The sequence below is a fragment of the Mustela nivalis genome, assembly GCF_964662115.1.
Source record: "Mustela nivalis genome assembly, chromosome: 5".
Taxonomy (NCBI): domain Eukaryota; kingdom Metazoa; phylum Chordata; class Mammalia; order Carnivora; family Mustelidae; genus Mustela; species Mustela nivalis.
The window spans coordinates 99,933,214-100,077,392 of record NC_139024.1 but is presented as its reverse complement, the minus strand read 5'-3'; the positions used below and the strand labels follow the sequence as shown (position 1 = coordinate 100,077,392).

Here is a 144,179-nt window from a genome sequence, read left to right as displayed (position 1 = left end):
ATTATAAATGAATAAAAAAAATAAAGTACATCAATAATAAAAGGAATGGGAAGGAGGAAGTGCATTTAAACAGCATTTGGGAAGTAAAATCTATAAGACGCAGGGACTGGAAGAATATGAAAGGGAAAGGAATTTAGAAATGAACCGAAGTATACTAAAAACTTCTTCTTACAGTTATATGCTAATGATGAGTCTAACAATAGATAAAAATAGGGAGGAAAAGGCATTTGGGTAAGAAAGATATTGGTGAGCTTAATTCTGGCATTTTATCCCTTTGGAAGATCTTGGCATAGCTATTATTATTATTATTATTATTTCCATTTTATTTTATTTCTTTTCAGTGTTCCAAAATTCATTGTTTGTTGCTCCATGCAATACATGCCCTCCATAATACCCACCATCAGGCTCACCCATCCCCCCACCCCACCCCCTCCAAAACCCTGTTTGTTTCTCAGAGTCCACAGTCTCTCATGGTTTTTCTCCCCACCGATCTCCCCCATCTCACTAAGGAGACAACAGTATACACTAATTCAGAGCCTACAGAAAAATAGGGTCTAGTCAAGAGGATTCAGAATTCATTAACACACACAAGTGGTCACTGATGGTGAATGCCTCACATCACTCAGAAATTGATAGAAAGAAAACCTGAGTCAAAAATCCTATAAACCGGGACGCCTGGGTGGCTCAGTTGGTTAAGCAGCTGCCTTCGGCTCAGGTCATGATCCCAGCGTCCTGGGATCGAGTCCCACATCGGGCTCCTTGCTCCGCAGAGAGCCTTCTTCTCCCTCTGCCTCTGCCTTCCACTCTGCCTGCCTGTGCTCGCTCTCGCTCGCTCTCTCTCTGACAAATAAATAAATAAAATCTTAAAAAAAAAAAAATCCTATAAACCATCAATATATGGAGAACATGTGGAAGAAAATGATTCTGCAGACCCCATTGTGAGAAAACTGTGATAAAGTGGAGAGAGATGGGACGGAGTAATGTAACAGTAAATTTTAAAAAAATTATTTATTTTTAAAAAATAAGATTAAAAAATTAAAAAATTTAAAAAAATATTTTTTTAAAAAATATAGATTTTATTCACTTGACATACACAGAGATAGTGAGTGAGTGCAAGCAAGGGAGTAGCAGAGGGGAAGGGAGAAGTAGACTCTCCACTGAGCGGGGAGCTCGATGCAGGACTCAATCAATCCCAGGCCCCTGAGATCAAGACCTGAGCCAAAGGCAGATGCTTAACTGAATGAGCCATCCAGGTGCCCTACAAGTGAATTTTTATAAGAGAATTGAGAGGAAATGTGTTCCAGTCAAGATCTGCTGCTGTTCGGTGTTCCCAGACTTGATACATGACTGTTTTATTCCTTTCTGAAGGGGCTGATAATGACATAAAACCAATTGAAGTGCCTAGATGTAATAAAAGGTGTCACTGGCTGTAAACCATGTCACAGGATAGTTAGAGGGAAGCGGTGGGGCGGGATGACTGGCACCAGGCTCCCTGGGTTCATAGCCTGGTATGCAGAAGTGATGATGGGTGTGGTACTTCCCTGTGTGTAGGTCTCCTTCTCCCGTGTTAAATGGATGCCATTGTTTCCCATCCCCATACAGTTATTGTGTGGATTAAATGAGATGCTAAGCGCCAAACATTAAAAAGAGCTGGCACAAAGTATATGCATTGAATAAATGTTAGCTATTATTATAAACAAAATGTTCGCTATTATTACAAACAAAATGTTCTTTAGCTTGGCTAGGCTCTCCCAAGGTGATATCAGTCAAACATGCAATTCCAAATAAGACCAAAAAAAAAAAAAAATAGAAAGCATTTGTTAAGTAAGTCAATAAGTTTCTGGCAAATCCTCCTTTTGAACTAATTTTTATTTTTTTTAAACTTGCATTGGGAAAAGAAGAAATATTTGGGATGACAGTGTTAATAGTAGAGCTCAAATGCTGGGTCTGTGTCTTTGGAAATAATCACAGAAACTGGATAATTTTATTCTGTCTTTCTAAGGAAAAATTCCAAAGGAGACTTGGTAGATAAAAATGGCAGAGAATCTAAACTTAAAAAAAAAAAAATTGTCTATTACATACTACAAGAAGTCCAGAAACCCAGACTCCTCAAGTTGTGCATATTAAATGTCTGTACAGTTTTTGTATATCAGTACCTCAATAAAGCTCTTCTTTAAAGAGAGAATTTGAGAGATGAACTTTCAAACTACTTAGCTCATCCTTTAATTTGATGGTAATTAATAAATACTGGAAACCGCTATTTTACTGACTTAAGTAATTTTAAAGTCGCACATTTTGCTTATAAAACTCCTTCTGATTATTTAGAAATAATAGTTTTTATACAAAATGTTTTAATGCAAGGACCTCTTTATTCATCTCTCTACCTACCTACCTAGCTACCTATCTATCACCTGTCGCTACTTATTTATAAATTATGTCCAGGTTCTAAGATGTTATAGGAATAGATACGCATTTCAAAATGTCATCTCCTCACCTCAAAATATTCTCTCTGTCGACCACGTTTAATGGGCTTGAATCATAGGTGTTTCCATGGATAGGAGTAATGTGGATGACTCAGAATTATGGGTCTGGTAATACATACAGCTGGGAAAATATAATTATTAAATCTTGTTCTGTCCATTTTAGCTCATTGTTACTTCTTTAATTTTAAAAATGCAAAATCAAATACCTGGATAACTTTGCCACAAAAAAATAAGAAAAAGGACACATTTACCATGCATCAACTATTAATATATTCAGGTTTTCAAAAGTCCTTTAAAAAAAGAAAAAAAAAAAGTCAAGTCCTTGACACACAGGTTTTAAGAAAATAAACTTGCTATTAATGTCACTGAAAAAAAAAATTAGTGAACCGAAATGTACTCTAAAACATGCCATCATTTCTCTTAAAAATTCTTTAATTCTTTGTTAAATTATTTAATATTTAATGAAAATAAATCTCACAATTTTCTTTTATGTATTTTATACTAATTTACTCTTTTATTAACCACATTGAACTTTTCTATTTTTTCTTTGATGATTATAATATGAAACATTTCACTGACGTAATTTACAATATGTTTACAATATTTTCTTATTATTTGGTTCCCTTTAAGTTATGAAGAAAATTTTTTTACATATTTTATATGGTTTTTGATAGCTTTTACTCTTGTTTTTCGCAAGTTTCTTTGTACACATCTCATATTTGTGACATTCTAAAGAGGTATGTATAATAGTTATCACTAATTTGTGTCTGTTAGAACAATTATTTATTTCCTGACTTACTGCTCTAATTTCTACTAGTGGTTGTTTACAGATTTTAAGACATCCAACAGCTTGATCCAAACATCTCATAAACTATTTTATCCATCTGAATTTTATCTTCTTTTATTTTTCAATTTTTATTTATTTATTTAAAAGATTTTATTTATTTATTTGACAGACAGAGATCACAAGTAGGCAGAGAGGCAGGCAGAGAGAGAGGAAGGGAAGCAGGCTCCCTGCTGAGCAGAGAGCCTGATGTGGGGCTCCATCCCAGGACCCTGGGATCATGACCTGAGCAGAAGGCAGAGGCTTTAATCCACCGAGCCACCCAGGCACCCCAATTTTATCTTCTTTTAAATAAATAATAATCTGTTCTACAGAGATAATTTTTGCAAAAGTCATATTCCTTAAACAAAATCAGTATCTTTGTTAGCAATTGGAGCACAGTATGATGTAATGTGTTGAGAGTTAAACTTGAATTTGAGAGTATTTCCTTCTCTTGCCTTCACGTTGTAAATGTACGTCATTTGCTTCTCTTTCCTAGCTTTCTCATATTTCTGTCACCGTGTCCATCACTTGATAAGTGACCAATAAACACTTGCTGAATAAATGGGCACTTACTAAATAGCTAGTGATGCAAGGGGCAGAATTGCAGGCTAGGAGATGGATCCATCTCCTAGAACCCTCCTTTCCTCTATGCTTTTAATCTCTGTCAGGACAGATATACTGCTATCTGATTTAAAATAGCACATTCCAGAATGCCTGGGTGGCTCAAACAGTTAAGTGTCTGCCTTCGGCTCAGGTCATGATCCCAGGGGCCGGGGTAGTTCCTACATCTCCTCGCTGAGCAGGGAGCCTGCTTCTCCCTCTCCCTACCTCTCCCCACCCTTGATAGCTCTTTCTCTCTTTTTCTGACGAATAAAATCTTAAAAAAATAAACAAATGAAATAGCACATTCCTTGTGAGTATACATCTGCAAGACCATATTAACATTCTTTTTTTAGACAACTCTGAGTCCATAGAAGAAAAATGAGATTAATAAAGACATAGGTCGAGTCTCTGATTCACAACGTGCTTTTGCATTAGTGCTTCAGTTTCTGCTCCATAAAATGGTGCCAGCGCTCTCACAGTATGTGCATCTGTGTGTGTCCATGTTTTTTTTTTTTTAACACATAATATATAAAAAGCATTCTGTCAAATCTAGATCTCTATAAATACGAGTTGTGGTTATTCAAGAAAGACCTGATGAGAGGGAAGGCAACATTTTTTTTAAATGACTTCCTTTGTTGTCCCTTCCTCCCCTCTATCCTCTGCTTCTTCCTGAAAAGAAAGGCTTTTGATTATGAAGTCATGGCGCAGGAAACCATGCCGTGAAGATTTGAGCATGGAGTTTTGAGAAAGGACCGAATCAGATTATGAGGGAGGAATTAGGCGAATACAGAGCAAGGGGGCACTCTAATCTATAAAAACTCTTGCAAAACAAGCCTGAACTCCTTAACCAAGCATGTCAACTTGTTTGTAGACCTCAATATTTTTAATGTAATGAGAAAGAAAAGGAGGAATAGACAAGCAAGGTGGATGAGAGGACAGAGACTTTGGGGGAAACGTCATGTTGCTTCTCCTGCCAGTCAGAAAGAGAGAGACTAAATTCAACAAAAATCAGAAGCACCACTCCATTATGCTTTGTGGTTTACCTGAACAAGAGGCCAGGTTCCCCAGGCATAGGCAGATGTTGAACTGTCCTGAGAATCAGCTATAATCTTCAATAGAGTCAGTTAAACCACCATGGCGTTATTTCATGATAACAATGACATTTCACAGAGATATTTTTGAAAAGTGGCCCTGTCAGCTTTAACTATTTCAAGTTGGTCAATTTTATGCCACCTGAATTTCAAAGAAAAGCTCTCTTTCTAAAAATAATAATAATAATTAATAATAAAACTGTAAATGATCACCTTTAGATTCACTTAATTTACCTGGGGCACAATTAGATTTAGTTGCAGTTCAAAATGATGCTCAGTTCTTCTTGGACCAATTTTGAGAAAACACACAGTCCTTTGCTGAAGTCAAATCAGGACAGATTATTATGCATAACAATACCCAGCATTTGTAGAGTGCCATGCTTTGAAGTTTATGGTTATCTCAGTGCTTTTAATATACATTATCTCCTTTGATCCTGCCCCCATTACATGCGAAGCGGAAGGCAGGTATCATTCTATTTTACTGATAAGTGGGACTGAGACTTTAAGATTTCAGAATTGTCAGCTTCGTCAAGGAGTATTAAACCAGTAACCAAACAGTCACAAAATTCAGTTGTATCAGAACTGGACTTCCAGTCTTTAACTTTGTATATGAACTTGTGCCCTAAATGAGAATAGTAACGTGTGTCTGGTATGTGAAGATGGGTTTCTGGATTGCTGCAGATGCCCCAAGTGGTCTTCCTGCTTGCACACTAATCCTTTGTAGGCTAGTCTCCACACTGTGACCAGGGAAGTCCTTAAAATACAAATTTAATCATGTCTCTCTCTCCTACCCCAGAACCTCCAATAGCTGCCATGATATCTAAAAGTGAATCTATAATTTTCATTTTGACTTTTTGAAGTGCCCCAAGATATGGTTTCAAGATATGGTTCTCATGCCAACGCAGCCGCATTTGCTTCTTTCCCAAGACACCAATGGCACTTTAACCTTGAACTCTTGTATGCAATACTCTCCTTCCAGACACAAATACAATTTGTGCTTCTAAATTTGCCCCTCCAGTTCTGTATGGTTGACTTAGGTCTCTGCTTACTCTCAAGACAGAGATAGAAATTCTGAATCTCTAAGGAGTACCCCCCACACACAGTCATCATCTATGTCCTTACCATCTATAGTCCTAGAACCTGCAAGAGTGCCTAGTGATACTAAATACCAACAAATATGTGTTAGAAAAAATAAATAAATAAGTGGATGAATCCAGTTGTGAGGGAAGAGATATGTCAAGGTTGAGGTGTTGTCCATGGTTGGTTGTTCATATGGAAATACATATAAGTGTACTGGAGATATGAGTAACTACCTACTTTGGAAGCACTTTCTTTTTTTTGTTTGTTTGTTTTTTGTTTCATTCCTATTTTATTAGGAATTCTTACTGTGGGATTTTTTTTTTTTGATGTTTCACTTTTTTAATTAATTTTTTATTTTTTATAAACATATATTTTTTATCCCCAGGGGTACAGGTCTGTGAATCACCAGGTCACACACTTCACAGCACTCACCAAAGCACATACCCTCCCCAATGTCCATAATCCCACCCCCTTCTCCCAAACCCCCTCCCCCTAGCAACCCTCAGTTTGTTTTGTGAGATTAAGAGTCACTTATGATTTGTCTCCCTCCCAATCCCATCTTGTTTCATTTATTCTTCTCCTACCCACTTAAGCCCCCATGTTACATCACAACTTCCTCATATCAGGGAGATCATATGATAGTTGTCTTTCTCTGCTTGACTTATTTCGCTAAGCATGATACGCTCTAGTTCCATCCATGTTGTCGCAAATGGCAAGATTTCATTTCTTTTGATGGCTGCATAGTATTCCATTGTGTATATATACCACATCTTCTTGATCCATTCATCTGTGGATGGACATCTAGGTTCTTTCCATAGTTTGGCTATTGTGGACATTGCTGCTATAAACATTCGGGTGCATGTGCCCCTTTGGATCACTACGTTTATATCTTTAGGGTAAATACCCAATAGTGCAATTGCTGGGTCATAGGGCAGTTCTATTTTCAACATTTTGAGGAACCTCCATGCTGTTTTCCAGAGTGGCTGCACCAGCTTGCATTCCCACCAACAGTGTAGGAGGGTTCCCCTTTCTCCGCATCCTCGCTAGCATCTGTCATTTCCTGACTTGTTAATTTTAGCCATTCTGACTGGTGTGAGGTGATATCGCATTGTGGTTTTGATTTGTATTTCCCTGATGTCGAGTGATATGGAGCACTTTTTCATGTGTCTGTTGGCCATCTGGATGTCTTCTTTGCAGAAATGTCTGTTCATGTCCTCTGCCCATTCCTTGATTGGATTATTTGTTCTTTGGGTGTTGAGTTTGCTAAGTTCTTTATAGATTCTGGACACTAGTCCTTTATCTGATATGTCATTTGCAAATATCTTCTCCCATTCTGTCAGTTGTCTTTTGATTTTGTTAACTGTTTCCTTTGCTGTGCAAAAGCTTTTGATCTTGATGAAATCCCAATAGTTCATTTTTGCCCTTGCTTCCCTTGCCTTTGGCATTGTTCCTAGGAAGATGTTGCTGCGGCAGAGGTCGAAGAAGTTGCTGCCTGTGTTCTCCTCAAGGATTTTGATGGATTCTTTTCGCACATTGAGGTCCTTCATCCATTTTGAGTCTATTTTTGTGTGTGGCTGTCTATTTTTCTGCATGTGGCTGTCCAATTTTCCCAGCACCATTTATTGAAGAGGCTGTCTTTTATCCATTGGGCATTCTTTCCTGCTTTGTCGAAGATTAGTTGACTGTAGAGTTGAGGGTCTATTTCTGGGCTCTCTATTCTGTTCCATTGATCTATGTGTCTGTTTTTGTGCCAGTACCATGCTGTCTTGATGAGGACAGCTTTGTAATAGAGCTTGAAGTCCGGAATTGTGATGCCACCAACGTTGGCTTTCTTTTTCAATATCCCTTTGGCTATTCGAGGTCTTTTCTGGTTCCATATAAATTTTAGCATTATTTGTTCCATTTCTTTGAAAAAGATGGATGGTACTTTGATAGGAATTGCATTAAATGTGTAGATTGCTTTAGGTAGCATAGACATTTTCACAATATTTTTTCTTCCAATCCAGGAGCATGGAACATTTTTCCATTTCTTTGTGTCTTCCTCAATTTATTTCATGAGTATTTTATAGTTTTCTGAGTATAGATTCTGTGTCTCTTTGGTTAGGTTTATTCCTAGGTATCTTATGGTTTTGGGTGCAATTGTAAATGGGATTGACTCCTTAATTTCTCTTTCTTCTGTCTTGCAGTTGGTGTAGAGAAATGCAACTGATTTCTGTGCATTGATTTTATATCCTGACACTTTACTGAATTCCTGTATAAGTTCTAGCAGTTTTGGAGTGGAGTCTTTTGGGTTTTCCACATATAGTATCATATCATCTGCAAAGAGTGATAATTTGACTTCTTCTTTGCCGATTTGGATGCCTTTAATTTCCTTTTGTTGTCTGATTGCTGAGGCTAGGAACTCTAGTACTATGTTGAAAAGCAGTGGTGATAATGGACATCCCTGCCGTGTTCCTGACCTTAGCGGAAAAGCTTTCAGTTTTTCTCCATTGAGAATGATATTTGCGGTGGGTTTTTCATAGATGGCTTTGATGATATTGAGGTATGTGCCCTCTATCCCTACACTTTGAAGAGTTTTGATCAGGAAGGGATGCTGTACTTTGTCAAATGCTTTTTCAGCATCTATTGAGAGTATCATATGGTTCTTGTTCTTTCTTTTATTGATGTGTTGTATCACATTGAATGATTTGCGGATGTTGAACCAACCTTGCAGCCCTGGAATAAATCCCACTTGGTCGTGGTGAATAATCCTTTTAATGTACTGTTGAATCCTATTGGCTAGTATTTTGTTGAGTATTTTCACATCTGCGTTCATCAAGGATATTGGTCTATAGCTCTCTTTTTTGGTGGGATCTTTGTCTGGTTTTGGGATCAAGGTGATGCTGGCCTCATAAAATGAGTTTGGAAGTTTTCCTTCCATTTCTATTTTTTGGAACAGTTTCAGGAAAATAGGAATTAGTTCTTCTTTAAATGTTTGGTAGTATTCCCCCGGGAAGCCGTCTGGCCCTGGGCTTTTGTTTGTTTGGAGATTTTTAATGACTGTTTCAATCTCCTCACTGGTTATGGGTCTGTTCCGGCTTTCTATTTCTTCCTGGTTCAGTTGTGGTAGTTTATATGTTTCTAGGAATGCATCCATTTCTTCCAGATTGTCAAATTTCTTGGCGTAGAGTTGCTCATAGTATGTTCTTATAATAGTTTGTATTTCTTTGGTGTTAGTTGTGATCTCTCCTCTTTCATTTATGATTTTATTTATTTGGGTCCTTTCTCTTTTCTTTTTGATAAGTCTGGCCAGGGGGTTTATAAATTTTATGAATTCTTTCAAAGAACCAGCTCCTAGTTTCGTTGATTTGTTCTATTGATTTTTGGTTTCTATTTCATTGATTTCTGCTCTGATATTTATGATTTCTCTTCTCCTGCTGGGCTTGGGGTTTCTTTCTTGTTCTTTCTCCAGCTCCTTTAGGTGTAGGGTTAGGTTGTGTACATGAGAGCTTTCTTGTTTCTTGAGAAAGGCTTGTACCGCTATATATTTTCCTCTCAGGACTGCCTTTGTTGTGTCCCACAGATTTTGAACTGTTGTATTTTCATTATCATTTATTTCCATGATTTTTTTCAATTCTTCTTTAATTTCCCGGTTGACCCATTCATTCTTTAGAAGGATGCTGTTTAGTCTCCATGTATTTGGGTTCTTTCCAAACTTCCTTTTGTGGTTGAGTTCTAGCTTTAGAGCATTGTGGTCTGAAAATATGCAGGGAATGATCCCAATCTTTTGATACCGGTTGAGTCCTGATTTAGGACCGAGGATGTGATCTATTTTGGAGAATGTTCCATGTGCACTAGAGAAGAATGTGTATTCTGTTGCTTGGGGATGAAATGTTCTGAATATATCTGTGATGTCCATCTGGTCCAGTGTGTCGTTTAAGGCCTTTATTTCCTTGCTGATCTTTTGCTTGGATGATCTGTCCATTTCAGTGAGGGGAGTGTTAAAGTCCCCTACTATTATTGTATTATTGTTGATGTGTTTCTTTGATTTTGTTATTAATTGGTTTATATAGTTGGCTGCTCCCACGTTGGGGGCATAGATATTTAAAATTGTTAAATCTTCTTGTTGGACAGACCCTTTGAGTATGATATAGTGTCCTTCCTCATCTCTTATTATAGTCTTTGGCTTAAAATCTAATTGATCTAAGGATTGCCACTCCTGCTTTCTTCTGATGTCCATTAGCATAGTAAATTCTTTTCCACCCCCTCACTTTAAATCTGGAGGTGTCTTCGGCCTTAAAATGAGTTTCTTGGAGGCAACATATAGATGGGTTTTGTTTTTTTTATCCATTCTGATACCCTGTATCTTTTGACAGGGGCATTTAGCCCATTAACATTCAGGGTAACTATTGAGAGATACGAATTTAGTGCCATTGTATTGCCTGTAAGGTGACTGTTACTGTATATGGTCTCTGTTCCTTTCTGATCTACCACTTGTAGGCTCTCTCTTTGCTTAGAGGACCCCTTTCAATATTTCCTGTAGAGCTGGTTTGGTGTTTGCAAATTCTTTCAGTTGTTGTTTGACCTGGAAGTTTTTAATCTCTCCTTCTATTTTCAATGATAGCCTAGCTGGATATAGTATTCTTGGCTGCATGTTTTTCTCGTTTAGTGCTCTGAAAATATCATGCCAGCTCTTTCTGGCCTGCCAGGTCTCTGTGGATAGGTCAGCTGCCAATCTAATATTTTTACCATTGTATGTTACAGACTTCTTTTCCCTGGCTGCTTTCAGGATTTTCTCTTTGTCACTGAGACTTGTAAATTTTACTATTAGGTGACGGGGTGTGGGCCTATTCTTTTTGATTTTGAGGGGCGTTCTCTGAACCTCCTGAATTTTGATGCTCGTTCCCTTTGCCATATTGGGGAAATTCTCCCCAATAATTCTCTCCAGTATACCTTCTGCTCCCCTCTCTCTTTCTTCTTCTTCTGGAATCCCAATTATTCTAATGTTGTTTCGTCTTATGGTGTCACTTATCTCTCGAATTCCCCCCTCGTGGTCCAGTAGCTGTTTGTCCCTCTTTTGCTCAGCTTCTTTATTCTCTGTCATTTGGTCTTCTATATCACTAATTCTTTCTTCTGCCTCATTTATCCTAGCAGTGAGAGCCTCCATTTTTTATTGCACCTCATTAATAGCTTTTTTGATTTCAAATTGGTTAGATTTTAGTTCTTTTATTTCTCCAGAAAGGGCTTTTATATCTCTCGAGAGGGTTTCTCTAATATCTTCCATGCCTTTTTCGAGCCCGGCTAGAACCTTGAGAATTGTCATTCTGAACTCTAGATCTGACATATTACCAATGTCTGTATTGATTAGGTCCCTAGCCTTTGGTACTGCCTCTTGTTCTTTTTTTTGTGTTGAATTTTTCCCTCTTGTCATTTTGTCCAGATAAGAGTATATGAAGGGGCAAGTAAAATACTAAAAGGGTGGCAACAACCCCAAGAAAATATGCTTTAACCAAATTAGAAGAGATCCCAAATCGTAGGGGGGAGATAGGGGATAAAAAGAGGTTCAAAAAGGAAGAAAGAATAAAAAAGAAAAAAGAAAAAAAAGAAAAAGAAAAGAAATGAAAAAAATTTAAAAAAAGTAAACACCTAAGAAAAATGTAAAAAAGAAAATATATATGTATTAGATAAACTAGTAAAAAATCGTTAAAAAAGAAAAAGGTAACAGTTAAAAAAAAAATTTACCCGAAGGCCAGAAAAAAAAAAAATGAAAAAAGAAAAAAATTAAATTAACTGCAAGACTAAAAAAAATCATAGGGAAAAAGCCATGAGTTCCGTGCTTGGCTTTCTCCTCCTCTGGAATTCTGCTGCTCTCCTTGGTATTGAAACCACACTCCTTGGTAGGTGAACTTGGTGTAGGCTGGATTTCTTGTTGATCTTCTGGGGGAGGGGCCTGTTGTAGTGATTCTCAAGTGTCTTTGCCCGAGGCGGAATTACACTGCCCTTACCCGGGGCGGGGGTGAGTAATCCACTTGGGTTTGCTTTCAGGAGCTTTTGTTCCCTGAGCGCTTTCCGTAGAGTTCTGGAGGATGGGAATACAAATGGCGGCCTCCTGATCTCCGGCCTGGAGGAGCCAAGAGCCCAGGGCCGCACTCCTCAGTGAGCCCTCAGAGAACAGTGCCCAGTTACTCCTGTCTGCCTGACCTCCGGCTGCGCCCCGAGCTCACAGAGCCTGCGACCCGTTCAAGGTAACACCGAGCTGTGAGCTTACTGTTGGCTCTGTCTCTGCAGCCGGCTTTCCCGTTCCAATACCCGCAAGCTCTGCGACACTCAGACACCCCCGATCCTTCTGTGACCCTGCGGGACCTGAGGCCACGCTGACCCTGCGTGGGCTTCACTCGGTTTAGCCTCTGGAGCGATGTCCCTCAGCGGAACAGACTTTAAAAAGTCCTGATTTTGTGCGCCGTTGCTCCGCCGCTTGCCGGGAGCCGGCCCCTCCCCCCGGGGTCTATCTTCCCGTCGCTTTGGATTCACTTCTCCGCCGGTCCTACCTTTCAGAAAGTGGTTGTTTTTCTGTTTCCAGAATTGCTGTTCTTCTTCTCTTTGATCTGCCGATGGATTTTCAGGTGTTTGCAATCTTTAGATAAGCTTTCTAGCTGATCTCCAGCTAGCTGAAGTAGTCTCAGCTTGCTACTTCTCCGCCATCTTGACTCCTCCCCCTGGAAGCACTTTCTAACCCTCTGGTTATTTAAGCCATTTAAAATGGCACATACTAAAAATAAATAAATAAATAAATAAATAAATAAATAAATAAATAAATAAAATGGCATGTATTAAAATTCTGGTTCTGAAAAAAATTTAAAGATGAAAATTATAGTTCAGAAGAAATTAGTTCATATGAAGTAGTGTTTATAACCAAAAAGCACAGTTTTTCAACATCTGTTCCTCAACCCACCAGCTTGAACTAAAATACTAACACCATGGTAGCAGAGACATATTGCTTTGCAACACTGGCCACATATTTTATCTAGTAGAAATTCAATTTTAATTATTAGTTTCTTCATTTATTGAAAGTATTCATTTGATCAAGTTCACCTCTATAGTTTAAATTGCAGCATTTCACCCACATACATTTTGTTTAAAGGAGCACATCTTACTTGCTTGAGACAAATATGTAATCTTCCTTACAGTGGATTAAGTCTCATTATATTGAACACATGGAATATCTTTCTAGGCGAATGTTTTAGGAAAAAAAAACTCATCTTTTCAGCATGCATGAATACTTAAAGGTTTTTCTTTTTTTCCTACATACATGCTATTTCACTGATCATGTAAAATGGATTTAGAAAAAAAAAAAAGTTCTAAAAATGACCATTGTTTCTGACCTTAAAATGAGCTCTAAGTTTCTTGTACCTGCCCAAAGGAGGGAAAAACAGAGTATTCTATGCTTAGATCATCAGCAAAAAGAATTAGGAAAGGAAGAAACTTTAGAACAAAAAGTTCCTCTCACCACACTTTTAATTGTCCAATCCTGGCTCTTACATGTCACACAATTTGGTCTTTCACTATATCAACCCAACAAATTTTCAATAGCAACTAAGTTTGATTTTGGTGCTTTACAGTCTAGGGACTGCTCACACACACACACATATACACACACACAAACACAACTGTCCCATTGATTCTTCACAATTACCCAGTAAGGCAGGTGTTACTATTTATACCTTTTTTATACTCAATAAACCTGAGGCTCAATGAATGGTATAATCAAAAACTAAAGCAAGGACATTTGACTCTGCAGCTCATTCTTTTTCCATTAAATCGTGCTGTTACTTTGACTTCTAAGATATAAAATTGCTCTGGTCATTTACCTAGCTATTCTCTCAAGCTTTCTGAGTTCAGAGCAATATTGAATGATAATCCTTTCCTATAGTTGTCAGAGACTTCTAGCTATTAAAAAAAAAATCACAGCTCTACCTCTCTGAAGTAATAACAGTTGATCTTGGGAGTTTTTAATGTCATGATACCAGGAAAAAATAAATTAATAAGCAAATCTGTTGCTATACCTATTCCTTCTCTCTGTTTGATATGAAGTTGGATCCACCTAAAATCTCAGTTCCTAAACAAGGACTGACAGTAATCTCAGGACAATACAGGCTGTTGTTTTCACAGAGTGTAAGGAATGTTTTCACTGGCTGCCTTTCAGAAAGTTGGCACTTTAAACGTGGCTAGCATACATGATGTGTTTGGGTTTAATTTTAAGGGATATTATCTTTTGACTTTGTCATTTATGGAAAGAGAAATCATAGAAAACCCTGGTATGAGAAATTATTTCATAATTTTAAAAAATTTATTTGTGTGTGTGTGTGTGTGTGTGTGTGTGTGTGTGAGAGAGAGAGAGAGAGAGAGAGAGAGAAAGCACACAAGTAGGGGGAAGCAGGCAGAGGGAGAAGCAGGATCCCCTCAGTGCAGGGAGCCTGATGTGGGACCCGATCCCAGGACCTGAGCAGAAAGCAGATGCTTAACTGACTAAGCCACCCAGGCATCTCTTGTTTTAATACTCATTTTCCTACCTGTGAATATTACTTATCCAAAATCATCATATCAGGAGACTTCTAGTACTTCGTCACATCCAATTCTCTTCCCCTTCTGGTCTCACACAAGCCTGAGATTTACTGCCTTATGACTTTTTGGATAATGGTTTGTGAGAAGAAATGATGAAGTATTTAACTGCTGGTCTGAGACTCTTCAGTGCTCTTTCCATTGCCTCAGCAACTAAGAGACATGAAGTTCCAGATGGTGTAGCTGCAAGATGGGGAAGCTTTAGAGCCAGGGTCCCCATGTGGAGGACACCCTGCCAAACCATGTGAGCCATGTAAGCAAGGATGAGAGAGTTTTTGGAGTAAGCTATGGAGATTTGAGGCTGTTTTGTTACTGCCTATCCTCATTAAATATTTTAAGCCTCAAAAGAGCAAAGAGTTGAATTTAGAAGTTCTTGATGACATCCAATTTAATAATTTCATCAATTTGGGTAAGCTACTTAAATTTGTTGAGTTTCAAATGCTTCCTTTCTAAGATAGAGATGACAAAAATATTCACTATGTACTTGAAAGAGTGACTATAAAGATCAAATTGCATAGTGTAGGTTGAGTCACTCTATAATTTATATTCATAAGTGTGGTGACATATATTTTTTATTTGTTTGAGATTGTGATTTTTCTGATTAAGGGAATTTCTTTCCTTCATCTACTACTTTCCAACTCCATAGAAAAAGGCGACAAGAAGACCAAAGTTAGGGTGTAGGAGTGAAGAGGAGCCACTCTTTGTTTGTTTTAATCTATTATTACAGGCATACGATAGCTCTAATAATTAAACTCAAGATTTCTTAGAATCAGGTATTTCAGATTCAAGTTCACTTCCATGATATCCAGCAGTATCAAATTTGTCTATATACTGTTCCTCTTTAGCTTTGAGCATCAGAAAACTAAGACGCCTTCTTCCATTTCTTTCAGCAAAATGTAGAGTATAAGTAAACTAGGTGTTCAGAGAGCATCAAACCAGTTTCTACTATTTCTTAGATTTTTTTATGCTTTAAAATATTTTTTGAACAGAAAATATATGGAGCATTTCATGAATTTGTGTGTCACCGTGGGGCTGTGCTCATCTTCTCTGTATCATTCCAATTTTAGAATATGTGCTGCTCAAGTTAATCTGATTGCCCAGTCCAACAAAACAGAAAGACCACTGAAGCCGGTAGGCATTCATTGGACATCTTTTATTGATTGAATGGACACAACAGAGAAGAGAAACCAACATACAATTAACTTTATACATTTTGAGCTATGGAATTTGACCATGTTTTGTGTCCTCTCCACAAAAAAGATGATGGGGACATGGTGTGACTCTTCAAGTTATCACCTAATCTCTCCACTGAGTAAGCAAAACAATGCAGTCATTAGAGACACCCCCGAGGTAGTAACCGAAAGTGGGCTCTCTGAAACCTGATTGAATCCAGCTTCACTGCTCACTAAGTTACTTTGAGCATGCAACTTCTTTATGCCTCAGTTTTCTAATCAATAAAGGGTATATTGGGGACGCCTGGGTGGCTCAGTGGGTTAAAGCCTCTGCCTTCAGCTCAGGTCACGGTCTCAGGGTCCTGGGATCGAGCCCCACATCAGGCTCTCTGCTTGGCAGTGAGCCTGCTTCCTCCTCTCTCCCTCTCTGCCTGCCTCTCTGCCTAGTTGTGATCTCTCTCTGTCAAATAAATAAATAAAATCTTAAAAAAAAAATAAAGGGTATATTGTAATAGCACGTAATTTACACAGTAGTTTTAAAAGTTAATGAGCTAATATATGCTATGTTTAGAAAAAGGCCCATAACCTAGTGAATACTGTATGGCTTACTTAAAACAGTTGCCTTGTAATCAAACTCCAAGCTATTCTAACACAATGTGAAGGAATTAGATGCTCTAAAAGATGCAGGTAGTTGGTGGGAAGAGAGAAAACTGAGTTTTTTAGCAACTTTCATGAACATGCCCAAGCAACAGAAGGTGAGTAAAGATGCTCTTATGAACATTTTATGACCTCATGACTGACTAGAGGTTTATAGAAATCTTAAACTTTTGGGGTCCCAGTTTGTGTTTCTTTCTATGGAACATCACATTTAAGTGAACTAATTATGGTTTGTATCTAAACTGAAGTGTAATCTGCCACAAAATTATCCCTTCTTATTTCTGATAAAGGACGTTTTTCTGGTTACTCAAACATGAGAATTCAATGTGATTTGGGGTTTTGGTTTGTTTGGTTGCTTTTGTTTGTTTGTTTGGTTGGTTGGTTGGTTTTTGTTTTTTCCTTTGATCCTACATCTGTATCTCTCTCTTAACATGCAAACAGTAGCCAAAACTGTCAAATATTGTCACCAAAGGGTCTTTCCCACTCATTTTCTATTGCCATTTTGCAAATCCAGACCCTTATCTTCTACCACCTCAGTGTTCCTTCTGCTACTAGTAGGCTTCACCTCCCCTTTGCTAGAGTGACTAGAAGAGCTGTTTTTTTTTTTTCTTTCTTTCCAAGGATATAGACTTAAGAAAATAGTCATTTGTGTTCACTTCTACTACTAATTATTTAAGGAATGAATCACTAAAATAACCAAGTGGTAGTTTTTTTTTTTTCTTAATATGGTAAGCCACATATAAATTTATAATGGTAATGGCCAACTTTATGTATGATACATATAAATTGAATGGGCACACATGCATACACACATATACACATACATACACACATATATACATGCATACACATGTGTATATATATACATATATATAATGTGGCATTGTTTCACATATATGTATACTTTATACATATATATTTATATGTATATATACATATATATATATATATCAAACCATATATATATATGCTTTAATGTCTTCCTTCTTAGAAGATACAATGTTTCTTCACCAGTAGATATCCATGCTAGCATGAAAACAGAGGTTGGTCATGAATTCAGATCCAATAAGAAATTACAGACTTTCAGATTATTATGCAATAATTGAAGAAAACTTTGAAATGGATATCATATTTTTACTTTGGACATTTGCTAGTTGACTTGATGCATACCCTTTCTGAATATCATAAGGGCCTCCATAGTACACACATACACTTATGGAAAGCAAACAAGTGGGAGGAATATGCTTGTCAGCTTCAATTTTGTATACATAAAAATGTATGACAGAAGGGACTGAAAATATAGGAGCAAAGAGACAGGAAATGTCAAGCTTGATAGGTTATGCCAAGGGAAAAGATTTACTCTAAAAATAAGTCCTACCACTTAACCTACTGCTGTTAATTTGATTTTATATTCAACACGAATATGTTGTGTCTATGAGTGATTAATTCTAGATTGTTATTCTACTAAGCTACGTCTTTTGTTTTTCAGTGGAATTTAGCATTTCAAGGTTCGTAATCTCTGATTGTCGTTCAGGACAGTTTTTAAAGAATTGCATGAATGTAACTGAACAACACACTATTTTGTCCCCTATTGTTGCCCGAAGGCTCCTGTACCTTCAAAGTTATAATCATAATAGATGTGTGTTTCCAGGTAAAAAACTTTCTCCCCCATAAAGGATGACTCTTGAAAATCAACCACAAGCAAATATAAAATGATATATTCCAAACACTTTTGTTTCACCTCATGATTTGCAGTTTGAACACAAATGAGAGAAAAATGGAGTTGGTCTGCATCAGAGCTCCGTTGCCCCCTTCCAATGCCCCTCAATCATTTTCTCCTTCCTTCAGACCTGACACCTGGCCCCAGCCTGTAATAGGTGTCCTACTGAAGTACTTCATCTTCGAATGACTGTTCACATGTAATTTTCCCAAAAACATTTAATTTGAATATGCTGCACTCCTTCTTCTTCCTTGTTCTTGATGCCAACCATTTAACATCTCTGTTGTTAACCTACTCTAAGGATGGCATGCACAATGTATCAGTGCTCCCCTTTTTTGTGCCCACAGCACATATAATCAATAACCACATTCTTTCCCGCTGAGTCTAGACATCTCTAGAATTCTTTTTCTTTTTCTTTAAGATTTTATTTATTTATTTGACAGACAGAGATTACAAGTAGGCAGAGAGGCAGGCAGAGACAGAGGAAGCAGGCTCCCTGCCAAGCAGAGAGCCCAATGCAGGGCTTGATCTCAGGACCCTGGGATCATGACCTGAGCCAAAGGCAGAGGCTTTAACCCACTGAGCCACCCAGGCGCCCCGATCTCTAGAATTCTTATCCCCATTGCATTTTGCATAATTTCAACACTCAATTATGGCTAAAACCTATTTGCCACTCCTAGGTTACTCATTCTCATTTAAAATATATGCATTGTAAAAGAATTCATGATAATAATAATGGATCTCAAATTTATTGTATTTTTATTATTAGGTTAAATTAACTATATATGTATACATATCTGTGTATATATATATATAATATATATAATTATTTTATATAAACTCAACCTCATGGATAGGCATTGACTTGTGTGCATGTTTACTCAAAAATGAAAATGCTATGATTATAAATTTTATTAAAGAGATATCTCTATATTTTTAAAATAACCACATATAGCTATGTTTTATGACTAAAAAAGCTACTTTTTTAGTCTCCAGAAAGAAACTATCAGTATGGATTTAAGGCAACTTTCTTTATATTATCCCCAAATGCACTGACTCAGCTTGACTATAACACTTGCCACATTGTTTTGTAATTGTTTCCTTTCCTCTTTCACTGACTATGTCCTTGGAAGCAGGAGAGCCTCCCTTCTCTCTGTATTGTTAGCACACTGCATAGTATTTCCACAGGGTGTTGCTGTGGCAAATGTTTATAGAATAAATAACTGATGGAATGAATAAGATATTTTGTAAACAATAGTCTTTTTTTTTTTTTAAAGATTTTATTTATTTATTTGACAGAGAGAGATCACAAGTAGACAGAGAGGCAGGCAGAGAGAAAGAGAGGAGGAAGCAGGCTCCCTGCTGAGCACAGAGCCCGATGCCGGACTCGATCCCAGGACCCTGAGATCATGACCTGAGCCGAAGGCAGTGGCCTAACCCACTGAGCCACCCAGGCACCCTGTAACCAATAGTCTTATATTACTCTTTGGTCATGAGATTAATTCTATTTTTAGCAATTCCAAAACATTTTAACTTTCTAAGCCCAGGGAAATGCTGTGCAATGACTATTTTCAAATTTATATTTTGCCTTAAAATAATCCCCCCCCCTTTTTTTGATTGTTAAAATATAACATAAACTGACCTGGGTTTGTTCTGTTAATCAGTTGATTTAATCTTACTAATTAGTTTAAATTGTGAAATTATTATTTAATAGCTATAATCCTTAAAACTGTATAAGTAATTATACTCATGTAGGAGGCTATAAAGGTTTAATATTCACACAAGAATGTGAACTTGGAAGTATTTTTGAAAGAGTTAAAAACAAATTTTAAGTAAATTGAATCATTTTGGGCCTTATGAGAAATATTCAAAACCTGAATTTTTTAAATAAACATTCTTAAAAAAATAAATTACATCCATTCTTCTCTTTACCCAAATAAATTCCCATAACAGAAAATATCTGAAAATTCAGACGCTTAGAATAGGTGAATTACTATGTATTTATTTTCAATAATAATAATATATGTAAAAAAACTCACAGACCAACCTTAAAGATATAAATTTCTTAACCATATCAAAGTAGAGATTTTTAAACACAGAAAATGCTGGCATACCTTTAGATATATTTGAAACTATCCTTTAAACCTTTTTTTTTTTTAATTTTTATTTTTTATAAACATATATTTTTATCCTTTAAACCTTTTTGATTAACAGCATGGTGCTAGGTTCTTCAAGTAACCCCATGCCTTCTGAATCCTCAGCTTAAATTCACCACTTGAAATTCTAGTTTGCGTTTTACAATTTACCTAGCACTAGTCTTTTCCCTTTCCTCCTTCAAGACCTAGACTTTGTTAAATCCTGATGGTTACGATTAAGCCCTACTTAAGTCTAACTCTGTTTGACACTTAAAATGGTTTTGCAAAATTAGTAAGAGTTAATCAAATGAACCCTGGGCATGAACCCTATGATGGACCCAGGGACAAATATGTGGGTTGGTGTAATGAAAATACAAGGTGAGGGAAAAGGAGTAAAACTAGATGTGGGTAAGTAGATTAATGAGTTAAAGAGAACTTGCTTACGAAGACAACTTGCATGGGAGTCTGAATGCCATCTTGCAGAAGAAGGGGAATGGCTGAAGAATACAGGCTGAGAAGGATGCAGGGCACTGACTGGAACCTAGAGGATGAGTTTAAGAGCAAAAGGGAGTGGTAAGCGGAAAACCCTAGAAGTGGTTACTGAATTCATCTAGACAAAGTACTAAAAGAAGGGACAATTGGAACAGAGAGAAAACAGACTGAAAAAAAAATATATATAAAACATGATACTGCATGCCAGGGTATGGAGATTGAAAGGAAGACACCGTGGCATGACTCGTAGGCTTCTCGTTTTGACAATAAGCAGGTTATAGCACCATTTACAGAGCTTGGCACATGTGGGGAGGTGTTTCCATTTTGAACATGGTGATTTTGAGATGAGTAGGGTATGTTCCAGGGGTAACAATTAGCCAACATCGTGATACCTGAGTGAGAAAACTCAGGACATGATGTGGGCTGGAGGGAAATATTTATGAGTCATTAGCATATGAGCAGTTTTCAAAAGCAAGAAAGTTGCAGCCAGAATTGCATAACCAGTATCAACAAAGCATGAGTCAAAGATAATTTATTAGGGAACATGGATTTTAAGGCTTAGGCTGACAAAGGGATGACAAAATAAAAACAAAATGAAACAAAAATCAGAGCTGTTGAGAACCATTAAAAAAAAAAAAAAGTTTTCAGGAACGTGAGGTCAAGAGTGTCAGATGCAGAAGAGAAGCATTGGACTTGAAAGCCTGTGTGTGGGACACCTGCATATATCTTGTTGTTTTTGAATGTTTCCAAATGTCTTCATGGTGATGTTATTCTGTTAAATCAATGATAGGGAGTTCTAGTGTGCTCTCTTGGTGTAAACCCACCACATTCTACCCCGCCTTCAGATTACAACTAAAAAAACCTGTTTAAAAAGTCAAAACACCTACTACCTAGGTACTTTAACAATAAAAGCAGGCAGATTGTGAGGGGGAGTCAATATTTGAAGAAGCAAATGACAAGGGAGTGACTTTTCCATTTTCTTTTCAGGCTTTATTCCACTGGGCAGGTACTAGTCATAGAGTGGCACAGCAGTATGGTGGCTAAAACCCCAACAGAAACTCCAGCTTCTACAAGAGGAACCAGGAAATGACTGTGGAGGGAATGATTATGACAGGTTCAATTGTTCGATCATTGAAAAGAGCATTTATCTGGGATTCAGGAGACCTAGTTCTCATCTGTGTTTCAGTAGTTAAGTTCTGTTTGATTGAACTCCTTTAAGCAATTATGTTATTCTGTGAAAAAAAAAAAATGACTAACATGACACTTTCCTGTTTAATGTCTCATAACTGTGATAAATATCAAATATAGCAATGTACTCAAAAGTGCTTTAAAAGATCATAAATTTATATTTAAATATGTTACTGAGCAGATTTATATTTCTGTTAGTTTAGCATTTGTGGCATTTTTAAAATATGGGTTCATATGCCAGACATCATCCAGAGTTAAAGTTCAAATAATTATCATGACTAAGCTTATCTCAGTATATTTAATGCAATTGTTATTTGATCAGCTGACATCATACTGTAAATGCTGTTTTTTTTTTTCCCCTTGTTTCTCTTCATCCTTTATAGGCAATTGTAGATAAAGTGTCCTAGTCTTTGTCTGTCAGATGTTTTATCTAAAGCTCCATATCTCATGAGCAAGGAAAACCCATTTAACAATGATGGGAATCTGCTCTTTATGGCCTGTGACTTCTTCACACTTCTCTTTTCTCCACATAATTGTGGTTCTAAGAGGTTTGTGAACCAACTTAATAACTTGGAACTCATATCATTTAGACTGTCAGTACCTTCTGTAATTGTGACCTTTGAATTTCTGAACCAGTGCCACTGAAAGAAGGGCTTGACTTTTTTTTTTTTTTTCCCCTTTAGAATGGTATTTGGAATAATTACTGTTTTGGAAATAATCATTTGGAAGCAGATGTCCAGATCCAACTGTATACAGCACTATGAATTCCTTTTGAATCAGTTGTATTCTGGGTATTTCAAAAAGAAATAATTTTGATTGTAACCACAGATTCTCCCTTACCCTTCTCTCCTCTCCTGTTTGCTTTCTCCTTGTCTTTTTCTCTTCTCTTCCTCATGCTTCTTCTTTTTATTCATCTCGCTCTCTTTTTTTCCTCTTCCCCCCCGCCCCAAACTCTTTCTTCTCTTTTCTCTCTCCCTTTGAGGTATATTAGCCCCCACCTTTTTTTTTTTTTTTTTTTTTAGTTCATTAGCCCCTTTTATTTTATCTTAAAGGATAAACCATTAAAAATATTTATTCTCTGTAATTAAATTTAAACACATCAAAGCACTTTCAAGATTATGCAGACTTAAAATTAGTCAGATTTCAAAGGAAAGTAATTTGCACTAACAAAATAATTTAAGTCCCATATGTATCAATGAACTACATGTTCTATTCTATCTGTTTCACTGACCATTTCACATAAATAAAAAACTTCTGCATTTGAACAATAGTTGCTGGAAGAGGAAAAAGTCTCAAGCTTTACCTAGTATGCCATTTCTCTTCAAAATCAGTTTATTTCTATTACCACAAAACAAACATATTGCCAATATTTTCTAAAAGTTAAAAAATGGAAATATGTCTTGAGACAAAAATACATGCCACTTTAAAACAGAATATTAGGTTAAAAAATTTTTTTGAGTATCTGTGACATTTTGAAGCTCTGTGGAAACACACACTTAGATAATTTACTACATTACATAAACACACACACATACACACACACACACACATCCCTCATAGAAATAATCAATATTGGCCTAAAATGAGACTGAAAATATAAATATTTAAGTTCAAAGTAAGAGTAATATTTGCAGTCAATATCTATTTATTATTTATGTTTTATGCTCTCTTGGTTCAGCTATTATCTCAGATTAAGAAACAGCTTAAGTATCTATAAATCTACTAAAATTTACATATAAACTAGGCTGACATGTCAATTACTTTCCATCTAATTTTAAGGATTATTGAATAATAATAATACTAACAGAGATGATAGCTACCATTTTAGAGAATATGCCTGGCATGATGCCATACAATTCACCAGCACCCCCCCACACACATATACATCCATAAATTTCATCAACACAATGATCTTTATGCTACAGGTAACCACTCTGAGGTCAGAAAATTAATTATACCACTCAATTTTAAATAACTACTGCTACAGTAGTGGGATTTGAACACTGGCCTGATTATTCTTTTAAGCAAAAAAAAAAAAAAGTTCCTACTTTGTACTAGGAGATAAGAATATAGAAATGATGAACAACTAGATCATGTGCTCAAGCCCTTTACAGGTCAAAACTGAGCAGGTAAGGGGGCATCTGGGTCCTGGGATTGAGCCCCTCATCGGGCTCTCTGGTCGGCGGGGAGACTGCTTCTCCTTCTGTCTCTGCCTGCTGTTCTGCCTATTTGTGATCTTGCTCTCTGTGTCACATAAATACATTAAAAAAAAAATTGAGCAGGTAGGTTACAGATTCATAAGCCACTAGAACAATAAAGTATATAGATAAATACAACTTAGAAATATTTACATGATAAGGTATAAAACTAGAAGGGAAAGGGCAATACACTGATAGAGGAAACCTTTCTTCTGCAGACACTATAGGAGAATTCTCACCCATTGTTCTGCCTTCTGCCACCCGACTATAACTCAAAGACTATGACATGCACATTTCTAATTTTAAGGCATGGTTTCTGAAAATGTAGCACTGTCATTGGAAAGGATGGACCTTTTGGTTGCAAAAGGCTTAGTGCTCCCCACCCACCTACTCACTGATAATCAGCTTGGAGTTGACCCTACACTCTGTACTCTGAGTAGGACAGGTATCTTCTGCTCTTCAGAGAGCAGCCCATATGAAACTATCCTATGGGTCAAAGTGTGAAGGGAACAATTCTCCCTTATCGGGATGTGGAGTGTTCCTCATAATATCGCCACTTTGCCATCATCATTCACAGATTTAGGAAAATAAATTTTAAGTTATTTTAAAGATTTTATTTTGTACACAATAAAATCAGTAGCACTTTCCTTTTCCATATCAATTTTTTGTCTGTGCATGGGATGTTGTGAATAAAGAAAGTAAGAAAATTAGGTTGGTTCTGAGTGTTTGGATAACTTGGAATTTGGTGGAAGCATTGTTAACTGAGAGTAGTCAAGTCACAGTGAACAGGAACACACCTGAGGAGGGAGTGCTTTGCTAATGTGTCAAAATGCGTAACTAACATGAAGTCCCTGAGGGAAAGAAGGGTTTATAAGTGTGTGAGGGACTCCTTGCAATGCACATAGATGGCTATTTTCGTATGATTTGCATTAAAAGATCAGTTTATTCTACATCAAAATAAAAAAGTTTCTACACAGTGAAGGAAACAATCAACAAGACTAAGGGGCAACTATGGAATGTGAGAAAATATTTCCAGTTGAATATATCCAACGAAGGGTCAGTATCAGAAGTACATATGAAAAAAAAAAAAAAAAAAAAAAAAAAAAAAAAAAAAAAAAGAACTGATAGAACTCAACATCCAAAAAACAAATAATTAAACAATAGGCAGAAAACATGAACAGACATTTCTCCAAAGAAGGCAAACAGATGGCCAAGAGACACATGAAAATACTCAGCATCAGTCATCATCAGGGAAATGCAAATCAAAACTACAATGAGACATTACCTCACACCTGTCAAAGTGGCTCAAATTAAAATACAAGAAACAAGTGTTGGAGAGGATGTGAAGAAGAAGGAACCCTCTTGTACTGTTGGTAGGAATGTAAACTGCTGCAGCCACTGTGGAGAACAGTATGAGGAGTCCTCAAAAATTTAGAAATAGAACCACCCTATGATCCAGTAATCACACTCCAGGGTATTCACCCCCAAAATACAAAAACTCAAAGGATATAGGCACTGCTAGGTTTACAGCAGCATTATTTTACAATAGCCAAATTATGGAAGTGGCCCAAGTGTCCATGGAGAGATGAAAGGATAAAAAAGATGTGGTGCATATAAACAATGGAATATTATTCAGCCACAAAAATAAATGAAGTCTTAGCACTTACAACGATATGGAAGGAGCTGAAGTGTATAATGCTAAGTGAAATAAGTCAGAGAAAGACAAATACCATATCATTTCCCTCATATTTGGAATTTAAGAAACAAAACAAATGAATGAAGAAAAATGAGAGAGAGAAAGAGAAAGGAGAGAGAGAAACCAAGAAACAGACTCTTAACTATAGAGAACTGATGATTACCAGAGGGGAGGTGGGTGAAATAGGTGATGGAGATTAAAGTGTGCACTCCTCGTGATGAGCACTGAGTAATGCACAGAATTGTTGAATCACTATATTCTCTGCTTGAAACTAATAGAACACTGTGTGTTAATTACACTGGAATTAAAGTTTAAAAACTTAAAGGGGAACCTGGATGGTTCAGTCGATTAAGTTTCTGACTCTTGACTTCAGCTCAATTCATTATCTCAGGGTCCTGGGATCAAATTCTGTGTCAGGTTCCACACCCAGCAAGGAGTCTGCCTATAGATTCTCTCTATCCTATCCTTCTGCCCCTCCCCTGACTCATGCTCACTTTCTCCCCCTCTCTCTAATAGATAAATGTTTTTTAAAAACTTAAGGAAATATGGGCACCTGGGTGCCTCAGTTGGTTAAGCATTTGCCTTTGTCTCAGGTCATGATCCTAGAGTCTAGGGATCAAGTCCTGCATTGAGCTCCCTGCTCCATGAGGAGTCTGCTTCTCCCTCTAACCTTCTCCCCTCTCATGCTCTCTCTCAAATAAATAAATAAAATAAAATAAAATAAACAAGGAAATAAGTTTATCACTTTGTGACATCATTAAAAAAATGCTGCCCTCAGAATAAAACTACTGACCACTATAAAGCAGTTTGATTTCATATAGCAATTTTGCTCAAATCTTAGTTTTAAAAATGCAACTACATTTAGTTTCACTTTTCATCATCATGGATTTCTTGATAATAATACAAAGGCAAACATCAATTTTTTTATATTTTTTCATTTTTGATTTTTGTGTTACTTAGCATTTATATTGTAGGCAAAATTATTTAAAATTATATTTTCAACTGAAAATATGGATAGATGGTTTAAAAAAGGAAATTTTTAGCATAGATTTGAAATAAATGGAAATGCAAAAAAATCATGAGGGATAGTCAGAGAAACCCATGAAGTGTTGTGACAGCCATCGTATTTTTCCAGAGTCGAACCATGTGCATAATAAAAAGGTGGAAGTATTCTTCTAGCCACAATGAGTAGGTGGTTGTTAAAAATCAACAGTAAATTTAGCAAGTCAAGGACACACCAAAATGAATATCTGAAATACTAGTTTCATTGTTGTGAAGTTCAAATTAACATAAAATGCAATATCTTAAAAGAGAAACCTGAAACAAAGCAAAAAAAAAAAATTGTAAAACTATCCCTCTTCAATACTAATATATAAATTTATTTTAAAAATTAGGCCTTTTAAGATATATATCTAGTGAAAAATAATGTAAAGGGAAACAGCATACATTACATACACTATGGAACCCCTTGAAAAAGAAAAGAAGTAATAAATATATTCATGTCGCTTATATATGTATATGTATGTATCTACATATGTATCTATCTACTTATCTCTATCCCTTTTAGGTATGGAAAGAGAGTAACAAGACAAAAAGATATTTATATGCTCATAGATGTATAGATTATCTCTGAAATAAAAATTAAGGGGAACCTGGGTGGCTCAGTGGGTTAAGCCGCTGCCTTTGGCTCAGGTCATGATCTCAGGGTCCTGGGATCAAGTCCCACATCGGGCTCTCTGCTAGGCAGGGAGCCTGCTTCCTCCTCTCTTTCTCTCTGCCTGCCTCTCTGCCTACTTGTAATATCAGTCAAATAAGTAAAATCTTAAAAAAAGAAAATCAAGAAGCTAGTTCTTTAGAGAGAAAACTGTCAGGTAAGTCAGGTGGATAGGAGACCCTGCATCAATCGTACTTATATTCTCTATCTTGTTCAAACATTCTAGCAAGCATGCTAATATCCATTTCAGTAATGATAATAAATAAAACCACACACATAAAAAAAATCATAAAATTGTAAAGAAATATCACTAGAAATATTTTGGTATCTACAATCACAGCATCTGTACTGAAAGCAAGATAATGACAAACGTAAGTAAGCCAACGATCAATAGTTTTAAGTGCCTTTTTGCACTTGCAGAATCACCTTGGAAGGAAAAATGAGCACTATAAGAGGGGCTTCCATGACTCTTTGCCCTGTGAAAAGGGTCAAATCTGTTTAGGATTGGAAAAAAAAAAAAATTAGTTGTCTTTTTAATAGCCACCCTGAACACAGAGCACTCTTTCAGCCTTAATGAGTGTTGTTCGCAGAAGGGGCCCCTGGCCACGTGCAAGAGACACATGTGCAGCAACAGTAGATTAACTTTAACCTAGTGTCATGTTGGACCTCGCTTGATCTACTTACCATGATGATATTTGAGAAAAAACTTGTAAAATGTGTAGCAGTTAATAACAATTCAAGTAATTACAATTAATATTAAATAAAAATAGTTCATAAGTTATCTTTCAGAAAGCAAAATATCTCTTCAAACAATTTCTAGAACATAACAGTTGTTCAATAGTTATTTGGTGAAATGACTTTTTAACAAACTTACAGTAAATAAATTAAAATAAATCTATTTCCTGAATGTTCATAGTGTACCATTTCCTAAGAATATTTTGCTTTAATGTGTGTCCCTCTTGGGTTTTTTTTTTTTAACTATTTCTCAGTAAGTCAAAAGAAATGGTTAGACAGTAACTTTGCTATATTTAATGACCTCTTTTGTAATTATATGAACGGTAACCTTGAAATCTCACTTTGCTCTGCCTTCCTGGGGGAAGGTGGCGGTAAGAGTTTTCAACTCGAGGTTGAATTCTCTGTCTCCCTGGAGGAAAATAATCAGTGAAAAGGGGATGAGAGCTGTATGGGGTTAGTAATTCCATGCATTTTAAGAATGAAGAGAGGCCACGGTGGACAAACTCAGCAGATTTGTTTTTAGTACTAAATTTCCATCAACACTACAAGGTACTATAATCATTTTCTTTTTCTTCTTTTTAATCTACACTTAACAAGATCACACTAATGAAAATGAAACTTTAGATTCAGATCGAGAGTGCTCTTTGTGGTGTTATAAGCAATTTGCTTTAGTTCCCAGTCTAAAAAACAGCATAATTAGTGTGACTTAGCTGACGAAAAATACTTGGACTGAGAGTTCTCTTGCCAGTAGAAAAGACTGGCTGCTCCAACACCGCTTTACTCTGAGACATACATGCAATTCTATTCTCAACAGGAGAGTGTTTTTAATGACATTTTCAACAATGGACTAAAAACATTGCTTTGCCCCATTCTTTGGTACATACCACTCTGAGCACTTCTTTGCAGTGATTACGATGATATACTCATGAATTAGCAGAAAATATAATTTGAATTCATACATATGCATCAGAATTCTTAAAATACTATGTCAACAAGACAATACCAGGAATGTGCAACAGTCAGCATATAACCTGTGATGAAGGCTCAGTGATTTGCATATGAAATATTACCTGACCCCAAGGGGGTTCAACAGTGTACTTGGTATTCTACATATGGCATTCCATTAAAACTTCAGAGCAATCCCTACTATACAATAAATGCTCTTTCCCTCCCAATTATATAAGCAAAAGCAACCCCATGCAATACCTAGTATTTAATCCTCAATTGTGTAAGTGACTTGCCCAAAATGCTAAGTGATAAAGCCAAATTGGAACCCAAGAAATTTCACTGTATATTCTAAAGCGCTATAAACCCTGCAATCCTGTAAACCTTGAGATGGATAGGAACATCTTTTGTTCTGATGGTAAATAATTTAAGACCATAATTTGTTAATAAAGAAGTCCTTGGGGACATTCCTGACCCCTTCGGGCTTGGTGCTGTCCAACTGGAATTGATTTTTGCCCCATCCCCCGCCAAAAATTGGAAAATTTTAAATATGCTTTGGTTTATTTGTTAACAGCCATGGTATCAGAAGAGAGAACCAAAGGAGACCCCCCCACCCTTTGCCCCTGCCCCGGGCAACCCCCAGGAGCAACAAAGCAGCCAGACATCATTAAAGGGCTCTTTAGGGTCCTTGCTTTCTTGCTGCCTCTGGAGGTAATAGGTAAGTTGCTGTGGGATCCTGGATCTTAGCTCCCCAGCTTTTGTGTTATGAGCTTTCAGATTTAATTTGAACATTTCTTTTTCCAGACTATATTCAGAAACTAGCCAGTGTCTAGTAGGTCCTGGGTCTAACTTAGAAACTAAACCATGTCTGTGTCTGACGGGGTCCAACATAGGCACTGGACGGGAGGTAGTGTGAGGCATCAGGTAAACAAAATCTTGTTTTATGGCTAAACAAGTAGGTTAACCTTAACCTTACCTAAGATAATCTCGAATTTCTGTGGCCACAGTAGAGAACTTTTAACCATCTTAGATAAACATATACATTTACAATATGCCCTGGGGAAAAAGCCTCTCAGCCAGGCACTCACAACAAAGGGTAAAGGGAAAATTATTTTTCCTCCTATACAGTTTCCATGACCAGGGTGAGACCCTCTGGGACACCTCACACACTGTGAAGCCTGCAGACAGTACCCTGGGAAAAGCCAGCAAAGGGTTAGAATTCTTAACAAAATCAACTGATCCAAATTTCTACCCACCATGCCTAGTTGATAGAGGAAGGCAGAATTTTACAACACCCCTTTGCAAATTCAGACTGACAAGAAAAAACATTGGTTATTGATTTTTTTTTTCTCTTTCCTAGGAATAGCCATCACCTTCTTGTTTGTCTCATATGTGTCTTGAGGAATTGGCGTGGCAACTGTCAGGTTGGAGGCCCTCAAAATATGGCCAGACAGTGAAGGGGAGCAGACTTGGCCACCCCAAAATAGGTCTCCTTAGCATAAGGATTACTTGGAATCACAAGTGCTTTCCCTCACCTTCAACTGCCTAAGTTTACACTGAAAAGGGGACCTAACCAGAAAGGGAGCCATTACCAGGGATATCTTTTTATCTAAAATGTTATCTGCCTAAAAGATTTTCTAAACATCTCTTGCCTTCCAATGAATGGCCTTTCTTCTCTTTGCAACCCCAGACTCCTACACCTTTCCTTGGCTCTGGATATTATATAAGCCCTGTTAACCTGGCAGCCTTCTAAGTCCTCATATTTTTATGGGACTCCCGTAATACACATTTTTAAAAAAGATTTTATTTATTTATCTGAGAGAGAGAGAGAGAGCGAGAGAGAACATGAGAAGGGGAAGGTCAAAGGGAGAAGCAGACTCCCCGTGAAGGAGGGACCCTGATGCCTGACTTGATCCTGGAACTCCAGGATCATGACCTGAGCCAAAGGCAGTCGCTTAACCAACTGAACCACCCAGGAGCCCCCAAATTTAACTACTATTAATCTATGTGAATTTAGCTATTAGACTAGCCAAAAAACATAGAAGAGAGGAAGGGAAAAAATGTCCTTCCCCTTCAACAGAACTGTGGGTTGCCTCCCATCTATGGCCAGATATGGCTAGATAGGATTGTGGGCTCCACTCTTTTATAGCTAGGGTCCTACTGACCATTTCCAGTTCTCAGGAGAATTGTTTAGGTGTTTCTTTTGGTTAACTTTGGGATTTGCTCTGGATCTTGGAAGTGTGGCACCTTTCGCATCCTCTTTGAGGACTCCCCTTATGCCCATGGGGTTGTTCAGTGTTGCAAGGAATATTTACTATTTGTCCTAGCTAAAACCTAAAAAGATAGGTAAAAGGATTTTTCCTGAGCAGCTCTATGGTTAGAAGTTGGCTAAATTAGAGGCTGTTGTTCAGAGCCCGATAGAAACTTTTTTTTAGGTCTTCTCCTCTAAACTAAAATAAAACTGTATACCCAGATGGAAAGAAAAAACATTCTGAAGCCATTGTGGAAGAATGTACTAAAATATGTCAAAGATACACAGCTCTAAATCTAGAACACAGGGATCTTTTGATTTCCATTTTAGCTTAAATCCATATCCCTAATATAAAGAAGTAAACTATGAATCCTGTAGCTGAATGGCTTGGTCAATGTCCTTATCATTCAGGTTGCAGCTCAGTTCTTTGAGAAATTAAAACGACTATATATGTCTTACAAATGAAGTCTTTGGAAGAATAAAAGTGTGGCTCTAGAAAAAATTCAAAGCCCACCTTTCCTTTTTGCCAATCCCTACCCTGCCCAATTCGTCTCAAAAGGTATGTAGATACTGTACAGGATCTGGATTTGGGAAACACAGCCTTTCTAGAGAAACTTAAACTTTTTCTCTCTGGTTGTGAGATGTAGGTACGTGGTCTTCTCCAGGGCCTCAAGGCCATCTCTTAAAATGCAAACTTCAGGGAGGTAATTCTCAAGGGATAAACCTGAATTGATATATAAAAAAAAAAAAAAAAAGTTGTACAAGATGTGTGGAAATGGAATCTTGGAAAAGAAATTTTATGCATGGTTGAGCTGTCTAAAATTTGAATGGATTTAAGTTTTTAAAGAATGGACTCATTAAAAGTACAGTGGTACAGAATTAGAATTTCATTTTCTCTCTGTTAAAAGTACCATTTCTTGAACTACTGGTTTTCTTTCGATGAGATATTGTGAAAAGTGTTTGTTTGGTTGTTTTACCTTTTGGGCAATCTATCGGGAAAGCAAAAATTTTGTGTCTTACCAATACATAGGATTTCTGATAACTTTAAGAACATAAAAGTGAACTGAATAGGAATATCCAGAACTAATGGAAAAACTAGATTCAAGTAGAACAAGGATTAATAACATGGATCCAATGAACTAACAAATGTGATTAACAGTTTTTTTTACCACCTTTCCTTTGAAACATTGCTAGTTCCTTAATGTTTTATTTCTCTAGATTTAAGGAAACATTTTTTCCTCTATTTTTTGTTAAGCTATTGTGACTTACAGTAATTTTATAAAGTATGTCTCTTACTTTTTCTCCTTACCCAATCTCTCTGGAATTCAGAAACTTATTGAGTATTCTTATTTTCATGGCAATACAGTTATTGCATCAGTTCAATAAGAATCTATTCCCTTATAACAGCACATAAATGGGAACCTTAGTTATATTCCCAAGGCTTTGACTGGCCATATCTGAGAATTTGAGTACAATCAGATATGGCCAGACAGTTTCAAGGAACGAAGATTGATTTCACAGAGCTAATCAAATCCCTTTGGAAGAAAACAGTCTGGAATCTTGCTTAAGACATTCCCAGCAGCCTTACCAGGTAAGGTAGGAAGGTCACTTCCTGGCAGTCCCAGAAGCCTCAGGTTATCTTGTGACTCTCAAGAAAAGAGAAATTCACCCAAATCTATATGGACTGGCAGGTGAACTCTGATGGTGAGTTCTTGGTTTGCCTTCAAGCTAAGATTTCTTATGAAAGGTTGTAGCAAAGCAGACTGAAAGGAATAGATATGGTCACTGTTGTTGGTACACTTCTATGTAGAGGCTGCTTTTACACAATAGGCTTGAGCAATGGAAACCTGAGCAACATCAAAGGGCCCACAGGGACTACCGAGCTGACACAACAGGTCCACTAATTGACTCACCTCGGAATAGCCACAGGCCCTAATGGCTCAATGGGCTACTTACAACCAGGAATAGCTCCAAAAAAAGAGAAAATTCCATATGTCCCCATACTTCTTCATTCAACCCTACAACTATAGGCCCCTCTTCACCACCCTGAGGCAGACAGTCCCTCCTTGGTGGCCCTGTCTACCACTCCCTTGCAGTATATTCCCCTCCCTAAACACCAGCCCCCTTCCAGTCAGGACACACCACATTTCACAGTCCTCAGACCAAGTTTAATGAAGTTAGACTTCTTTTGCAAACCAATGAGCCTTACTGTGATTATATTTGGTAGAAATGAGGGTCTTTCAGTAGAAAATTATAACACAACCTTATGACTATCTAATTCTAGTCCTGTTCATTGTCTTTGTGGTTTTATAAAATATCCATAAGCTGAACTGGATCCTGAATTCTACTTCCCTCAAATATCTGGCTACAACTCTCCAGACTCATGTTGCCAGTTTTCTCCCACTCTCCTTATTTAAATGACTAAGAACAAACGCTGCCCTTGAGCCTCTTTAGAAAGGACCATACCAGGTCTTCCTCGCTGCTTAGATGCAGCCAAACTTCAGGACGTTGACTCATGGCTCCACATCCCCCAGTTAAATATGGCTTCTCCAGACCCTGGGGATGGTTTACCAGCTGGAGATTTAAAATTACAAGCAACCAAAAAGGTTTCTCCCCAGAAGCAGATGGCATCTTGAGGTGGAAGCTCTTTCAATATCCCAGATCAAGATCTTCATCTCCAACATTAAGTCTTTATTTCTTTCACTATTTTACTACTTGGTTCTTCTCTCAGTGCATGGCAAGATGATGCCCCTTAACTTTGGCAACTATCACTGAATCTACTGCTAGGGCCATAGCTATATAACAAATTCCCTAGGCTTTCTGACTAGAGTGGTTTTCAATAATAGAGTTGTTTAAGATTACATATTAGCTTAACACAAAGAGTCTGTGCTACAGAAAAATCTCCTGCTATACCTGGATCAACACCCCTGGTATGGCATCTTTATCTCTGACCAATCCCAAATTTGGAGAAGGGTATCAAAACATGGATAAAATTTCATGGTGTATATGAAAATAGTGTCATAGTGAGTATACCATATGAACATAGAGTTTGAGCTACATTTAAGGTAGAATTAGGGGTGTCTGGGTGGTTCAGTCAGTTAAGCATCTGGCCTTTGGCTCAGGTCATGATCTCAGGATCCTGGGATCAAGTCTCACATTGGGCTCCTTGCTCAGCAGGAGCCTGCTTTTGCCTGCAGCTCCCTCTGCTTGTGCTCTGTCTCTCTCTCTCCCTCTCTCAAATAAATAAATAAATAAATAAAGCCTTTATTTAAAAAGGTAGTATTTAAAAAAGAAAAAAAAGTAGTCTAAATATATAAGTGCTTCAGTGCACCTACGTGGCTCAGTTAGTTGTGTCTGACTCTTGATTTTGGCTCAGGTCATGATCTCAAGGTCCTAAGATCAAGCCTCACATCAGGCACTGTGCTGTGTGTGGGGTCTGCTTAAAATTCTCTCTCTTCCTCTCTCTCTACACCTACTCTTACCTCCTCAACCCCACTCATGCTCTCTCACTCCCTAACTTTCTCTAAATATGTAAGAGCATTTACTAAAAACATACAGTGATACTATTATGCCTAAATATGATCTTAAAATGAGAAGAAACTAAGCCATTCTTCCCTCAAATACATGTCTTTCAGATGCACCATTATTACAGAAAAATAAGCCATTACTTTTAACACAAAAACCACATGTCCTTTTCAGCCTCCTTTATAAAAGAAATGTTTACTCAGTTAAGTTCATTTTCCTGAGCACATGCTCTAATTTGTTTCTACTTAAATATCAACACAGGAAAATTCCCCATACCATGGATTATTATTTTGAGATAATTAGAGAGAGCACACTAAATGTATATGGCAGATCAACACAACCATACATATCAAAGCCGCTACTGAAATTGTGTCAAAAATAGAAAAAAAAAAAAGATATCTCAGAAGTTTGGTTGTATAATATATTCCATTTGAGATCGTATACAAAGGCTTGGAAAATACTCAAAATTGCAACATATTGTAGAACTTCAAAGGACAAGTAAAAAGCATGTAAATGGTTTTGTTTTTGTTTTCCTTTGTTCTCCTTTTCTTGGGTTGTGAAAGAGGAACTCACTGAATCCCATCAGGAGCCATGCCTAAGAACCAGTGAGCTAATAGAAGCACCATAGAATCTTAAGGAAAATAATTTATTCTCTATGACAGACGTCATGAACTGTTCCCTAAAGCTCACAGGAAGCCTATGGAAGTATCTTACTTAGACCATAAAGAGTTGGATTTTTTAAAAAATGGAATTATTAATCAGCATTTAAAATGAGGATATTTCTAATATTTTAGATTTTCTTTCTAGTAACTCTGATCCCCCATTTGGTGGCTGCCGTTGAATAGCAGCTGCCTCTCTCCACGCCTTTCCCCTACCCTGCTTTCCTTCTGCCTACTTTTTGTCAGGTTCCTACGGGCATCTGAGTTTACAACTCTTGCCCTTCCCTAAGTTTCATCTCCAATTTCCACATTTCTGTTCATGGCACACTCATTTACATAGTATAAGCTCAAACAACTTTTCAGTCTTTTTTTTCCCTCATTCTATGTTTATCCTTTATTCACCGCCAACCAGTCATAGAGTCCACATGGCCAAAAGACATACTATCACTGACCTCCTCCAGGAAAGAAGATTTCATGCCTATAATACTTTGGGAGGACTACTAGCTTAGTATCTGATCCTTTCTTCTAAAACTGAACCCCAAATTTAACTGGCCAGAGTACTTTTCTTAAATTTGTTTACCTTTCTACTTATATATACATACTTATTGTTCTTGTCAGGATATTCTGTAGCTCATCCTTAGAACCATTTTTGCCCCCTCCCCCCAAGTGATTTCTTTTAGAACACCTAGGGATTTCCTTTACCCTCTGTGACCAATGACCTCTCTTTTCCAAGATCCTTCAGTGCTGATTATCTAAAGATAATGGTATCTTATCTATCATCTTATCATTATATAATGACACAATGCTAATTATTTCCTCTTAGCTTCTTTTTTTTCCACCCTTAATTCTCTTGTCCTAGTAGGACATAGATGCTTCCAAGGTACAAACTAGGTTTTCTTCTGCATATTCAGCAATGTGGTGGGCAGTATATGATATTTTATTAAACATAGTTTTTAAATGAAGTGAGCTGAATTTTACAAAGCAAAATACCAACCTCATATGATCTAATTTTTAGCCAAAATAAAGAATCTTTGAACAGGGTAAGGAACAGGAGAAGGAACCAGCAACACACTGGTTGAGAGTGTGTTGAAATTCACTTAGGTTTTGATGGTATTCAGACAGACTAACATTTGGATTCCTACCACCACCTAACTGTTGTGAGATCAGAATCAAATTCTTCAAGCACAGCATTCCATAGTTCTTAGTTATAAGCCGAAAATAACAATTCAGGCTATCATATCAACCTCCCAAAAGTGTCTCAGGAATGAAACGGACTTATCTATTTAACGTGCCATTTACACCGCCTAGGGATGGATAGCATTGAGCACTCACCAAGTACTTTGGAATATTAGAATTGTATTTTAGAAAAAGGAAATAAAAATAAGGTCATTCAAATAGAACTCATCACAGAGCTATGTTCTACATGCAAAGAAGTAAAACATCTTTAAGAAAGAGTGGACTAATTTCCATAAGGAGAGTAAAGTACAATTTATTCACATATTCATTTATGAAATAAATAGTTCTGCATGTCCTGGTCTGCACCCAGAACCATGCTAGACAGTGAAGATACTGTACTGAGAAAAACTAGACACAGCTCCTAACCTCGTGGGATTAATAATCTGGTAGAGGAGACAGACATTTAGAAGAATAAATAACAAATATCATGTGTGTTATAAAAAAGGAATATGCAGTACCATGGTACAGCATACAGCATATATCCAGAGAATTTAACGCAGAAAGAAAGGGTTTCTGTGACAGTTAATTTTATGGGTCAACTTGATCAACTTGAAGGGCTGCACAGGTAGCTCATATAACATTAGTTCTGGGTATATTTGAAGGTGTTTCCAGAAGAGATTAGTATTTGAATTAGTAAAACAGACTGCTCTCCCCAGTGCTGATGGATATCATCCAATCAATCTATTAAGGGCCTGACTAGAACAAAAAGGAGGAAGAGGGAAGGCTCTCTCTGCTTGAGCCAGGACATCCATCTCCTGCTACCCTCAGACATCGGTGCTCCTGGTTTTTAAGACTTCAGACTGGGCCTGGGACTCATCATACCCCATACTGTTCATGGCTTCAGGTTTGTAATGGAGCTCTACCACCAGCTGTCCTCAGGTTCTAGTTTGCAGATGGATATTGCTGGAACTTTACAGCCTCCTTAACTGTGATGAGCCAACTTTGCATAATAAATCTCTTTTTGTATATTCATATGTAGTCTATTGGTTCTGTTTCTTTGGATAATGTTGACTAATATAGCTTCCCTGAGAAAGTGACTTTTATTCTAAGACCTGAAAATCAATGTATGTTGACCAGGCTAAGGGACAAAGTGGGGAGAGGAGTGGAGGGAAAAGAACAGACATGGGAGTGGAAAAATGAGGTGGATTTAGGAGAATGTATCTGAAAGTGAATACTAAGATGCTTGGCTGAATATGACACCCAAGAAATAAGACCAGCATGGCTGAATGGAAGCCTGGACTGGAGGATCTGCACACAGAAAAGCTAAGAGGCAGAGGCAAAGTCTATACATCAAAGTCTTATAAATATATTCAGGATTTGGGATATGACTGTTAAGGATGACAGGATTCCATTGAAGGGCTTCAAATATGGGAACGATGTGGCCATACTAATTTTTCTTGTTGCCTTTGGGTTTTTTCCAATGTTTTTATTTTGAGATAATAGTCACCATGACTTTGAAAAATAACTTTTTCTTGGAAAATGATTGGAGAGGAGGAAAATTGGATATGAAGAGATAGGTAGAAAGGCTAGTTGGACATAGCAATGAAAAAAATAATAATAAAGGCTACCATGGTGACTCAAGTATAGTGAGTATATTTTTAATTTCATCCTTCATCTCTTTAGGGGATATCCCTTTCCCATTCCTAATCTAAACGGTGTTCTTGAAGCCAACACCATTCTTCCTTTTCTGGGGTTCAGTGCCAAACTAGCCCCCTTTCTCATCACTGTATTGGCCCTAGAGTGAATTAGATACCAATATATATTATTAAATAAAGATGACAAACCAGATTTTTTTGAGGAACTGATAGGGATGCTGAGGTATAGATAATATTTCTACTTGTGGGAAAGCCAATGCTAAAGATCATATAAGTCTGAGTTGGGGCATCTTTCCTGTAGCCCAAAAAGAGCAAGCTTAAAGCGAAATAAGTCAAGCAGAGAAAGACAACTATCATATGATCTCCCTGATATGAGGAAGTGGTGATGCAACATGGGGGCTTAAGTGGGTAGGAGAAGAATCAATGAAACAAGATGGGATTGGGAGGGAGACAAACCATAAGTGACTCTTAATCTTACAAAACAAACTGAGGGTTGCTGGGGGGAGGGGGGTTAGGAGAAGGGGGGGGTGGGGTTATGGACATTGGGGAGGGTATGTGCTTTAGTGAGTGCTGTGAAGTGTGTAAACCTGGTGATTCACAGACCTGTACCCCTGGGGATAAAAATACATGTTTATAAAAAAATAAAAAATTTAAAACATCCAAAAAAATAAAAAATAAAAAAAGCTAACCCAGTGGAAAGCAGAGCTCAGTGGTAATTTGGATTTCTGTCACTGAAAACTACAAAATCCTGAAACCAGCATGGTGGTGGAAGGAATTAAAAAAAGAAAAAGACAGAACAATATACTATATAAAACTGAATTGAAAAAGAATATAAAGTCATTCTTAGCATTTACTTAAAAATTAGCTAGACTCCAATTTAATATATTAGCTATATGGAAGAACACTTACACATGCAAGATACTCAATGTTTGTTGAATTTAATCTGATGAAGAATGAGAAATTAAAAGTAGAATATATGTATCCACTTATTTTCTCACCAAATTCTATCATAAACATGGTATAAAAATGTCTAGCCCTAGCTTTCCAAAGCACAGATGGCGTTCACAATTTTATTTTCTATTTTTCTGTCTCTCAGCACAGCCCTGAAGTAGTATGCTACCCAGGTGGCAGAATCCAGTGGCACTTCTGGATTCATTCTATATATAGTCATTCGCGAGGCAGGCTGCTACATGGCTCTGGTCTTTGTTGGGTTTGGCAATCACTCTGTTGGTTCTAAAACTATGAACTCAGTGAGTTCACGTAGTAACAATTATATTCTTTAGCAGTATCCGAACTACATCATATCTGCGATACTTTTCCACGAAGTCTTGCTTAACACAGAATGATTTGAAAATAGACTGAATAACCAGGACCTAGGTTAGGACAGTTTCATCAACAATAATAACCCTGTGTTTGCTTAACACATTTCCACTAAACATGGGAAATGGACCAAATTGTATCTAAGCATGCCAGTGGAAGCTACCTACATTTTCTTTTATTTTAGGGCTTGATATTTCCAAGAAAGACAACACATTAGTAGAGTGTGGTTTACTGGTTTAAGTCTCACTGCCTGCACTGTCACTTACCCAAGCTCTGAAAGAACTTTACTAAGGGATTTGTGATTACTTGTAACTGCAGACTTTTCTTTGCTATTGGACTCGTGAACCACACATTCACACTTATCTAACAACTTGAAGAAACATTTCCTTCCTGCAGTTTCTATGACCCTATGCTTTTCTGATTCTCCTGAGCTGTTGACACTTCATTTTTCAATTTCTTTTTGCCTTCTGATTCTGTGAGCCAAGATTCTATTCAAAGCTCTGCATACCTCACTCTCCACCTCTCGTTCTCCCTGACTTAAGTTCAACTCCCTATTTCTATCAAAAAGAAATCTTGCAAATATATATATATATATATATATATATATATATATATATATATCCATCCAACATCCATGGATATCCATCCATGTTAAACAACATACTCAAGGTAAAACAATCAAATTTCTTTCTAACTGTATCTTTAGATAATGTTTCTTCAAATTAAGTGAGGCACAAACAAAACATCATTTATTTTGAGTACTAAAAACAAAAAGGAACATATTTGAATATTTTATTTTCTTAAATGTGGTTAAATAAAATTTCTCATAAAAAGCTATAAAATATATTCAAAAAGACATTCTATCCTCATTCATATTAAATTGTATTTTAGAGAGAAAAGGGGGCACCTCTTTTTTCCTCCCACGTTTTGACTTAAGTTTTTGCTTTTTTCATAGCTGCTTTTGCATCACAGCAAAAATATTAATATACCTACTATTTTCCAAAAGTTGATCTCCAGTAACCTATACAATTTATTTTTATCTGCATTTAAATGAGAGGGTCTCATCCAACTGGATTCCTTTACTATGTGCTACTGTATAATTGGGTGAGTAGATGTAATATTAATTGCTAGCTTCTTTGTGACACTAAGCACATTTAAATAAAACATCACTTTAATCCTGATGATGACACCATGAGGTAGCTATACCAAGTATTTCAGCTAGTATTTGAACTCAGATCAGCTTAATCCAATGTCTACACTATTTCTACAACACCAAGCTTACATCCTCATAAATAAAACATATTCCAGGCAATGTGCTACATGGTATGCTTTCTCTTTTAATGTGGCCATTGGGTTTATAAAATTCTGCAAATGTATTTTGTTGATCTATTCTAATCTCATAGTTTCTAACTTTTACATCAAAAGCTATGAGACCAAAGTTAAGCACTTTAACCTGTGCTTAAATAAACGCACTCATCAAAGCACAAGAGAGCTATTTAAGATTCCAAAATAAAGCAAACACTGGAGACTTGGGAACAGTTCTTAATGACTTAACTTATTCCTTAAGCATGGATTTACAGAATGGCAATCTAACATACCAGCAGCAATAATTAATTTTTTACCTTTGTTATCAACTTTTCAAAATATTTATTTCCTGTACCTGGTGTAATTATGTTGACAAAATCACCTCAATTCTCACTTTACATTTAATGGCTTTGATGGTAAATATTTTGATGTAAATATTTGTAAAATATTTATTCTTTTAATCTAGAAGTAGGGATTATATCTTTTTCCATCTTCATATATGAATTAAAATGCCAGCTTTATAAATAGCTCACACTAATGTTGAAAAATATAAAATCATAATTTCTAAGTTTTACTAAAATAATATATTAACAAGGTAAAGAAAATAAAATATCTCAGAATTTATGAAAATCCCACTCTCGGAGGCAAAAATCATCCCCTTCTTTTGGTTTAGCTCTTTCAATAGTTGGTCCCATCATTTAAATATGTGTGTGTGTGTGTGTGTGTGTGTGTGTCTTGAGTCACCAGTTTCAAAAAAGATTATTGATTCTCTGTTAGAAAAGATGGGCAATTTCTCTTACGATATTCCTAATCTATCGTTCTCCAGATATACAGAGATTATCTATCTATAAAATTGGGGCACGTTGGTGGCTCAGTATATATATCTGTTCTTACAAGTACATTTAAGCTGTATTACAAAAGCTCTTTTTAATGTTTTGTCATTTTTTATTTTTTAAGTAGACTCCACAACCAGTATGAAGCCTAATGCAGGGCTTGAACTCACAACCCTGAGATCAAGACCGGAGCTGAGATTAAGAGTCTGACACTTAATTGACTGAGCCACCCAGGCTCCCCTTATAGCTCTATTTTTGTTACATCAGTTTTAACCAACAATTTCTCCACCTGCCTGTAGAAGATGTGACTCTTGTCTCTACATTTCCCTCTTTCTTGTCCTTCTTTTTTTCCTTGGACCTCATTCTACATTCTACTTTTACATCATCAAATTTGCAAAAATTTATACTCTATTCTTTATCCAAACATAAATCATCAATGGTTAATCCGTCACTTACATCTAATTGTGGAAAACTAATAAAAGATCATTTAAATTTTGTTCACTCAAAACCTAGGCTTGATAGTAAATATGAATATACTGAAAGCTGAAGCAAAATTGGGACGCAGCTCAAACACTAGCAAAAATTCATTCAAATTTGCTTTCCCCAGCCATTGCTCAGGATCCTTAATGCAGGCTGGCTGTGCACTGTGAGCCATAGCATAGTGGATATTCTCTGGGTTCTGTTTGTTTACCCAAAAACTTGCATTATAAAACTTCCATTGGAAGATACCTCAATTAGAGACCATGTAGCTTCTCTTGGGAACAAAGATATAAATGGAATAGAAGAATAGATGCTTCTCTTACCTCCTCTACAAAATATGGGTAATTTATGATTTGAGATATATGAGAGTCACAAAGGAGGCTGACCATGGCGTTTCAGAAGTAACAAAGAGAAATGACCTTGGAAGTGAGTAAGGCTAGATGGGGACATATCCCCACACGAGGGCATGGGGATATTCTATTGGATAAGAAATAGTCCTAATATTCTAATAGATAAATACCCTGTGACTCACATGGTATTCTTTCAAGAGATCCCAACAGTTGAGGGTGCAAGGAATTAAGTCCTCGTAGCCAGAGGGAGCATGATTAATAAACGCTGAAGAGGTTAAAGTTGCAGTATACAACAGCTGTGACTCTACCATGTCTCAAAAGAACATATCAAAGTAGATTCACACCCTGTGATAATACTATAAATAAAAGAACCATGAGGCCTTAAAGGCAGCTCTACTGACATCTTTCCTAATGTAGCTGAGGCAATTTCTATCCCACATTTTTTATATGTATACATACAAATAGAGTATTCATTTAAAAATATGGCTTTAATCTTATTATGATAGACTCTCAAAATCAAGAAAAGCAATTAACTGTACTTTCTGTTAGTGTCTACCAGTTTTATGTGATAAAATAAGTCATATTTTTGAAAATTTTTTTAGAAATATATATCAATTTTTTTAAAGATTTTATTTATTTATTTGACAGGCAGAGATCACAAATTGTCAGAGAGGCAGGCGGCGGGGGCGGGGGGGGGAAGCAGGCTCCCTGCTGAGCAGAGAGCCCGATGCGGGACTCAATCCTAAGACCCTGAGATCTTGACCTGAGCTGAAGGCAGAGGCTTAACCCACTGAGCCAGCCAGGTGACCCAGATAAATCATATTTTAAAGATACTCTATGTCTAGCTTGATTTTTCTCATCTGTTATATACACCCTAGTTTGTGGTACAAAAATATGACTTCCCATTTGTCCTAACATGGAACAGTTGGACATGTCAGAGATTAGGAGATATAACCCAAAGAATCAGGCAGACAAAAATTCAAAAATTATTTATCTATAAATATATAATTATATCTATAACCATAATAATTATAGACATATAATCATATATCTACAGATCATATGTATATACACACACATACACACACACACATCCTTCAGAATTATATCAAGATATGCATCTCCCCTATTTATCTAACAACCATCTATCTATCTATCATCACAGGTCACAAAAATGAAAAATTTCCAACTGTGAATAAAATAAGAAAAGATGAAAAAATTTGTACTTACCTCTCAAATCTCAGTAAGATTTAGCTTTTATTGAAGAAGGAATTATTGAGAAACCCAGTAAATAAACTCTTAATTCAGAATAAAAGGATGTATAACAAGTAATCCATGGGAAAAATGCTTAAGTTGCCTGACTGGAGAATCTGTAGCAGGTAGCAATAAAGGAGGACAGGAAAAAGAGGGGAAGTATTTAGAATATCATTTCATTGAATATGTTGTTCAACCTGGACATGTAAATCAGATATACTGGATGGCTGTGAATTGTGTGGGAAACCAAAATGAGAGGAAATTAGCTTTGCAACCGATGGCCAACATGAACTGAACAGAAATGAATAAAATACAAACTGAATACCCCTAACTTGCAACACACAAGTTTCACTGTGAACCTACCATTTGCAAGATCTTCTGGACACATAAAGTGAAATGTGGCAACATGAAGCAAAAAGTAAACCCCAAACCAGAGAACATGGCAAAGTTAATAAGGAAGCTGTTTCAAGAGTAAATGACCAAGTTCACTGCTATCCCAAGTTGTACCTCTGATTATCATTATATAATTCTGGATTAAAAAAAAAAATAAGTTCCAAATAGAATCTCTTTTATCTTCTATTAATTACAATCAGACACATATGATACAAAATAAAAGCTTAAATACTACTCCATCTGCCTTCTTTCTTACTAAAAAGTAGGAAGAAATAACAAGAAAATAGATAAATGGATTTTAGTGACAGATTTTCTGAAGAAAACAGAAGTTCAACAAAGTTGAAAACAAACTCAAAGGTAAAAGAAGATACAATTAAACAGCTATAGGATTTGAAAAATATTCAGTAAAAATTAAAGAAAGAGATAAAAGTTGGTAATATGCAATGAGACACTATGGTCTTCTACCTCCAGTTATTATGAAATAACAATAAATTAATTTTCAGTCTCATCTTTATCATAAAACTAGATAAAATTAATAAAGTCACAGTTTTGATTTGTTGGATGAAAACCAATGTAGAAATGTAATCTCTAAAAGAAGGAAAATAAAGAAAAACCTAAAGGCACTCCAATTCTCTACCTGAAAGCAAATTTCACACTGCAGAGCATGTTGATCTCAATGAACAGAGAGGACTCAGATCAGATTTCAGGAAGCCGGAGGCAGCTAGAAGTTGTAGAACTAAATCCAGACTGGAGGGAGTTAGTCAAAAAAACGAACTCCAGGGCGCCTGGGTGGCTCAGTGGGTTAAGCCGCTGCCTTCAGCTCAGGTCGTGATCTCAGGGTCCTGGGATCAAGTCCCACATCGGGCTCTCTGCTCAGCAGGGAGCCTGCTTCCATCTCTCTCTCTCTCTCTCTGCCTGCCTCTCCGTCTGCTTGTGATCTCTCTCTGTGAAATAAATAAATAAAATCTTTAAAAAAAAACAAAAACAAAAACAAAAAACGAACTCCAGAAATCTTCATGAAGTCGCATAGAATTCTTGTTGTATCAAGAGATAGACATCTATGGGTCCAACTCTATAAGGCTGGACAATGGGCAACTAGTGATCTTTAAGGTGAATAATCCTTACAGCTCACAAAGAACCTGAATTCATTTGCATTCCCATCAGCTAAATTAAAAAAATTCTCTGGATCACTCAGAGAACACCTCTTAGAGCACCCAATCTACCTGTAATGCAATGTCCAGATTTACTCTAAACAAAATTTAAAAATAGGATCTAAAATGTTCAAACTGAAGAGCAAGTAATCAACCAGATAACAGGCCAACTCTCTGTTAATAAGTCCACAACACCAGATATTCAATAGCATAAAATCGGTAATCCCAAGCATCCAATCAAAACTAATGTGCATATCAACAAACATGAAAATGTGATCCATACACATGAGAAAACTTATCTAATAAAAACAGACTCAGAAATAATAAAAGTGATGAAATTAACATAAAAGGATGTTAGGACAGCTATTTTAACTATATTTAAGTATGGAAAAGAAAGCATGGACTTAGGGAGTACAAACATGAGATACAAAAGATAAAAAGCATAACTTCTAGGATGACAAATATAATTTGTCATCAAATTATGAAATAAAAATTCACTAAGATTAACAACAGATAGGACATCAATGGGGGAAAGGTCAGTGAACTTGAAAACAGCAATATAAACTATTAAAAATAAAACACAAGAAAAAATGATTAAAAAATAATAATAGTGACTTATGAAACAATCTCAAGTGACCTAACATATTTATAATTGGAGATCAAAAAGTAGGATTTGTGGGGCGCCTGGGTGGCTCAGTGGGTTAAGCCGCTGCCTTCGGCTCAGGTCATGATCTCAGGGTCCTGGAATCGAGTCCCGCGTCGGGCTCTCTGCTCAGCAGGGAGCCTGCTTCCCTCTCTCTCTCTCTCTGCCTGCCTCTCCATCTACTTGTGATTTCTCTCTGTCAAATAAATAAATAAATTAAAAAAAAAAAAGTAGGATTTGAGGGGCGCCTGGGTGGCTCAGTGGGTTAAAGCCTCTGCCTTCAGCTCCGGTCATGATCCTAGGATCCTGGGATCAAGCCCTACATCAGGCTCTCTGCTCAGCGGGGAGCCTGCTTCCCCCTCTCTCTTTCTGCCTGCCTCTCTGCCTACTTGTGATCTCTCTGTCAAATAAATAAATAAAATATATTTTTTAAAAAGTAGGATTTGATAGAAAAAATATTTGAAAAAGCAAGTCAAATGCTTTTCAAATTTGATACAATTCATAAACTCATGGATACAAAACTGTATGCTGTCTGTAATTTCTCTAATCATAATGACAAAGAAGTTGAGTGAAAGAAAAAACATGCAACATGCAAACACTAATGCTAAGAAGGATGCAATGACTTTACGGTATCAACAAAATAGATTTCAAAATCAAAAATATTACCAAAAATAAGAAAAATTTTATAATCATTGCAATGTCAATTTATTAAAAAGAACTAAACTGAAATGTGTATGCATTCAAAAAATAGAGCTTCAGTATACATAAAGCAAGAACTGACAGAGCTGAAAGAAAAATATATAAACACACAAAGCTATTTGGACACATCAGTCCTCCCCTCTCAGTAATTTAGTAAACAAGTAGACAGAAATTCAGCAAGGATATAAAAGACCTTGGTACTCTCCTTTATCCAACTCGACCCTGAGGATATTTATAGGCAAGTCCAGGAAAGCAGCAGGCTGCGCATTGTGCTCTAGTTCATACTAACATTCACCAAGACATACCATATCCAAGGCCATAACACAGGTCTTAGTAAACTTAATAACAATTGCAATCATACTGAATATGTTTGCCACCAAAAAGAAACTAAATTAGAAATGAATAGCATAAAATATCTATGGAAAAAACCCAGCATATGTAGACATTAAAAAGTACACTATAAAATAGAAACTGGGTTAAAAAGGAATCATAAGGAAAATCAGAAAATACTTTATAAAGGAAATATATGTCAAAAATTGTGGTATACAGCTAAAGCAGTGTTTAAAGGGAAATTTATAGTTTTAAATAATTATATTTAAAAAGAACATAAATGCCTTCAACTTCAATGTTAAAAAACTAGAAAATGAAGAGCAAACTAAACACAAAATACATATGTGGGAGTAAATAATAAAGAGTAGAAATCAATGAAATGAAAAAAAAATACTGGAGAAAACTAAGCAAACTAAAAACGAATATTTAAAAAAGATTGATAAAATTGATGAGCTCTTAGCTAGACTGCCTATTAAAAAAGAAAAAGAAAAACAGATGCACAAATGTCAAAAAGAAAGAAAAAAAGAAACTACCAATGTATTGCCACACATTTTAAAGATATTGAAAGGATAATAAAGAATACATTGAACTTTATACCAATGAATTTTACAACTAAGATGAAATGGATGAATTATATGAAAGAGGCAAAGTATCAAAATCAGTTAAAGAAAACAGAAAATCTATATATTCCTACATCAATAAAAGTAATTCAATTCATAATGAAACATCTTTCTACAGTGAAATAGTCTCAGACTGCTCCATTGGAGAATTCTTTCAAATATTTAAGAAATAAATCATGCTGATCTTCTAAAGCTCTTTCAGTTACAAAGAGAAAGGAACACTTCTCAACAACTTTTACTACGCCGGTATTATCCTGACAACAAAGACATTACAAGAAAAAACATTAATGAAACACTGAATTTGTTTTCCCTTAAGACTGTGGACAAAGCATAGAGATGTAAACTCTCCTTATTTTGATCCAAAATTGTGTTAGAGGATCTTGCTAGTAAAGTAAGGCAAGAAAAAGACATGAAACACATATAACTTGAAAAGACGGAACTGAAATATGTCTTTGTTCAAAGATGACATGACTATGTGTGTAGAAAATCCTAAGTTATCTTTTAAAAAGGTATTACAATTAATATAAATTTAAAATGTCACACAATCCAAAAGAAATGTGCAACATCAGATGCATACTAGTAATAGCTGTTTAAAATTGAATTTAAATTTAAGAAAGTTTTAATAAGATTGATGCAATTATTACCCACGGAAAGTGAGAGAACACTGCTGAGAAAAATTAAGAAGACCTAAATGAATGATCATGGGTCAGAAGATTCTTACAGCTAAGATGTTAAATCTCTGTAGATTCAAGGTAAGCCCGTTCAAATGCTAGGGGTTTTTTCCCCCTGGTGGATAAGCTGATTATAAAATGCATATAGAAATGGAAGGGAACTAGAAGAGCCAAAACACTTTAAAAAAAGAATCAATTTGGAAGACTTGAAGTACTTGATTTCAAGATTTATTACAATGCTGCAGTAATCAACACAGTATAAATTAGCATAGGAATAGACATAAGAAAACAATGAAAAGACAGAGTTCAGAAATACACCCACACATCAATGAAACAAGATGGAATTGGGAGGGAGACAAACCATAAGTGACTCTTAATCTCACAAAACAAACTGAGGGTTGCTGGGGGGAGGGGGGTTGGGAGAAGGGGGTGGGATTATGGACATTGGGGGAGGGTATGTGCTTTGGTGAGTGCTGTGAAGTGTGTAAACCTGGTGATTCACAGACCTGTACCCCTGGGGATAAAAATATATGTTTATAAAAAATAAAAAATAAAAAAAAACAAAGAAATACACCCACACATATATGGTCAATTAATTTTCAACAAAGATGCAAAGACAATTCTATGTAAAATGATAGCCTTCAATAAAGATGCTGGAATAACTGGATTTCCAAATGAAAAATAGGGAACCACAACACTTACCTCACGCCATATACCCAAATTGTAACAAGTGGATTATAAATCTATATGCTATACTGAAAAAATATTTTTTAAAGGGAACATAGATATCTTTGCAGCTTCATTGTAGGCAAAACCTTATAAAATGAAAATTTTACTTCACACATGACCCAGAAATTTCACTTCTAGATTTTTACTCAAAAGAAATGAGAAACTATGTTCACCCAAAGAAGTGAACACAAATGTTTATAAAAGCTTTATTCATAACAGCCAAAAACTGGACTGGAATTTTTTTTTTAATTTAGCATAACAGTGCAATGGGATATATTCACCAGTATCAAAGAGTAAACTTCTGATGAGCAACACAGATGAACACAATAACATAATGCTGAGTCAAAACATTATGATTTTATATGATTCAACTCACTTGAAATTCTAGAACAGATAAATCTAATTTAGAGCAATCGAAAGTAAACCAGTATTTATCTGGGGGGAAGAATGGGTCCTGAAGGATGGGGATGGATTAGCAAGGAGCAAAAGGGAAACTTCTGTTGTTAGAAATCCTATATCTTGATTGTGGTGGTTATGTAGGTGTATATATTTGTGAAACAAAATATAAAATTTGTTCATTTTAATGTATGCAATGATGTGTCAGTAAATTTAAATGAAAAACAAAACATCATTAGGAGTAGTTAAACACATAAAATACACAGCTGATGATAAAGTCAATACAAGAGAGGACAGGAGCAAAAACAGTATAAATTTGAGAAGATACCTAACAAATACATAACTGTCACTTTTTATTAAAAATAAGTCAGATATAAGAGAAAAATATTAAGGACATAATAGAGCAATGTTTTTCTGAATTAAAGCAGAATCTGCATATGTAGTCTGATATTGCATTATGTACCAAGAAAATCCAATATAGACTAATGACTGAGACATGTTCTGAATTAGTACTGACCTATGGGGATAAAATAATTTAATAATAATAATAGTTATAATAATAATGATTTACATGTGTGTAGTGAATTGAATAGTGTTCCCCCAAAATATATGCACAAATCCTTACCTTGATATCTGTGAATCTGTGACCTTATTTAGAAATAGGCCTTTGGAGATCTAATTAAGTTAAGGATAATGGAATGAAATTATTCTGGATTTAGAGTGGGTGTCAGGGAAGATTACTGAAAAGACATGACTGCTGGTTGACCTGTGAGCTGGACCCAAGCACTCAAGGGCTCTACCTTCCCTCCACTGTCCTCAAAATGTGGGTTCCTGCTGCCTTTCCTGCTTCCAGAGGCTTTCCCAAGGAGACAATGATGTGGTGTTGGCAACACCTGCACAGTATATGTGACTGAATCCAGGGAAGTCCTCTTTATAAACTTTAAAGATTTGGCAGGCGAGACAAGAACGCATTCATCTTGCAGCCACCCTAAATCTTGTATGTAAGTTTCCTTTGCTTATTAAAACTGCCATCTACCAACCTGGAGTGGCCTTTTTCTTCCATCTCTCCTGGTCCACTAAATATAGAGGACCCTATTCCCAGCAAGCTTCTGGGAGGATTCTAAACCAATAATTGGTGAGCCAGCTAGGAGACTATAAAATTTGGTCTTGGGAAAGAGGCATTCACAAGGGAAATCCCAAATTGGCCACTACCTTCTCTGTGGGGAGAGGTGGCCCCTATGTGAGATATTGTAAACTATCTTGAGGATATGAGGACAGCTGAAAACGCCAGCCAGTCTAATGTACTTGTTGGGGGACTGCCCACAGTGCACTTCAGCAAAGAAGAGAAGCCCAGGCTGTGGCAGGCTGGCTTCTACTATGGGCCATTCACCTGGACACTGATGCCCAAGTAGAGGCTGAAGCTCAAATTAGAACATTAGAAGAGCTGAGGCTACAGAAGGTGTGTAGAAAAGGAATATCAAGGAAGGAATTTTATGTGCCATCAAGCTATGATTGGAATGGATTTTTGTAAATTAAAAAGAAAATAAGAGTTTTATTATCAAGCACATAGTGGTGCACAATTAGAATTTAGTTTTCTTTCTGTTAAAATTTAATTTTCTGTTTTCTTAGATTATTAATCTGTTCTTATAAGGAAGTATAAACAAAGGCTTTTCTTTACCTTTAATATAAGCTGCCTATGAAACAAAGGTTCTGTATTTTTATCAGATCTTTGATTACATAAGGAACTGACTCTTTGCTATTAAAAAAGCCAGGTGTTTTACAACTGTGTGACTTTTCATTTATGTTAAATTTCATGGGAAGCATTGTCAAGTAAGAAAAGACGCTAAATTTTCTTTAGAGTATATTTGTATGAAATTCCTAAACCTGATATGCCCCGGTATCCTGGTGTCAGTCATCATTTGAAAATGTATGTCAAGGAAATAACCAAATTCTCTTGTCAATTGCTGCAGTAAATTCTCATCAGATCCTTCATCATGGCCATTTTTAGGTCTTGTGTTGTTTGTAGATAGTTACTGTTTTACTCTGATGTTTAGGCAAAAATTTTCTACAAAAATGTTGCATCTTCAAGGAGTTAATGGAAGGCTGACAAGTACACATTTCTGATCATTAAGATCAATTTGCCTTCATGTGGGAGGGATACTAACAAATCTTCCAAGTACTTTCCCAAGGCTACCTGCATAGCCCCACAATAGGTCATGAAGTTTTAGCCTGAAACCTGTCCCTCTTCTTTTCTTCATGTCAGTAAAATAGGCCCATTGCACGGATGATACAATGTTAACAGGTGAAGATTTGCCTCTGCTTGAGGAACATCTGTGATGTAGAGGATAGGCAGTGAACCCACAGAAATTCGAGGCCTTGGCATTGTTGCAAAGCTATGGGAGTTTCTGGTTAGGTAAGACTCATGTTGCTTCAAATGCTATAGTTGATAAGGTGCAATCTCTCCAACCCCTAAGACTGTGAAGGAAGTGCAAGCCTTTGTAGGGATTTGGAGGTTTTGGGTGACTTTTAATGCCCACCTGGTTCAGTGCCCTCCCCAATCCCTTATACTGCCCAATTAAAAAAAAAAAAAAAAAGACACATGTGAAACTGCAAATCAGAACCACAAGCCATCTCTGGGAAGGAAAAGTACTAGTGATGTAGATTAAAGCTCTGGGCATTTCCTAAGCAGGTTATCATCTGAGCTAGATGTGTTATGACTTTGGAGGGTTATGAGTTAGGCACTGTGGCAAAGTTAACAAAAGGTGGGAGAGTCCCTAGGATTTCAGCCCTTGCTCTGGAAGAGAGCAGAAATCTGATACATTTCCCTGGAGCAATAGCTCCTAACGGTGTATACAGCAGTCTTTCAAATAAAACGTCTCATAGCAGCCAGTGCCACAGCCAGTGGGGCTGAGCTCAGAGTAGTCTGGATGATGGTTACTCAGGAGCCCTCGCCATTAGCCCTTTGCACTAACAGTTGAGCTATTCTAAAGGGATTCACCCTATGTCTCAGATGATGGGAAGCTGAGGGCTGAATGAAGATGAATAAGCCCTTGTGAGCACAGGATGCATGTGGAAAGAAAGACATTTGAGTTTGTTGGCAAGAGCCTGAGGCAAATCTAACTGTTTTTCATGTATCAGTTCATAAGACACTGACATGCCCTGACAATCAGACAACTGATGCCTTAGCTCAGGTACAAGTTTTAGTAGACCCTTCAATAGATACAGAAGATAGGGCACATAGAAAGAATGGCCACCACTGGGGCATCTGGGTGGTTCAGTCAGTTGGGCATCTGACTTCAGCTCAATCATGATCCCAGGGTCCTGGGTTCTAGCTCAATGTAGGGCTTCTTGCTCAGTGGGAAGCCAGCTGATCCCCAGGCTTATGCTCTCTGTCCAATTAATAAATAAAATCTTTAAAAAAAATAATGGCTACCACTCTGCCCAAGTAGGGTGACATATTGTCAAAGAAGCATGGTTGCCCTTAAAGTACAGTGACACAGATAATGCAGTAATAGCAAGTCCTATTTGTTCTAAATAATGCCCAAGGCAAGGCAAAAAGAACCTGGGATCATCCACTAGAGTTCCCAACAAGTGAGGGATTGAAAAGTTGATTATGTTGGCCTCCTCCCTTTGAGTGAAGCTTCAAAAAATGCCTTGTTTTATATGGACATTGCATTTGGCCTAATCCAAGCTTTGCCCTGTCATCATGTAAACCAGGGTGCCACCCTCTGGGGTTTAGAGAAACTAAATACCATGACAGATACCCTTGTTGAATAGGCAGTGAACAGAGGTCACATCTCGAAGGTCATGATGTGCAAGACTGGCCAAAAGAACATGACATTGAAACTAGGTCTCATCTCCCCTACAACAGCCAAGCAGCAGGGCTGGTAGAAAGGAAAAATGGAGGATGAAAATACTACAATAAATTATTAACAGATAAAACTACCTTGGTTAGGTGAACTAAAGTACTATCTCAGGCTTTAATACATTTGAATGATCAACTGGTAGGGCCTGTTGTCCCATGTGCCAGAATGACACCTAAGCTATCATCCAAAAAGAATGTTTTGCATTCATATGCAATGAACTTCCTAATGGACCATCTTTATTAAATCACATGCAGACAAAAATTAATGTCCTGAGTGATCCAGTCCCCACTTAGAGGGCTGCATAAATCAATGGTTTGGATTATGGGGGTCTTAGTGGGAAAAAGTGGCCCCTGGTTTTGAGAATCATTGTCTTAGTCCATGTTTTCTCTTATATGTGCTTACTGCTGCTGTAGAATCTTCCTCCAGCACAGCCAGATGGTCAACAAAGGAGCCACCTCCATGGCAGTGACACCCTTTGTGACCTCTCAGGGCCCACTGAAGAAAAGGATTGTGTGTGAGATTGTAAGAGCTGATCATGGGGGAGGGTGAAGGAGGTGGAAGGTGGGGAGCTGGAGTGCTGGGGAAGTTTATCAAAGAGGCTTAACTGCTAGTTGAACTGTGAGCTGGACCTTTGCACTTAAAGGCTCCTCACCAGCACCCCCCTCTTTCAAAAGCTACTGTGTCCTTGAAATGTGAGTTCCTCTCACCTTTCTTGCTCTCAGAGACTTCTCCGAGAACATAGCCTTGAGAGAGTAATGTGGTGTTGAGAATATGTGCATAATATACTTGATTGAATCTAGCTAAGATCTCTCTATATAAAAACTTTTGAGATACAGCAGGTAGGTGCAGGGATCCATTCTTTTTTGCTGCTGCCCTAGGCAAGGCTCACATGTAAGCTCCCTTTGCTTATTAAAACTGTCACCCACCAATCTGGAGTGGCCTGTCTCTTTTCTTCTCTTCTGCATCTCTTCCTGCCTTCTGAGTACTGGGGGAGGTTGAAGATGACACCTGGGAATACCAAGAGTGTTGTAAACCACCAGTAGTAGGTCCTAAATTCAGTGGCTGCTGCCCTTAAAGAGAAAAGAGAGGGAGATGTGACACATAGGGAAACAGAGTAGGATGCCACATGAAGAGAAGAGCAGAGATTGGAAATGTTCTGCTATGAGCCAAGGAGCTCCAACAATTGCCAATAGCTGCTATAGAAGAGGAAAGAAAAGAAGATGAGAAAAAAGACAAAGCATATGAAGAAAGAAAGGAGGAACAGGAACAAAAGAAGCAGAGAAAGAGATGGTGGGCAAGAAGGTCAATAACATAGTGGGGTAGGAGTCAAGATAGCAGAGGAGTAGCAGACTGAGATGACATCAGGTCACAGGGGTTCAGCTAGATAGTTACCAAACCATTCTGAACACCCACAAACCCACTAGGAGATCAAAGAGAAGAAGAGCAGCAACTCTAGAAAGAGAAAATTGACCACTTTCTGAAAAGTAGGATGTGTGGAAAAGTGAATCTGAAGTGACAGGAAGATAGACCACAGGGGGAAAGGCCTGCTCCCGGCAAGTGGTGGAGCACAAAATTCAAACTTTTAAAGTCTGCTCCACTGAGGGACATCACTCCAGAGGCCAAGCGGGGGTGGAACCCTCGCAGGGATGGGGTGGTCTCAGGTCCTGCGGGGTCACAGAAGGATTAGGGGTGTCTGAGTGTAGCAGAGCTCACAGGTATTATAGCAGGGAAGCTGATTACAGAGACAGAGGCAAGGAGTGAGCTCTTAGCTTTGGGTTACCTTAAACTGTGATCTGCAGCACAGTCAGACTAATGCTTTTTGAGCAGGGACTCCACAAGTGGCAGATCTGGGGAGACACACCTTCCTCCCTGGAGGCAGGAATTTGCTGCATTTTGAGACTCCAAATGGGGCTGTGTACCAGAGATGGAGGCACTTGGTCACAGGCCAGGTGAGCTCAGAGCAGGGCCAGAGACCAGGGAGATGGAAATGATTGAGTGCTTTTCTCTGAGGGTGCACTAAGGAGTGGGGCCTCAAGCTCTCAGCTTCTCCAGGCTGGAGATTGGGAGGCTGCCATTTTCATTCCTGTCCTCCAGAGCTCTACAGAAAGCATTCAAGGAACAAAAGCTCCCTAGAGCGAACTCCAGCAGATAGCTTAGCCCAGCCTCTGGCAAGGGCAGCGCAATCCTGCCTTGGGCAAAGACATTTGAGAATCACTGGAACAGGCGCCTCTCCAGAAGATCAGCAAGAACATCCAGCTAGGACCAAGCTCACTGATCAAGAAGAACAGTGGAATTCCAGAGCAGGGGAAAGGAAAGCATGGAATTCATGGCTTTCTCCCAATGATTCTTGAGTCTTGCAAAATTAATTAAAGTTTTTAATTTTATTGTTGTCTTATTCTAATTTTTTTCTTTCCTCTTTTTTTTAACTAGTTTATCTTAACAATACCTTTCTAAAAAATCTTTTTTTTTTTTAATTTTTTTATTTTTTATAAACATATATTTTTATCCCCAGGGGTACAGGTCTGTGAATCACCAGGTTTACACACTTCACAGCACTCACCAAAGCACATACCCTCCCCAATGTCCATAATCCCACCCCCTTCTCCCAATCCCCCTCGCCCCAGCAACCCTCAGTTTGTTTTGTGAGATTCTTTTTTTTTTTTTTTTAAGAATTTTATTTATTTATTTGACAGAGAGAGATCACAAGTAGGCAGAGAGGCAGGCAGAGAGAGAGAGAGGAGGAGGAAGCAGGCTCCCTGCTAAGCAGAGAGCCGGACGTGGGACTCGATCCCAGGACCCTGAGATCATGACCTGAGTTGAAGGCAGTGGCTTAACCCACTGAGCCACCCAGGTGCCCCTGTGAGATTCTTTTTAAGCCTTTATTATTAGAGTCATATTTTATCCTTCATTGTATCTAACTTTATTTTTTGTATACATAAAAGGTTTTTCTTCTAAAGTTTTTGGGATACAATTTCTTCTAATGGATCAAAATGTCCCCTAAATCTAGAACAGGGCTTTGTTCTAGTCTCCAGCCTGAGCAAATTCTCCCCACTTTCTTTTTCCAACCAACTTACCTTATCAATTCCTTTTTTAGAATTTTTTTTAATATTTTCATCTTTAGAGTCATATTCCATCCCTTCAACATGTGTATGTGTGTGTGTGTATGTATGTATATATATCTATATATCTATATATCTATATATAGATATATATATCTATATATCTTTCTTTGAAAATTTTGTGACATAGTTTCTTCTAAGAGACCAAAATATACTCAAAATCAAATGGGTGGCTCTGTTCTATTCACCAGTTATATATACATATATATATTTTTTCTTTTAATTTAAAAAAATTTTTTTAAACTTCTTTTTACCCTCTTACTTCTTCCCCTGATTTGGGGTCTCTTCTGATGTGGTTAGTGTACATTTTCTGGGGTCTTTGCCACCATTTTAGTCTTTTATTCTCTAGTTCATATATTCTTATCTTGATAAAATGACACGGTAGAAAAACTCACCACCAAAAAAAAAAAAAAAAAAAAAGAACAAGAGGCAGTACTGAAGGCTAGGGACCTAATCAATATGGACATTGGTAATATGTGAGATCTAGAGTTCAGAATGATGATTCTCAGGGTGCTAGCTGGGCTCAAAAAAGGCATGGGAGATATTAGAGAAGCACTGTCTGGAGAAATAAAAGCTCTTTCTGGAGAAATAAAAGAACTAAAATCTAACAAAGTTGAAATTTAAAAAGCTATTAATGAGATGCAATAAAAAATGGAGGCTCTTACTGCTAGGATAAATGAGGCAGAAGAGACAATTAGTAATATAGAGACCAAATGATGGAGAATAAAGAAGCTGAGCAAAAGAGAGACAAACAGCTACCAGCTACTGGTAGCTTCTCTTTTGCTCAGCTTCTTTATTAGGGTAGAATTCAAGAGACAAGTGATAACATAAGATGAGACAGTACTAGAATAATTGGGATTTCAGAAGAAGAAGAAAGAGAAAGGGGGGCAGAAGGTATACTGGAGTGAATTATTGTAGAGAATTTCCATAATATGGCAAAGGGAACAAGCATCAACATCCAGGAGGCATAGAGAACCACCCTCAAAATCAATAAAAATAGCTCCACACCCCATCATCTAATAATAAAACTTACAAGTCTCAGTGACAAAGAGAAAATCCTGAAAGCAGCCCAGGACAAGAAGTCTGTAACATACAATGGTAAAAATATTAGATTATCAGCAGACTTATCCATAAGACTGGCAGGCCAGAAAGAATTGGCACAATATATTCAGAGCACTAAATGAGAAAAACATATAGCCAAGAATACTATATCCAGCTAAGCTGTCATTGAAAGTAAAAGGAGAGGGGCGCCTGGGTGGCTCAGTGGGTTAAGCTACTGCCTTCAGTTCAGGTCATGATCTCAGGGTCCTGGGATCGAGTCCTGCATCGGGCTCTCTGCTCAGCAGGGAGCCTGCTTCCTTCTCTCTCTCTGCCTGCCTCTCTGTCTACTTGTATTCTCTCTCTGTCAAGTAAATAAATAAAATCTTTAAAAAAAAAAAAAAGAAAGAAAGAAAGTAAAAGGAGAGATAAAAAGCTTTCAGGACAAAAAAAAAAAAAAAAAAGAATTTGTAAACATCAAACCAGCCCCACAGGAAATATTGAAAGGGGGCCTCTAAGCAAAAAGAGAGCCTAAAAATAACATACCAGAAAGGAACACAAACAATATACAGTAACAGTCACCTTCCAGGCAATAAAATGACACTAAATTCATCTCTTTCAATAGTTACCCGAAATGTAAATAGGCTAAATGCCCCAATTAACATACACAGAGTATCAGAATGGATTAAAAAAATAAAATCCATTAACATGCTGTCTAAAAGAAATTCATTTTAGACCCAAAGACACCTCCAGATTTAAAGTAAGGGCATGGAAAACAATTTACCATGCTAATGGACATCAAAAGAAAGCTAGGGTGGCAATCCTTATATTAGATAAATTAGATTTTGAGCCAAAGACTATAATAAAAGATGAGGAAAAACACACTATATCATATTCAAAGGGTCTGTCCTAAAAGTTTTAAATATCTATGCCCCTAACATGGAAGCAGCCAACTACATAAACCAATTAATAACAAAATCAAAGAAACACAACAACAATAATAGAATAATAGAGGACTTTAACACCCCCCTCACTGAAATGGACAGATCATCCAAGCAAAAGATCAACAAGGAAATAAAGCCCTTAAATAACACACTGTACCAGGGAGACATCAGAGATATATTCAGAACATTCCATCTCAAAGCAACAGAATACACATTCTTTTCTAGTGCACATGGAACATTCTCCAGAATAGATCACATCCTGGGTCACCAATCGGGCCTCAACCAGTACCAAAAGATTGGGATCATTCCCTGCATATTTTCAGACCGCAATGCTCTGAAGCTAGAACTCAATCATGAGAGGAAAGTTGGAAAAACCAAATACATGTAGGCTAAAGAGCATCCTACTAAAGAATGGGACAACCAGAAAATTAAAGAAGAATTGAAAAAAATCATGGAAATAAATGATAATGAAGACACAATTGTTCCAAATCTTTGGGACACAGCAAAGGCAGTCCTGAGAGGAAAATATATAGTTATACAAGCCTTTCTCAAGAAACAAGAAAGGTCTCAAATACACAACCTAACCTTACACCTAATGGAGCTGGAGAAAGAACAGCAAAGAAAGCCTAAACCCAGCAGGAGAAAAGAAATAATAAAGATCAGAGTAGAACTCAATGAAATAGAAACCAAAAGAACAGTAGAACAAATCAATGAAACTAGGAGCTGATGCTTTAAAAGAATTAGTAAGACTGATAAACCCCTGGCCAGACTTATCAAAAAGAAAAGAGAAAGGACCTAAATAAATAAAAGAGGAGAGATCACAACCAACACCAAAGACATACAAACAATTATATGAATATACTATGAGCAACTATATGTCAGCAAATTTGACAATATGGAAGAAATGGATGCATTCCTAATGAAACTGAACCAGGAAGAAATAGAAAAGCTGAACAGACCCATAACCAGTAAGGAGATTGAAGCAGTCATCAAAAATCTCCCAACAAACAAGAGCCCAGGTCCAGATGGTTTCCCAGGGGAATTCTACCAAACATTTAAAGAAGAATTAATACCTATTCTCCTGAAACTTTTCAAAAAAAAAAAAATAGAAATGGAAGGAAAACTTCCAAACTCATTTTATGGGGCCAACATTATCTTGATCCCAAAACCAGACAAATACTCCATCAAAAAAGAGAATAACAGACCATTATCCTTGATGAACATGGATGCAAAAATTGTCACCCAAATACTAGGACCCAACAGTACATTAAAAGTATTATTCACCACAACCAAGCGGGATTTATCCCACAGCTGCAAGGTTAGTTCAATATCCACAAGTCAATTGATGTGATACATTAATAAAAGGAAGAACAAGAACCATATGATACTCTCAATAGATGCTGAAAAAGAATTTGACAAAGTACAGCATCCTTTCTTAATAAAAACTCCTCAAAGTGTAGGGATAAAGGGTACATTCCTCAATATCATCAAAGCCATCTATGAAAAACCCACCATGAGTATCATTCTCAATGGAGAAAAACTGAGAGCTTTTCTTCTAAGGTTAGGAACATGGCAGGGATGTCTGCTATCACCACTGCTATCCAATGCAGTAGTAGAAGTACTACCCTCAGCAATCAGAAATGACAAAAAGAAATTAAAGAATAACAAAAAGAAATGATAGGCATCCAAATCTACAAAGAAGAAATTAAACTATCATTCTCTGTAGATGATATGATACGTTATGTGGAAAACCCAAAACTCTACTCCAAATCTGCTAGAACTTGTACAGGAATTCAGTAGTGTCAGGATATAAAATCAATGCACAGAAATCAGTTGCATTTCTATACACCAACAATAAGACAGAAGAAAGAGAAATTAGGGAGTCAATCCCATTTACAATTGTCTCCCAAACCATAAGATACCTAGCAATAAACCTAACCAAAGAGGCAAAGAATCTGTACTCAGAAAACTATAAAGTACTCATGAAAGACATTGAGGAAGACACAAAGAAATGGAAAAAAAATGTTTCATGCTCATGGTTTGGAAGAACAAATATTATGAAAATGTCTATTCTGCCTAAAGCAATCTACACATTTAATGCAACCCTTATCAAAACACCATCATTTTTTTTTCAAAGAAATGGAACACATAATCCTAAAATTTATATGGAACCAGGAAAGACCTCAAATAGTCAGAGGAGTGTTGAAAAAGAAAACCAAAGTTGGTAGCATCACAATTCAGACTTCAAGCTCTATTACAAAGCTCTCATCATCAAGACAGTATGCTACTGGCACAAAAACGGACACATAGACCAATGAGACAGAATATAGAGCCCGTAAATAGACCCTGACATTATGGTCAACTAATCTTTGACAAAGCAGGAAAGAATGACCAATGCAAAAAAGACAGTCTCTTCAATAAAAGGTGTTGGGAAAATTGGACAGCCACATGGAGAAAAATGAAACTGGACCATTTCCTTACACCACACACAAAAATAGACTCAAAATGGATGAAGGACCTCAATGTGAGACAGGAATCCATCAAAATTGTTGGGAGAACATAGGCAGCAACCTCTTCAACCTCAGCCCCAGCAACATCTTCCTGAAAACATCACCAAAGGCAAGGGAAGCAAGGGAAAAAAATGGACTATTGGGACTTCATCAAGATCAAAAGCTTTTGCACAGCAAAGGAATCAGTCCACAAAACCAAAAGACAACTGACAGAATGAGAGAAGATATTTGAAAATGACATATCAGATAAAGGGCTAGTATCCAAAATCTTTTATAGATTCAAGATCTTTTACAGTTCTTTATGAACTTATCAAACTCAACACCCAAAGAACAAATCATCCAATCAAGTAATGGGCATAGGACAGGAACATATATTTCTGCAAAGAAGACATCCAGATGGCCAATAGACACATGAAAAAGTGCTCCACATCACTCGGCATCTGGGAAATACAAATCAAAACCACAATGAGATATCACCTCACACCAGTCAGAATGGCTAAAATCAACAAGTCACGAAATGACAGATGCTAGCGAGGATGCAGAGAAAGGGGAACCCTCCTACACTGTTGGTGGGAATGCAAGCTGGTGCAGCCACTCTGGAAAACAGCATGGAGGGTCCCAAGAAGTTGAAAATAGAGCTACCTTACGACTTAGCAATCACACTACTGGGTATTTACCCTAAAGATACAAATATAGTGATCTGAAGGGGCACGTGCACCCAAATGTTTATAGCAACAATGTCCACAATAGCCAAACAATGGAAAGAACCTAGATGTCCATCAACAGATGAATGGATAAATAAGAAGTGGTATATATATACAATGAAATACTATGCAGCCATCAAAAGAAATGAAATCTTGCCATTTGCAACAATGTAGATGGAACTAGAGGACATTATGGTGAGGAAAATAAGTCAGTCAAAGAAAGACAAGTATCATATGATCTCCCTGATATGAGGAATTTGAGAAGCAAAGTAGAGGGTTTGGGGGGTAGGAAAGGGAAAAAATCAAAAAAGATGGGATTGGGAAGGAGACAAACTATAAGAGACTCTTAATCTCACAAAACTAATTTAGGGTTGCCAGGGGGAGTGGGGTAAGGAGCGGGTGGTTGGGTTATGGACATTGGGGAGGATATGTGCTGTGGTGAGTGCTGGGAAGTATGTAAGCCTGACAATTCACAGACCTGTACCCCTGGGGCTAATAATACATTGTATGTTAATAAAACAAAAAAAAAAAGTAAAAATAAATAACATAGTGCAAGAGGTAGAAAGGTTTATATTAATGAATCAAGAAAATGTGTACTTCAAATTTATAAGAACAGTCACAAGGAGAATAAATTTATAAAAGAGATGTAAAAAAAACAATGCGAGAAAATATTTGCACACCGTTTAACAACAAGAGGTCAATTTTCAAAATATATAAGAAATTCCTATAAGTCAATAGCAAAAATGAAAACAAAAATCCTGATTTTAAAAGGAGTTATATAGACATATCTCCAAAGAAGATATATAAAAAGCCAAATGATATATGAAAAAATGCTCATTATTGCTAATCATCAGGGAAATGCAAATCAAATACATAATGAGAAATCATCTCATACCTGGTAGGAAGTCTATTAAAATAAATAAATAAATGTGTTGGGGGAGGTGTGGAGAAAAGGAAACACCTGCATGCTGTTAGTGGGAATGTAAAATAATTCAGTTACTATTAAAAGCTCCTCACAAAGTTAAAAATAAAATCACCATATAATTCAGCAACACCATTTCTGGATATATGCCCAAAGATTTGAAAGCAGGATCTCAAAGAGCTATCTTAATTCTGATATTCCCTGATATTCACAATAGCTAAGACATGGGACCAACTCAAATGTTCACCAACAGATGGATGCATAAAGAACATGGAATATTGTCCAGCCTGAAAAAGAGAAGGAAATTCTACAATATGTGATAGGATGGATGAACCTGGAATGTATGAAAAGTGAAAAAAGTCCATCACAGAAGAATAGCACTACATGATTCCTTTTAATGAGGCATTTAACATAGACAAAGATATGAAAGTAAGCAATAGAATGATGGTTACCAGGAAGCAGAAGAAAAGACATATAGGGAGTTGTTTAATGGGTATAAACTTAGTTACACATGATGAGAATGTTCCAGAGATTATATTGCACACTCTGAAATTTGTGAAGAGGGTAGATCTAATGAGATCTAAGAAAAACTCCATGCTTCTCCTTTACTTACATTCACAACACTTCTGATACAAGACATGTGGGTTTTCTACAACAAGCAATCCTCTGACACCAGCTGGGTGTCCTATTGTTCATTTAATTCTGACACCAGTTAGTGCAGATGCACCCCCCCCCCACCGCCACCCAGATTAAGTGCTCAGTTCGTTAAACTGTCTTCTCTCTTCAAGTGTCTCATCACATTCCACGATGTCATCTGTGCTTCTGCCCAACTAGCTATAAATCAAGGAGGTCCCCAGGACCCCCTTCTTAGGTTTGATCATTTGCTAGAACAGCTTACAGAACCCAGAGAAACACTTACTTATGTTTACTGATTATATAATAAGATACAGATGAACAGCTACATCATGAGATACATATTGTAAGGTCTGGAAGGGTCCCTAGCACAGGAGCTTCTGTCTCTATGGAGTTGGAACTCACCACTCTCCAGCACACGGATATATCTACCAATCCAGAGTTTCTGAATCCCGTATTATTGGGATATTTGTGGAGTGTTTTTTAAGTAAGGACAGCTATCTACTCAATCTACAGCCCCTCACCCCTCACCCAGGGGGTAGGGTGTGACTGAAAGTTTCAACTTACTAATTTTTGCTTGATCTTTCTATTAACCTTCCCCAATCCTCTAAGCTATCCAGGAGCCCATCAAGAGTCACCTCATTAAAACAGATGTTCCTAGCATCTAAGAAGTCTCAAAGGATTTAGGAGCCCTATGTCAGGAAAGCTCAAAGACCAAATAGAATAAAAGATGTTTGCAGTGCTCTTACCATGTAGGGCATTAGAAGGGTTTTAAAGCTCTGTACCGGGAACCAAGGGCAGAGACCAGTATAAATATTTTCTTTCATTTCATAACTCTTGTTAAGTATTCTTACTACAAAAAGTGGGAGACAAAGAGAAACTTTTGGAGGTGATGGATATATTTATTATCTTGATTCACACAAATGTATACATATGTACAAACTCATCAAAGTGTAAATATTAATTATGTGCAGTGTTTCACATACCAAAATTATACTTCAGCAAAGCTGAAGAAAGAGGACAATAAAGCAAAACAAAACAAAACAAAACAAAAAAAACCTTCATGGCAAGAATATTAAGTGGATAATAAGGAAATATGTGAAGTGAGAAGTATTACACAAAAGGGAAGCATTATAATCACATTTCATTAGTTTTAGAAACTATAATTTACTAAATTCACATGCTGTTTGTACTTGGGGGAAAGATTTTAATTAAAGCGGTGTTTTGCTTTAAATTTTCAAAACCAATATCACTATGCCATTAAAATCCCTTTAGTTTTTTTTTTTCTCATGTGCTATTTAAATGCAATATAGTATCAGTCTCCAGGCATCAACATTTAAATAGGTGTCTAGCCACTACCTATATATATAAATATTTTTTTTTGTCTCAGAACATTTTGGTACTATTTAAGCTCATCTTCTTATTTTGCCCATTGGGTTTGAAATAATGATATAAGATGATGTAAATTCCATAATGAGAAATAAAGCCAATGGGCTGTAAGAACCACAAAAGAGTAGCTATAATAAAACTGTTTATTATCACCTAATATGTTTAGGTCCTGTCATTTTACTTTCTTTATTCTGCTTTTGATTCCTGTGTTTCTGCACCTTTGTTTGATTCAACCATTATTGGCAGTCCTCAAAGATCACTTTATCTACATTTACTACCTGTGGACCTCGTCTTCCCCAACCTGACTAGTAGTATAAAACTATGATGAGAGCAAATATTCCAAGTTCTAGGATCCTAAAGCCCCAATATGCTAAAGTCTGTGTTGTATGCTAAGCTGCCTTATTTCCCTTTTGGAAGAAGGTGGTAAAAATGTACACATATAAAAAACTACAATTACTGGTTGCCTAATGAATCATTCATATACTCAGTACCTATTTACTGGATGATAACATCTTCTTGACACTATTCCAGACAGTCAGATACTTCTGGAGGATAAGATAAATAACTTAATGGTTCTCAAAGAACTTACAGGATAGTAGGCACAGTTTTAATGAAGCCTTCTTGCATTGCCTGTCCTAATTTCCCTGAATTGACAACTTGCCCTGGAGACCTGCATTGACTCTTTAAACTAGACTCCCAGAGTTGTCCATTTCTGGGAACTTGACAAAAATGCGTTGTGGCCTTCTACATGCTGAGAAAACAAGGGAATCCCACACATGCATTCTACCTTAACAGAACCTTGAGAAAGATAAACCTTAGCATTTTACAGGAGGAAAACAGTGCAGGTTAACACCTAGGAGCTAGAGATGCTCTGTCAAGTCCTGTCATTGCCAATAATGCCCCATTATATCAAGAGGGCTAAACCTTTGGTCTCCTTAGCCAAGACTTCCAGAGACCTCCCATGGAACCTCTGCTAGAGGCCAAATATTCTACTGGTATAATTAGCAAAAAAAAAAAAAAAAAAAAAAAAAAAAAAAAAAAAAGCCTTCCCTAACATGATAACCCTGAGAATTAGAAAGCTATGTGCTCTTGTATATCAGTCATAGATTCCCAACTCAGCTTTCTTGGGTGGAGTTTTCAATGTGCATTGTGTTACTGAGGAATTGTGCAACAGAGGAGGACATTAGGTTACTTTCACACAGAATTATTGTAATTTTTAAAATTTTTGCCTTTATTTCTCAGAGCAGTTTTAGGCTCACAGCAAAACTGAGCAGAATCTGCAGAAGTTTCCCATATGTACCTTTCCCCACACAGGTATTTTTTTCCCCAGTAACCACATTCCACAGATTAGTACATTTGTTACAGCAGATGAACCTATTCTGACACATTGTTAAAATCCAAAGTCCACAACTTACTGTATGGTTCACTTTTATTAATGTTTTTTTTTTCTGTTTTTAGGGTTTTTTTTTTTATGGTTGACTTTTGATGATGTACATTCTATGGGTCTGGTCAAAAGTACAATGCTATGTGCCATCTGCACAGCATCAAATGATTTCACTGCCTTTAAAATCCTCACTGCTCTGTTTACTTCTCCCTTCGCAACACCTTGCAGCCACTTATCTTTTTGCTGCATCTCCATAATTGTTGCCTTTTCCAGAATGTCCTGTAGTTGGAATCCTGTAGTTTGTAGCCTTTTCTGACAGGCTTCTTTTAATTAAGATACACATTTTAGCATCTTCCATGTCTTTCCTAAAAGTTTTTTTAAGCTCATTTTTCTTCTTGAATAAATCTTGAAGATTTATTTATTTGAGAGAGAGAGAGAGAGTACTGCAGGAGGAAGGGGCAGAGTCCTCAAGCAGACTCCCTGCTGAGTACAGAGCCTGACATAGGGCTCAATCTCACAACCCTGAGATCATAACCTGAGCCAAAATCAAGAGTTGGATGCTTAACTGACTGCACCACCCAGGGGCCCCTAAGCTCATTTATTTTTAGCACTCAATAACATTTCAGTGTCTGGGTCTACCACAGTTTATCCACTCACCTATTTGAAGGACACTGTGATTGTTCCCAAGTTTTGGCAATTATGATAAAGCTGCTCTAGGCATCTATGTGCATGTTTTTGTGTGGACATAAGTTTTTAACTTCTTTGGGTAAATACCAAGAAGCATGATTGCTATACCAAAGCGCAAGGGTATGTTTACTTCTGTAAGGAATACCTGAAACGTCTTTCAAGGTGGATTTACCATTTGGTATTGCCAACAGGAAGGAATGAGGATTCCTGTCACTCTACCCCATTAGCAGCATTTTGGGTCATCATCATGCTCCGGATTTCGGCCATTTTAGTAGGTGCCTAGTGATATCCCATTGTTGTTCTAATTTGCATTTCTCTGTATGACAGAGTATCTTTTCACGTGCTTCTTTGTCATCAATAAATTTTCTTTGGTGAGGTGGCTGTTAAGGTCTTTGGCCTATTTTTAAATTGGGTTGTTTGTTTTCTTATTGCTGACTTTTAAGATTTCTTTGTATATTTTGGATAACGGTTCTTTGTTAGAAGTGTCTTTTTCAAATATTTTCTCCCAGTTTGTGGCTTTTCTCTTTTGACAGTGTCTTTCACAAAGCAGAAATGTTTAATTTTAATGAGGCCCTGTTTATTTTTCTTTGAAGGATCATGTCTTTGTGTGAATATCTAAAAAGTCATCACCATACCCAAAGTCATTTCTATTTTCTGATCTATATTCTCTTTGAGGAGTTGTAGAATTTTGCTTTTTATTTTGACATCTACAATCAATTTTGAGTCAATTTTTGTAAAGGGTATAAAAGCTATATCTAGATTCACTTTTTTCCTTTCTTTCATTTGTGTGTGTGTCTGTGTCCTATTGTTCCAATGCCACTTGTTGATAAGACCATTTTTGCTCTGATTTATGGCTTTGCTCCTATGTCAAAGGTCACTTGACTATCTTTATGTGGGTCAATTTCTGGATTCTCTATTCTGGTCTATCAATATATTTGTCCATTTTTTCACCAGTACTACACTGTCTTGATCACTGTAGCTTTAGAGTAGGTCTTCAAGTTGGGTGGGGCCAGTCCCTCAACTTCATTTTTCTTTTCTTTTCTCTCTCTCTCTCTTTTTTTTTTTAAGATTTATGTATTCATTTATTTACTTGAACGAGAGAGCAAAGTGAGCCAGAGAGGACATGAGTTTGGGAAGGCAGTGAGCAGAGAGAGAGAGAGAAGAAAACTCCCTGCTGAGGAGGGAGTCTGACCCGAGGCTCCATCCCAGGACCCTAGGAGAATGATATAAGTCTAAGGTAGATGCTTAACAAATGAAGCCACCCAGGCACCCGTCAAATTTGTTTTTCTCTTTCAATGTTATGTTGTTTATTGTTGATGTTTTGTCTCCATATAAACTCTAGAATCAGTGTGTCAATATTCAGAGAACAGTTTGCTAGGAATTTCTTTGGTATTACATTGAATCCATAAGTTAGAAAGAATCAATATGGGGTGCCTGTGGCTCAGTGGGTTAAGCCGCTACCTTCAGCTCATGTCATGATCTCAGGGTCCTGGGATCGAGTCCCGCATTGGGCTCTCTGCTCAGCAGGGAGCCTACTTCCCTCTCTCTCTCTCTCCCTCTCTGCCTGCCTCTCCGTCTATTTGTGATTTCTCTCTGTCAAATAAATAAATAAAATCTTAAAAAAAAAAAGAATCAATATCTTGACAATAAGTTTTTCTAGCCATGAACATAATATATCTCTCCATTTAGTTTGTTGATTTCTTTCATGGGTTTTATATTTTTTTCTCATATAGATCTTATATATACCTCATTAGATTTATACCTAAAAGTTTCATTTTCAGGAGTGTTAATATGAATGGTATTGTATTTTGAATTTTAAATTCTACTTGTTCCTTGTTGGTATACATAAAAGCAAATGATTTTTATATATTAATTTTGTATCCTTCAATCTTGCTATGATTTCTTGCTAATCCTAAGTGTTTCGTTTATTTTTATGGCGATGGTTCTTGTTTTCTGATTCTTTTAGGCTTTGTTTCATGTACATATGATGATGTCATCTGGAACTTGAGAGTGGTGACTTCTAAGCTCCTCACATGCTAGAAGAAATCAAAAGTACATAATTTTTTTAAATCTAAATGGGGGATAAATAAAATAATTAGTCTAGTTGATTTAGTTAAACCCTTGGATTTAAAACAAAAACAGATAAGGATTGTATATTTGAAATATGTAAACAACAACAACAACACAATGGATTCTTAAACACAGAAAGAGTATTTCAAGGAACTGGGAAAATATCCTAAGGGACTAAGGACTGAGGATAGGGTAGAGAGAATTCACATTCGACAAAAGCCAGTTCCTGATAAATAGAAAATGTATTTACATCAAGCACTATAATAAATTTTTTTTAGTACTTTATTTTATGGGGGGGAGAAGCAATTTTATTTTTTAATTTCATGCTAAATTCACATATGTACATTAAGTACTATGTAAACTTGAATTTAGGTTAGCATTATTTGACTTGAGTAATATCACCTCATCTCAGTTCATTGGAGAACTACAGCTTGGCCCTTCTGCTTTAAAAGGTCAAAAAAATTGCCAAATTGGAATAGGGCACTTACAATCAAATTTTAAATTGACTCTCCCACACACATTTGTAATTTACTGTGTTAGCTGTTATATTTAGGTAAAACACGTTATCAAGGTTATTATGCAAGAAATTACATCTTTTGCATAAAAGGTCCCCTGAATTGCACTTAGACTAGTAACAAAAAATATATATACTGACAAAGACTAAACTATATTTGTTATAGATTACAAAAGTTACTGAAAGCCAGAATGAATCTTTAAGGTTGGAGGGACCCTTTAATAGTTAATCTTTGGGCTTAAGGAAGAAAAAATGAAACAGTCCCATACTGCATTTCACATCTCTTAAAAATAGGAAGTGTTTTAGCAGCTTAAAACCTTAACAGTTATATAAAACTTAATACACTAGGATTTACTTTGAAATATAGTTTACAACCAGATCAATTATACATACACTGGCACTTTAGCACAAGGGCAAACTTTAAAAACAAATTATTTTGGACCTTTAAAATCAGGCCATAGTATAAAAACAGAGTCCATGGTCTTACATTCAGCAAATTCATACTAAAATATCCCATTTTTGTAGGATAAATGCCAACAAAACTTTACATATGCAATAAGTTTATTACATATATTTATATGGCTCTTTCCTAGGTACTTAAAACTTTCACATTATACAGCTCCCCACTTTTAAGTTTTATAGGGAATGATTTTGAGACCAGATCACTGTCAGAATAGCTTATGTAGTGCTATAGTATAAAAATGTATTCTCAAAGCTACTCAGTAACCACCAAGTACTGTTTCTTTAAAAACGAGTTTTGGTGCATTAGTTAGCAGACCTACTGCATGAAAGAAATGGCCACTGGGTATATGGTCTCATTCTAAGTTGAAAAGCCTCTAGTGCCCTTTCCACATTCACCAGCATATAGTTCACTAAAATGCAACTATTCGCTAAGAAAAATTCACATTTTTTTGGCAGTGCATCAGGTTGTTGGCATATTACTGGTTTGGATGTTTCTAGGACTTCAAACTGTCAAATATTCAACTACCTTTCAATCCTTACATGTGTTTTAACTTGAATGCTCATAAGCAGATTGACTAGCTTTCAACAAATAAATCTGATCCATGCACAATAACTCTTAAATTAGTTATTTCTGCTCAACAAACAACAGGAAAAGTTGATTACCATTCCCCAAATCTAAATTTGACAGGTTTAAGAGTTACGCAGTTGAGAACACAGTATCAGTGTACAATTATCAATAATTTAGTTAATTTTAAGTTGCACTGATACTACTATTACTTCACAGTGCACACAACATGTAAAATAGGTGAGATGAAGTCTAATTATATTTTCCACATTAGCAGTTTTACAAATAGATTAATTCCCTAGTGAATTTGGCCTGAAACAATGGACAACTACCCTGAAAGATAACTAAATTTACACAGTAGTATTTTATCTTATTTTATACCTGTACTTTAAGTAAGGTTTTAAGTTGAAATGTCATTATCTTCTTATCAGAAGGATTAAAGGAGACTGGAACCCAGTGGCTTGGTGGTTTAGGAAGAAACTTGGTGATGGTGGCTCACTAAACTTGGCTCCAGCATAGTTTTGATTAGTTTGAGACTTAAGAAGTAAGCTAGGACTTGATAAGCTAGAGTTCCAGTTTTGATTATTTGGAAAATTTTTGTTCTTCCCCCCATTTTGCATGGCCTGCTGCAGCTGCTAATGAGGTGTAAGTATGTCCTCTTTCTTTTTTCTTATGAACAATCTTCATTTGGGAATTCTGATCCTTGGTCTTCTGTCTATTAAGCTGTTGCTGGTTCTTACTAACATTTCTTGATTGAGGGGCTGGAATGTTGTACCTCTCTCCACCACCCATCTTCAGCTTCTTTGTCACCTTTCAGTCTGTTTTTCGGATTGCAAGATTTCCACTACCTGTCCCCTTCCTTCCTGCCAAGCCCAGGATAACAGATGTTTCTGCTGGATCCTTTCCTTTGTCTCAATACAGAAGTTTTCATGGGCCGATCTGCTGAGTTCAGCCTAGGAGCTGAGGCCAACATCTGATTCTCCTCAGCACACAAGTTTGAGAGAAGTCCTAGCGACTTCAAACTCGGACGGCGGCGGCTCCTGCTGGGCATCAAAGCCCCCCTCCCTTTCTAGGGAGAGACGAGGCTCCAAACAAACCTTTAGTACTTTATTTTTAAGTAATCTCTACACCGAACATGGGGCTCGAACTTAACAACCCTGAGATCTAGATTCTCATGCTCTACCAGCCAAGCCAGCCAGGTGCTTTTGTAATAAAATTTTTCTATCTCAACTATTGTGAAGAGGAATCAGCTCCTCTGAATAGCTGCCCTCAACTTTTATTCTTCTTCTGTCCTCTTCCTATGACCCAGCTGTGACATACAAAGACATCTCTACTCTAAGCTTCCCTTCCTCTTGCCAGAATGCTTACTAACCACACTGTGACCCCTTTTGGCTTCTCAGAAGGTAACACGGTCTACAATACTGCAGTTATTATTACCCCAGCCTTTAAGCACAAGGAAGCATGAGGTGTTGAAGGATGAGGGACAAGGATTTGGAAGGATAATGCATAAAGCCACGTATGAGGCTACATATGTATACATAATGTCATGTGCATTATATTTGCTGACACATGCTTAAAGAAATAAGCTTTTCTGTGATCTGTCATGTTGTAGGACACACTTCTCGCCAATGCTAACTTCAACTATTTTTATTAAAATATTACCTAAATACTAAACTATGCACAATCTGCTTATCTTATCAGTCCTACATGATATAAAACCAAAGAATTAAAAGTAATCAATTAAATTCAAAGTAAGTGTGAAAGTAACTTCCATGCCAATCCAGTTGTGCATGGGTAGAACCACATGTGATATAAAAACCATAAACATGATATTCAAATCTTGACTTTCTTCTGATTACCCTATGTATTTAAATGAGTCACTATGAGAATTCTGAAAAATTAAATTCTTTTAAAACTTATCAAATGAAAAGTAGGAATAGTCCAACTATTATAAGAAAATATAATAAAAAATATTCTGTCTAAAGGAAAAGCTACCAAACATAACATATCCTGAGAGTTGATATAGTTGATATACTAAAATAAAGATCATTTTACAATAACAGCTGATGCTTTTTTTCTCTTAAGTAGAAAATTTTTTCTTATATAACTCTTATATAAAATGTTATTTTTAAAAATAACACCATACTTATTTTTAAAAATGCAGGATACTTGTTGAAATTTACCTCATAAATTCATAGAGGTAGAAGTAAAGATCACATTGCTGTCATTAGCTGAGATGTTAGAATATGACTTGAAGCTTGAATCCAGAGGTCTTATTGAAATTTGTTTAGGGACCCTAGTATGTCCCTGAATTATAGGAAGTACCACCTCATCAGCTAAACTTCTGTCCCTAACCTATGGATATAAAAAGAGGAAAAATATCTCTCATCAATAATTACCCCCAGGGAGGTAGGCTTTACCAGAATCTTTTAGACTCCCACTTTTTCTCCCTGTCTGTTGCCAGAAATTTGACACATTGAAGAAAGAACCTATACAACTAAAGGTAATTTGTAGGGTACTTTGGTCTTGCTCATGCTTAGGGTACTTTTTCAAGCTTAATTTTACTGTAGTCATTCTGTTTCACATAGATTTAAAGTGTACATCTTACCCTCATAACTAAAGACACTAACATAGGATTAAGGAAGTAAAGGGGTCCTTCTCTACACAATGTGTCTTTTTTTCTGCCACAGTGGTTCTGAAAGTGTGATCTCAGGATCTGTTTTCATTAACTCCACAAGATCAAAAATAATTTAACAATAAGGAAATGATGTTATGCTTTTCACTTCATGCTCTCATGATTATATAGTATAATTTTCAGAAGCTACACCCTGTGGTATTTCTATTGACGAAGCAGATACAAGAAATTAACCGGGAAGCTGGACATTGAAGAGACTTGGAAATGTTTAAAACAATTCCACTCTTCTCAAGTTTTTATTTAGAAAATAATAGCTGTATCATTTATAAAAGCGTTATTTGTGCGAACATACCAACAGATCGTGTGTTGTCATTTTAAAGGAATAAATACAGTAATACTTTTAAAGGATCTTAATTTCCATTAGGATAAATATCCATAGATGTAACTCACATCAACAAAGATTCTTTGAGGCTTTGGTAATTTTTAAGAATATAAATTAGTCCTGAGACCAAAATGTTTGAGAAGGGTTACCACAGCGACATTACATCTAAGACCTGACATGGCTCATCCATTCTACTTTAACCTCTGAGTTTAGGTCACATGTTTAAATCTTCTTCCCATACTTTAAGTAGTAAAATTATTCTATAAAATCCACAGATCTTATAGACTGGGTTTAACCACTTTGGTCACACATCTGACCCGTATACTTCAGTATCTTTTTGGTTAGGCCCTGGGTTTTAAATTTCAGAATGTTAAGGAAGTCTATTCACATCCCAAAGGCACTCTCTATTCTCTAGAAAGCAACCAGACTAATTTAATTAAAATGTAAAACAGTCATGTCCCTCCTTTTTGCCCAGAATCCTCCAATGGCTTCCCACTCTTTTCATAACCAAAGCCAAAATGTGTACTATGACCAAGCAGGCCCTAAACACTCTGGTCCCCATGATCTTTCTAAGATCCTCTCCTACTACTTGAAACCTTCACTATGGCATCTCGCACTACACTGGCTCCCCTCCTGTTCTTTCCACTAACTCAGGGCCTTCCTCATCCTCTGTCCAGAATGTCTAGAATGTTGCATCCCAAATAGCCACCCAGTGGGCTCCTTACTTCCTCCTGCCTCTGTTCAAAAGTCACCTCCTTCTTTAAAAAAAAAAAAAAAAAAGAGTGGTGCTTGGGTGGCTCAGTGGGTTGGGCCTCTGCCTTCAGCTCGGGTCATGATCCCGGGGTCCTGGGATCGAGCCCCGCATTGGGCTCTCTGCTCAGCAGGGAGCCTGCTCCCCACCCCAACCCTCGCCTACTTATGATCTCTCACTGTCAAATAAATAAAATCTTAAAAAAGAAAAAAGTCACTTCCTGAGAGAGGTCTACATAGCCTACTGCATAAATTTGAACCTCCTGGACATTTCATACTTTATTCCCTGCTTTGTACATTAGCCATCATCTCTATGTAAGAGGACATATATTCAGATCTATTTTACTTATTGTTTAGGGTAAGTTCCATAGTAGTGGAGATGTTTATGTGTGTCATCCACAACCACCTCACAATCTATATTGTTAGGTGTTGTTTACTGTTATTGTTGTTATTTGTTGATACTAGGAAACTAGATCCCCAGTAAGTGAATGGAAGGATCAAGGCCATTCCTAACCAGGGGATGGCAACACAGATAGGGCGTTGGGGGGGTTAAGGACAAAGGATGTCATCAGTAGGACTCGAGCAGAACTCCTGACGAAGAAAGTTGTCAGTCTCTGGGTTCTGAACCTGGGCTGAGGGAGAACCATAGTGAGGACCCTGTAGTAAATGGGAAGAAGAGATGAATGCTGAAAAGGGTCCAGGGGCCTGGGGAAGAGAGGGCACTACAGAGTTGTTGTTGTTGTTGTTGTTGTTGTTGTTCCCCCAAAGCCATACCTTAGAGCAGAAATAACAAATGAAAAGATCACTTGAAGAATTGGGAGCAGCTTGAATACCAAAGACTCAAAAGTGTTTTTAGGACAGTTTTACTCAGACCAAGGTCTGAGAGATTATAAATGGAAGAGGGGGGAAAAAAAATGAGTGACAACAATAGGGGAGGGGGTGTAAAATGTAAATCATCTCAAGTTAGGGGGAAAATAAAATAGAATCCAGACAGGAAAAGGAGCCAAACGTAAGGAAAACAAACATTACCTCAGTCAGTGACTATCTGCACCTGAATATAATCTAGAACTCCTGTTTCTGCCTCTTCTGGCACTGAGGACCACCAGTCTGGTATTTTAGATGGCTCCATATAGCTCCAGCTCTAGGACAGTCTGATTCCTCCCTCTCACCTTTCTTAGCCTCATCCTGGAGGTCTACTCTTCTTCCCCACACCGAAGACTACTTGATTTGGTGGTTTTGATGAGGGAGGCTGGCTGAGAACGGAGCAGGGGAGGGCGCCTTGCACCCCCTCTCCACCCACTCCCCTTGGTAATATGTGTGACATTCCACAGGCACCCCTGACTGCCCTAAAAGAAGAACACATGGTTATCTTGCAGAGATCACAGTCCTGCAAGGCAGGAGTCTCTCTTGGTTTACAAATGTCCTTGAGATTTACAACAAAGAAGTGACCTTATCAATAGCCCAATTTCCAAAGATACAACTAACTAACTCAGTTCCTCAAGCCCTAACGTCACCCTCCCCTCCATAAAAAACCAAAGGAGATGGAGGTAGAAGGAAAAGTAAATAAAGTTAAATTTCTTTTAAAACCTAAATCTCACTAACAAGGACGTTTGATAGCAGGAATGTAACATTCCACCAGGAGACTCCCAATTGTCTTTATGTTAGTGCCTCATTAGAGGGAAAGTGGCCTTGGCTTGATAGTAACCAGGCCTTCAATATCCTGACAGTCTTCTTTACCCCAATAGCCCTTCTGAACCACCCTTTGTCCTCACTTACCCAACTCCTGTGTATATAACCAGCCACTCCTCACATGCCCGGCGCAGCAGTTCTTCCTGCCCATGGGTCCTGTCCCCGTGCTTTAATAAACCACCATTTTGCACCAAAGATGTCTTAAGAATTCTTTCTTTAGTCATCAGCTCTGAACCTCACCCCACCGAACCACACCTAGGTTCAAGAACTTCATCAGTTTGACTCTGTACCTCGAATTTTCTGCAATTCCTTTCCTCCTTCCTGCTTCAGATTACTGTTGTCCATTCTTTTGCTTTCTCTCTTTTTACATTTCCTAAGCTATCTCTTCAAAGTCCTTAAATAACAAAATCACCTGCAGGAAGCCCAGAAGAAGGTCACCACCAGTGTCCTAAAATCTGAACATTTTTCTCCCCGTATTATACATCTCTGTTATTAGTACTACACAGTTTGTCTGAATTTTAAAGGTAATCACACTTGTAAAATGCTAAAGACACCACATTTATGTTTTAACATCCAGACTTCCAGGATTCTGGTAGAGTTAGATACCCCAGGTTCATTTTCACCCTTAGGGAATACGATACTGCGCTCATTATCATCCCCCTGGCATGATGTGCAATAAGCCACCTGATATTTATAGCAATGACCTTTTTTTTTTTTCCCTTACATACAAAACCACCTTTAACTGAGAATTTTGATCCTTGTTCTATGGAACATTGGGTTCTCAGTGGCCTTTCTAAATTGGGGAATTGGACTGTTAAACCTTTCTCTCTTACCCGTGTTCAATGTCACCTTTCAGACTGCTTTTCAGCATGAAAGATTTCTGCCACCTGTCCTCCTGCCTCTGCCAAGTCTAGAATATTAGGTGTTGCTTTTTGTCTGACTCTCTTCCTTGTCTGACTACTGACATTTGTCATGGACTGACCTGCCGTATTCAGCCAGGAGCCATGATAACAACCTCCTCAAGGGTAGTTTGGGTTGAATATTACAAGTACAAATGTAACTAAAAAGCCAGGGAGTCATTTTAAGCACTTGTCAAATAAAATGACTATGCATTTGTCTTTGATGAATGGCTTTAACCTTGGATACACTCACTGTCCAAACTATCTCCAGGAACATTCGACTAAACTTCACACACACACACACACACACACACACACACACCCTTATAGGTTCTGAAAAGGTTTGATTTTTTTTTTTCAAGTTGAAGTCTAGATGTCCTTTCCATATTCTTTGTCTCAGGGTCCTCTGTTTCGCTTTGGACACAACTTGCATTGGTTCTTTGCAAAGTTACAGCTCTCCAGGATTTAAAATATTACCCCATAAAGAGCTTATAAGTTTCACTCAAATTTCTTCTACCCATCTCTATTTGCCCACTGACAACCTATTTTCCATGACTGTTACTCAACAGCAGCTCATTAAATTGAGCATCAGTGTTTATATATAACATCACTTCCATTTTCTCCTTTTGGATGATTCCACCCTAGCTATGCCTACAGCTGCTGTTTGTTGTCATTCCTCCTCCCCTCAAGAGCAGCACAGTGAATCCAAGGGCCAATGAGCCTACCTGAGATGCCAGCGAACAGACTGACAGCTCCAGGACCTCATTATCTGACACATTGTCCAGTCATTTGATGCTAAGCATGGCAGGCAAGAACACTGGCAGAACACACTTGGGAGGTTAACACAATGTCCTATTTCCATATGGTAGACTGAGCAGAAGCGCTGCTCTGTGACTCTAAAATTAAAAAGTCTCAAAGAGAAATACATTTCAGAAGACTTTCCTAAATTACAAATATAATTTGCCTTAAATACTGAACTTTTCTACATGACCAATGGATAAAAACTCCTTTGGAGCCAGATGCTGAAAGGGAATGTGGGAGGATTTGAAGACAAGTGTCATGTGGTGAAATCACTAAATAAAAATGTGCTAGGAAACTAATGAATTTCCTCATGTTCACAATAGGACAAAGCAGACAGACTTAAAAAAATAGATACTAAGAGCTCTGGTTGGGTCTTATCTGATTTCCTGAAATTTTTAGATATTTATAATAAAAAGCATTTAGAGCAGCTAGCATGTTTCAAGTGGTTAGCATACAGCTAGTAGTAGTTGCTATATGTGCAAAAGGAAGCTTTTTTTGCACACATGAAAATCATCAGCAAAGAATAAAATGCATATTTTCATATTTCTCTGTTAGACTGAGAAAAATTTGAACAATAAAATAAAAGATGTAAGAAAAGAAGAAAAAAGTTATTTGTTTTCCTCTCCAAAGAGATATACAGAAGGAAGGACTCATTTCAGAGAGATACAAAATAAAACAATGGCTTAAAAATATAGCAACTAAGTACTCTTCCAGCTAGTATTCAATGGGCTAAAAGAAGAATGCTGAAGATGATGATATCCATGTACTGTAAAGTGACTAGAGAGAGAATATTCTCTTTTCTACAGAAAAAGAGAGTCATCCCAAATTTGGACCAAATAGGACAGAAATGGATCAAACCCTGTTAGGGCTGGAAAGAGACAAGATTATAATATAAAGTAATTTCCTATTGCTTTTGGGGGAAAAAGTCTAAACACTGACTACTATATCTTACGTATAGTATTAGTCAATAAATATTTGTTAAATCTGGAAAAGAGAAAAGAAATAGAGAGATACTTAGAAATTGTCTCCTCCAAGAATACACAACAATTCTGTGAAACTCCTGGCATTTTAAGTAGGTGCTGGGGGCAGAGAAGGAATGCAATAGAAAACAAATGCAAATGTAAGCTTTTTTTGTTGTTGCATAACCACAACAAATTAGTACATAAGACACAATAAACGTTGAAAGATTGAGATGGTCCCTTAAGGCTGGAGATTCAATCTCTAACATTTGGAACCTAGGCTGGAATCCTTGTGTTTTGATGGATCACAAGGTATATGGCACAGTCCATGCTTTTAACCAAATCTCAACAGGAGAATGGCCACTTGGCCCAGGAAGAAGTAGACACAATGTTTGGTTTCATGTGTCACATTAATACCAAAATGCCTTCCCAGGATGCAGTGCCAAGTGGTGGTGTACTGGTTGTCAACCTCCCTCTTAATAAGGAAGGAAAGAAAGAGAAGGAAGAAGGGAGGGGTGAAATGGGCTTAGACAGAGAGAGAGAGAGAAAGAACATAGCCACACAAGAGTGCTATTAGCACATACCAGTTATCTTTAGCATCTGGAGGATTAGGAAATGAAGACCAATGAGATTGTGATTAAGTTTCTCTCACAAATTTGTGCTATGCTTTAGATATTTTATTTGCCCCAGATGTTCTGGAGAATACCCTATGAGGCCTAGAGGGGGCTCAATTATGCAGGGATACCCCAGGGTAGGTGAGGATTCCCTAGAAGAATTCTGAACCACAACAGGCCAAAAGTTTATCCACTCATCTTCCCGCCTGATCCAACTAACAATTGTCCTGACTTCCTTTTCCTAACCTAAGTCTATGTAAAATAAACTAAGGTTTATTTAGAAGATTTATTGTTTTACCGTTGGACACATTGCCAGCTGAAATTAACATAAATTATACTAATTAACTATTTCAATGGCAAGACAATGCCCAAAGGACTAATTGAAAATCAACTATTTTATGTTAGTGAAGAATCCAAAAATCAGATAATAAATTACTTATATCCCTTTCTCTAAGATACAGTATTTTTGTTAACATTTAGCTTAATCTAATTTGAAACTTTGAACAAGCGGTCTACTATTTCCAGGCTTTGAATCCTCACAAATTCTTTAGTTGTTGTAACAAATATGCAAAAATACTAAAGATAAGTTGAAGTGGAGTAGATATGCTATATTGTTGCTTGTCATTCCATAAATGGTGAAAATGCTCATGTATTGCCCATGGTCTACATTCTAGACAAAACTAACTTAAAATATGATGTGTACCCCAGCAGACTTGCAAACTTGAACTGAGATGGGTTGTTCCTTTGTTTCTTCTGGAAAGTAACCCATCCCTCCATAGCCTCTATGGCACAGACTTACAAACCATGAACACAAATCAAGTTCTCATTCTTCCTTATGCCCAAATTATCATGGAAATACCTTAATTGAAAAATTTCATCCCCAATAAAATGCATTTAAGCTAATTCTAGAGTTTCCCAGAGACTTTTCTTACATGAGCTCAGAAATAAGTACCTGACTCTTTTGGTACATTTTGACATCTTGTTGCCATGTTTTTGACTTTGTTTCTGTTGGTCAAAATTCTGTTCTACTGGTGACCCTCACTGCTGCTTGACAAGTACCCAAGGTTATTCACAGGCTCTCTTAACGTAAACAAATTCCTGCCTTGTATCCCAGCTTCCCTGCATAATTGGAAGAAATTCACCACTATTACCAATGACATTAGATTTTTCAATTCCTGATATCTGAACGACACTTTCCTCATCCAAAAGTATTATTTTTTGCCACTTCTTTTCTTGATTCTAAGTCTAAATTCTGCTTACCTTAATCTTGCCTGCCCAATTAGCCCTACCCAGTAGGCATGCCAGTAAAAACATCCTTTTGGGGATAGTTCTATTCCCTTCCCATCTGGATGTGATCTGGTCCTTTGGACCTAACCAGTCAATTGCAAAAATAGCATCATATATGGTACATGTTTCTAGTCTTTCTATGGTTAACTTCTGTATTTTTCCCCCACATGGCCATAAGGGAAATTATTGTCCTTCTTTACTCTCTTTTAAAAAAAAAACATTTTGTTTTTTTATTTGTTTAAAGCACAAGCAGAGGGAGGGGCACAGGCAGAGAGAGAGAATCCCAGTGGACTCTGTGCCAAGCAAGGGGCCCAACATACGACTCAATCTTAAGACCCTGAGATCATGACCTGAGCCGAAATGAAGAGTTAGTTGCTTAGCCGACGGTGCCACCCAGGAACTTCTACTTTTGCTCTCTTTAAATGCTAGTTATATGATTCACAGGCTAATATGAGATCCACTGAAAACCCAAACAGCTTGTTAGAAAATTTCTTCTTTTAAAGGAGAAAGCTGAAACAATCACTCCCAGGTTTAAATATCTAAGAAATATCTTAGAATACTTATCTGTGTATATGGATGTAACTAAAATTCACTCAGATACTTTGAGAAAAAATGTAGTCATTTGTGTTCATTTACCGTTTGTAAGTTATGGACACTTCGCCCCAAAGATTAATGTTTTTCTCCTGCAATGTCTAAGTATCACTCAAGATGCTTCAAAAGCATTAGAAACAAAAGCTAAGAATTTCCTTTGTATGATAGAAATCATCTTCTTGACTTTTCAGTCAGGTCTGTACTATCAAAATATTTTAAGTATATCATTTAATATCAAATTAGAAATAATATATATATTGCATAATACAGAAGTATTTATGTTATTGCTAATCAGAGATCCTGAAATCTTTACATATTTCCTGAGCCACTATTTCATGAACTGCTGATAGTGATAACATTGATGTGTTTACTGAGAAAGATGACTACCACACATTGTTGCCAATGTCCAGTCCTGGTACTGCCCTATGGACAGGATCTATTCACTTCTACCATCATATTGCTGTTGGGGGAGATGAAATAAAATAATATATGAAAATAATTTATAAACCACAGTGTAATCAAAAAGTAAAATTATTATTATAATATTTTAGAGCTTCACTTTTTAGCACTCCATATAATTGGATAAGCTTCATACTTTCCATATAGTTCCAACCATGAACTTCTATTCTTGTTGAACAGGTGATTCTCAGCTACTACTATTGGTATTTAAATTTCTATTACGGTAATTACTCTGTCCATAATAAGTGCTTAAAATCAGAGTAAATTTTTATCAGCTCTCCTTCCCTGCTGCCTCACAGGGGGATGTATTGCTGTAATCTGGGAATCAGCAAAGAGCGTGGAGGAAATCGTACAGCGACCGGCCTAACACAAGAACAACACGTTTGGATGCCTCAGTTAAAATTGTTATTTTTTATTGCACTATTTTTTAAAATTCTCAAAGATATAAAAATAATTGCAATCTAATCTGAGCTTATACTTAGCCTTGGTATAGTATTTAGTGATTGCAACTTTTAAACAATTAGATTGTTGAATCTGAATGTGAGGACAGCAAGATATTTTATACACATTATAATATTTACTGAGATCAGCCTTGTCTCAAGTGTTTTATATATATTAATTGGCTTAATCCATGACACTATCATAAGAGAATACAATTCTCATCACTCATTTATAAATGAAAAGCAAAAGGCAACAAAAAAAAATATTTTGTCTAAGGCCACATAACTAGTAAATGACACATCTGGGCTTCAAACTCCCACTGATGCAGTTTGGCTCTACAATATACACTCTCATATATATATGGATTAGCTGCTGAGAGTGTCATTCATATATATATATATATATATATATATATAAACTTTTAAAGAGGAACAGTCATCCAGCTCACCTCTCTATATATTCTCTATATATTCTCAAAATCTCCATGGGAAACTTCAGAGTTAAGAAGAAGTGACCATGCACTATTTGTACACATGGCCCACCACATCACCAAATATCTGTGGCCACTTCATCATTCTCTCAGTGACATTTCCACAACCATTTTTGAAATGAAGCAAATGCATCTGTATGAATAGTTGACTTAATAATATTAGAAATGATAGATAAAACTTGCTGATTTTGATCAACTGAAAGAAATACATATTATAAGTAGAATAATGGACAATTGACAAATATATATACATACAGACAAAGGGTGTGAAAGCTGACGGTCACTTCTAAGAGGAAAAGAGTGTCACAGAATACCACAGACTGTGGTGCAATTTAATATTTTAAGTAAAAACTTAGAAGGATGATTCATTTTATCTAGTGCCAGATTTCCTAGATACAAAATAGGATATAATTGAAAAGTGACTCCCTATAATCTAGAAAGCCACAAGCCACCATGTGAGAAAAATCTATTAATGCACTTGAACTTAGACACTGAGAAGAGATTCAGCATTGAGTCACATTAGGTTGGAATGGAAGAGGTACCAGGGATAAGGTGAAAAGCACTGATTCAGAGCTAGTCCTGGAGACCTGTGACATTTGCCACCAGCTTTCTTGCTTGAGTTTGCAAGAAACTTCAGAACATTTCAAAGACTTAGTTACATTTTGCAGTTTTACACCAATTTTGTTTCCAAAGTAGGAGTGAAAATTTGGCTTGTGTGGTGTTGTTTGGATAGAGGATCATTACTCTTTTAGTGATTACAATGATCTAGGGGGCTACCTGCACTGAGTTGATATGGTCGCTGGAGGTCCCAAATCTTCCTTTAGTCAGTGATTCTTAACCCTTGATGAACACTGGAGATTTTTCAGAATATTTAATCAAAACTATAGAAATATTACTTCACACTTGTCAGAATGGCTAAAATCAAGAACACAGGAAACAACATCATTTGAGATCATTTGTTTTGGCCATTGACAAGGATGCAGAGAAAAGGGAATCCTGTAGAGCATTGGTGGGAATGCAAACTGGTACAGGGTGAAAGTTCCTCAAAAAAGCAAAATATAGAATTACCTCCAAATCCACAATTACACTAGTAGGATTTACCCAAAGGATATAAAAATACTTACTCAAAGGGATACATGAACCCCAATGTTTATAGCAGCATTACCAATAATAGTCAAACTATGGAGAGAGCCCAAATGTCTATCAACTGATGAATGGATAAAGAGGAGATGGTGTGTGTGTGTGTGTAAACACACACACACACACACATATATATATATATGTATATATATACATATATATATATATGTATATATATACATATATATATAATCGAATATTACTCAGCCATCAAAAGGAATGAAATCTTGCCATTTGCAAGGATGTGGATAGAGCTATAGAACGTTATGCTAAGTGAAATAAGCCAGTCAGAGAAAAATAAATATTCTGTGATTTCACTCATATGTAGAATTTAAGAAACAAAACAAATTAACATGGGGGTGGGGGCAGACAAAAGGGGGACAAACCATAAAACAGACTTCTAACTATAAAGAACAAATTGAGGGTTGCTGGAGGGGCGGAGGGCAGGGAGATGGGCTAGATGGGTGATAGGCATTAAGGAGGGCACTTGTGATGGGCACTGGGTGTTGTATGTAAGTGATGAATCACTGAATTCTCCACTTGAAACCAGTATAATGCTGTATGTTAACTAACTGGAATTTAAATAAAAACTTGGAAAAAAATTTCAAGACTCGGGAAGCACCCAAGAACAATTAAATCAAAATCACTAAGGGGGGTGGGATCTGTGAATCAGTCTTTTTGTTTTGTTTTTGTTTTTTAAGGCTGTCAATGTTGAAAACAATTTCTGTGTAATTGTTTCTCAAATTTTAGCCTGATCAGAATCACAATGAGGGTTTCTTAAAACAGATTCCTGGGCCCTGGAGCCTCAGAGTTTCTGGCTCTGGTAGGGTTTATATTTCTAACAAGACCAAGGGGATGCTGCTAGGGCTGACTGAGTCACCTGCAAGGTAAGAATCTTACTTCTGACACTGGAGAACCAGAGCTATGGTAAGAGATGTCAAAGTTAGGATGGATCAGCTCCTGGGCTTGCCTAATCTTTACCTAAGTACTTTGGGAGCCCTGCAGAGCCTGGGACTATGTACATACACTGTAAGGGCCTATTTAGCCAGAGTGATTGCATCCAGTTAAACAGTGATTTTGTTGTTTATGCAGTAAAACTTAAACTGACCCTGCCCCTCCCCCCACCCCCACCCAGGGGACTTACTTAAAAGCAAGTCCTGAAACCAGTCCTAGGTAACGAAGCCCAAATACAAGGGCGAGTCAGGCCAGGTGGAGACATCCCATCAGTAAAGCGCATATACTCTCTGCCTAGCTATCAAGGAGTGTGGGCCCTGCCTTTTGGGCACCAATTCTGACCAAAGTGATAGGCTAGTTCAAATATTTACTATTGGGTAAGTTGTAATTCAACTGGCCACCCGTGTGTGACTTAGCATGACTGTGCAGCTTTCTCTGTGTGTTACAATCTCATTGGCCACCTATGTGTGGCCAGGCCCAACCACATGGCCTTTGTCCTTTAAAAGTTAGTCTGTAAAGCAGGGAGGGGTTGCCCTCTGTAAGAGGCGGCCCCGACCAGTCAGTTTGATTCTCGATACTTGGTGAGAAATAAAGCTTTGCTTGACCTTTGCTTTGTATCAGTCTCTCTCCTTTAATCATGGACCCAACATACACAATATGTTTGCAATATCCAAACCTCTTTCCGTGTCCTACCCTGACCTGTGTCTGGCTATCTTATTGTGAAACTGATCTTCCAAACTCATTGCCAACTCAGTGACACCTACAACCATATTGGTAGTCTTTTTTTTTTTTTTTTTAAGATTTTATTTATGTATTTAACAGACAGAGATCACAAGTAGGCAGAGAGGCAGGCAGAGAGGGAAGGAGGAAGCAGGCTTCCTGCCGAGCAGAGAGCCCAATATGGTCTTGATCCCAGGACCCTGAGGTCATGACCTGAGCCAAAGGCAGAGGCCCTAACCCACTGAGTCACCCAGGTGCCCCTCATATTGGTAGACTTATTAGAAATCACAGTCACTACAGCTCAACTTTGTTTTGGCCGAGACCCTATAGAGTAGTGATGAGGTATGACACTGTAGTTTTAGAGCTTTAGAGGAGTTTGACATAAAAAAACCTTGATTGACTTTCTTCTACTTCAGGCTTCAATTACCCTTGCCCCGCCTTCACAGCGTCAGCTAAAAAGCTTTAGCTGCTTTTCAAAAACCTGTCAAAAGAAGGGTTAAGATCTTTCAGATCTTCTGTTCTTTCTTTTTAAAATATTATTATTATTTTTTAATTTTCCAGCCAAGTTAAAATTGAGGAAAAATGAAAATGCCGTTTTAGCCTGATGGTTTCTATCTTTATGAAACATTGAATAATTATTTCCAAAGTCAGAATTAGGTTTTTATTCCCCTCTTTTCCTGATTTCTTCCCAAATTATTTCTGGTATTTGAAATATGCACCAAGTTTTCTAGAGTAAACACCTATTTCTCCACATTTTTAAATCGCTTGCATCTTCAACTGATATATATATTGTGGCTCAAGTTGAATAGAGAATTAGAATTAAGGATAAATTTAAAACTAATTGCAGTAAAATGCATTTTTAAAAAGAAATAAACTAGAATCGCCATGAGGTAAGACATGTAGAAAGAGTTTAACGAAATCTGAATAAAAAGGATTCACTCAGTTCATAGATTTCTAGAGATTATCTCCCCTGAAACTGGTAAGAGCTAAATTTGAAAACAAAAGAGAACAGCAACAGTTATATTTGTTCTGCCTATTCTACATTCTTTTCTTAGAAGACATGTTTCTTTTTATTTTCTTTCAGAGTTGCAGAAAAACGAGAGAATTTATAATTCTTATTTTCAGTCTTAGGTAAAAATAAAATGCCTGAAGAAAGAAGCCAAAATGCAGTTCTGTTGACCAAGTAAAACTTTTTCTCTCTAAAGTGTACCTAGGTAGTGTATTAACTCAAGTGAAATCAAAGTAGGTTGTTGAGGAATATTCTCTCCCATCATAATATAGTTGACACTTAGATAACAGAGTTTTGAACTGTGCACATCCACTGATACATGGAGTTTTTTCAGTAAATACATTGGAAAACATTCTGGATATTAGTGACGACTCAAAAAAAAAATAAGAAAAAGGTGTTATCATAAGAATACAGTACATAATACATATAATATGCAAAACTTGTGTTAATTATTCATTATTGGTAAGTCTTCATCAATAGTAGGTTATTAGTAGTTAAGCTTTTGGGGAGTCAAAAATTATACGTGGGATTTTTAACTTTCTGGGGACCAGTGCTTCTATCCCCTGCATTGTTCAAGAGTCAAATGCACAGCACTATGTATCTAAGCTTTTGATAATATTTTAATTAATTAGGAACAAATTTGAAATCAAGAAAATAATTTTAATTATGACTCTATAAGGAGTCTATGACTTTGGGACACTCTGCTGAATGAATCATGAAGTAAATTTTAAATTTGAGTTAGTATATTTTGTAAGAGTGAAAATAAAAATTTAAAGGAGCATTCAAAAGGGTTGCTTTTTTCTTTTAATAGAGAGAGGTCTATTCAGTATCCATCTCCTTTCTAATTGGACAAATTGTTATTTCTCAGAATTCTAGTTTAATAATTCTATTAATGTTTCAAGAGGTTTTGAATGTGAGCAAATGACAACTGAGAACCAAGGCACCTGCATCATAAATAGTGCTTTCATTTATGTGGATAGATTCTGAAGGAACAAGGACCCGCAGGTGCACACAAGCTATGGGAATCTTCAGTGGAAGAGTCTACAATTCCCAATATAATTTTATTCCTCTTATCTAATTAGTCCATAAGTCATTTGAATTCTGTCTCCAAAAATGGCTTACCTCGTTACTTAACTCTCCCATCATTTCTTCCATGAAACCATTTCTCTCTTTAGGATGTTTCTGGAGCCTTCTAATAGTCTCCTTGACTGTCCTCTTCCCATTTATTCTCCACACAGAAAGGAGAATGCCCTTTCAGTGATACCATTTTCCTTTGCTTAAAATCCTTAGAGGCCTCTCATTGTACTCAGCAAGAAATCCTCCAGGGACAAGGAAGATCTTTCTCTCTGTCTCTGTAATTTTATTTCAAACCACCTGTGCTCTTACTCACTAAGCTCTAGCCACACCATCCTTTTCTCAGTCCCTGATGTCTTTTCTGATCAGGACTTCTGCTAGGAGCTTTCCTTCACCTACTCTTTGCTTAGAGGACTTCCTCTTATCACCCAAATCTCACATTAATTATCATCTCTGCTTTCTCTTGACTATGCTCAGTATTTTTTTATATTTTATAAATCATAGTATTTATAGACTTCCATAAAATATTTTCTTAATAGGAATTGTATTGTTATTTTTTATTTTATGACCTTAGAAATCACATTCCTAGTACCACTCCCATGGTAGAGCTTATAATTTTAAAGGTATGTAAACTTGTTATTGTCTCTTTCATTTCACAGAGCAGGCACCATGTCTGTTTGATTCACCTATTTATCCCCAGCGGTTAGCACAGAGCAGGGCTTAAAAGAATCAGGGGCACCTGGGTGGCTCAGTGGGTTAAGCCTCTGTCTTCAGCTCAGGTCATGATCAGGGTCCTGGGATCAAGCCCCACATTGGGTTCTCTGCTCAGCAGAGAGCATGCTCCCTACACCCCCCCCCCCCAGCCTATTCGTGATCTCTCTCTCTCTCAGTGGAATAAATAAATTAAAAAAAAAAGAATCACCTATTAAAAACATGTTGAATAAAAGGCTAAGTTTAAGATAAATCAGTAACATCTAGCACATAGTCCATCCCTCCCTTAAATATCAATAAGTCCTCAATTTGCATTCATCTCGAGTTAATTGTAACCTCTAAGAAAAAAGGTGCAAAATAAGCCAAAGTACAGTTACTTTTTATTAGCCAAAAATTGTATTCACCAAAACTTCACTATTCAGATTAGTATTTTGATACCCTAAATAATCAATTGGATTAGAGAAAGTTCCATAGGTCATTAGATGTTTGCATTCTTTTGAAAACCTATACCTCTAAAATAATGTCTGCATGCCTTGAAATAAAAGACAATAGTGTTTCTCTAGTAATTTATAAAAATAATTATTCAGGTGAAATTACTTAATGTAATGTCTAATATTCTGAGAAAATTCATTGCAGTATCAAATAAATATATAAATAGCTCCCTGAAGAAGTTATTTCTGCTTTATAGTATGTAAATTTTAGAAGCATGTTCTTGGCTTATAGTACCGATAGAGTTGGTGTTCTATATGTGTAGCTATAAAAGCTGTATCATGGCTAGCATTTTAACAGATTTCTTATAGGAACAGCAGAGAACTTAGGTGCCTTAGGAGATCACTTCCATTAAAGTTTGTGCTTTAACTTTGAATACTTGAAACCTGAATGAATCCTTTATTTATTCAAAAAAGATCTTATAAACAGATTCAATATGCCTTCTTTTGTGCCAGGCACACACACACACACACAGAGAAAAAGAATTGTGTCAATTCCTCATCTCCTATTCTTACTTAAACTTGTACCAATCCAACTTTTACCTCTTTCCCAAAAGAATGCAAACTTCTCTTGATGATGTCACCAATGAGCTCCACATTGCTGAATTCAGAGGACAATTCTCAATCCTCAACATACTGGACCTATCAGGAGTATCTGAAGTAACTACTCCTTTGTTTAGGAAATAGTTTCTTGGCTTGATTTCCAGACTATCACACTCTTAATTTCTAACATGTCACTTTTCATCAGCATTTTTAAAAAAAGATTTTATTTATTTATTTGAGAGAGATTGAGAGTATGAGAGAGCATGAGAGGGAAGAAGGTCAGAGGGAGAAGCAGACTCCCCATGGAACTGGGAGCCTGATGCAGAACTCGATCATGGTACTCGGGATCATGACCTGAGCCAAAGGCTGTTGCTTTACCAACTAGCCACCCAGGCACCCCTCTTCATCAGCCTTTCGCTGAGACTTTTTTTTCTCTCATCTCCCCACTTCTAAAAGTGGATTTCCTTGTGTCTTGGACCATTTCAACTCTTTATTTGCAGTCATTTTCTTGATGTCCTCACATCATTTAATATTATGAAGTGACATCTACATGACAATGACTCCCAATCCAGTGTCCATTTCATGCATGAATTTCAATCTCCATTGGGTAACTAACAAAATCACAAAACCTAACATTTCTGTATTATTTTGCTGGGGCTGTCTCAATGGACACCAGAAACTATCACAATTCTTTTTTTTTTTTAATTTTTTATTTTTTATAAACATATATTTATATCCCCAGGGGTACAGGTCTGTGAATTACCAGGTTTACACACTTCACAGCACTCACCTCCCCAATGTCCATAATCCCACCCCCTTCTCCCAAACCCCCTCCCCCCAGCAACCCTCAGTTTGTTTTGTGAGATTAAGAGTCACTTATGGTTTGTCTTCCTCCCAATCCCATCTTGTTTCATTTATTCTTCTCCTACCCACTTAAGTCCCCATGTTGCATCACCACTTCCTCATATCAGGGAGATCATATGATAGTTGTCTTTCTCTGCTTGACTTATTTCGCTAAGCATGATACGCTCTAGTTCCATCCATGTTGTCGCAAATGGCAAGATTTCATTTCTTTTGATGGCTGCATAGTATTCCATTGTATATATATACCACATCTTCTTGATCCATTCATCTGTTGACGGACATCTAGGTTCTTTCCATAGTTTGGCTATTGTGGACATTGCTGCTATAAACATTCGGGTGCATGTGCCCCTTTGGATCACTATGTTTATATCTTTAGGGTAAATACCCAATAGTGCAATTGCTGGGTCATAGGGCAGTTCTATTTTCAACATTTTGAGGAACCTCCATGCTGTTTTCCAGAGTGTCTGCACCAGCTTGCATTCCCACCAACAGTGTAGGAGGGTTCCCCTTTCTCCGCATCCTCGCCAGCATCTGTCATTTCCTGACTTGTTGATTTTAGCCATTCTGACTGGTGTGAGGTAATATCTCATTATGGTTTTGATTTGTATTTCCCTGATGCCGAGTGATATGGAGCACTTTTTCATGTGTCTGTTGACCATCTGGATGTCTTCTTTGCAGAAATGTCTGTTCATGTCCTCTGCCCATTTCTTTTTTTTTTTTTTTAAAGATTTTATTTATTTCTTTGACAGAGAGAAATCACAAGTAGATGGAGAGGCAGGCAGAGAGAGAGAGAGAGAGAAGCAGGCTCCCTGCTGAGCAGAGAGCCCGACGTGGGACTCGATCCCAGGACACTGAGATCATGACCTGAGCCGAAGGCAGCGGCTTAACCCACTGAGCCACCCAGGCGCCCCCCTCTGCCCATTTCTTGATTGGATTATGTGTTCTTTGGGTGTTGAGTTTGCTAAGTTCTTTATAGATTCTGGACACTAGTCCTTTATCTGATATGTCGTTTGCAAATATCTTCTCCCATTCTGTCAGTTGTCTTTTGATTTTGTTAACTGTTTCCTTTGCTGTGCAAAAGCTTTTGATCTTGATGAAATCCCAATAGTTCATTTTTTCCCTTGCTTCCCTTGCCTTTGGTGTTGTTCCTAGGAAGATGTTGCTGTGGCTGAGGTCGAAGAGGTTGCTGCCCGTGTTCTCCTCAAGGATTTTGATGGATTCCTTTCTCACATTGAGGTCCTTCATCCATTTTGAGTCTATTTTTGTGTGTGGTGTAAGGAAATGGTCCAATTTCATTTTTCTGCATGTGGCTGTCCAATTTTCCCAGCACCATTTATTGAAGAGGCTGTCTTTTTTCCATTGGACATTCTTTCCTGCTTTGTCGAAGATTAGTTGACCATAGAGTTGAGGGTCTATTTCTGGGCTCTCTATTCTGTTCCATTGATCTATGTGTCTGTTTTTGTGCCAGTACCATGCTGTCTTGATGAGGACAGCTTTGTAATAGAGCTTGAAGTCCGGAATTGTGATGCCACCAACGTTGGCTTTCTTTTTCAATATCCCTTTGGCTATTCGAGGTCTTTTCTGGTTCCATATAAATTTTAGCATTATTTGTTCCATTTCTTTGAAAAAGATGGATGGTACTTTGATAGGAATTGCATTAAATGTGTAGATTGCTTTAGGTAGCATAGACATTTTCACAATATTTATTCTTCCAATCCAGGAGCATGGAACATTTTTCCATTTCTTTGTGTCTTCCTCAATTTCTTTCATGAGTACTTTATAGTTTTCTGAGTATAGATTCTGTGTCTCTTTGGTTAGGTTTATTCCTAGGTATCTTATGGTTTTGGATGCAATTGTAAATGGGATTGACTCCTTAATATCTCTTTCTTCTGTCTTGCTGTTGGTGTAGAGAAATGCAACTGATTTCTGTGCATTGATTTTATATCCTGACACTTTACTGAATTCCTGTATAAGTTCTAGCAGTTTTGGAGTGGAGTCCTTTGGGTTTTCCACATAAACTATCACAATTCTAGATGCTAGAGTTCCAAGATCAAGGTGATAGTAAGATTGGATTCTTCTGAGGCCTCTCTTCTTGGTGTTTACTTAGTCATGTTCTCCCTTGGTCTTCTCAGGATCTTCCCCTTATATGCATCTATATAATATTTTGAGGGGATAAAATTCAACCCATAAGCAACACTCCAAAACTGAAGTATTCAAATTTCCCCAAAAGCCTATATTATGTCAGTCTTTACCAATTAAGAAGTAGAAATTTCATCCTTCTAGTTGTATCAAAAACTTTGGAATCATCCCTGAATTTTCTTTCTCCCCTTTCTCTATATCCAATCCATTAGTAAATGCCATTGGCTGCACTTGCAAAATATATCCAGTACACAATCTTTTATCACTATCTCTACAGCTACCAGGGGGCCAAGCTAACAAAATCTCTTGCTTTGATTATTTTGATAGCTTTCTAACTGACCAACTTGCTCCCAAGGCTGCCCTCCTATACTCTATGCCCAACACAGCAGCAAGAGTGAGACCTTTTAAAATGAAGTTAGGTCATACCACTCCTCTTCTCAAAAGCTTCCAGGGTCTCACTTGACACCCAGAGTAGCATCAGATCCTCAAAATTGCCCTTATTCTCTCCATGCTGTGATCTCCTTGCCCCTCTCACATCATTTCTCACTACCTTCTTTTCACTCACAAAGTTTCAGCGACCCTGAACTACTTGTCACTTTAAAATTTGAAGGAGAGGTGAACCATGAGAGGCTATGGACTCCGAAAAACAATCTGAGGGGTTTGAAGTGGCAGGGGGGTGGGAGGTTGGGGGACCAGGTGGTGGGTATTATGGAGGGCATGGATTGCATGGAGCACTGGGTGTGGTGAAAAAATAATGAATACTGTTTTTCTGAAAATAAATACATTAATTTATAAAAAAAAAAAATTCCAGGTGAGGGGCCCCTGAATGGCCCAGTTCATATAGCATATGCCTTTAGCTTAGGTTATTATCCTGGGGTCCTGGAATGGATCCCCAGCTCCCAGCTCAGTGGTAAGTCTGCTTCTACCTCTCCCTCTGATCCTCCCCCCTGCTCATGCACTCTCTCTCTTCCTTTCTCTCTCTCTCTCAAATGAGGGGAGGGAAAAACGTTTAAAAACTTTACTGGAGACAAAAAATTCCAGGTGATTTTCTGCCTCAGGCTTTATGATGCCTCCACAAAAAAAGACCATTGGTGGAATCTGTTGATCTCAGGAAGCTGACTTTATTAAACTTGTTGAATTTGCAAAGGCACTGCCTTGGCAAACTCTCAGAAATGTCTCAAAGTGGGAAAGTCAGGGATCTGGAGACTGTAGTTAGTCACAGATTAGTTTTAAGGCAAAAGTTAGAGATTGGTGAGAATTTATAAACTAGGAGAATTGCCCAACAAGCTAGTGGACTTTGGAACACATAAGTCCTGTGAACTAAGTTTATTATTTTATCTTGGAATATATAAGTCTGAACTAGTTGATGTTCAAACAATCAGAACCTAGTTTTGTGCTGCATGCCACTTTTACAATATTCTGTTCTAAAGTCAGAAGAGACTGGTTGTTAAACTAGTATGCTAATCTATCAAATACAATAAGAAATGAATACACTAAAGTCAGGGTTTGGGAGTTGTGGTTTCTTGTTCATTCCTGTGTCTCTGTCAACTTTTGCTTGTAACAGCCTTTTCCCAGATGTTCTCACAGCTTCCTCCCTCATCTATAGGATTTTTCTCAAATGTTACTTCTCAGTTCAGACAACCTTAACCATCCTATTTAAAATCCAGTTCTCCCATCTACCACTATATCCAATTCCTTTTTATTCTGCTTCACTTTGCCAAAAGCATTTACCACCTTCTAAAATCTAACAATTTTATTATGTTTATTGTCTGTTTACCTGCATTATGACATAAGCTCATGAAAGACTTTTTTCCTGTTTCTTTCTGTCTCAAACACTTTAATGTTGCCTGCTACCTACAGGTGTTGATAAATATGTGTTGAATAAATTATTCAGTGAATGAATGAATGAGACCTCCTCAGTGCTTTTTGAGACACTGTAACAGAATTCCTTTAAAGCGATTAAGGACCAGAGCACTGATTCAAACTCTCCAAACTCAAGAGACTGGTTGTTAAACTAGTATGCTAATCTATCAAATACAATAAGAAATGAATACACTAATGTATGTTGGGATACCTAGTGTGAACTCAGTACTAAACTTTTAACCTCCCATATGTTATCTGGTATGAAACTTTAGAAAAGAAAAAGAGAAGATTAATAATTACAAGGACACATATATTCCTCAAGATTCAGCATTTTCTAATAATATTATGTACAGTGACTAACATAACACAGTCAATAAATAAAAGATTCATCATATTCTATACTTAAAGTGAGTGCATTTTATTGTATAAAAATTCTACCTCTATAAAGTTGATTTAAAAAGAATTCAAATCTGTAACACCAACATCTAGCTCAATGCTGCTACTCTGTCCTGCTCACATACATATGCACACTGTGTATGTTATAATATTTCTTAGGATTGGTCCTGTTCTCTCACAGTCTTAGAAATAAAGCAAATAGAAGATTGGATCATTTTATCTCCACTCTGCATAAATCCAAGTAATTCTTTATTCAGTAAGAAAGGATACAAGGATACCTATTGCAAATTTCTTTTTTTTTTGTACTGACCCTATAGTGAGTCCAACTTTACTAGGAATAATGTTTCTTAAGTCTCCACAACAACACATTAACTAACTCTCTCCATTCAATAGAGATGGTTTATTTTTACCTCAGAGAATGTTTCATTCTTTAAAAAGTGACATTTTCCTGATGTGAATCCCCTTTTCCCAAATAATGTTCTGTTTCCAATAGACACTAATTCTAGTATCCAAAAAACATGTATAGAATACCATTCCATATTCTCTATTCTATTCCAATGGTATGTTTATCTATTTATAGGGCAATACAGGGGATCCTGGGTAGCTCAGTCAGTTGAGTGTCTGACTCCTGATTTCAGGTCAAGTCATGATCTTAGGGTCACATAATTCATTGGTTTTATTGATTTTTCCAAGAATTATAAGTTAATGCTTTTCACTCTTTATAAAATACTATTTTGGATGGATATTTTATTTATTAAATATATATATGTAACATGAAATTGTTTAATTTTTGCTATTAAGTTTTCCCATCCAATGACCTGGGGCTTCCCAGTGATTCACCATGCTCTTCAGGAAGAGCTTTTGTCATTGTTATTACTCATTCCTAAGTGTTTTATAAATTGCATAACTCTTGCAAATGAAATACTTTACAATAGCTTTTTCTAGATGTTTATTACTAAAAAAAAACAAAACTGGTTTTTTTTTCTTTTAATATTTCTGATCTCCAGCAAATTGGTCTTAGGACTTTAGTCAATCTACTCATTTTTTTTTTTTTTTCACTAGAACTATTTGAGTCTCATAGAGGTTATGCCTATGTTCTCTTCTAGGATTCTGAAGGATTCCTGTCTCACATTGAGGTCTTTTATCCATTTTGAGTTTATCTTTGTGTACAGTGTAAGAGAATGGTCGAGTTTCATTCTTCTACAGATAGCTGACCAGTTTTGCCAGCACCATTTATTGAAGAGACTGTCCTTTTTCCACTGTATATTTTTCCCTGTTTTGTCGAAGATTATTTGACCATAGAGTTGAGGGTCCATATCTGGGCTCTCTAGTCTGTTCCGCTGGTCTATGTGTCTGTTTTTATGCCCGTACCATGCTGTCTTGGTGATCACAGCTTTGTAGTAAAGCTTGAAATCAGGTAACGTGATGCCTCCAGTTTTATTTTTATTTTTCAACATTTCCTTAGCAATTCGGGGTCTCTTCTGATTCCATACAAATTTTAGGATTATTTGCTCCAGCTCTTTGAAAAATAGTGGTAGAATTTTGATCAGAATGGCATAAAAAGCATAGATTGCTCTAGGCAGTATAGACATTTTAACGATGTTTATTCTTCCGATCCAAGAGCAAAGGAAACAGTCAAGAAAACAAAGAGGCAACCCATGCAAATGGCAGTACAGATAAAATGTTGATATCCAGGATCTATAAAGAATTCCTCAAACTTAACACACACAAAACAATCATATAAAAAATGGGCAGAAGATATGAACAGACACTTCTCCAATTAAGACATACAAATGGCTATCAGACACATGAAAAAATGTTCATCATCACTAGCCATCAGGGAGATTCAAATTAAAACCACATTGAGTTACTACCTTACACCAGTTAGAATGGCCAAAATTAGCAAGACAGGAAACAATGTGAGTTAGAGAGGATGTGCAGAAAGGGGAACCCTCTTACACTGTTGGTGGAAATGCAAGTTGGTGCAACCACTTTGGAGAACAGTGTGGAGATTCCTCAAGAAATTAAAAATAGAGCTTCCCTATGACCCTGCAATTGCACTACTGGGTATTTACCCCAAAGATACAGATGGAGTGAAAGAAGGGCCATCTGTACCCCAATGTTTATAGCAACAATGGCCACAGTTGCCAAACTGTGGAAAGAACCAAGATGCCCTTCAACGGACGAATGGATAAGGAAGATGTGGTCCCTATACACTATGGAGTATTATGCCTCCATCAGAAAGGATGAATACCCAACTTTTGTAGCAACATGGACCGGACTGGAAGAGATTATGCTGAGTGAAATAAGTCAATCAGAGAGAGTCAATTATCATATGGTTTCACTTATTTGTGGAGCATAACAAATAGCATGGAGGACAAGGGGAGATGGAGAGGAGAAGGGAGTTGAGGGAAATTGGAAGGGGAGGTGAACCATGAGAGACTATGGACTCTGAAAAACAATCTGAGGGTTTTGAAGGGTTGGGGAGTGGGAGGTTGGGGGAACCAGGTGGTGTGTATTAGAGAGGGCACGGATTGCATGGAGCACTGGGTGTGGTGCAAAAACAATGAATACTGTTACGCTGAGAAGAATAAAAAATTAAAAAGAAAACAATTAAAAAACTATTTGAGTCTCTTGGTAGATTTTCTATCTTTGAATCTTTAAATAAGTCAATGGTTTTATCATGTTTTACAAATGTTTATAGTTACTTTTTTGTTATATCAAAACTTCCAAATTACAGTTAATTAATAATATTTTATAGAAAATAACTATACCAGTCATACTAATGACAGCTCTTAATTTTAGTAATGATCTGTGTATTACTTAATTTACTTAATTTCCTTAATTTCCTTTAAGTATTTTCCCCCCCTGGAATTACAAAAAAATCAAAAAATGGGAATAACATTGAGCAAATTTTTTTCCAATTATTGCCATCATCAAGTGATTTTTTTTCTTATTTTTGGTATGTGATGGATTATGTAATAAATAGCCTGAAATTGTATATATTCACATTACTAAAATAGACCTTTCTTGGTATTATTCTATTAGTTGTGTTACACTGTTAGATTTTAATTAGAATTTGACCTATAGTTTCCTTTTCTTATTATACCCTTTATTTTAAAAAGTCATACTGGCATTATAAAAGTCATTAGAAAGCTTCTTGTATTTTTTCATGCTTACAACTAATTACATATCCTTGATATGATCCATGGACCTCTTTGATATTTGTGTTTTTCTAGTGATAGAATTTTAGTATTTTTCTAATATTTTCAAGAGTTATTGGGGCAATTTCCCAATTCTTCTTAATCAGTTTGACCACTGATATCTTAGTAAAATATGGTTCATTTTTTCTATATTTTCATTTTCCTTCGACAATGTTTAATTGCAGTAGTCTCCTATGATTCATTTAATCTTTTATATTCATGGCTAATAGTCTTTTCTCATCCCTACTCTTACATATACTCTGCTCATGATTTCTTATATTTCTTCTTTTTATTTTATTTTATTTTTTTTAGAATTCCACTACTGAATTTATTTATTCTACTCTTTTCCTGGCCCAACCATTTCAAGTTTTTTTTTTTTCATTTTTATTTATTTACTTTTTTATTTTTTATTAACATATATTTTTATCCCCGGGGGTACAGGTCTGTGAATCGCCAGGTTTACACACTTCACAGCACTCACCAAAGCACATACCTTCCCCAATGTCTATAACCCCACGCCCCTTCCCCCAACCCCCTCCCCCCAGCAACCCTCAGCCTCTTCAATAAATGGTGTTGGGAAAATTGGACAGCCACATGCAGAAAAATGAAATTGGACCATTTCCTTACACCACACACAAAAATAGACTCAAAATGGATGAAGGACCTCAATGTGAGAAAGGAATCCATCAAAATCCTTGAGGAGAACACGGGCAGCAACCTCTTCGACCTCAGCCACAGCAACATCTTCCTAGGAACATCGCCAAAGGCAAGGGAAGCAAGGGCAAAAACGAATTATAGGGATTTCATCAAGATCAAAAGCTTTTGCACAGCAAAGGAAACAGTTAACAAACCTAAAAGACAACTGACAGAATGGGAGAAGATATTTGCAAACGACATATCAGATAAAGGACTAGTGTCCAAAATCTATAAAGAACTTAGCAAACTAAACACCCAAAGAACAAATAATCCAATCAAGAAATGGGCAGAGGACATGAACAGACATTTCTGCAAAGAAATCATCCAGATGGCCAACAGACACATGAAAAAGTGCGCCATATCACTCGGCATCAGGGAAATACATATCAAAACCACAATGAGATATCACCTCACACCAGTCAGAATGGCTAAAATTAACAAGTCAGGAAATGACAGATGCTGGCAAGGATGCGGAGAAAGGGGAACCCTCCTACACTGTTGGTGGGAATGCAAGCTGGTGCAACTACTCTGGAAAACAGCATGGAGGTTCCTCAAAATGTTGAAAATAGAACTGCCCTATAACCCAGCAATTGCACTACTGGTTATTTACCCTAAAGATATAAACGTAGTGATCCAAAGGGGCACGTGCACCCGAATGTTTATAGCAGCAATGTCCACAATAGCCAAACTATGGAAAGAACCTAGATGTCCATCCACAGATGAATGGATCAAGAAGATGTGGTATATATACACAATGGAATACTATGCAACCATCAAAAGAAATGAAATCTTGCCATTTGTGACAACATGGGTGGAACTAGAGCGTATCATGCTTAGTGAAATAAGTCAAGCGGAGAAAGACAACTATCATATGATCTCCCTGATATGAGGAAGTGGTGATGCAACATGGGGGCTTAAGTGGGTAGGAGAAGAATAAATGAAACAAGATGGTATTGGGAGGAAGACAAACCATAAGTGACTCTTAATCTCATTTCAAGTTTTATTAGCATTATTTTCTCCTACATTTTTTTTGTTTTTGATTATTTATTTTGATTTTCTTTTAATTTCCTAAAATGGATGCTCAATCTTTTTTTTTTCTTATTTTTCTTCTAACAGTGAAAACATTTAAAGCATTATATATGATATAAAAAGCTAAACCAACCTAAATATCTATTGACTAGACATATTTGGTAATCATGGTCCATACATCCTAAAAATATTATGATGATATTTTAAACAGATTTTTAACAGATCTATATTTATTATCATGATTGGATATCCAAGTTTTTGTTTTTATTTTTTAAAAGATTTTATTTATTTATTTGTCAAAGACAGAGAGAGGGAGAGAGAGCCAAGAAAGGGGAGTGGCAGGTAGAGAGAGAAGCAGGCTCCCCGCCTGAGCAAAGAGCCCCGTGGAGGACTGGATCCAGGATTCTGGGATTATGACCTGGGCCAAAGGCAGATGCTTAATTGACACCCAGGGATCCCTGTTTTTTTTTTAAATATTTTATTTATTTATTTGACAGACAGAGATCATAGATAGGCAGAGAGGCAGGCATAGAGAGAAGGGGGAAGCAGGCTCCCGGCTGAGCAGAGTGCCTGACGTGGGGCTTGATCCCAGGACCCTGAGATCATGACCTGAGTGAACGCAGAGGCTTAACCCACTGAGCTACCCAGGGACCCCCCCTGTTTTTGTTTTTAATAAAAACAACTACTACCAAACAAAGAGGGTATGTCATTTAAGAAAAAGCAAAAATAAGCCCTATATACATGTATTTATGTTTACATGTAAATTTGTATAAATACAATAATCTTTTCAGATGGGCATACAAATGAAAAAAAAATCTATTTAAGTGAGGTGGGGGTAGAATAGAAGTTACTAATTTACTTCTTATAAATCTCAATGCTAGTTTACTATTACAGAAAGTGTGCATTAACTTTCTATATTAAAAAAAAATTAAAGTACAGAAACTAAAGGAAAGAGACACTAAAAAGGAGAGAGAGAGAGAGATCCAACTATGAATTAGTGGCAAAGCCAGAACTAGAACAGAATCTCCCTTGGGGCGCGTGGGTGGCTCAGTGGGTTAAAGCCTCTGCCTTCGGCTCAGGTCATGATCCCAGGGTTCTGGGATCGAGCCCCCCATTGGGCTCTCTGCTCAGTGAGGAACCTGCTTCCTCCTCTCTCTCTGCCTGCCTTTCAGCCTACTTGTGATCTCTGCCTATCAAATAAATAAATAAAATCTTTAAAAAAAAAAAAAAAACAATCTCCCTGAGCATTGTTCCTTATACCTCTATGGGTCTTTTCCCAGTAGACAGGGAGATACCCCATCAAGCGCAAGAAGAAAGGTCAAGATAGAGCTCAGTCATTCATCCTTCTGTACTGAATAGTTGAGAAATGATATATATATCTCTCTCTCAAGTAAAAAATAAATTTTTTTAAAGAAATAACAGAAAAAATAGGTATCAAATTAAAATGGAAAAAATATTGTGAAGAAAATGCAGGTGACAATTACATATTAAAGCTTTTCATTTTGAAAGCTTATGCAGAAAAAAAGAGGCAAATTTTAAAAGCCAGTTAAGAGGGCAAGAAATGTAGAGGAAGGCCAAGATTGGCATATGTGGTACTGATAAGGAGGGGAAAGGCTGGAGGAACTTCAGAGAGATAAAATGATAGCAATAGTTAGAAAGAAAATTTTAGACTAAAATCAGCCTCAGGGGGCACCTGGGTGGCTCAGTGAGTTAAAGCCTCTGCCTTTGGCTCAGGTCATGATCCCAGGGTCCTGGCATGGAGCCCCTCATCAGGCTCCTCCCTCTCCCTCTGCTGCTCTGCTTGTTTGTACTCTTTTATTCTGTCAAATAAATAAATAAAATCTTTTTTAAAAAATAAAAAATAATAAAGCCAGCCTCAGTCAATGAAGAAAGTGATAAAGAAGCATGAAAGAGGGTTACTTCATCATTTACTTTGGTGTAAATATTCAGTGAAGGTTGATAGCAGTTGAGCTTTAAAAGTAAAAAAGTTCTCCCCCAACCTCCAAGGACTAATTGGTTTTAGTACAGGTGATCAGAAGGCCCCATTTACAGTGTTTTGACTCCCCGATATGTGCTTGTTTTCTCTACTAAACTGTAAGATGTGTTAATGCTGATACCATATCTTTATCATATTTGTGCCACCAACTTCTAGAAATATCCATGCATGTAATAGGTGCTCATTACTTCTTATTGCAAAATTGGTTTTGATTTTACTGTATAATGCCATTGTGCTGATTTCCATATTTCTACTTTTAAGAGAAAAAAATACCCAAAAGCCTAAGATGCAATTTTGCAGAAAAGAAATTCAGGGAACAAGTCTACAGTAACGCAGATGTTTATTTGGAATGTTTTTGAAAATCTTCTAGAACATTATGGAACTTAAATATGTTCTAGTTCTATTACTTATTCTTTATCATTCACACCCCCATTTCATTTTTCACAGTTTTCAGACAAGTGGAATAGGTCTCCCCAGGGATTTTGTTTTTCTCAGTCACAAATCTAAGAGCTTGTTTCCATACTTTATCAGATATTTTGCATAAGTAATTTCATTTGTTAATAGAATTGGAGTATGACTTCACCTTCTACTGATAGGTATGTGTTCTTCCTTATGCAAATATGTCTATTTAATATAAAATATACTTATTTGTGCATATAAGCATCTATATGGAAAACATATCTATATGTATATATTTATATGTATATATATATATATATATATAAAACCACCCACAAATATATAAAATAGAACTCCATGTTATCAATAAAAATTGAAAATTCTGTATATAAATGAGTACTAATATTAAGTATTATCATGCAATAAAGAGAAATCTTAAGTTATTGAAAGAAAGGGAAATTATTTATTTATTTATTTTATTATCATTATTTTTTAAAGATTTTATTTATTTATTTGACAGAGAGAAATCACAAGTAGATGGAGAGGCAGGCAGAGAGAGAGAGAGAGGGAAGTGGGCTCCCTGCTGAGCAGAGAGCCCGATTCGGGACTCGATCCCAGGACCCTGAGATCACGATATGAGCCAAAGGCAGCGGCTTAACCCACTGAGCCACCCAGGCGCCCAAAAGGAAAAATTTTTAAATTATTTTGTTTTATTATTGTCTCTTGACCCAGTTATCCAATATATTTATTCATTAGGAAAATGGGAAGAAATATCACCACTGTTCCTGCACTTCCTAGTTTTTTCCTTCCTCCTCCATTCATCTCCCACCAACCCACATTTCTACAGCCCTTAGGATCCTACAAGGACCTGAAAACAGGGATTTGAAGAATAGACTCTACAGAGGTCAACACACTCAAATGGATGGAATCCCTCAGGATAAGAATCCAGGCATAGAATTAGAAAAATATCCCAGGTGACACAGAAAAGACATATATTCATGTTTCAAATTGTGCTCTTCAAAATGTTTAGGATCATATTTCTCATGGGAATAATGTACAGATTCATTTTATTTTTTTAGAGAATTTATCTATTCATTTGAGACAGAGAGAATGAGCGAGGAGGGAGAGGGAAAAGGAGAGGAAGAATCACACTCCCTGCTGAGCTGGGTGCCTCCCACAGGGTTCAATTCCAGGACCTGGAAGTCATAACCTGGGTCTAAGGCAGATGTTTGACCATCTGAACTATGCAGGTGTCCCTGCAAAGATCCATTTTAATGGGGAAAAAATTTATGAAACCCTAATGTCAGCTAATACTATTTTATTATGTCATAATTAAATTAGATGTGTGTGTGTGTGTGTTTTCATATTTTTTTTTTTAGATTTTATTTATTTATTTGACAGAGAGAGATCACAAGTAGTCGGAGAGGCAGGCAGAGAGAGAGAGAGGGAAGCAGGCTCCCTGCTGAGCAGAGAGCCCGATGCGGGACTCGATCCCAGGACCCTGAGATCATGACCTGAGCCGAAGGCAGCGGCTCAACCCACTGAGCCACCCAGGCGCCCCGTGTGTTTTCATATTATATGAGCCCCCTATAGTATATAACTATGAAAAAACAAAACCCCATCCATTCCTCACTTGGGGTCATGGCTACTTCCTCTTGAGTTCATAGACTGCCTTTTACAATAGGACTAGACCTCTAAATAGCTTTGTTGGGAGTTTGTATTCTCTGTTGCTTCCACTTTACCTGTTAGAAACCAATAAGTAACTGCAGAGTCAGAGTAAAAGACAACATATTTCTGCTTTCTAAAAGTCACTTACAATACGAGACAGAGACAAACTTATTATCTCAAAGACCATCTTTCCAAGAGATCACAAACCCAATCTATTCGCAATAGAATAGAATAGAAATCTAAATATTTCTTGCCTGGTTGAAGACTGGAGAAGGGAATCAATCACACTGAAGCTTGGGCAAACTGAGGGTACATTGCCAACAGTGTGAAGATTCATAGAAAGCATTAAAAAAAAAAAAAATGAGCTGCCAGGGTCATGATTAATGGAGAAAACAAAAATGTAGCAAATCCCCATTTCCAGGCAAAGTTAAATGCACAGTTTTAAAAAGTGAAAAATTAAAAATAAAGATAAACAACTTCTAAACAACTGTATGAAATTAAAGTAAATGAAACCAACTCTAGAGTTCATATGCCAAAAAACAGAAAATAATGGAAAAGGTTGAAAATAATTATTATATAAAAATAAAGTGAAAAATGGAAACTTAAAACTACTATCAATTACACTATAGCTTACACCTTACAGCACAAAGTAACATTACTATCTAATCTGAGATATAAGAAAAAACTAATTATCATTCATAAATATTAATAAAAACCTGGATAAATTGAAAGACGTCACCCACTAGGCCATCAGTTTTATGACTATAAAAACTATCTGTAATGTTAACTGATGTGCTCCCCATGCATATGCACATAGCTGGTGCTTGATAAAAATAAGTTTTTTGAATAAACAAATTAATGAACAAACAAAACCACAAGTCTTCTTACCAAAGTTTCAAATATGCGTTACCAACTTAAATATCAATAAGACACATCTTAGAAGATGATTAAATAATTGTGAAATTCATCTGTCTTCATCCAAATGAATAAATAGGTAAGAATGATAACATGTATCAAAAGAAAAATAGTAATGGGAATCTTGACCTGTTATATATTAATATATATATCACCTTATGAACTTATAATAACTAATTCATCATGTAGCAATATGATAATTGGCAAATTAATGGACTAGAACAAATAATAATACACATACATGCACATATGCATGGACACATATATAAAATTTCATAGTGATACCATAGGTACCACTCAGATACTCACCTAAGTATTTACTTTAAGTATAATCTTGACCTATTATATATTAATATATATCACCTTATGAAGTTATAATAATAATATATAATTCATCATGTAGCAATATAATTGGCAAATTAACGGACTAGAACAAATAATAATACACATACATGCACATATGCATGGACACGTATATAAAATTTCATAGTGATACCATAGGTATGGCTCAGACACTCACCTAAGTATTTACTTTAATACCTAAGTATTTTTCACTTCATAATAAATTTCAATTTAAAATTAAGAATCTGGGGCACCTGGGTGGCTTAGTGGGTTAAGCCTCTGCCTTCGGCTCAGGTCATGATCTCAGGGTCCTGGGATTGAGCCCCACATTGGGCTCTCTGCTCCACAGAGAGCCTGCTTCCCCCTTCTCTCTGCCTGCTGTTCTGCCTACTTGTAATCTCTCTCCCTCTGTCAAATAAATAAGTAAAATCTAAAATAAATAAGTAAGTAAATAAATAAATAAAAGAATCTATTTTTATAGACACTGCTTATAGGTTATTTTTATTTTTTTATTTTTTTAAGATTTTATTTATTTATTTGACAGAGATGCAGGCAGAGAGAGAGGAGGAAGCAGGCTCCCTGCTGAGCAGAGAGCCCGATGTGGGACTTGATCCCAGGACCCTGAGATCATGACCTGAGCCAAAGGCAGAAGGTCAACCCACTGAGCCACCCAGGCGCCCCTATAGGCTATTTTTAAAAGAAGAAAATACAAGTGATCTTTAAATGGATGAAATCACATTAAGCTCAAAAGCAATGAAAATTTTTAAGACATTACAGAGGCAAAGGCTGACATAGTTTACTGCTTCTTGTCAAATGATCATAAATTAAAAGGCAAGTAACAAGATGGGAAATATGTTCATACTATAAAATAAATATTATCCTTAATGCAGAGCTCTGAAAATTAAAAAAAGGAAGCCTTAAAATCATGAGTTTGGTGATTAGTTTTTATATACAACACCAAAAGCATGATAGAAGAAAGAAGAACTGATAAACTAGACTTCATTAAAATTAACACTTTTGCTCTGGAAAAGACACTTTTAGGACAACAATAAGACAAGTTAGAGTGGGATAAAGTGTTTGCAAATCACATATGTGATGAAGGACTTGTATCCAAAATATACAAAGAACACTTAAAAAGAACTGAGGGAAAAAAATCAATTTAAAAGGCGGGTAAAAACTCTGGGTGAGCACCTCATCAAAGAGGATAACAGATGGTAAATAAGCATATGCAGAGATGACCACAGTCGTATGTGATTAGGGAAATACAAATGCAAGCAAGATACCACTGCACACATATTAGAATGGCTGAGGTCCAAAAACCTAACTGGCAGGGCTGGAGAACAATGCTGGTGGGAAAGCAAAATGCCACAGCCAATTTGGCAGGTGGTTTGGCCATATCTTTCAAAAATAAAAACAGTCTCACACTACAATCAGGCAGTCACACTACTGGGTATTAACCAAAATGATATGAAAACTTCTATTCACACAAGTCTGCAGAAGGCTACTCGATAGCAGAAACACACATAGATACAGACACAAAGAATACACATAGTAGCTTTTCTCATAGTCACCTGAAACTGGAAGTAACCAAAATTTTCTTTAGATGTGAACAAACAAAATGTGGTATATCCATACAATGATAAAAACAAATGGACTATTAAGCTAGAAGATATGGATGAATATCAAATGCATACTGCATACTGCTCAATCAATACAGTGTGAAAATGGTTAATCTGCATAATTCCATTTATGTGACAATTTGGAAATGGCAAAACTATGGTAATAGTGGTAATGGTAATAGTAACTTGATCAGTGGTTGCCAAAAATTTGGAAGGATTGAGAAAGTGAAGCACAGAGGATTTTCAAAGTAGTAAAACTATTCAGTAAAAGATGGTCAGGCAAGATACTCTGCCTTTGTCCACATCAATGGAAATTTACAGCACAAAGAGTGGATCTTAAAGTATACAAATATATGACAATAATCTGGGAAGTCTGGTGATTTCAGAATGAAGTGCAGACTGTGAGAAAAAACCCACAAACTAGCTGTATTAAAAATGTGTGGAAACAACCTCAAAGAAAGGGATGGTGTGTGGGGGGGAGTTACTGACCTAAGTAACTTTGAAAATGAGCAGAGATGGGGCAGCTGGGTGGCTCAGTCTTTAAGCTCTGTCTTCAGCTCAAGTCATGGTCCCAGTGTCCTGGGATTGAGCCCCACGTTGGGCTCCCTGCTCAGCAGAAAGCCTGCTTCTCCCTCTCACACTCCCCCTGCTTGTGTTCCCTCTCTCACTGTCTCTGTCAAATAAATAAATAAGATCTTTAAAAAGAAAGAAAGAAAGAAAGAAAGAAAGAAAGAAAGAAAGAAAGAAAGAAAGAAAGAAAATAAATGAGCGGAGCTGAACACTAAAACATCAGTAGGTGACTGATGTCTGCCTTCTGTGACTGTCTCAAGTGACCTCAGAGAGAAATCAAGAACAGAAAGAACCAGAAAACCAGTTAAGTAAAGGCATGAAAGCAATACTTTAATCAATCAGATGTGATAGAAACATAATGTTAGAAGATAACCTAAGGGTCTTTCTCGTGTCTACGTGGAAACTAGAAAACTTTAAGTGAAAAAGTTATACCTTGTGAGGTACAGATATTTGGAAAAATGCTTGCAAGCATGAACACCCTTTTTTCTTTTTGTTTATAGTGTCTCCTGTCGCTAATTAGCTTCAGAACAGTTCCTCAGAGCAATCTCAGTAAGACAATTGGTTAACCAATTGCTAGCCTGCTTTGAGACTGGCTTTTTATCAGCTCACAGTGTGATTAAATGTACAAGAAAGGATACCTTATTTGAGTTGATAGCATTCTCAGAGCAGTAAGGTCAACAACTTAGATACTGGTATACACTATACTAGAACTGACTAATTGGAAAAAAAAAAAAATGGATGATGGGGACTATGAGTGGGAATTTATAGGTAAGTATGGGGAAAGGTTAGTGTGATCCACAGGGTGATAGATTAGATCTGAAGACCTTAATGTAAACTTCTGTTTAGATTAATATAAATGCAGATAGGTACATATATAAATGTTGATAAATATGTGTACATACAAAGGTTAGTATACACACATAATTTCCTTGCTCTGTCAGTTGAGCCTGAGACTAGAAATAATGTTACCCTAACAGTAATGGGCACACTCAGGCTCAGATACTGTTTCCTAATACAGTTCTCCAATAAACAGAATCAAAGCTTTGTGGAGAAATGGCTGACTCAAGGGCTGCAGAAGAGAATCAATACATAGGATACTGGAGAAATTTGTAGTGCCAGAACACAAGAAAACCCCCCCTAACCCCCCGCCACACTCAATGATGGGGGTACATCAAAGGGGAACAGGAGCCAACTGAAAGAGCTCCCAAAGGACAAAGCCGAAATAATTTAAGCAATAAAATAAAGTAGACTGAAATTATAATCCAATGTATAAAACAAACATCCATGAGTCCACAGATATAAATCATTGGATGAATAAATGGGAGAGAAGAGATAAATGCCCCTTATTTGGATGAATTCCAAATAACTTATGTTGATTTCCTGACCTTGTAGCAGTGAAGCATAATTCTCCATTTCCTAAGTGTGGCTTGCACATGCTAGGTTCCAAAAACTACAAGATGAAAGAAGATCAAAACATTAACTTTGTAGTGAGTAAATATAAGAAATAAATTAAGGTTACCATCAATAGTGATATCATACTGATAACATACGCCACTACGAAATGTTGAAAATCACCTCTATGACCTTCCTCCCCAAAACTCATAACTCTAGCTGTATTAATGAGAGAAACAGAGAAATCCAATTGGGAAACAGCACATAAATAAATAAATAAATAAATACATAAATAAATAAATAACTCAAAACTGTTCAAAACAAACTTTTTTTTATCAAAAGCAGGGAAATTCCAAAAATTTCTCACAGCCCGAAGAATTTAACACCTGGCAAATAAATACAATTGTGGTATGCTGGATAATATCCTGAAACAGAAAAAGAACATTGGGTAAAAAGTAAGGATATCTCAGTAAAATACAGAGTCTAGTAATACTACATCAATATTAGTAAATTAATTATAACAAACGTACCTCAGTAATGTGTTAACAATAAAGGAAACTGTGGGGGCTATGTGGAAACTAATTTAAGATAAGACATGGGGAGACACATGTTGTGGGACCGGGGCCATTTTTAGGCATTTGGCAGTTATTCCAAGTAATATGGAAGCATTTGGCAGGCTTTGAGTTGAAGTATAGCATCAGATAGGTATTTTCAAAGAATCCCTCTTACTCTTGTATTGAGAAAAGACTGTGGAGCATGGGCAACATTGATGGAAGCAGTCAAAACAGTTAGGAGGTTATCAGAATGATCTCCCTAGGAGACAGAGAGATCTAATGCATTGGGTGTACACTGTGAGAGGAAGTGAAAGTTCATGAATGACTGCAAAGTTCTTGGCTTGAAACAGCTAGAAAGTTGGAGTTGCCCTCAATCAATATGGGGAAGTCTCAAGGTGAAGATCTTGGTGGGAATATGAACACATTAATTAGGGCTCTCAAGCCCTCATTGATACTGAGTCCTCATTTGGATATCCAATATCCTCATTGGGATACTGAATCCAAAGTTCAAGAAAGATCTCCAGACTTGAGAGATAATTTGGGAGTGCTTACTATATATGCACTGTGCAATCAGGTCTGAGAGACACTCTGTCTACAAACAGATCTTGACATCTTGAGCATTAAATCTATAGCTCATTTCTTTTTTAACTATCAGTCTATACTGCAGAGAAAATGCACATCAGACTGAAAATGTGGATCACAACTGCTCCTCAACAAAATTGGTTCGATGGTGATATGCTTGTTCTGTGTTTTGATTTTTCTTTTTCCATTGTAGTCACCAGAGAGTGTTTCTAGCCTCATTGCACACTGACCTTTGTAGATATGAGTATTTACCAGTTCTGAGTTTGGTATGTGTCAGGGAGTCTAGAAAGATTTTCTCTAAATTTGTTGCACTCTGGACTAAGAAAAAGGGCTTTATTTCCAGCACTCTAGATTTATATGCAAGGGACATATAATTTCTGATAATTCTGTTTTTCCCTTCAGATTTTTATCAATGCAGAGGAAAGTTTATTTTTTTAAAGGTATTTATTTGACACAGACAGAGTGTGTGCACACGCACAAAAGGGCAGCAGGCAGAGGGAGAGAGAGAAGCTCCCTGATGAGAAGAAAGCCTGGCAGGGGGGCTCCATCTCAGGACCCTGGGATTATGACCTGAGTGGGTCATAACCCACTGAGCCATGCTGGTGCCCCAAGAGGAAAGTTTTTGTATTTCAGAGAAATAATATAACCATTTCCTTTTTATTGCACAAAAGGCAAACTCCTAATGATTACCCTGTGACTTGTAGTAACTATGTATATCAAATGATTAGCTAAGATTCCGTTTATGGTCAAGTATTTTATTGTGTGCCTAAAAAAGTATCCTCCTTGCCTGACTGGTTGCATGTGAGCTTTAGTTATGATCTGGCTACAAGGAAAAAATGTGGAAATTTTTTTGTTTTGTTTTGTTTTTTTTTTGTTTTTTTTTTTTTTAACTTTTTATTTTTTATAAACATATATTTTTATCCCCGGGGCACAGGTCTGTGAATCACCAGGTTTACACACTTCACAGCACTATTTCCTTGAAAAGGGAAAATAAACACCATAAAAACAATTTAAAAAGTATACATCAGATATAAGAAAACAACCATTTGGGATTTTTTTTAGTGCAATTAACTGGGTCAATGAATCTGTTGCTTGTTAAAACGCAATGAATTTTTCAATGCATCCCGACATGCAACTTTTAGAATATAAAAGCAATGACTGTCTCCTGTTACCTGTCATCATCTGACCAACCTATACCCTGAAACAAGTATCACCAAAAGACACTTAATTTGCCTTATAAATAAAAGTTGCTTTGTTTACTAAGTATAAATTACATATCTAAATAAACATATTTAAACCTATTATTATTTAGTAATAAAATAAAAGCCTTATATCATTAGATCTATTCAACATTAAATGTTTTAATGCATTATATTTAATTTACCTAAGTTAAATATTTAACTTTATTTAAATATAAATGTTTCTGGGGTGCCTGGGTGGCTCAGTGGGTTAAGCCGCTGCCTTCAGCTCAGGTCATGATCTCAGGGTCCTGGGATCGAGTCCCTCATTGGGCTCTCTGCTCAGCAGGGAGCCTGCTTCCCTTCCTCTCTCTCTGCCTTCCTCTCTCTCTGCCTGCCTCTCCATCTGCTTGTGATTTCTCTCTGTCAAATAAATAAATAAATTTTTTAAAAAAATAAAAAAATAAATTCTAAATAAATAAATAAATATAAATGTTTCCTTGAATAGTAACTCTGACAGTAAGACTGAGTTTCAGGTATCATAGTAAAATTTGGAGGTGGTGGTAATCTAGGAACTATAACAAAAGCCAGCTTTGCTTTGGTGGTAATGCTTTAGAATACAGCACATTCTTTCAATGAGCGTACTCACACCAACACTTAAAGAGTCCGGCAGATTCAGTACTTATAAAACACTTAAATGTCCTTTTCTTTATATTGGTACTAATAAAAAACACTACAAAATAGTATTGCATCCAGGTTCACAAAATGAAATACAATGTTGTTAATTAAGCTTTTATCTCATGCGGGACAAAAAGAGCTCACATCATCTTACTTGGCTGTTGGTGGGGCTAGAGGGTCAGCTAATGATGGGATGCCACGCAGCAAACACTTTCCACCATAACTCATTATCTCACCTCCACTAAGCTCCCTCTTATTTGGGAGGCCTAGGGGACAAATTTGTTAAGGAGCTGTGTAATTGTTTATTCATTCCATCGGCTGTCTGGTCACCTCACCAGCTCATTACAGAACCCCAGGACAAGATAATGAGTTTAGGATCTACCCTGGGAGCCAGAAGAGGCACACCTGAGGAATAAGTGAGGATGATGAGGGCAAGAGTGTCTTTCAGATGCATTCTTCTCAAACCACCTTTTGTCACCCTATCTTGTACCTCTTGCTCTTCCACTCTGTAATTGACTTGGTTCTTGCCATTTATTAATAGATTGGATCAGGTGCCAATTTATTATACTAGATTACAGTCTGTATATAGGCTCTCAGTTATGCTGAAATAGTGCTGGAAGAATATATTCCTTCCCATACAGTTCCACCAGTGATGCTGTTTTTTCTAAGTAGAGAAACACTCAGGACTTCCAGCTGGCTTATATTTTCATTAAATGAACAGTGGAAGGCAAATATGAATAAATTAAAGAAAACCATGAACATAGCATGACCTAAAATTTCTGAAATTCAATAACAGAAGCTTTGTAAAACTCCAGTCTGGCTGGTACCAGTGGAAGATTATTATAAAACAAGGAGGAGGCTATGCATTCCAAATACTGCTGTGTCTACCTAAGATGAGTTAAAATATGAATAACCTTGGTACTAAAATTTAAAACTTGTTTGTAAAACACACAATATAGGAGAAACAGAAAGCTATGACACATGTTCAGTATTGCTAATTGCTAAACACATTGGCACCTTTAATTTACTGAAAAACTTAATATCCTTCATGAATGTGACGCTTGCCCTTTGATATTCCAAAGGCACTGCTAACATTTTAATAGCTATCAACAGCTGCTACAAATCCATTTATCCCCAGTTCAGAAAGCTATTCCCTCAACTTCTTTTTAATTCTGATCCTCCATACTCTAGCATGATCTTCTCGAATGCACTTTATTTGATCACATAGTCTGCAAAGGATATATGATTCAAGCCCCATAGTAGACAAGCTAACAGCATGAGAAACTAAGTTAATAATAATATTTGTATTATTCAATTTAAGGATGAGTGGAGAATTTTCTCCAAGCTTGTAACACTTTATTTCACAATAAAAAAATGTGATGTGCATTTAATGAGACTGCTTTTCTAAAGTGACTGGCAATTTTATACCACCTGAGATTGGATATCAAGATATTTTAACAGTTACATATGTAAACAAAGTCACATAAGTAACCAAATCTCATTTTCAGAAAACTTAAATATAGTCACTGTAAATATTAACCTAAAAATAAATGCTTTAGTAATACATTGGCTATCACAGATGTGTTATGTTCTAAGTTTTTTCTAGAAAGAAGTATTATTTCAAGAATGTTGGATTCTTCTTTTTAATTTGACAATTTCATCAAATGGTGCCTATAGTGTTCTAGCTCATAAGAACACACCAATGTATGAAAACATCATCGTCCTTCAATATCTAAGATTTTGTGTTTGTTGACAGCAAACACCAAGCACCTTCTGATTCTTAGATATTAACAACAGAAGTCTTACAGGAAATAATACTAGTTAAAAAAAAAAGGTAGTAACAAGTAGCAAAAAGTATCCTTTTCTAGGTCCTACTGCTTCTTCCCTGATGTTTTGCAAGAAAGAAAAAAACATTCTATAATCCTTAGTGCAACTCTACCCCTTCTTCCCTGGTCCATCATTATGTTATATTTCTTAAACACATTACTAGAGTGGAAAATGCTGATGGTCAGGACCCTCCTTTATGTATTTATTTTTTACACCAAAAATGCTTTTAAAGGTAGGCTCCTTTTTATTCCATTAACAATGTCATGTGTCCAGCTCTCCTCCAATATTCCTGTCTTCCAGCAAGTCCTTCAAGGCATTTCTCTCATTTAGTAGGTCTAGGAGATCACAGTGGACAACAAACTGCTTCTACAAATTACACATCTGAAAATCCAATGCTTCTAGTTCAGAAGTTTAATGGCTCTCCTAACATACCTTAAAGGATTTCCTGAGTATGACATATATGACCTTTTGCTGGTTAGTGTCACTCTTATTTTTGAGACTTAATTCTAAATATTCCTTAGCCTTTACCTCACCCAAAATATCCATCACTCCCCAAAAGCTTCTAAAAAAGATTATAAATATATCAGTCCCTCAAATATTTTCCATGAACAATGTACGGCTTCTTTGCATGTCCATGGACATTTTACTTCCTTCCCATAATCATCTTTACTACAGAAACAGAGATTGGGGTGCCTGGGTGGCTCATTGGGTTAAGCCCCTGCCTTCAGCTCAGGCCATGATCTCAGGGTCCTGGGACTGAGCCCCGCATCAGGTTCCCTGCTGGGCATGGAGCCTGCTTCTCCTCTCTCTCTACCTGCCTCTGCCTACTTGTGATTTCTCTCTGTCAAATAAATAAATAAAATACTTTAAAAAAAAAGAAGAAAGAAAAAAAAGAGATTATGTTGGGGCAGAGTTTAATTAAATGAAAAATTTTTTGAGATTATTTATTTATTTGAGAGAGAGAGAGAGAGCATGTGCACACACGTGCATGGGAGGAGGGGCAGAGGGGGAGAATCCTCAAGCAGAGCCCATGCTGAGCACAGGGCTTGATCCCAGAACCCATGAGATTATAACCTCAGCCAAAAGCAAGAGTCATATACTTAATGGACTGAGACACCAAGGAGCCCCAGCATGGGAATATTTCAAGTCATTAAGATTTAAAATTTGTTTTCATTGTGTACTGAGTCTATTCCACTATTTTTTTCACTAAATTTGATTTTTCTACTTATACCTATTTAGACCTATGTCAAATTTATGTTAAGGTATTAGAACACAGAATGGCCAACATTTTCGATCTCTATTAAAGAACTGGGTATATTTCACAATGTTAATATTTACCAAAACTAAATTTTAAAAATAAGTTTGGTCACTGTATAGTGTTAAGTCTTGGAAATTAGGAAGGAGACATAACATGCTATGATTTAAAAAATTATAAAATTAATACAAATGAACTCAAAGCTTAATGCAGGACCTCATTATATTTGAATCTTTATACATTTATTTTATTTTTGTAAAATTGATAAAATAAAAAGAAATGTAGCTTATTTCAAATAACTTGAATATTTGAGTTTAATAAATTAGAATAGGTATTTTATGCCTTAGGCTTTCAAAAAGTGTGTGTTCAGTAACTCTGATGTTAAAATGCATGAATAAATGTATCTCTGATGTTTTGACAACATTGATAGATGATGGAAACACTGAGATATATTAGACATGGTCCTTGCTCTCATAAAGTTGGAATTGGGGAAAAAGAAAGGGAAATATAGATAAATCCATATAAGATCAAGGAACTGAAACATGTAAGCCATGCAAATGTATCTTACTTTCCCCCAATCATCTCACTCAAAGAGAAGGAGAGAGAGAAAACATGCAACTAGGAAAAACGTTTTTTTAAATGCACACTGTCACAACTTCTATTTAATGTTTTAATCAAGTTTAGCCAACACATTTAGATAAGCGACAGCAATTAGAGGCATAAATATTTGAGGTAAAATTATTTATACATTCTCATAATATAATTTTGTATCTGAACTATCCAAAAAGAGTGAATGGTAAAACTACTCAAGTAATAGGGAAATAGTGGGTTTTTAATTAATGTATTAAAATTATTAAACTACTTATATAAGCAAGATATAATGAAAGAGGTAATCTAATTTATAATAGCAACAAGAAAGAAAAAAATACTGAAGTGTAATTTATGAAGATATAACATCAGATCTGAACAAATGAATACAAATATAAAATGTGTATGTTATCAGATAGGATAATTCAACATCACAAATATGTCAGTTCTCCTAAATTAATTCATAATTTAATGTAATCTCATTAAAATTATGGAAAGTCTCTCCACCACCCTTTCCCTGCCTAGAAAATTTTATTATGAAGCTAACTTGGAAATAGAATAAATATAAAAAGACATACAAAAAGTCCAAATTATTAAAACAGTGTGATATTACGAGATGAACAAAGCAAATAGAACAGAATAGAAAGTCCAAAAGGACACCAAAGAACACACAGTGTTTTTTTATATTTAAAAAATTACTGGAGGAAATTTATTTTTTTGGCCATTTAAAATGCTTCAACTGCCTTCTCCCCAGTATTAACATATTTTGAGAAATACAAATAAACATAAATTTATTTTTCTGTATACATATCTTAAATTCACTCTGAAAAAATACATGTACCATCTTCATTTGAAGTATAATAAAAACTAGTCATTTTGGGGGGTACCTGGATGGCTCAGTGAGGACTCATCTGCACTTGTGTCAAGAAGAAATTACCCAAGGTCATGAAAAGATCCACCTGAAATCTGTAGGGCAAAAGAGTGCCAGGAATATCAATGGTGTGTCAGTAGAGAGCTTCAAACTGCAGAGCGAAAAAAATTAATTAAAAAAAAAAAAAAAAACCTGATGTGGAAAAGTAGGAAGCTCACTTGAGTGTGGAGGACAACACGGAGAGCTAACCAGATTGGAGGAGGGGAAAAGTGAGAGCATTAGTGAACCGGTATACGATTAGAAAATTTAAGGCAGCCTAAGGCAGAATCTGTGAAAATGGAAAGGAGGGGGTCAGTTACGATGAAATTAAAGAGGACATTGACGATACTTGTTTATTAACTGAACATAAAAGGATGAAGAGAAGGGAGGACTACAGCACAGCCCCCAAAGCTCTGATTTGGGGATCAAGATAGATGATGATGCTATTCACCCAGAACTAGAATACATGGAGAAGACTCAGAATTGAGGAAGAATTGTATGTACAGTTTCAGATATTTTCAGTTTAAGGCCTCCACAGGGTACCACTGAAGTGGAGAAATCTAGCATCAAGTTAGACACTGAAGCTAGAACTCAAGGAAAAAGCTGTTGGATGGCACAGATCCAGAAGTCATTCGCTCAGAAATGGACAGTCTGATGACACTGGATGAGGAAGCTGCATTCTATACAGAATTTCTCAGAAGGGTCAAATGGAGAAGGGAGAACTAGGAATCACTGAAAATCTTCTTACCCAGAGAAATGCTGGATAGAAGATGGGCTGAGAGGTCCATCATTTACTTCATTCAGTAAATGAAGCACCATTATATAGACACACGTATGTGTAAATACACACTCATATGTAAATGATAAATGAAGATAAAATTACTATTTACTTTATTGCACTATAATCAAAATGACAATTAACTATAGTCTTAGTCAACTCTCACTAAAAACATTGCAGTTAGTCTTTATTACATCCCTCTTTTCATTCTGCCCTGGAGACAATACGCTCTAAAAGCATTGTAACTGTACATAACCTATAAATATTTTTATAGAATCTTGGGTTTCTGGTGAGACTCCCTTATTACAAAATCCCTTGGAATCATCACTCTTTTATAGCACTCGCCACTCTGCAATTGTCTCTTTCACAGTACCATGAGCTTCCCGAGAACAAGACTATGTCTGCTTTTTATGCGTCCTATTTTCCAAGTCCATTAACTACCAACAGGCACATTGTCAGCTTTCAGCGTGAGTGAATACACAAACTTTTCAAGAATGCATTCATTCCATTATTAGTTGAGTATAAGTTATCTAAAAAATATATATTCATATAGTTCAGTTTTAGTAACATTTCACCTTATACAAGATTTAGCCACATGCCAATTTACGATATGCAAAATGTACTATTCAAATTTATCTTTTAGCCCAATGCTTTCTGCCATAATTCTCCGTATTGTTATTCATCATGATACATTTCTTTAAGTGAACTTAACTCTACCATTTTTATCACTGATGCCACCCTTCCTCAGCACCCAGGTGTGGGTGGAGAAACTAAGAGGTAGCAGACACTGCTAAACCTAAAGGAATCGTCTAAACATCAGGGCTGGGATTCCTGTCAGATATCATGCTCTAAGATATTAATAAAGGTGGTGATCATAACATTTATTAATCTTTTCTGTCAGATATGATACTGAGTGATTTATATATGCTCATGAAATTAATCCTACAATTTGCAAATTACAATTTGGAGTTGAGAGAGAGAGATTCAGTATCTGTTCAAAGACAGACAGCTAGCAAATTGCCACCTGTATGCACACTTACGTCTGACTCCAAAGATCTTGCTTTTAACCTTGTTGGTCCAGGCACCAACTCAGAAAAACACACGGGATACAAGATACTATAAGGCATTCATTCTGAAACAAGGCTCCAAATTATTTAGGTTTTTGTTTTCTTTTGTCTCAATGCTTTATACCATTGATTTACTAATGCAAACAATGGTTTCTTTTGTACCCTAAGTCAAATCTAACCTCAGACTGAGGCCAACTGACGTCACCTGCTTAGCACTACTCGTCCCTTTCCAGTCAGGTTTCTCTCTTAGCCTTCCTGGAACATCCCAGCTCATCTCCAAATATGCATTTACAATGTGGCTAAAGAAAAAAAAAAAAAAAAAGGAAAGGAAAAAAAAATGTTCTTCATGTCCAAGAACAAAGCCCATGCTTCTTCAAGCACAGATGTGACTCAGCCCATTCAGGAATCCCTAGTTGACTCCTGGTGTTGTGCAACCAACTCCCCTTTCCCTTCTAGTTCCCTCAGCCATTTCCCAAGATGATCTTCACCTCACTTTTAGGAAATTCATTCCCTTTTATTTATTCATTCATTCATTCAATTTTTCATTCTATGTGCATTTATTGAGTGCCTATTTGGTACCCGGTAGTGATATAGATGCTATTGAAGAGAGTAGGAAGCAACAGAATGAGGTCCCTTTGCTTGTGCAATTTACAGAGTGATCAGACCAAGAGTAACTAGATAACTAACTATAGACTGCTTGGGGATGAAATCTCCAGTGAGGAGGAAATGTTTGAATTAAGACAGGAGTAACAATGCGAAACCAACAATTGTGAAGACTCCAAAGTAAAGAAGAACTTGGTGTGTTTGAGATATATCAGGGGAGCCCTGTGGATGGAACATAGCAGAGAAAATAGTAGTGGAAGATGAGGTTAGAGATTAGAAGCTGTGGCAAGGAGTTTTTATTTAATTATAGTCGCAGTCCCTAGAGGATTTTAAAAGCAGAAGAATCATGATCTAATTCCTCTTTTAGAAATCTTTAGAAAGATCACCCAGGCTACTAAGTAGAAAATGGTTTTCAGAGAACAAATACTGGAAGAAGAAAGATCCCAAAAGAGCAGTGTTTTAGGCTTAGATTATCAGCAAACAATGAAGATGGAGAGAATAAACACATTGGTAAGGTATCCTGGAAGAACATGCAACATGTCTTGCCACTGACTTTAATAAAACCTTAGTTCCTGAGCAACTAGTTGGATAAATAAGTGATTTAGACACTTGGGGAGAGGACTGGGAGATAGATAGATGGGAACCAGAACCAAGACTCCCAATTCAACCATGATAGGTTTGACATGCCTGTGAGACTTCAACATAGAGACAGAAAGCCAAAGATTGGGTATAAGACTTTAGAATTCAAGAGAGGAGTCCAGGCTGGGAAAATCAGCTCCGGGCAGGCCGTTGAAATGGGACCTGCAACTGGGAGGGAATGAACGTGGTGGTCCCAGCAGAGGGCCTCTAAAAAAGGATTTCTCAATTTTGTTGGTTTTAACAGTTTTATCTGATTTCAAATATTTCATAGGTCTATGCATGATGCACAGTGAGGGTTAATATTGCTTTATTTCTGGATATCTATCGCACAATTGCTCCATAAACTCTTTAAGGGAAACGGCCTGTATTTATTATCTGGGTATTGTCCATTGTGCATTGTTGTAATGACAACCTGAATTAAAACAAATTAGAGTGAGATGAAATTAGAGTCAATAGAATCAGAGAATTTTTGTGAGTCATTTAATGAAAGTAATTTTTACTTTTAGTTTTAAACCCAATTAAAAAAATAATAGGTTTTATATTACTAAGATGTCACTGCTTCCACTCAGTTTAAAGAAAAACATTTTTCTTTTTGAATCACTGCTCTCAGCTTCATACAAGGATGTTTACATAAAGAATGCTGTCCTTCCCTGACTCTGTTTTTCCTTACAAAATTGTAATGTCACCATTTCCATAAATACTTGAAATGCAGTAACATGAGACCCTGTTAGAGCTTCCCTAGAAAAGAGACCCTCTGCTAAAATTTGAGTGAAGGTAGTTTATTTGGAAGGTACTCTCCAGAAATTTGCTGGAAATGAGTAAGAAAGGGGAAGTGGAGGTTAAATATTAGGTCATCGAGAAAATAACTACTGTGGGAAAATAGAATTTAGTTTTTCTGGGAAACCTGAGAAGCAAGTGTAAGGACATACAGTTCAGGGGTGAGGAACCTTCTGTTGGCTACCTTCCCCAGAACCACTGAAGTCCCCAGTCCTTCCCTCACTTCTGGGTCCAGACTGAGTGGGCTCCTGTTCCAAACAGAACCTATAAGCCAATAATATTGGATACCCCAGGTTGGAAAGTGGGGGTGTCCTGGCTTGGCAGGCTAAGTGTGAGAGGGCTGTGTAGGGGACACGGAGCATATTTACTAAAATGATATAGGACATGACAGCAATCTGGTTCAGTAAGTTTTTAAAGGACCAGCTAGTTTCAGAATATTAAAAAGTTCCCTTTACAATTTTGCAGAGCACTTTAGTGTGTCTTCAGTTTGAGGTAGCTCTCCTTTAAAAAGAAATAGCAATGGGTTTTTGTGAGTCACCCTTTAAATCCTCTTTAAACAAATAATAATGGGGAGTAGGAAGAGAATGAGAATATGTGGAGTCACGAAATGGTAACCTAAGACTTGAATTTAAAATAAGAAGGAAGGTGAATCATCAATCTAACCCTATGTGACCATGTATTTCTTCATTTCGAGATTTAGGGATGTGAGAAGACGCATGTGTGAGGAAAAAAATGTTGTATAATAAAGTGGTAGAAAAAGAAAAAAATTGAGGATTTGCACTTATTTATAAGGATAGGAAAGAAAGCCATGCTCCAAAAAATAAAATAAATAAATAATTCTCCTCTTCATTCTTTTCTACTGACATGGTCTTTCCTTCAATTTTTGACTTTCAGTGACATTCAAAGTCAAGTATACTTAGAATAGTTTTCTTATGAAGAAAGCATGCAATCAATGAAATATCACAGATAGGAGGGTATATTAAGTTCTAGAATGGACTCATCAAAACAGAAAATAATCTCTTTTCCCTTTCAGAGCCACATGTAGGAGCCAGTTACTTGGTGGTAACCAAAGAGAACTAGTTTCCAGGCACCCATGGTATAATATGGGTCTGCCCATATGATGACCCAGAAGACTCATACACAACTGTCTCTATCTAGACTTTTATATGGCCAGCTGCTGGTGTGCCTGGATGGCTCAGTGGGTTAAAGCCTCTGCCTTTGGCTCAGGTCATGATCTCAGGGTCCTAGAATCAGGCCCAGCATCAGGGTCTCTGCTCAGCAGGGAGCCTGCTTCCCCCCCCCCCCTTCTCTCTGCCTGCCTTTCTGCCTACTTGTGGTCTCTGTCTGTCAAATAAATAATAAAATAAAATCTTTTTTAAAAAAAGTACATTATATGGCCGGCTGCTGCATTTAAGCACATTTCATTTACAATGCCATGATAATTTGTGAACCATGGGCATGAGAAACCAAAAAGAACTATGGAGAAAGAAAGCACCAAAAGTATGTTAGTTAATAGAATTTTTGTTTAACAATTATGTCAACACCTATTTAATCTGAATTACCATGGGTGGATCATGGGTGAAGTCTCCATTAATCACTACTCCTTCCACAGTAAAGGAGTGACAAGTGCTTTCTTCATAGATGTGTAGAGACAAAATCTCAGCTTTAGTGCTGGTATGTGTATATGTGTGTGTGTATGTCTCCTGTGGTTTACATTTATTGGGTTTTTTACAGGTTCTTGCCTACCCTATGCTGGGCTCCCAGATTTTTTATGTACTGTTCTTGGTCTCAGATTTTCTTTTTCACCAGAAAAGCGTCTCTGCTAGTATAGATAACACACACCCTTCAGTGCAAATTAGCTGTGAACAGTTTTGAGTTGCATTGTCTAATGTTGACTTCAGGTTTTTCATGTCTGCTTGTTCTTTGCAGCCGCTTCTCTGGTCCAATGACATCAACACTTACATATCTTCTTGACACATATCTGTTATTTATTGTCATGTTGGCCAATTCAGCTCCTGTGATTACAATATTCAGTGCCACATATTGCCCAAATTTCATACTCAGTACTAACTTTATTCTTGCTGTTCCAACTAACTCCTGAGCTATTAATTTTATTATGGCAATTATCAATATGAAGGCACAAGCAATATTTTGATAATAAAAACCCATTGTGGTGCCTGGGTGGCTCAGTGGGTTAAAGCCTCTCCCTCTGCTCAGGTCATGATCCCAGGATCCTGGGATCGAGCCCCGAATGGGTCTCTCTGCTCAGCAGGGAGCCTGCTTCCTCCTCTCTCTCTGCCTGCCTCTCTGCCTACTTGTGATCTCTGTCTGCCAAATAAATAAATAAAATCTTTAAAATATATATATATATATATAAAATAAAAAAAAATAAAAACCCATTGTGTTCTCTACTAATGACTACTTAAAATTTGGAATGCTGTCTTTAGAGTCAAGGAGTATCTATTTTCACTGCCTTTGTCATTTTTGGTAGACACACATTCAAACAGGCTGCCCTAGAAACAGTTCTAACCTTTTATCTATGAAACTTGTTTTTTCTCTCTCTCTTCAAATGTTTCTCTGTCATAATTGACTGACAGAGAATCATTCAGAGCCTGTGCATACTTAACTAAAATTTGGTCTATCTGAAGGGAGGGAAATAGAAGGAAACAAATATAACTTTTAATTTTTAGTTTGCCAACTCTACATCTTCACTTCTCCTTACACATGTGTACACTTTGTGTTTCTTGAAGTTAGAGTGTTTGCTTTTTTAAAAAAATATATTTTTATTTATTTATTTGAGAGAGAGACAGAGAGAGCATGAGAGGGGAGAAGCAGACTCCCCATTGAGCGGGGAGCCTGAGGTAGGACTCGATCCCCAGACTCCGGGATCACAACCTCAGCCAAAGGCAATTGCTTAACCAACTGAGCCACCCAGGTGCCCATAGAGTGTTTGTTTTTGAGCCAAATATGGGTTTTTGGAAGAATAATCTAAATGTAAGGAAAAAAATCAAAATGTAATGCACCTGACTATGTATTTTTAAAAGGGGCTTAAGTGGGTAGAAGAATAATCAATGAAACAAGATGGAATTGGGAGGGAGACAAACCATAAGTGACTCTTAATCTCACAAAACAAACCTAGGGTTGCTGGGGGGAGGGGGGTTGGGAGAAGGGGGTGGGATTATGGACATTGGGGAGGGTATGTGCTTTGGTGAGTGCTGTGACGTGTGTAAACCTGGTGATTCACAGACCTGTACCCCTGGGGATAAAAATATATGTTTATAAAAAATAAAAAATTTAAAAAAAAAGTGAGTGAAATTTTCTGGCACTATATTACCATCACAGGAAAGATTTGAGTAAGTCCTGACTGTATGGTGGTGACTCGTGCTAGAGCCCTGTTTGAAGAGATTTCTTTGAGCCTTTCACTCCACTTTCTCAGTGGGAAGGAACCTTAAGAAGAAGATGAACACATAAATCAAATTTCTTTGTATATGTGCAGATATAATAGAGGTTGAGAATTGGAATGCAGTTAGTTGATGAACAGTATCAAAAATAAATAAAGAAATATATCTGCAGTCAAAAATTTAAGTCTAAGTTAACATAGAAAGCTTCCAAACATTAGTTTGAGAAGGGAAGTTTTTATTTCTTTTACCTGAGGCTGAAAGGTGTATACACAGTGGCATGTATCTGTGAAGATTCCTTTTTGGAAATATATAAAATATAGATGATTATGCAATCCATACATGGCATTGAAAGTGAGTATTTATAATGATGCTAATGGATTATTTGGGGATTAGGGAAAGAGAACCATAGGGCAGAGCAAAAGTGATCTAGAATTTTAATGTTTAAATGGACATCTCAACAATGAAGGTAATAATTCTCTTACGCATAAAATAAACACTAGACAGTCATGAAGTTAGGAAGAGAGCTCAGTCATTAAGAATTTTTAGATAAGTTAGATATGTAGTTTCTAAAACCATTTTCAACCTGTCATCTTTTAGCTTGGCACTTGCTTCTGAAATTATGAAAACAAAAACAAAGAAAGAAAAAGGAACCACTCAACCTAGATATTCCCTGACATCTCCCAATTTTCAAAGCTATTTTGCACTCTCCTTCAATTTGCCACACTGTGATAACACTGTCTACATTTTCAACCCCCCTAACCTCTCAAAAATTAGTCAAACAGGATGAAAACATGGCAATTATTGACATCTGATAATAGCTCCCAGGGACCTGTGATTTGGAAACAAAAATAGTCATTAGTGATCTAATGATAGTGTTTACAATATACATTTTAGCAACTAGCCTCTAAGTCTTGCAGATTCTTTATTTCTAGTACTGTTACAATTTTTATTTCGATCCTAATCCCACCAGTCCATCAGCATTTGTGTATTTCACTCCTGAATTACTTCAACAAAGTAACTCCTTTTCCTCTTTTCAGTTCTTCCTCTTCTGAATACAACCCCAAAATTAGGTCATTAATCCTCCTAAAATGTCGATCTTGTGATCCCAATGTTATCTTTGAGATTAAAAAAAAAATCTTGTACTGGAGATTAGTATACCAATTTCTCTACCTTTTAGCCTCAAGTTGTACTGGTAGCCCTTTATTGTGCTACTCCCAGAAGTAATATTAACCCCCACTAAGTTAGTTCTTCAGTATTTCACTAATTTATCACGTTCAATTTTACCTCCAACTTTTGTTTATACAGTTTACTGCCCATTTGAAATGGTCCCTATCTTCCATCTAACCAGATATTACTTTTTAAGCTCAATTAAAAATTTCACACTTCATATAAGTTGTGTCTAGCCACCTGGATATTCCCTACTCTGTAACCATCTAAATGTATATTGTTATCAGTGTGATAGTGATTGACTTGTATAGTTCTCCCTTCTTACATCGGGATGGTACTGTGCTCTTTTTGTCTTCCCAACTCTAGAAATACCCTTCATAAGTATTCAATAGAAAGTTGGTGGGGGAAAAATGAAACAAATGGAAAATAATAAAATCAGCACAAATTAATTTCATATCCTGGAAACATAAGCCCATTCTGTTTTCAGTTTAAATTCATTAATGGTGTCATGAGAGTTGGTATAGAAGCCCTCATTTTATAATGAGGCACTAAATGAACAGTTGGGAATGCTGAAAGTGGAATATATTTGCATTAAACTTTGCAACGTTTGTAATCATACTGACCCGGGTTTCAATCTTAGCTTTTACCCTTTCTGACTAATATCATTCTGAGACTCAGATGACAATTTTCTTAGAAGATTGCTAAGAAAATTGTCATCTGAGTCTCAGAATGATATTTGCATCGTGGTTGTTTTGCAATCAGATGTTCAAAGTGAACAGCACAATGTCAAGCGCAGAGCATGAGTTGAATAAGCACTTCCCGATCTCTTTGTCGCTGGTAGTCATGATGGTGTTGTTACCTATCTTTAATCCCAGGAAGATATCATTTGGTGTGTAAGCTAACCTGCTGATACAAACAGACCTCAACGCTTCATGACTTAAAGAAAATAGAATTGTGCTGTGCTCTCCAGTATACAAGGCCAAAAGTAGGTAAGTGTTCCAAAGAGAAAAACAACTCTGCCTCATGAGGTCACTTAGAGACCAGGTACCTTGCAACCTGTTGAAGGTGTTGAACATTTTCTTCATTATTAAACTTGCTTCAGCATCACATTTATGTTCTGGCCTGAGAGAAGGAAATCGGGTAAAGGGCAGGCATCTACATTTTTTAAGCATTTAAAGCCAAAGCTGTACCCACAGTTTCTATTCATATTCCACTAGTTAATCACATTGTCACATGGCACATTTAGTGGCCAGGGAAGATGAAACCTTAACCATATTTGAGTTACCATATACCTAGCCCAGGGGATGGAGAAAGACCTCTCCCAGGAAGAAAGGAGGCTAGGAGATCATAATAACTGACCTTGGGTATAAGCTGTCAATAGCACTCTTTATTATTCATTTCTTTCCATAGATTAGGGTTTTCAGCCTTTCCCTAGAAAATGAAGCTGTTTATGGTGGTGCTTCTTCTAGAATATTTAAACATCTTTACATGTTAATTTTTATTTTGTTTTTCAAAGATAACTAGTACATTTTAGCTAATAAATGTTTAAAACCAATGATAGTAGATTGAGGTGAGGATTACTGGATCTTCAAAAATAAAACCTGGGATGGGTTTAACCTAGTAACAATGAAAACTGCAGTGAATATGCCCACGGTAAGGAAAATATTTACAATGTAATCCAGTGTATACATATATTTATACCACATACAAAATAGAATGTGTTTTTCTATTTTAAAAATAATAGGCATGGCATTTGACTTTATGAACCACAATCTGAAAATATTAGCCTTTACAGGTCTATTGAATGTTTTGGAATTGGCCACCTTTCCCTAGGTACAAAAGTTCTCCTTATATGAATCAGGACCTTCCTTAGCCTTTTGTTACAAAAACTAAACACAAAGCAAAACAAACAAACAAACAAATAAATAAAAAAACACCCCACATAGTTTTAAAACAGAACTAACTATATGAATAATTTCAGGTTTTATTGGCCTTTATTTTAAATGGACATCATAACCTAATTGAATCAGGAATTCCAGTTTTAATGACTCTCCTGAAATAAGTATGAATATTTATTAAGCACTTACTATTTTCCAGAACTTTACATACTTCATGATGTTAGCATGGTTAAAAAAAAAAAAAATAGGCATGTTGACCTCCAAATTTGGTTGCCTGGCTTTGAATTTTCTTTTTTTTTTTTTTTAAGATTTTATTTATTTATTTGACAGAGAGAGATCACAGTAGACAGAGAGGCAGGCAGAGAGAGAGGGAAGCAGGCTTCCTGCTGAGCAGAGAGTCCGACGCAGGACTCGATTCCAGGATCCTGAGATCATGACCTGAGCCGAAGGCAGCAGCTTACATTGAGCCACCCAGGTGCCCTTGAATTTTCTTTATGACACTTTCTAGCAGGTTACTTAACTGATCTTTATCTCACTTCCTGTCACAAGATGATAATAATAACATCCAGCTTAAGAATTTTTCTAAAAAATAAAACTATTTGAAAAGTCTTATAATGATCTGGCAAATATTAGCCAATTTAATTCACTCAAGTAATATATACTGAATGGCAGATATAGATGAAGCATATTTTAGGCACAAAGTTTACAGCGTTAACTTCATAGGGGGAAAAAGAAGTCCCAGCCTTTGTGGAATTTACATTTCAATACCATCATATTTCAACTCTAAAATGTAGGACTCATTATCCTCATTTTAGAGATGAGGAAATGGAGTTCAGAACCATGATGTAACTTATCCAAACAGCTAATCAAGTAAACAGTGATATGCAGAGTCGAAAGTCACACAAAGACCAGTCTAGCTCTGGCTTCCATCATACTATATGGACAGCAAACTTCTCTTCGGTTGCCACCATGCACCAGGCATAAGGTAAACCACACACACTGTACACAAAAACAGTGAAAGACAAGGCACTTCCCAGCTTTAAGGTGGTGTTTCTGGAGATCTTGACTAGAAATATTTTCTGATGTCCCCCAACACCACATGGACAGAGCCTGAGATCTTTATGTCCCCCTGCTCCTGAATGGCCTTCTCATTATGAGAAAAACATTTGTGGAAGGGAAGAAAATTAAGAGGTAAATCATTTCTATCTGAAATTATTTGAATGAAGAAAGAATAATTTGCATGGTAAGTTGTGAAAGGAATAAAAATACCACATTTGCTAAACTTCAAGACCAGAATCAAATCACTAATCATGGAGGAAATGCAAATCAAAACCAAAATGAGATATCACTTCACACCTGCTAGAATGGCTATCATCAAGAAGACAAGAGATAAGAAGCATTGATGAGAATGTGGAGAAAAGGGAACCCTAGTGCACGGTTGGTGATAAAGTAGTTCAGCCACTTCAGGAAACAATATAGAGTCTCCTCAAAAAAATTAAAAATAAAACTAACATATGATGCAGCAATCTCAATTCTGGAAATGTATTAGAAAGGAAAGAAAACAAGATGTCAAAGAGATATCTCCATCTCAATTCACTGCAGCATTGTTCAAATTAGCCAAGATATGGAAACAACCTGAGTGACAATCGATGGATAATGAAGATACACGGACATACAGTGGAATGTCATTCAGTCCGAGAAAAATGACAATCCTTCCATTTGCTACAACACAGACCTTGAAGACATTCTAAGTGAGATCAGTCAAACAAACACAAATATTGTATGATATAACTTATCTGTGGAACTGAACTCAGAGAAACAGAGTAGAATTTAGTTACTAGGGACTGGGGGATGGGGCAGATGTTGGTCGAATGGTACAAACTTGATTAAGAAAATGATTATGTTCTGGAAATCTAATGCACTGCATTGTAATTATAGTGCACAATATTTTATTATATGCTTCAAAGTTTCTAAGAGACTAGATCTTAAATATTTTCAGCACAAAGAAGAAATGATATGGGACATGATAGAGGTAGATGTTAGCTAACTGATAGTAATCATACTGCAACATATAAATAAATCAAATCAATACACTGTACATCTGACACTTACTATTGTTACACGTCAAATATACCTCAAAAAATAGGCAAAGAAAGACAGCAGAATCAATATTCTTCGTGGAATAGATTAATTCTTTTATTATGGTATTGTGTCTAAATATAACTTTCTTGTTTTAATGGTTTGCTTCTACACGAGGGAATAGAACACAGAAGTGATTAAATAAGGGAATGGATTTTTCTTCTAGCTGTATTATTTTACTACTACATAATACCTCTGATCACACTTCATTTTTCTTACTTGGGTAATGATTTTGGAACCTATATAGTAGATGAAAAGAACTTTAGTGAAAATCTTTTCTTTTAAGGGAAAAAGGCATACATGTGAGTGCTTTATCCAGATTATTTATGAAAGAGATCTTCTATTTAATTGAATGTTCCAAAACATTGATAGAAGTCATGGATATGATGCATAAAACTTTTTATAATACAAGTCTAATAAAAATGTTTAATACTTACATAATGATGGGCATAAGTGAGTTATTCTTTGATAATTTAAAAGGAAAGTCAGGATTACTAATGCCATATGTCATCATTCTAACATTTTAAATAATTAACAGACTAATTATTGGACAGTTCAAAGGTTTACAGAAAAATTCAGCAACAGTTCTCATACATCCCCACTATTCCACTCTCCCAAATTTCCCAATTATCAACATTTTGCATTAGTGTGGTGTGTTTGTTAAAACGACCCAATATTGACACATGATCATTAACTAAAATCAGTATTTTACATTAGGGTGTGTTTTTCTGCTGTAGACCCTATGGGTTTTGACAAATGTGTAATGACATGTATCCATCATTAGAGTATTACACAGAATGCCTTCCCTTAAAATCCTTTAAAATTTTTCTCTCCACTTCCTGCCCCTGGGAGTCCTTGGCAACTATTGATCTTTTTACTATCCTCATAGTTTTTCCTTTCCCGGGAATCTTATATTTTTAGAATAATATATTATGTAGCCTTTTCAGATTGGCTTCATTCACTTAATAGTATAAATTTAAGGTTCTTCCACATCTCTTCATGTCTTAATAGCTCACTTATTTTTATTGTTGAATAATTTTCATCGTATGCATGTACCACAGTTTGATCATCAATTTATCTATTGAAGAACATCTTGGTTGCTTTGAGGTTTTCGCAAATACGAATAAAGTTTCCATAAATATTTCTTAATTCCATTAATTAAAATTTTAACATTTTTTAAAAAAATTCTACAGTTCAGTAGGTACATATATAGGAAGGCTAGGAGATCTCTATGAATAAATAAACCCTAGAAACCGGTTAGAAAGAATAAACTCTTGGTGTTAACTCATTTTAAAATATTTTAGGTAAAAGCATTCTGTTACCTCAAATTCAAGATAAATGGGCGTTTAATATGTAACTACAAAATCTTACTAAAGACTGAAAATAACCAAAACAATTAAAACCATAATAAACATAGTCCCTTTTATTTAACTTACAAAACTACCCAAAACAAAATTTGCTGTATAAATTAGCATATAACAGGTGTTTTTTCCTAAAAACCTATTAAAATTTTTGCTGTAGCACACCATGCTATCTAAATTTTTATTTAAAAAAAATTGTACAACAATGATGGCTTACAGAGTAAGGAAAATCAAACCATCAGTCCCTTAACAATTTTTATAAATATTTACATCTAATATGTACATGGTATTCACTATGTATAGATTTTGTCTTAAATGTTTTCATATACATTAGTGAATTTATTCCTTACAATAAGGCAATGTGTTGATACCACTTTAAACTTGATTTTGCAAATAAAATATCATAATCACCTTGAAAAGGCAGAATGGATCTTCCCCACCTAAAATTTGGTGCAGATGTCAAGAGAGATGACACCATACATACACAAATGTTATGAAAATGTTTATAAGTCATATGACAGAAGTTTCCAGGAAGAAGAAGGTAGACTCCCAAGTAGGCCCAGAAGTGGTTTGAGATAACAGGAAAAAGAAACTGGCTAGACTTCTGTGGTGGTTAGGGGGTGGGAGTGAGATTTCCTGAACATGGTTTGAACCACCCAACAGAGAAAAAAGGAGGAAGAATTCAGGCTTATTTTGAGATTTCCAGACACAGGGCAAAGGGGGAATAGGGCAAATAAAGTCTTGATAGTGAAGAGCAATCAGCAGAAATGGAGTCTGATTTATTACAAACAGAAATTGAGGTTCAATGTAGACAGTTACCTTGCCATAGAGCTTATAAATTGCAGATCTGGGATTAAAACTCAGGAAGTTGTTTCCAGCGCCCATGCTCTTAACCAAGATACTCATTTTCTTTTTAAAAAGGCATCACTTGCTTACCATAGAAAATAAAGGATGCATAAATAAATTAGGAATAGAAAATAAAAATCACTTTTATTCAAATGATTCACAGAAAACCAGTTATATTTATTTTTATACTACCCTTTAACATTTATTCTATTTTAATACTCTATAAACTGCTTTGAATCTTCCTAAATTACATCCTGAACATTTTTCAAGGAATTAAATATTCCCCCAAATAGTATATAGAATTCTAAGATGCCACTCATGGTCTGCAGATCTTGGCATTGTTTCCAATATTGTCTTCTACAGTTGATCGTGGGCAGATTCTAATCAATAGACCATGACAAAGGAAATGAGATGTCACTCTCATAATTATGTTACTTTGTATTAACAAGGTATGGGTATTCTATAGATGTAATTAATACCTTTCAAATTCATCAAAAGGAATATTATCCAGTAAAGGCATGATATAATTAGGTTAGTCCTTTTAGAAAAAGACCCTGACCTTTCCTGAAGGGAGACATTCTTCCCCATTCTTTGATTTCGTAAACACAAACTCATATCCTTCCTATCTATCTACCTATATACCCACCCAAATACAAACACAGGGCCAATCCTCATTATTTGTCAATTCTACACATAGGTTCAGAGTGCTGAAACCTTTGAGTGGCCCCACAGACATATTCCCAGGTGAAGTCAAACAAGGCTATAATCTGCCTTCTTATTTCAGCTCTCATACTGTAAGCTACTATCTTTTTCAAAGACTATGTAAGTGCCATGTGTTTGTATTTTTGTGTTTATTGGAGTGATTTTTGGTTTAAAATAACTTCTAACCACTAGGCTGAAGTGCTGTCTAGTGTTCTTAAATACAAAAAAATCTGTGATGTACCTTAAGGAGAAAGGCCCATGTTAGGTAAGTTTTGTTCAGGCATGAGTTATAATACTGTTGGTCATGAGTTCATGTTAATGAAGCAGTAATATAATATGTTCAGAAAAAGGAAGAGCAAATTTGTGGTTCTACATGAGGCTACTCCAAAATGTGCTAAATAACATCTATGGTGCAAGGTGAAACTATGGAAAAGATGGAAAGTGGTTAAACCGTGGGTTCATGAGATGATTATGGATTATAATAATAAAAAAAAGAGGAATAGTGGTAAGCATTTGTGAGGCTGAAAGCCAAAGAAATTTTTGATCACATTTCTCAGAGTCAGGAAAATGTAAAACCTGAATCAGCTAATACTGGCTCCATCACACATTTCAAAAGGTGGTAACTGCATGAAAAATGTTAAATTGGCAATTAACAAAATACTTGAAACAGTGTTTTCTAGGAAAAAGGTTGTTATGAAAGGAGCAAATTTCCAATAGTCATGTGAAACAAGGACATTGACAAACGAACCTATATGATGCAAGTGACATTGTAGGTAACACAAATGTGACTAGAACCCTGCAAGTCTCACAAAAACCTTACCCTGCATTTCTCTTGAAGCAATAGCTCAGTATTTGCTGATTCAGTATTCACATGACTTTACAGAATATCATTACCCTGAATAACCAGTACTGGACTGTGTGTATAAAATGTATATATATTATACACACTACAATTATATATGTTATTGTATAACACAGACATATAAACTCATTTATTTATTGCTAGCCACCAAAAAAGTCCTATAAACACACTGGATCAAAGACAGAACATTAATTGTTCTTAATATAACTTGTCAAAGCTGTTTTTCAGAAATGAAGGAGATATATAAAGACATTCCCAAACAAACAAAAGCTGTAGGAGTACATCATCATTACATTTGCCTTACAAGAAATGCTAAAGAGTTCTTTAAGCTGAAATGAAAGGATACTCACCAAGTAAAAACATGAATGTATAAGAATCACCAGTAAAAGTAAATATATAGTCAAAGTCAGAATTCTCTGGTGTTGTAATGGTGGTATATAAGTCATTTAGACTCTGTTATAATATTTTATTTTATTTGAGAGAGTGAGCAGGAACGGGGGTGAGGAGCAGAGGAAGAGGGAGAAGCAGGCTGACTCATGGTGCTCCTCCCAAGACTCTAGGATCAGGACCTGAGCTGATGGCAGATGTTTAGCTGATGGAGCCATCCAGGTGCCATATCTAGTATAAAATTTTTAAAAAACAAATGTACCAAAAATAACTATGATTGGTTTTTGATTCTTCATATAAAGAGCTCAGAAGTAATCACTGTATCTTAACAAGTAAAACAGAAAAATCAACAGCACCTCTCGGATCAATAAGAGAGGCAAGAGCCTAGGATGAATCACTGCCCCCCAAAATTGGAGAGACAAGTAAACATAGGGAGTCCTGGCTGACCACAGTGGGGACTCAGGAGCAGGAAAAACCCAGGGAATCAGGACTAGGGTAAGAAAATCTGAACTATAATAGATGAATTGCTGGAGACTCAGTGTGGGCAACTCTGAGTTAAAACCTCAAGGTGGACCCAGGCACAGGACAGCACCTACAACACTGTAAGATTTACCTCTAGCAGCTTGGAGAGATTCCCACAGCTAATACTGAGAAAAATCCTCTCAGGCTTTGAGTCAGGGAAGAGCAAAAGAATCACCTTGAAATGTACCTAAGTACTCTGATCTTTTTCACAAGGCTTACCCTCAGGGGAAACTAGTTAACAAGATCCTAAACTTCTGGAGTATTATTAGAATGTAACCATTCTGGGTAAGGAAAATACCCAGCTCCAGCACACTCCAGTCAACCTGTCCCTGAAACTGTGATTAATATGTTAAGAACTCTAAATAAAACAAATGGCACATAAAAGATGGGCAACGTAAACGGAGAAATGGAATTCTTAAGAATCAAAGAGAAATGTTAGAAAAACTGCTTTAACAGTTATGGAGGATAGTTGGAACACAGGGAGGGGCAAGGGAACGTGTCCTAAGAGGAAACAGAGCCCATCCTGTTATTCTACACCACCCTGAAAGGAGCCCTCCACTGTTTCCCATGTAAACAACTACCTGAAAGGTAGATGAGCCTGTGGACAAAAACCTGATTGGGTGACAAGCCAATGGAAGTTTAATTAGATTCAAACAACCTGCCAACAATCTCATAAAAACCTTAGGCTTAGAAAACAACTGCAGCCCTCTCAGGTCCCCTTCCTCCTGGGAAGCTGTGTACTATCACCCAATAGACTTTGCTCTGCTGTCCATAACTCTGTCTGGCCTAACTCTTCATTCTTTGAAGTGGTATGATCAAGAACCATGGGCACTAAAGGAAAAGAAATACTGAAACAGTAAAAGTGAAGAATTCCTTTAATGGGCTTATTGGTAGACTGGGCATGGCTAAGAAATAAACCTTGGAACTAGAGGATATATCAATAGATCACTAAAAAACCTGAAAAAAATAAAGAAAACAAAATACAAGAGAATATCCAAGGTCTGTGGGTTGATTATATGATAGTGCAGAGTAAGCATAATGGGAACACAAAAAGAGAAGAAATAGAAAGGAACAAAAGAAATATTTTGAAAAAATAAATACTACAAGTTTGCTAAATTAATGTTAGAAATCAAATCAGAGATCTGGAAAGCATAGATAATACTAAGCAGGATAGATGCCAGTAAAACCACACTTAGGCATACCATTTTCAAAGTAGAGAAAATCAAAGATCAAAAAAAATTTCCTGAAAGAAGCCAGAAAGGAAAAGAAGTAATATATCTACAAGGGAATAAAGAATTAGATCCAGTGTCTCCTCAGAAACCATATACACAAAAAGAAAGTGAAGTCAAATATTTGAATGTTGAAAGACCACCCCCCCCAAAAAAATCACCAACCTAGAATTTTGTAACTTGTAAAATTATCCTTCAGAATGAAAGGATAAACAAGAAAGTCTTTGTTTATCAAAACATGAAGGGATTTGTTGCCAGTAGAATCTCCATGGAGAAAAAGTTAAAAGAAGTTCTTAATAGAGAAGGAAAATGATAAAGATGAGAAATTGGATGACTTTCTTACAAAACTAAACATAGTTCCACCATATGAGCCAACAATCATTCTTCTTGGTATTTACCCAAAGTCGCTGAAAACTTAGATCTACACCAAACTCTGCACATGTATGTTTATATCAACTATATTCAAAGCTGCAAAAATTTTAAAGCAACCAAGATATCCTTCAGTGGGTGAATGGAAAAAATAATTTGTATCACAACCAAACAATGGAATATTATTCAATGATAAAAAGAAATAAGCTAATGAGCCATGAAAAGACATGAGAAGACTTCAATAAATATTACCAAGTCAAAGAAGCCAATTTGATAGTAATTGCAACTGTATAACACTCGGGAAAAGGTAAAATTATGGAAGCAGTTAAAAAAATCTGTGGTTGGTTGAGAAGAGAAGGATGACTAGGCAGAGCACAGAGAATTTTTAGTTTAGTAAAAAACAAAAGCTGACTGATCTTTTAGTGGTAAGTAAATGTATCATTATACATTTGTTTAAACCTACAGAATATAGAATACCAAGAATGAAATCTACACCATCTTCTCATTTTTTAATAAACTCAAACTACCATAAAAAATAAAGTTTTTAAAAATATATAATTTAAAAAGTTTATGACTGTAATAATAATAATAATAATGATATATTATTGGATGTACAAGAGATAACATATAAATTGCAACAAAAATTAACATGTTAGGGGGAGTAAAAGTATAAAGTTTTTGTATGTGATTAAAGTTAAACTGTTAGGGGCACCTAGGTGGCTCAGTGGGTTAAAGCCTCTGCCTTCAGCTCAGGTCATGATCCCAGGGTCCTGGGATCAAGCCCCGCTCTGTCCAGCAGTGAGCCTGCTTCCCTTCCTCTTTCTCTGCCTGCCTCTCCTCCTACCTGTGATCTCTGACTGTCAAATAAATAATAAATAAAATCTTTAAAGTTAAACTGTTAGTTTAAAATATGAATGTTAAAAAGAGGGTATCATGCTTAGTGAAATAAGTCAATCGGAGAAAGACAACTATGATATGATCTCCCTGATATGAGGAAGTGGAGATACAACATGGGGGGGTTAAGGAGGTAGGAGAAGAATAAATGAAACAAGATGGGATTGGGAGGGAGACAAACCATAAGTGACTCTTAATCTCACAAAACAAATTGAGGGTTGCTGGGGGAAGGGGTGTTGGGAGAAGGGGGGTGCGGTTATGGACATTGGGGAGGGTATGTGCTATGGTGAGTGCTATGAAGTGTATAAACCTGGCGATTCACAGACTTGTACCCATGGGGATAAAAATATACTATATGTTTATAAAAAATTAAAAATTAAAAAACAACTCTAAGATATTTCTCATAAGCTTTGTAGTACTACAAAGCAAAAATTTATGGTAGATTAACACGAGATAGTAAGAGAAAGAAAACAAAGCATACCACTACAAAAAGTTATCAAATCACAAATTAAGAAAGCAGGAGAAGAACAAAGAAATGCAAACAGAAAATATTTAATAAGATAGCACAAGTAAATTGTTACCTATCAATAATTACTTTAAACATAATTGGATTAAAGTCTTCAATCCAGGGGCGCCTGGGTGGCTCAGTGGGTTAAGCCGCTGCCTTCGGCTCAGGTCATGATCTCGGGGTCCTGGGATCGAGTCCCGCATCGGGCTCTCTGCTCGGAAGGGAGCCTGCTTCCTCCTCTCTCTCTGTCTGCCTCTCTGCCTACTTGTGATTTCTGTCAAATAAATAAATAAAATCTTTAAAAAAAAAAAAAAGTCTTCAATCCAGAGATATAGACTGACTGCATGAATTAAAAGATTTTGTGATTTGCTGTCTACAAGAGATTCACATTTGCTTTAAGGGAACGCATAGGCTGAAAATGAAACAAAACAAAACAAAACAAAACAAAAACTAGAAAAGCTACTTCAATCGAATTATAACCAAACGAGTATAAGCGTAGCTGTACCTCTAACAAACAATATAGACTTTATGTCAAAAATGGTCATAAGACATAAACATTTATTATATAATGATAAAGATGTCAATTAATCAAGATATAACTGTTGTATTTGTGCACCCAATACCTGAGCATGCAGATATATAAATCACATACTAACAGAACGGAAAGCAGAAATAAGACATCAATACCAAAATAATAGATGACTTAACTATCCCATGCTCAACAATAGAAAGGTTATTCGGACCAAAAAACAATAAAGAAACAGCAAATTTGAGCAATGCTATAGACCAAATAGACCTGACAGATATCAGCACACTCTACCCAACAGCAGCAGAACACAAATTCCTCTCAAGAGTACATGGAAGATTCTCCAGAACAGAGCATACGTTAGGCCATAAACAAGTCAACAAATTGAAGATAATTGGAATCATATCTAGCATCTCTCTGACTCCAGTAGTATAAAACTAGAAATGAATTACAGTGGGAAAATTGTAATTATTTTTTAAATTTGGAAAATTTTATGGGGAAAATTTATGGGGAAATTAAACAACAGGCTCCTCAAATATTAATGTTTCAAAGAAGAAATCAACAGGGAAATTAACAAATATATTGATACAAAAAAAGTAGAAACACAATCTACTTATGGGATTCATGAGAAACAGTTCTAAGAGGATAATGTATAGCTGTAAATGATTACATTGAAGGAAAATAAAGATCACAAAATAAGAAGTTTTATACCTCAAAGAATTAGAAAAAAATAACCAATCACAATGTTAGCAAAAGAAAGAATAAAGATTAGAGCAAAAATAAATGAAATCAAGAATAGAAAAATAGATCAATAAAGCTGAGGTTTTTTAAAGAATTTATTTATTTTGAGAGAACACACACACCCATGAGGGGGGAGGGGCAAAGGGAAAGGGAGAGAGATAATCTCAAACAGACTCCATGCTGAGCACAGAGCTCATTTTGGGGTAGATCCCATGATCCTGAGATCATGACATGAGCCAAAATTAAGAGTTGGACACTTAACTAACTGACCCACCCAAATACCCCAGAGTTGGTTTTCTTTAAAGGCAACAGAACTGACAAACCTTTAGCTAAGGAAGAAAAAAAATTAAATAAAATTAGAAGAATTTCTAAAAATTAAATAAAATTAGACCAAAGAAGACATATCGGCACTGAGATCACAGAAATACAAAAGATAAGCAGTGATTTTGACAAATATATGCCAACAAGCCAAATATCCTAGAAGAAAAGGGAAATTCTTAGACATATACAACCTCACAAGACTGAATCATAAAGAAAGAGAAAATCTAAACAGACCATTAATAAGTAAGAAGATTGAATCAGTAATCAAAAATCTTCTAACCAAGAAAAGTCCAACATTGGATGGCTTTGCTGGTAACATCTACCAAATAATTTAAGAATAATTAATACTAATCCCTCTCAAATTTTTCTCAAAAAACTAAAGAGGAAACATTTCCAAACTCATTTTTTCAATTTCAGCTTTAACCTGATACCAAAGCCAGGTAAGAACACTGCAAGAAAATTAAAGGCCAATATTCCTGATAAATATAGATAAAAGAATTCTCAACAAAATACTAGCAAACAAAATTCAACAGCATATTAAAAATATCATACAACATATTCAAGTAGGATTTATTCCTAAGACACAAGGATAGTTCCACACACACACAAATTCATAAATGCAATTTACTGCATTAAAAGAATGAAAGATAAATATATGATCCTGCAAACAGAAAATGCATTTGATAAAATCAACATCCTTTCACTATAAAAACAAATTAGGTATAGAAGAGATGTACCTGAAAATAATGTTGTCCATATATGATGAACCCACCACTAATATCACACTCAAGAATGAAAAGCTGAAATCTTTTAAGATCAGGAACAAGACACAAGTACACATTCTCACCACTTCTATTCAGTATAATACAGGAAACTCCAGCCAGTAATTAGGCAAGAAGTTACTATTGTTTACAAATGAAATGATGATGTATATAGAAAATCCCCACGTATCCACCAAAAACCTGTTTGTACTGAATTATCTTTAGACATATGTTGGAGCTTCTTGCTTTATCCTCCTTGCTTCCTAACTTCTATTTCCATACATTTCACTTGTATGACTTTATGGTAGAATTTGATCTCATACTTCACTAATTCATTCTTCATATGAATCCATTCTGATACCCATTTTATCTATTGAATTTCATTTATTTTAGTAAATTTCATATTTCCAAAGTTTCTTGTTGTGTTTTTTTATTAAATATTTTATTTATTTACTTGAGAGAAAAAGCACAAGCAGGGGGAGGGACAGAAGGAGAAGCAGACTCCCCACTGGGATAAAAAGGAAAAAAAAACCCAGAATTTATTTATTTTTTTAAAGATTTTATTTATTTATTAGACAGACAGAGATCACAAGTAGGCAGAGAGGCAAGCAGAGAGAGAGGGGGAAGCAGGCTCCCCACTGAGCAGAGAGCCCGATGTGGGGCTTGATCCCAGAACTCTGGAATCATGACCTGAGTCGAAGGCAGAGGCTTTAACCCACTGAGCCACCCAGATGCCCCCAAAACCCAGAATTTAAATGACAAAAATAAACATGAAACATAAAAATCAACTTCAGTAGTAAATAAATATCTGCTAAATTCATAGAAAAGGTGAACTTCAATGGGAAGGTTTAATGCTAGCAAGGGTGTTGTAAAATAAACACTTTCATGGACTCCTACTGACTATTGAAATTAAAATATTTGCCAAAACATTTCAAATTTTTTATTCATTTGATCCAAATATGTGATTAGATCTTTAAAATATATTTAAATGGGGATGTTAGTTTTATACAAAACTTAGAAGGAAAAGTAAGTATCTAATAATAGGAGGGTAGTTAAGTGCTTATAGTTCAAACACATAGACTATTTTTTAGGCATTAAAATTGATGTTTATGATAACTTATTTTATGGGGACATGCTTACAAAAAGTCTTAAAAACATAACATAATTATGTATATAATTTGCTTTCAACTTAAGAAAATCTGTGTGAGAGTCACCTGGGTGGCTCAATGGGTTAAACCTCTGCCTTCGGCTCAGGTCATGATCTCAGGGTCCTGGGATCAAGTCCCGCATCCTGCTCTCTGCTCAGCAGAGAGCCTGCTTCCTCCTCTCTTTCTCTCTCTGCCTGCTTGTGATCTCTCTCTCTCAAATAAATAAATCTTTCAAAAAAAAAAAAAAAAAAGAAAGAAAGAAAAGAAAATCTGTGTGAATAAACCAGAAACTAAAAAGAAATTTATGAAAATCTCAATGAAGGTTTTATAGGGTTGATAAACTTCTTTTTTTAAGTTTTTTTTTTTCTGTATTTGCTTCAGCTTCTGTAGGGAGAAATTAATATTCTAATGAATAGGAAGAGAAAGCATGTTAAGAAATTAATCACCTAAATTACTTTATTTCTCAGCATCCGTCCTTTTTGTTTCATGTCTGGTAATATTTTCCCCTTTGTATTAGTGTGCCAGGGCTGCTGGGACAAGCTGGGAAAGGCTGGCAGTGTAAAGTACAGAAATGTATCCTATCCCAGTTCTGGAGGCTAGAAGTCCAACACAAGGTGTCACAGGTCTGTGCACCCTCGGGAGCCTAGGGGGGGAGAATCCTTTCTTGGTTCTTAGTAGCTTTTAGTGTTGCCCCTCAGTCTTTGATATTCCTGGGCTTAGGATGGTCCAACTCCACCTCTGCAACCATCTTCACACGGCGTTCACACGTGCCTTCACGTCGTCTTCCTCCTGTGCATATCTATCTCTGTGTTCAAATTTCTCCTTCTTAGAAGGACACCAGTCATCTTGGATTAAAGCTCACTCAATTACTTCATTTTTACTTAGTGATGGCCTTAAAGACTCTATTTCCAAACAAGGTCCCATGCGAGGTACTTCAACGTGTTTTTTTGGGGGGGTGGGGGAAGGGAGGCATAATTGAACTCATAATATCGCTGCTCGTCAAGTTACGATGCCCTACCTATTTCTGTCTTCAAAGAGATTATCTCTCAGCTCTGAATATCTCTCTTAACTCTCATCAAAATGTCCTGACTTGAGATGCCTGTGTGGCTCAGTGGGTTAAAGCCTCTGCCTTCGGCTCAGGTCATGATCCCAGAATCCTGGGATCCGGTCCGGTTAGGCTCTCTGCTCAGCAGCGATCCTACTTCCTCCTCTCTCTCTCTCTCTGCCTGCCTCTCTGCCTACTTGTGATCTCTGTCAAATGAGTAAATAAAATCTTAAAAAAAAAAAAAAAAAGTCTCGACTTCATGGATGACATGAGTTAGAGGCTTCTTCTCAGTTTGATACTCCCTTACGGGAAAGGGCTTGACTTAGGGCAGGGTTAATGCTCAGTAATGGCTTTTGGGGTCAGGCACTAGTGGCAGACTGGAAGATATTTTTCAGCACCTGTCCAATCCTATCTCACAAGAAAAGTGACAAAGTACTTCCCTTACTACAGGAGAAGGAGAATGAAGGAGCTGACTCTACCTGGCTCACTGGAGAAAACTAAGGAGCAAAAGACTCAGGATCATTGAGAAGAGGCAGAAATGTTATGTTGGGTAATTGCCTCCTCAATTTAATATGGTGGTATTTTGCTTAGAGAAACCTCTCCTGGAAGCGGAAGTAAGTTTCAAAGAAGGAAATGATAGCATGAGCCTAGAGCCAGTTTCCTTGCTTTCTCTTAAAAGTCTGCATTCAAAATATAAGAAAGGAAGTACATAATAAATACGGTAATTTAGGTGGTCTTGGTAATTCTCAGTAAAATGCATTCAATGAAGTATCAATTAATTACTCAGGAGATACTAAGCATTACTTACTAGCTGAATGGGTTAGAGATCTAAACCCCAGAGAAAAATCTTCTTTCATTTTGAAGACAGAAAGTGGCAAATGTGGGAACAGTGATTAATGTTTTTTGGTCCCTCCCTACCCCAACCCCGTGCCCAAACCCCTATTCCTTTGGCAGCTCACATAAATAGTGTTCTGGTACAAATTGTGGACTATAACAGGGGATTTTTATTTTAAAGCTACTTTGGATTCAATGTCAGAATACTATTTAGATCTATATATTAAATTACATGACAATTTATTCTAGTTCGTCTCTACATCTAAAATGTGTGTGCCGTGTGGTGTTACATCTGCAAACGTACTTACAGGAATTTCAGAGGTAACCCTCTTGCAGAATCAGTCCTAAACCATTATCTCAGCATGGCTTTGTGGCATCATCCTGAGAGAAATGCCATTTCTTTGAAGGACTGTGATTTCTATGGCCCTGTCCATTCAGGCTCACTACAGCAGAATGAGAGGCTTTGACCTGGTGACAATTATTCGAAGCAAGTCCTAAATTACAGCCTTGTGTCCTGTCTCTGCAAAAACTGAGGATGATCCTAACGAAGCACCTATATTTAAAATATGCTACATATCAATTTAAGTACTATTGTTATATTCGAGACAGGACTGTATTAGAATGTCATTTTTTGCTGCTATTCTGAGTAAAATAAAGATTTCTACCAAAAAAATTTTTTTTGAATTTTCTAATTTTTTAAAAAGACAGTGGGAGAGGGAATAAAAGCAGAAGGAGTGGGAGAGGGAGAAGCAGGCTGCCTGCTGAGTAGGGTGCACTATCTGGTTCTCAGTCCAAGGGCCCCAAGATCATGACCTGAGCTGAAGGCAGATGTTTAATGACTGAGCTACCCAGGTGTCACCACCAAAATAAATAAATATATAAATAATAAAATCTTAGATCTAAGTACAATTCAAGTAAAACTGGCATTTCAAATAGGTGGTCTCTGAAATTCATAAGCAGACCTTCATTAAAGCTGTAAAGCAAACATTAATGCTACACGATTCTATCTTCCTTTTCTTTTACCTTCTTCTCTATATATCTATTAGTCTTTATGATGTTGAATTCAGAGGCATGCTGCAAGATTCCAAACACATGACTTGCATTCATGAATTCATCATAATGCCTAAATTGTTCCTTAGCAAAGCAGCTAGATATCTGCAGGTCTATAAGCCCAATTTCCTCTAAAATTATTTTTCTGGGATGTATTACTTTCCTATCATCAATTTCTCAGTATTTGATCATTCCTGGAATATATTAAAATGCAGAATTTATTTTTATTTTTTATCTATGAAAAAAGATACTTAAAAATTGTTGCCCGTTTCTCTTTCTTGTATACAGATATCAGGTCCTAAATTTTGGAAATTTCTCCAGAATGTACTCCTTAGTTATTACCTCAAAATAAAGCAGATAAATCATAATGCATGTCTTGTCTTGGTAAAGATCTTTGTCTTAGGTGTGGGTGTTCGGTGACAGTATATTCTTAATGAAATGTCTTATCTACTGTATATCTTTGTATTCAGAATTTTGGCTGGGAAAAAGGTAGAATCTGGAAGCATCAAGAGTGGAACATATACTCCTTTGAATCTTGGGCACAAGTTGGATGGACTGGAGTTTGCTTCTGTGAAATGAGACCTAAGAGGAGATGGCTTTGAAATAGGGGATCTGACCCATACCATCAAGGGGGCCTGGCTCTGTGCATTGTGCAACAGATACTGGAATCCCTCCGCCCAAGCCATGTAAATAACATGAATGGGTGGGTTGTAGCCAAAGAGGCTAAAGATATAAATGAAACAGTTGCTATGTATGAACTGAGCCTAACCTGAAGCCAGAAGTATTTCTTCTTGGAGCTTTTGTCACTTGTATATGAAAATTAGCATAATTTATTTTCTACCTGGATGGAAAAATGAAGAACACTTAGTTATACTAAAAACATTTGTGTGCATTTTTATAGATGGTATCCATACAGTAGTATACTTCTTCAAATAGGCCATTACCCCCTGAGAACAAGGGCCATATCTTCATGTTTTTATATTTTATGATAGTATTATTGACTGTAATTTAGGTATAGGTATACTGTAAATACCTGATTTTTTTTAACTAAATGGTATTTTTGTATGACTTCATGGTTCGTGTTGTGCTTTCATACACACACACACACACACACACACACACACTTGTCTACCACAGAGACAGAGGCAGTTATTCCAAACAGTTTCCCTGAAACTTGGGAAAATAGGATTTGTTCGTAAAGTCTCAACTGATCATTGACAGAACCAAAATTTTAAAAAAAAATTTTTAAGATTTTATTTATTTATTTATTTGACAGAAATCACAAGTAGGCGGAGAGACAGGCAGAGAGAGAGGGAGAAGCAGGCTCCCCACTGAGCAGGGAGCCTGTTGTGGGGCTCGATCCCAGGACCCCGGGATCATGACCTGAGCTGAAGGCAGAGGCTTTAACCCACTGAGTCACCCAGGTGCCCTGACAGAACCAAAATTTAAATGCATGCTTATGGAATCTGAAAACATCACTATTCAATAAGCGCCACTAGCAGCAAGCTTGTGGCTCTCCAGTCAAATTTCAGCCACCGATTTCTTTGTTTTCCTTTTTTTTGACTCAACACTAGATGAGACACACTCTCTCCAGTCACCCAGGCTGAGCAGCACCCTCACTCCTCAAGAACTTAGATTCCTTGCCTGGCCCCTAAAGATTGGATGTCTTGAACTTTACTATAAGCTACACAACAGGGAAAGCTATATGAACTTAGGGAGAGAGTT

The 144,179-nt window shown here is 36.6% G+C and overlaps 1 pseudogene across 1 annotated transcript; it reads right to left on the bottom strand.

Moving 5' to 3' along the window:
- Positions 1-70,759: 70,759 nt before the first annotated feature.
- Positions 70,760-71,671, bottom strand: LOC309864252 (proline-rich nuclear receptor coactivator 2 pseudogene; annotated as a pseudogene). Its single transcript has one exon. The product of its transcript is annotated as a proline-rich nuclear receptor coactivator 2 pseudogene (transcript).
- Positions 71,672-144,179: the final 72,508 nt, after the last annotated feature.